Source organism: Tachyglossus aculeatus, chromosome 2 (genome assembly GCF_015852505.1).
Source record: "Tachyglossus aculeatus isolate mTacAcu1 chromosome 2, mTacAcu1.pri, whole genome shotgun sequence".
Classification (NCBI taxonomy): Eukaryota; Metazoa; Chordata; class Mammalia; order Monotremata; family Tachyglossidae; genus Tachyglossus; species Tachyglossus aculeatus.
Window position 1 is genome coordinate 2,859,978 of NC_052067.1, and position 140,258 is coordinate 3,000,235.

Sequence of the window (140,258 nt, forward strand, 5' to 3'; positions counted from 1 at the left end):
ACACCCAAAGGGAAAGGGAAAGAGAGAAAGAAAGGGGGAGAGGGAGGAGTCACAGTGAGACAGAGACACACACACACACACAGACAGGCAGAATGAAATCGAGGAATGGAGACAGAAAAATGGAGACAGAAAAAAAGATACATGGAGATAGAAACAGGGAGACAGAGACGCTTACAGAGGAATAGAGACAGAGACACACAGTGTCAGAAATGGGGAGAAAGAGACACCTACAGAGCAGCATTTAGTACAGTGTCTGACACATAGTAAGTACCTAACAAATACCACAATTATTAGAGACAGAGGAATAGAGACCAAGACACACAGAGACAGAAACAGGGAGAGACACCTACAGAGCAGCATTTGGTACAGTGCCTGACATAGTAAGCGCCTAACAAATACCATAATTATTAGAGACAGAGAAATAGCGACAAAGACACACAGAGACAGAAATAGGGGGAAAGAGACACCTACAGAGCAGCATTTAGTACAGTGCCTGACACAGTAAGCACCTAACAAATACCATAATTATTAGAGACAGAGAAATAGTGACAAAGACACACAGAGACAGAAACAGGGAGAGACACCTACAGAGCAGCATTTAGTACAGTGCCTGACATAGTAAGCGCCTAACAAATACCATAATTATTAGAGACAGAGAAATAGTGACAAAGACACACAGAGACAGAAACAGGGGGAGACACCTACAGAGCAGCATCTAGTACAGTGCCTGACACAGTAAGCGCCTGACAAATACCATAATAATTAGAGACAGAGAAATAGTGACAAAGACACACAGAGACAGAAATAGGGAGAGACACCTACAGAGCAGCACTTAGTTTCAGTGCCTGACATAGTAAGTGCCTAACAAATACCATAATTATTAGAGACAGAGAAATAATGACAAAGACACACAGAGACAGAAACAGGGAGAGACACCTACAGAGCAGCATTTAGTACAGTGCCTGACATAGTAAGCACCTAACAAATACCATAATTATTAGAGACAGAGAAATAGTGACAAAGACACACAGAGACAGAAATAGGGAGAAAGAGACACCTACAGAGCAGCACTTAGTACAGTGCCTGACATAGTAAGCGCCTAACAAATACCATAATTATTAGAGACAGAAATAGTGACAAAGACACACAGAGACAGAAACAGGGAGAGACACCTACAGAGCAGCATTTAGTACAGTGCCTGACATAGTAAGCGCCTAACAAATACCATAATTATTAGAGACAGAGAAATAGTGACAAAGACACACAGAGACAGAAATAGGGAGAAAGAGACACCTACAGAGCAGCATTTAGTACAGTGCCTGACATAGTAAGTGCCTAACAAATACCACAATTATTAGAGACAGAGGAATAGAGACCAAGACACACAGAGACAGAAACAGGGAGAGACACCTACAGAGCAGCATTTAGTACAGTGCCTGACATAGTAAGCGCCTAACAAATACCACAATTATTAGAGACAGAGGAATAGAGACCAAGACACACAGAGACAGAAACAGGGAGAGACACCTACAGAGCAGCATTTGGTACAGTGCCTGACATAGTAAGCACCTAACAAATACCATAATTATTAGAGACAGAGAAATAGTGACAAAGACACACAGAGACAGAAATAGGGAGAAAGAGACACCTACAGAGCAGCACTTAGTACAGTGCCTGACATAGTAAGCGCCTAACAAATACCATAATTATTAGAGACAGAGGAATAGTGACAAAGACACACAGAGACAGAAAAAGGGAGAAAGAGACACCTACAGAGCAGCACTTAGTACAGTGCCTGACATAGTAAGCGCCTAACAAATACCATAATTATTAGAGACAGAGAAATAGTGACAAAGACACACAGAGACAGAAACAGGGAGAGACACCTACAGAGCAGCATTTAGTACAGTGCCTGACATAGTAAGCGCCTAACAAATACCATAATTATTAGAGACAGAGGAATAGTGACAAAGACACACAGAGACAGAAACAGGGAGAAAGAGACACCTACAGAGCAGTGCTTAGTATAGTGTCTGACACATAGTAAGCGCTTAACAAATGCCATAATTATTAGAGACAAATCGAGCCAAAGACGCACAGAGACAGAAGCAGGGAGGCAGAGACACCTAAAGAGAAATAGAGACAGAGAAAAAGACACACAGAAAAAGAAACAGGGAGACAGAGACACAAAGCAAGAGTGTGCCAGGGAGAGTCAGAGAGAAAGCTAGCTTTCAATCTATCAATCGTATTTGTTGAGCGCTTAGTACAGTGCTCTGCACACAGTAAGTGCTCAATAAATATGATTGATTGATTGAGCACTAACTCTATGCAGAGCACTGTATTAAGCACTTGGGAGAGTACAATATATCAGAGTTGGTATATCAGGACTGTGAGCCCCATGTGGGACAACCTGATCACCTTGTAACCTCCCCAGCGCTTAGAACAGGGCTTTGCACATATTAAGTGCTTAATAAATGCCATTATTATTATTATTATTATTATTATTATAGTAAGCGCTTAACAAACACCTGAAAAAAAGAACTTTTAAAGCCTGGAGGATTTGAAGTGGAGAGTCACCTGTCAGCTGTGTGCCTGCAGGCACATCATTTAGCCGCTCTGGGCTACGGTTTCTTCTTCTGTGAAATGGGGATAATAAACCTTGCTTCTCTCTAAGGGAGAATAAAGGGCGATAAGTAATGTGAAAACCCGGTGGAGGGATGGAAGATCTTCGGCTGTCTTTATTCCTTTCCCTGCAAAATGGAAACTGTGCTCTCTCTCAGTTGTGTCAACAGTTCATCATCATCATCAATCGTATTTATTGAGCGCTTACTATGTGCAGAGCACTGTACTAAGCGCTTGGGAAGTACAAATTGGCAACATATAGAGACAGTCCCTACCCAACAGTGGGCTCCTCTCCTCTTCTCCCGCTCCCTTCTGCACCACTCTTACTTGCTCCTTCCTTCATCCTCCCTCCCATCCCCACGGCACAGATATATAGGTCTGTATAGATTTGACATTTATTTATTTATTTTTATTAATATCTGTCTTCCCCTCTAGACTGTCAGCTCGTTGTGGGCAGGAATGTGTCAGGTTGTTGTTAATTTGTCCTCTCCCAAGCGCTTAGTACGGTGCTTTGCACACAGTAAGCACTCAATAAATACAATTGAATGAATGAATGAATTAAGGACACCAAGAGAAACAGCCCGGGTTGGGGAACTGGAGGACCTGGGTTTTAATAGTTATTAATAATAATTGTGGTATTTGTTAAGTGCTTACTATGTGCCAAGCACTGTTTTAAGCACTGGGGTAGATACAAGGTAATCAGGTTGTCCCACTTGGGGCTCACAGTCCTAACCCCCGTTTTACAGATGAGGTAACTGAGACACAGAGAACCGAAGCGACTTGCCCAAGGTCACACAGCAGACAGTGGTGGAGCCGGAATTAGAACTCAGCTCCTTCTGACTCCCAGGCTGGGGCTCTGCCCACTAAAGCCACATTGCTTCCTGGCCCCGCCACTGCTCCGTGGAGTGACCTTGGACAAGTCACTTCACTTCTCTGGGCCTCAGTGCCTCGGTTTTCTCAACTGAAAAATGGAGATTCAAAATCTGTTCTCCCTCCTGCTTAGACTGTGACCCCCAGGTGGGACAGGGACCATATCAGACCTGGTTATCTTGAATCTACCCCAGTGCTTAGCACATAAGCATTTAACAAATACCACAAATGAAATAAATAATATTTAATAATATAGAACAATCCTATAAAAATATAGAATACATATAACAATATTTAATAGTACTTGTATATATGTGTATATGTTTGTACATATTTATTACTCTGTTTATTTATTTATTTTACTTGTACATATCTATTCTATTTATTTTATTTTGTTAGTATGTTTGGTTTTGTTCTCTGTCTCCCCCTTTTAGACTGTGAGCCCACTGTTGGGCAGGGACTGTCTCGATATGTTGCCACCTTGTACTTCCCAAGCGCTTAGTACAGTGCTCTGCACACAGTAAGCGCTCAATAAACACGATTGATTGATTGATTGTTGGGTAGGGACCGTCTCTATATGTTGCCAACTTGTACTTCCCAAGCGCTTAGTACAGTGCTCTGCACACAGTAAGCGCTCAATAAATACGATTGATTGATTGATTGATTAAATAGCATTTAATAGCATTTTTAAAAGAATAAACTCATAAGAGCCTCGTTAAGGATTCCCACCTGAATGTTAAGAGGACGGTAATACAACTAGGACTGAAACCAAACTTGAGAATCTTGGTTCTGTTGTGTCCGTGGCTCAATTCTTGCCATATCGGGGCTTGGGCGAGCCTGAGCTCTTGGGTTAGCGCACTTGATGGACAGCTGGGCTAATTCCAAAAACATGAGTCGGGGCTCGGAAACTCGTACAAAATTGCTCTCATTTTTCTGCTCCATTCGCTGAGGCGAGTCTCCCTCCTGGTAAAACGGAAATAAGAAACCTGAAGAGCAAGATGTATTGCTTGAATTAATGAAGGCAGCAATAAGGGATGGTTTTTCTTTTCCCTCTGGGGATATTAGGTGTCTTTAATTTCTTTGTTTCAAAAACAACTGAATTCCGGGGCTGCTGAATGCGTAATATCAAAAATGTTTGCTTGTATTCGATTGACAAGACAATTTGTACTCATTTCCCAAATTCTGTAGAGGACCCCCCCACCCCCCAGACTAAAGTGCTAAAATATCCTCACCTTCACATGCTGTAGGCAGAGGTGAAGTTTCCGTGGCTTCCTTCCTACGGGCCACCATCTGTGATGGCGTAATAATAATAATAATAATGATAGCATTAAGCGCTTACTATGTGCAAAGCACTGTTCTAAGCGCTGGGGAGGTTACAAGGTGAACAGGTTGTCCCACGTGGGGCTCACAGCCTCAATCCCCATTTTACAGATGAGGTAACTGAGGCACAGAGAAGTGAAGTGACTTGCCCAAAGTCACACAGCTGACAGTTGGCGGAGCCGGGGTTTGAACCCATGACCTCTGACTCCAAAGCCTGTATTCATTCATTCAATCGTATTTAGTGAGCGCTTACTGTGTGCAGAGCTGTACTAAGCGCTTGGGAAGTCCAAGTTGGCAGCACATAGCGACGGCCCCTACCCAACAGCGGGCTCATGGTCTAGAAGTAGTAAGAGAAGTAATAGTCGTGGTGTTTATCTCCAGTGGCTACCATTCAATCTGCGCATCAGGCAGAAACTCCTCACCCTGGGCTTGAAGGCTGTCCATCCCCTGGCCCCCTCCTCCCTCACCTCCCTTCTCTCCTTCTCCAGCCCAGCCCGCACCCTCCGCTCCTCCACCGCTGATCTCCTCACCGTACCTCGCTCTCGCCTGTCCCGCCATCAACCCCCGGCCCACGTCCTCCCCCGGGCCTGGAATGCCCCCAATCCCTCTGCCCATCCGCCAATCTAGCTCTCTTCCTCCCTTCAAGGCCCTACTGAGAGCTCACCTCCTCCAGGAGGCCTTCCCAGACCGAGCCCCTTCCTTCCTCTCCCCCTCGTCCCCCTCTCCATCCCCCCCATCTTACCTCCTTCCCTTCCCCACAGCACCTGTATATATGTATATATGGTTGTACATATTTATTACTCTATTTATTCATTTATTTATTTTACTTGTACATTTCTATTCTATCTATTTTATTTTGTTAGTATGTTTGGTTTTGTTCTCTGTCTCCCCCTTTTAGACTGTGAGCCCACTGTTGGGTAGGGACTGTCTCTATAGGTTGCCAATTTGTACTTCCCAAGCGCTTAGTACAGTGCTCTGCACATAGTAAGCGCTCAATAAATACGATTGATGATGATGATGATGATGATGTTTATTAAGTTGTTACTGGGCGTAGATCTCCATGCTGCTCCCTGGCCTGGCGCCCTGCCCCGTCTCTCTGAATCTCCACTTGGCCTCTCATACCTGCCTCCTGTCCCTGTCCTCGTTGAGGTAGTGATAGTGGTAGTGTTTATTAAGTTCTTCCTGCGTACAGGCCGCCCACTGTAGTAGTCCCTGCCCTGGGCTCTCTGCCCCTGCCCTCCTAACGCTACCCTGGGTTCCCTGCCCTGCCCTGTCCCCCCCGTCCTCCATCCCCCAGCCCCAACTCCGGCCCCCCACCCCTCTCTCCGTAGCGGAGAGACTCCGGGCCTGGGAGTTGGAAGGTCGTGGGTTCTAATTCTGGCTCCGCCACTTGTCTGCCGCGTGACCTTGAGCAAGTCGCGTCACTTTTCTGTGCCTCAGTTCCCTCATCCAGCGCTTAGAACAGTGCTTTGCACAGAGTAAGCGCTTAGTAAATGCCATCATTATTATTATTATGTGTAAAATGGGGATTGAGACAGTGAGCCCCATGTGGAACGGGGACTGTGTCCAACCCGATTTACTTGTATCCACCCCAGCGCTTAGTACAGTGCCTGGCACAGAGTAAGCTCTTAACAAACACCATAATTTTCAGCATCATCATTATTATTATAGCTGTGTCCAGCCCAAAATCTTGTCTCTACCCCAGTGCTTAGTACAGTGGCTGGCACATAGTAAACACTTAATACCATGATCATTATTATAATTATTATTACTGTGTCCAACCCAAAATCTTGTCTCTACCCCAGTGCTTAAAACATTGTCTGGCACATTGTAAGTGCTTAAGAAATACCTTTTTTTTCTTTACTGGAATGCCAATAAAGTAAAACAGAAACTTCACCTTGTTCTGCGCACAGTAGACTGTAAGATGCTGAGAGCAGAGATAATAATAATAATAATGGCATTCATTAAGTGCTTACTATGTACAAAGCCCTGTTCTAAGCACTGGGGAGGTTACAAGGTGATCAGGTTGTCCCTCGGGGGGCTCACAGTCTTCATCCCCATTTTCCAGATGAGGGAACTGAGGCCCAGAGAAGTGAAGTGACTTGCCCAAAGTCACACAGCTGAAAATTGGCGGAGGCGGGATTTGAACCCATGACCTCTGACTCCAAAGCCCGGGCTCTTTCCACTGAGCCACGCTGCTGTTGATCTCCCCCAAGCTCTTATTCCAGTGCTGCGGATGCTCAGAAAAGGCTCTTAATTGCACTAGTAATAATAATAATAATGGTATTTATTAAGTGCTTACTATGTGCCAAGCACTCTTCTAAGCTCTGGGGGGATACAAGGTAATCAGCTTGCCCCACATGGGGCTCACGGTCTTAATCCCCATTTTACAGATGAGGTAACTGAGGCTCAGAGAAGTTAAATGACTTGCCCAAAGTCACACAGCTGACAAGTGGCAGAGCCGGGATTAAAACCCATGACCTCTGACTCCCAAGCCTGGGCTCTTTCCACTGAGCCACGCTGCTTCTCAAGAGGTCAAAAATAAATTAAGTCAGCACATATGCATGAGTGATAAGGAGAGGTGCAAATAAATTCCTAAATAATGATAATAATAGCAGTGGTATTTGTTAAATGCTTACTATGTGACAAGCTCTGTTCCAAGCACTGGGGTAGATAAAGATAATCAGGTTGGACACAGACCCTGTCCCACACGGGGTTAGAGTCAGAAAGTCATGGGTTCTAATCACAGCTCTGCCACTTGCTGGCAAATCACTTGACTTCTCTGGGCCTCAGTTCCCTCATCTGTAAAATGGGGATGGAGACTGTGAGCCCCATGTGGGACAAGGACTGCGTCCAACCCGATTTGCTTGTATCCACCCTAAGCTTAGTACAGTGCCTGGCATACAGTAAGTGCTTAACAAATACCATAATTATTATTATTATTATGAATCCCCATTTTGCAGATGAGGTAACTGAGGCCCGGAGAAGTGAAGTGACTTGTCCAAGGTCACACAGCAGACAGGTGGAGAAGCCAGCACTAGAACCCAGGTCCTTCTGACTCCCAGCCCCGGGTTCCATCCACGAGGCCACGCTCCTTCCCTGGAATGCTAGAGTTGTCAGAAGGGATGATACAGCTCATGATGCCGGGAAATTAATCCAGGAAATCATGTTGGAGGAGGAGGAGGTGGGATTCAGGAGAGAGCCGGGGTCTGCCTGGCATGGGGAGGGCGGGAGTTCTGCGCCAGGGGAACAGCGTGAGGCAGGGGATGGAGGCGGGAGAGCGAAGAGTGAGGTACAGTGGGAGGAACGAAGACAGAGCCATGAGGAACAGCGGGAGAAGAGAGGAAAGAGGGCAGATGGGGACAGGGGTGGAGAGCCGAACAAGTCGACTTGGAGGAGTTCGGGTGCCACGCGGAGACACGCGTGGCAAGGGGAGACTTTTGAGGTGGGAAGAGACGTGGGCTGAGAGAAGCGTCAGGCGGATGATCCGTGTGGCAGTCTGGTGTGGGGACTGCAGCGGGGTGAGGCTGGAGGCCAGGAGACCGGCAAGAAGGCCGATAGAACAGTCTAGCAGGAAAGAGACCAGAGCGGAGGTCTTGGGAGCAGTTTGTACCTTCATTTATTCACTTAATCAGATTTATTGAGCACTTGCTGTGTGCAGAGCACTGTGCTAGGTGCTTGGAGGAGTCTGATACAATCAATCAATCAATCAATCGTATTTATTGAGCACTTACTGTGTGCAGAGCACTGTTCTAAGCACTTGGGAAGTACAAGTCGGCAACACATAGAGACAGTCCCTACCCAACAGTGGGCTCACAGTCTAGAAGGGGGAGACAGAGAACAAAACCAAACATACTAACAAAATAAAATAAATAGGAGAGATATGTACAAGTAAGATAAATAAATAAAGAGTAATAAATGTGTACAAACATATATACATATATACAGGTGCTGTGGGGAAGGGAAGGAGGTAAGATGGGGGGGGGATGGAGAGGGGGACGAGGGGGAGAGGAAGGAAGGGGCTCAGTCTGGGAAGGCCTCCTGGAGACAAAAAAACAACAAAAAACAGACACATTCCCTGCCCACAAGGAGCTTACAGTCAAGATGGGAGAGACAGACATCAATAGAAATAAATAAATGACAGATGTGAACATGAGTGGTGTGGGGCTGGGAGGGGGGAAGAGAAAAAGGAGCAAGGCAGGGTGAGGCAGAAGGGGGTGGGAGATGAGAAAAGTGGGGCTTAGTCCGGGAAGGCCTCTGGGAGGAGGAGATGGGCCTTCAGTAAGACTTTGAAGGCTGGGAAAGTCATCGTCTGTGGGATTTGAGGAGGGAGGGTGTTCCAGGCCAGAGGCAGGACGTGGGCCTGGGGTCAGCGGTGAGACAGGTGAGATGGAGGCCAAGTGTGTAGAGGAAGGGGTGGATCTTGGAGAAATTATGCAGGAAAAACTGACAAGATTGGGCAGAGGCCTGGATGTGAGAGTTGAACGACAACAGGGCTCTTGGGACTGTTACTTTTAAGTGCTTAGTATGCGCCAGGGACTGTTCTCAGCACTGGGGAAGATATGAGCTAATCGGGTTGGACACAGTCCCTGTCGCACACGGGACTCACAGTCTTCACCCCAATTTTACAGATGAGATCACCGAGGCCCAGAGAAGCCAAGTGGCTTCCCCAAGGTCACACTGCAGACAAGTGGCAGAGCCGGGATTAGAACCCAGGTCCTTCTGACTCTAAGACCCAGTCTCCATCCTCAAAGCCACGCTGCCTCTCTATTCGAGTATTAGAAAAGAGAAGTTTCTAAACTTGAAACTTAGATGCTTTTCTTCCTTAATGGTTAGCAGGAGAAGTGTTTTGATAGCCAGGAGAAGTGATTAAAATGAATAAAATCCAGCTCCCTCTGTGTCTTGCTGCTGTTTTTTTCAATCTTATTCCCTTAAGGCCACCTCAAAAATTCCCCTCCCGGCATCGGTATATCAATCGGGGGTTTGGGCCTGGGAATTCCTCACCGCTTTATCGAGTGGATCGTAAATATTAATGAGACAGAGCGAGCCGACACCTTGCTCAGAATTATGCTTCCTTCTGAGAGGATATTAATTTCCCCCTCCTTGACACTTTTATGTTTCCTAAATGTGGGGCATTACGTGGGATCCCACAAAATAAACCTTTTTCATTCATTCATTTGATGGTATTTATTGAGCGCAAGAGAAAGTACAATACAACAATAAGCGGACACATTCCTTGCCTTCGGTGAGCTTTGGGATCACGTCTAGTGGAGAAACCTGGACATTTGTGGAGACCACAGTAGCCCAATCAATCATTTAATCATTGGTATTTATGGAACGCTTCTTACAATAATAATAATGGAATTTGTTAAGCGCTTACTATAATAATAATGATAATGGCATTTGTTAAGCATTTACTATGTGCAAAGCACTGTTCTATGTACCAAGCACTGCTCTAAGCGCTGATTTGTTAAGCGCTTACTATGTGCCGAGCACGTTTCTAAGCACTGGGGTAGGTTATGAGGCTGTCCCACGTGGGGCTCGCAGTCTTAATCCCCATTTTGCAGATGAGGTAACTGAGGCCCAGAGAAGTTAAGTGACTTGCCCAAAGTCACACAGCTGATAAGTGGCGGAGCCGGGATTTGAACCCATGGGGCTGGGAGTGGGGATAAATAAAGGGAGCAAGTCAGGGTGACGCGGGAGTGGGAGAAGAGGAAAGGGGGGTTTAGGGAACTAAAACACTCGTGGGTGTCCAATACAACTGAATATTCCTTGCCCACAACAAGCTTGCAGTCTAGAGGATGAGCTTACAGTGTGGAGTAGCAGAGCACTGTGCTAAGCACGTGGGAGAGTCTGAGATTCAGTCAGCCAGTCAATCAATCAATCCATAATATTTATTGAATTCTTACTAGGTGCAGAGCACCGTACCAAGCGCTTGGGAGAGTCCAATTCAGCAGAATGTAAAATTTACGACTGTTAAATGAGGAGTCTACCACTGTTGGGTAGGGACTGTCTCTATATGTTGCCAACTTGTACTCCCCAAGCGCTTAGTACAGTGCTCTGCACACAGTAAGCGCTCAATAAATACGATTGATTGATTGATTGATTGATTGATTGAGTCGATATCTGTTTCCCCCCCCCTACTTGGACTGCGATCACCCTGTGGGACAGAGACTATGTCTAAGCTGATGACGTAGTATCTTCCCCGGCGCTTAGAACAGTGCTTGATGCAGAATAAATGCCTGACATATACCATAATAATAAAATGATAATAATAGACATGTTGGAGGCGAGGGTGGGAATTAAGGCAACCTTGAGATACCACGGGAAGCCGTGTGGCCTAGTAGATAGAGTCCAGGAGTCAGAAGGACCTGGGTTCTAATCCCGGCTCCGCCACTTGTCCGCTGTGTGACCTCGGCCAAGTCACTTCACTTCTCTGGACTTCATCTGTAAAATGGGGCTTTAGACTGTGAGTCCACGTGGGACTCTCCCCCTCATCCCCCTCTCCATCCCCCGCATCTTACCTCCTTCCCTTCCCCACATCACCTGTATATATGTATATATGTTTGTACAGATTTATTACTCTATTTATTTATTTTACTTGTACCTATCTATTCTATTTATTTTATTTTGTTAGTATGTTTGGTTTTGTTCCCTGTCTCCCCCTTCTAGACTGTGAGCCCACTGTTGGGTAGGGACTGTCTTTATATGTTGCCAGCTTGTACTTTTCAAGCGCTTAGTACAGTGCTCTGCACACAGTAAGTGCTCAATAAATACAATTGATTGATTGATTGATTGATTGTCATGGATTGGATCCAACCTGATTCATTCTATCTGCCCCAGTGCTTAGTGCTCTGCATGTAGTAAGCACTCAGAAATTTGCATCTGCTCCAGTGCTTAATGCAGTGCCTGGAACATAGATATCACCCGGCGCTTAGTAGAGTGCCTGGCACGTAGTAAACACTTAGTAAATACCATCCCGTACTATTTACTGTTCTGTTTATTTTGTGAATATGTTTTGTTTTGTTGTCTGTCTCCCCCTTCTAGACTGTGAGCCCGCTGTTGGGTAGGGACCATCTCTATATGTTGCCAACTTGTACTTCCCAAGCACTTAGTACAGTACTCTGCACACAGTAAGCGCTCAATAAATACGATTGAATGAATGAATGAATCCTTCCTCCCAGCGCCACAACACTTATGTACCTATCTGTAATTTATTTCTATTCATGTGTGTCTCCCCCTATAATAATTGTTAAGTGCTTACTATGTGCCAGGCACTGTACTAAACGCTGGGGTGAATACAAGCAAATCCAGTTGTACACAGTCCCTGTCCCACACAGGGCTCACATGCTTCCTCCCCATTTTACAGATGATGAAACGGCAGCACAGAGAAGTGAAGTGGTTTGCCCAAGGGCACACAGCAGACAAGTGGTGGAAACAGGATTAGAACCCATGACTTCTGCCCCCGAAGCCCATGCTCTTTCCACCACGCTCCTCTAGACTGTAAGCTCCTTGTGGGCAGGGAATGTGTCTGTTTACTGTTGTACTGTATTCCCCCAAGCGCTTAATACAGTGCTTTGCACTTTACTTGTACATATTTATTCTATTTATTTTATTTTGTTACTATGTTTTGTTTTGTTGTCTGTCTCCCCCTTCTAGACTGCGAACCCGCTGTTGGGTAGGGACCGTCTCTATACGTTGCCAACTTGTACTTCCCAAGCGCTTAGTACAGTGCTCTGCACACAGTAAGCGCTCAATAAATACGACTGAATGAATGGTAAGCGCTCAACAAATTCAATTGGCAACCGACTGACGTTGAAGTCTTTTAAAAAAGAAAAAGGTGCACAGACTGCAACCAAATCGACACCGCTGCCCTGGAAATGTACAGGCTCCTCGTGACTCATTTTGGAAGAGCAAATGGTTTATAAGGAACTAAATTGGGAGCCCGAAACAGTTCTAATAACGATCACCGGTGCTTTTTATCTCCAGCGTGTTCATTTTAATAAGCCGTTTCCATCATCACTTGTCAACAAAAATTAAAAAATAATACCGTCTAAGGCAGCATATATTCGCGTGGATTCATGGAGATTATCAATCCACCAAAAGTGTTTATTGAGCACCTAATTAGTGCAGGATACTGTCCTGAGGACTTGGGAGAGTTTACTTGCCTGTTTGCTTGTTTTTGATGTCTGCCTCCCCCCTTCTAGACTGTGAGCCCACTGTGGGCAGGGATTGTCTCTTTTTGTTGCTGGATTGTACTTCTTAAGCACTTAGTACAGTGCTCTGCGCACAGTAAGCGCTCAATAAATACGATTGATTAATTGACTAAGATAAATACATATTCTCTTTCCCCCTAAGACAGGGGACAGGGACAGAATCCTACCTGATTCTGCGCACAGTTAGCGCTCAATAAATGCAATTGATTGATTGACTAAGATTAAATACATGTTCTCTTTCTCCCTAAGACAGGGGACAGGGACAGAATCCTACCTGATTATTTTGTATCTCCCCTGGTGCTTAGTACAGTGCTCGGGACATCAATCAGTAAATCAATCAGTGGTATTTTTTGAGTGCCTATTATCATAATAATAACAATAATGGGTAGGGACTGTCTCTATATGTTGCCAACTTGTACTTCCCAAGCGCTTAGTACAGTGCTCTGCACACAGTAAGCGCTCAATAAATATGATTGATGATGGTGATGATGATGATCATAATTTACTTGTACTTGTTAAATGCTTACTATGCGCTATGCACTGTTCTAAGTGCTGGGGTAATAATAATAATAATAATGATGGTATTTGTTAAGCACTTACTATGTGCAAAGCGCTGCAAGGTGATCAGGTTGTCCCACGTGGGGCTCCCAGTCTTCATCCCCATTTTCCAGATGAGGGAACTGAGGCCCAGAGAAGCGAAGTGACTTGCCCAAAGTCACACAGCTGCCAAGTGGCAGAGCCGGGATTTGAACCCGTGACCTCTGACTCCAAAGCCCGGGCTCTTTCCACTGAGCCACGCTGCTTCAGATTGGGCACAGTCCTTTTCACACAGGGGGCTTGTAGTCTTCATCCCTATTTTACAGATGAGGGAACTGAGGCACAGAGAAGCAGTGTGGCTCAGTGGAAAGAGCCCGGGCATTGGAGTCAGAGGTCACGGGTTCAAATCCTGGCTCTGCCAATTATCAGCTGTGTGACCTTGGGCAAGTCACTTAACTTCTCTGGGCCTCAGTTACCTCAACTGTAAAATGGGGATTAAGACTGTGAGCCCCCTGTGGGACAACTTGATCACCTTGTGTCCCCCCCCAGTGCTTAGAACAGTGCTCTGCACATAGTAAGCGCTTAATAAATGCCGTCATTAAATTAAATTAAAGTGATTTGCCCAAGGTCACACAGCAGACACGTGGCAGAGTTGGGATTAGAACCCAGGACCTCCGACTCCCAGGCCTGGGGTCTTTCCATTAATAATAATAATAATGATGGTATTTTTTAAGCATTTCCTTTGTGCCAAGCACTGTCCTAAGCACTGGGGTAAGTACAAGGTAATCAGGTTGTCCCACATGGGGCTCACAGTCTTGGACCATGCTCCTATGTGCAGAGCACTATACTAAGCGCTTGTCTCATCGTATGCCGTCGAGTTGTCTCCAATCCATAGCAACACCATGGAGACATCTCTCCCAGGAGATTCCGCTCTCCATTGCCATCATTCCAGTAGTGAATCCACAGAGTTTTCTCGGGAAAAATCCGGGAGTGGTTGACCATCGCCGCCCTCCAAGCAGCAAACTCCAGTTTCCGCCCTCAACTCACTCCCAGGCCGCCGCTGCTTGGCACATAGTAAGCGCTTAACAAATGCCTTGTAACCAACCGTGCTTGGCACATAGTAAGTGCTTAATAATAATAATAATAATAGTAATAATGGCATTTATTAAGCACTTACTATGTGCAAAGCACTGTTCTAAGTGCTGGGGGGATACAGGGTGATCAGGTTGTCCCATGGGGGGCTCACAGTCAATCCCCATTTTACAGATGAGGTAACTGAGGCACAGAGAAGTGAAGTGACTCACCCAAGGTCACACAGCTGACAATTGGCGGAGCCGGGATTTGAACCCATGACCACTGACTCCAAAGCCCGGGCTCTTTCCACTGAGCCACGCTGCTTCTCTTAACAAATGCCAACATTATTATTGTTATTAGATACAAGATCATCAGGGTGGACAGGACCTGGCCCACATGGGGCTCACCATCTAACTCTGAGGAAGAACCGGTATTTAATTCCCAGTTGTTACATGTTTGTATATATGTATATATGTTTGTACGTATTTATTACTCTATTTTATTTATTTATTATTATTTATTTATTTTATTTGTACATATTTACTCGATTTTATTTTGTTAATATGTTTTGTTTTGTTCTCTGTCTCCCCCCTTCTAGACCGTGAGCCCGCTGTTGGGTAGGGACCGTCTCTATATGTTACCAACTTGTACTTCCCAAGCGCTTAGTACAGTGATCTGCACACAGTAAGTGCTCAATAAATACGATTGATTGATTGATTGATTGATTGATTGATTGATTGATTGACAGGCCTCTGCTTGACTCTCCCTCCTGTAGCCAAGACTGGTAGAGGACTGGAAACTCAAATGCCCGGGAGAGTACAATATATTGGAATTAGCGGACACATGTCCCCTGCCCATAATGAGCTTACAGTCTAACGGCATGTAATAAACACTTACCAAATATCACTATCTGGTGCTTAGAACAGTGCCCAGCGCTTGGAACAGTGCTTTGCACATAGTAAGCACTAAACAAATGCCATTATTATTATTATGATGATGATGATGATTAGTAGAAATGATGATGAGGAGGAGGAGGAGGGTTTTTGTTAAGCGCTTACTATGTGCCAAGCACTGTTCTAAGCACTGGGGTAGATACAAGGTAATCAGGCTGTCCCACATGGGGCTCGCAGTCTTCATCCCCATTTTACAGATGAGGGAACTGAGGCACAGAGAAGTGAAGTGACCTGCCCAAAGCCACCCAGCTGACAAGTGGCAGAGGCGGGATAGAGAAGCAGCGTGGCTCAGTGGAAAGAGCCCGGGCTTTGGAGTCAGAGGTCATGGGTTCGAATGCCGGCTCTGCCACATGTCTGCTGTGTGACCTTGGGCAAGTCACTTAACTTCTCCCACTGTTGGGTAGGGACTGTCTCTATATGTTGCCAACTTGTACTTCCCAAGCGCTTAGTACAGTGCTCTGCACACAGTAAGCGCTCAATAAATACGATTGATTGATTGATTGATTGATTGATTGATTGATTCTCTGAGCCTCAGTTACCTCATCTGTAAAATGGGGATGAAGACTGTGAGCCCCACATGGGACAACTTGATCACCTTGTATCGCACCCAGCGCTTAGAACAGTGCTTTACACAGAGTAAGCGCTTAACAAATTCCATCATTATTATTATTATTATTATTATTAGAACCCATGACCTCTGACTCCTAAACCTGGGCTCTTTCCACTGAGCCACGCTGCTTCTCTAAATGGAGCTTGAAGTACTCATTCATTCCTTCCTCCACTTTGAATCCACTTTCCACCCTCTGCTCCCTTCTGCGTCACCCTGACTCACTCCCTTAGTACATATTTATCTATTTATTTTATTAATGATGTGTATATATTTATAATTCTATTTATATTGATGCTATTGATACCTGTCTGCTTGTTTTGTTTTGTTGTCTGTCTCCCCCCTACTAGACTGTGAGCCCGTTGTTGGGGAGGGATTGTCTCTATCTGTTGCCAAATGGTACTTTCCAAGTGCTTAGTCCAGTGCTCCGCGCACAGTAAGCCCTCAATCATCATCATCATCATCAATCGTATTTATTGAGCGCTTACTATGTGCATTGAACTGTACTAAGCGCTTGGGAAGTACAAATTGGCAACATATAGAGATGGTCCCTACCCACCAGTGGGCTCACAGTCTAAAAGGGGGAGACAGAGAACAAAACCAAACATACTAACAAAATAAAATAAATAGAATAGATATGTACAAATAAAATAAATAAATAAATAAATAAATAGAGTAATAAAATGAATGAATAATAATAATAATAATAATGATGATGGCATTTATTAAGCACTTACTATGTGCAAAGCACTGTTCTAAGCACTGGAGGGATACAAGGTCATGAGGTTGTCCCACGTGGGGCTCACAGTCTTCATCCCCATTTTACAGATGAGGGAACGGAGGCCCAGAGAAGTGAAGTGACTTGCCCAAAGTCGCACAGCTGACAAGTGGAGGAGCTGGGATTTGAACCCATGACCTCTGACTCCAAAGCCCGGGCTCTTTTCCACTGAGCCACGCTGCTTCACGCTGCTGTCTGGGACTGTCTCTATATGTTGCCAACTTGTACTTCCCAAGTGCTTAGTACAGTGCTTTGCACACAGTAAGCGCTCAATAAATACGATTGAATGAATGAACGAATCTATCATTTATTGATTTCTATTCATGTCTGTCTCCCCCGCACCTAAACTGTAATCTCGTCGTGGGTGGGGGATGTGTCCGTTTATTGTTCCTTCCTTCCTTCATTCATTCAATCGTATTTAATGAGCGCTTGCTGTGTGCAGAGCACTGTACTAAGCGTTTGGAGAGTACAATTCGGCAACAGATAGAGACAATCCCTACCCAAAAGTGTTTAAGCTTTAAAGCCCTCCTGAAATCCCATCTCCTCCAAGAGTTTTCCCCAATTAATCTCTCATCTTCCCTGTTGATATAATCCGCTGTCACTTGAGTTCTTATATGCCACTTAAGCTCTCACTGTTCACAATGTGTCTCTCCCTTCCCGCCCCCGTAGCACTTACAAACACATCTTTATACTCTATTATCCTCTATTATACTCTTTTGAGGAGCAGCTTGGCCTAGATGATAGATCCCGGGCCTGGGAATCAGAGGACCTGGGTTCTAATCCCGGCTTTCCCCACGTGCCTGCTGTGTAACCTCGGGCAAACCCCTTCACTTCCTCAGTTTCCAACCGGGATTCAATCCCTGTTCTCCCTGGAAAGATCCCGGGCTTGGGAGCCAGAGGTCGTTGGTTCTGATCCCGGCTCCGCCACCTGTCAACTGTGTAACTTTGGGCAAGGCATTTCACTTCTCTGGGCCTCAGTTACTTCATCTGTGAAATGGGGATTAAGACTGTGAGCCCCCAATGGGACAACCTGATCACCCCAGCGCTTAGAACAGTGCTTCACACATAGTAAGCGCTTAACAAATGCCGTTATTATTATTATTATTATTACTTAGATTGTGAGGCCTGTGTGGGACAGGGACTGTGTCTGACCTGATTATCTTGCCTCTTCCCCAGTGCTTAGAACAGTGCTTGACACATAATGAGCGCTTAACAAATGCCATCGTTATTATTATTATTATCATTCCAGTCTCGTGGCTGTGACTGATTGCAATGTATCTCTCCCCGCTAGATTGATAAATTGATGGGATCCCTGTCTTTTGGGAGTTTACAATCTAGCGAGGGGAGATACATTGCAATCAGTCACAGCCACGAGACTGGAATGATAATAATAATAATAACGATGGCATTTGTTAAGCGCTCATTATGTGTCAAGCACTCCCAAAAGGCAGGGATCCCATCAATTTATTCTACTGTACACTTGCTGGGTGCTCAGTAATAGCAATATTAATAGTAATTGTGGCATTTGTTAAGCGCTTACTATGTGCCAGGCACTGTACTAAGGGCTGGGGTTGGCACAAGCCAATCGGGTTGGATGCAGTCCCTGTCCCATGTCGGGTCTATCTCGATCCCCATTTTCCAGAGGAGGGAACTGAGGCCCAGGGAAGTGAAGGGACTTGCCCAAGGTCACCAAGCAGAAGTGGAGCCCAAGGGGAAAAACCTTGCTCCCACGCTCTCCTCCCCTTTCTGAGGGCAAAAGGCTCCAACGCAGTGAATGCAGACCTGCAGCGAAATGCTTTTTTTTATTCATTCAATCATCATCATCATCAATCGTATTTATTGAGCGCTTACTCTGTGCAGAGCACTGTACTAAGCGCTTGGGAAGTACAAATTGGCAACATACAGATACAGTCCCTACCCAACAGTGGGCTCACAGTCTAAAAGGGGGAGACAGAGAACAAAACCAAACATACTAACAAAATAAAATAGAATAGATATGTACAAGTAAAATAAATAAATAAATCATTTATGGAGCGCTTACTGTGTGCAGAACACTGTACTAAGCATTTGGGAGAGCACTATAGCAATAAGCAGACACATTCCCTGCCTACAACGGGCTTACAGTCTAGAGAGGGAGACAGACATGAATGGAAATAGAATAGAATGAGAAGCAGCGTGGCTCAGTGGAAAGATCACGGGCTTGGGAGTCAGAGATCATGGATTCGAATCCTGACTCCGCCACTTGTCAGCTGGGTGACTTTGGGAAAGTCACTTCACTTCTCTGGGCCTCAGTTCCCTCATCTGTCAAATGGGAATTAAGACTGTGAGCTGGGTGACTTTGGGAAAGTCACTTCACTTCTCTGGGCCTCAGTTCCCTCATCTGTCAAATGGGGATTAAGACCGTGAGCCCCATGTGGGACAACCTGTTAACCTTGTATCTACCTCAGTGCTTAGAACAGTGCTCGGCACATAGTAAGCGCTCAACAAATACCACCATCATCATCATTATTATTATTATTATTGAATAAAGAAATGACAGATGTGGACATACGCAGTGTGGGGCTGGGAGCGGGGATGAAGAAAGGGAGCGAGTCAGGGCGAGGACACAGAAGGGAGTGGAAGAAGTGGGGAAAGGGTTTTACAGTATCTGCTAAGCGCTTACTATGTGTCAGACACTGTTTTAAGCATTGAGATGCTTCTGGTGCTACTCAGCCCCTCCACCACGAGCTCAGCCAGGCCAGAAGTGGGGTTGCATGGGCCGCGGGATTTATTTGGGCCGAACCCAGGCCGTTGTCCAAGATGACCTACTTGTACTTCCCAAGCGCTTAGTACAGTGCTCTGCACACAGTAAGCGCTCAATAAATACGATTGATTGATTGATTGATGACCTCAAATCCTTCCAAAGGGCCATCTCCACTCCAGCCCCTCCGCCCGCTTTCTTACGATCTGATCATCGGCATCCTTTGCTGGTGTCCCGTTTCTCCTTCTGAACCTCGGAGCGCAGCGGGTACTCTGAGCATTCATTCATTCGTTCAATCGTATTTATTGAGCGCTAACTATGTGCAGAGCATCATCATCATCATCAATCGTATTTATTGAGCGCTTACTGTGTGCAGAGCACTGTAGTAAGCGCTTGGGAAGTACAATTCAATTCAATTGAGCACCCAGGCAGTGGCCGGCTGTCTTCAGGACGGGAGGGCATTGGGAATCAGCATGCCCTAGTGGATAGAGCCTAGGCCTAGGAGTCAGAAGGCCATGGGTTCGAATCCCAGCTCCGCCAATTAGCTGTGTGACTTTGGGCAAGTCACTTCACTTCTCTGGGCCTCAGTTCCCTCATTTGTAAAATGGGGATTGAGACTGTGAGCTCCCCGTGGGACAACCTGATCACCTTGTAACCTCCCCAGCGCTTAGAACAGTGCTTTGCACATAGCAAGCACTTAACAAATGCCATTATTATTATTATCATTATTATGGGTTCTAATCCCGGCTCTGTCGCTTGTCTGCTGGGTGACCTTGGGCAAGTCACTTCACTTCTCTGGGCCTCATTTCACTCATCTGTAAAATGGGGATTGAGACTGTGAGCTCCACACGGGACAGGGACTGTGTCCAACCTGATCTGCTTGTATTCATTTGATCGTACTTATTGAGCATTTACTGTGTGCAGAGCACTGTACTAAGCACTTGGAAAGTACAATTCAGCACCAGTGCTTAGTACAGTGCCTGGCTAATAGTTAATGCTTAACAAATACCATAATTATTAATATTAGTGCCCTGTACTGAGCACTGGGGAAAGGACAATAGAACAAAATAACAAACACATTCCCTGCCCACAATGAGCTTACAGTCTAGAAGGGGAGACAGATATTAATAGGAATCGATAAATTCCAGACACAACTGCTGTGAGGTGGAGGGGAGGATGAATAAAGGGAGCAAATCCCAAGAAACTCTCTTCACCCCACAGTCCTCCCCACCTCCACCCCAAATGAGCCCCCCTTTCCTCTTCTGGCCGCTCAATCTTCCCCTGCCCCCCGAAATGGCCAATCCACACATTCAGTCATTCATTCAATCATATTTATTGAGCGCTTACTATGTGCAGAGCACTGGACTAAGCTCTTGGGATGGTACTGATGCCTGTCTACTTGTTTGCTTTGTAGTCTGTCTCCCCTTTCTAGACTGTGAGCCCATTGTTGGGTAGAGACTGTCCCTATCTGTTGCCGAATTGTACTTTCCAAGTGCTTAATACAGTAAGTGCTCAATAAATATGATTGAATGAATGAATAATAAGCAGGAGCTTTCCCTGCCTGCAACGAGCTTACAGTCTAGAGGGGGAGACAGACACTTGTAGAAATAAATAAATAAATTACAGGCATCTACACCCACAGACCAGAAGCCTTCCCAGTGAAATCTCTCTTTCCCTGACCAGATCCGGGAAATGGCTCAAGAGTCATTAACATCCCAAACAAATTCCCCATATGTCCGGAAGCACTAGACCTCCCGAGGTCCTCCGGAAACGTACCCGGACCCGTCGACTAACGTGTTCGAGGATCTCCCGCATAAACATCACGGAGGAATCACTTCCAAGTGTCAAAATCAATCGGCGAGAGAGAGGGAGAGCCCGGCTTCCTAATCAATACCTTTCCCCGTTCTCCGTTAATGCCCGCAGTCGAGAAATAGAAGAGGCGGTCGATCTCGGCCCGTCTCGTTTTTAATCAGCGAACGCCCTTGCTGACGAGGCACTTCTCCACGGTCTTGCTAATGGAAAGGGCAGAGTTATTCCGACGCTCTCGCCGTGGAATAAACAACCCCCTGCCTTTAGCCTGCGAAACCCATTTAGAATAAACACCGCGCTTACTGTATAGAAACCCTAAAGGAGGCGGACACGTGGCTGGCAGGTGGCCCGAATGATGTTATCCGTCCGGTCTAGATTGGAGAACTGAATCACCAAGTGAAGGAATGGAAAAAGCCAGCCAAACGTTCGCCCTTCTCTCCGCCGTGCTGCGCGGTGGACGGGATAGGCCCGAGGTTGCTATTTCCCAAATCGCACCCCTACAAAAAGGAGTTACCCCGAAACACACACACACAGAGGGGGTTGGAGGAGTGTGGGTTTTAAACCAACAACGGGAGACGCTTCTTCCCCCCGAGCCGGGGGTGAATACAGCAAATCTGTCTGCCCAGGAAGCTGAACAGCCGCAGATCTCCGTAGGGTCCGTAGCGGTGGGAAAGCCGGTCAGCGTCCATACTGGAGGGGAGAGTCAGGGATGGAGAGGGGAGAGTTGGGCGGGCGGTTAGTTGGTCCATGCTGGGTCTCCGGAGGGAAAATCAGGGATGGGGAAGCAGATGTTCAAATTGATGACACATAGGGCAAACGTCAGAGGATTTGTACTTTCCAAGCACTTAGTACAGTGTTCTGCACACCCTAAGCGCTCAATAGATACAATTGAATGAACAAAGATATAAGGCTCTATATTGGGAGCCCCTCATAGGACAAGGTCTATTTCTAATTCCCACCTGCACACTCTTTTCCAGCCTTCTGTACAGTGCTTTGCTTTCAGTCTTATTACTATTAATAAAGAATACTAATTGTGGTATCTGTTAAGCGCTTAGTAGGTGTCAAGCGCTGCACTGACTACTGGGGGAGATACAAGAAAGTAGGTCGGACACGGTCATTGTCCGACGCAGGGCTCTCCCTCAAGCAGAAAGGAGAATAGGCTTTAACTCCTACTTTATAAATGAGGAAACTAAGGCACGAGAAGTGAAATGACTTACCCAAGGTCACACGGCTGACACGTGGCGGAGCTGGGATTAGAACCCAGGGCCTCTGGGTTGGGCTCTTTCCACTAGGTCACACTGCTTCTGTCCAGACTGACCAGTATATAGCACTTCTTACCATTCATGACATGATATGACAGACATGAATAGAAATAAATTATAATAATTACAATAGAAATAAGGTACATAAGTGCTGCGGCGCTGGGAGGAGGGATTCATTCATTCATTCATTCCATCGTATTTATTGAGCACTTACTGTGTGCAGAGCACTGTACTAAGCGCTTGGGAAGTACAAATCGGCAACATATAGAGACGGTCCCTACCCAACAATGGGCTCATAGTCTAGTCACAGTCTACCACTCACTCCTCACATAATAATAGCAATAATTGCCATATGAATTAAGCACTTACTATATGCCGAGCACTGTTCTAAACACTGGGGTAAATACAAGCTAATTAGATCGGACCCAATCCCTTTGTGACCCACGTGGGCCCTGCTTCCTCCTGATCAACTGTTTCAGTCTCCCCATCTAGATTGCCAACGGAGTTCATTCATTCATTCAGTGGTACTTATTGAGCGCTTACTCTATGCAGAGCACTGAATTAAGCGCTTGGGAAACTACAATGCAGCAATGAAGAATGACAAGCCCTGCCCACAGTGAGCTCACAGTCTAGAATTGGGAAGACAGACATCAATACAAATAAAGAAAATGACAACTCTTCTCGCTCTCCAAAATCCAATACCCAGCCAGTCAATCAAATTTATTGAGCGTTTACTGGGTGTAGAGCACTGGACTAAGCTGGTCAGTCAATCATATTTATTGAGCGCTTACTGGGTGCAGAGCACTGTTCTAAGCGCTTGGGAGAGGACAATAGAACAATAAACAGACACGTTTCCCATCCGCAACCAGCTGACAGTCTAGAGGGGGGGACAGACATGAAAAGAAATAAATGTGCAGGGAACGTATCCACTAACTCTGCTGAATTGTACTCTCCCAAGTGCTTAGTACAGTGTCCTGCACATAGTAAGCGCTCAGTAAATATCCTTGACTGTCCGCCACTCTAGACTGTGAGCTCATTGCAGGTAGGGAACGTGTCTGTTGGTTGCTATATTGTACTCTCCCCAGTGCTTAGTTCAGTGTCTTGCACACAGCAAGGACTCAATAAATACGATTGAATGAATTAATGATCGATTAAGCACATTATGGGCAGGGAACGTGTCCACTAACTCTGTTGCATCGTACTCTCCCAAGTGTTTAGTACAGTGCTCTGCACTCAGTAAGTGCTCAATAAATACAGTTGGCCGACTGGCTTAGCTTGGTTTAGTGGCAAGAGCCCAGGTTGGGTGTCAGAGGTTGTGGGTTCTAATCCCGCTCCGCCACTTGTCAGCTGAGTGACCTTGGGCAACTCACTTAATTTCTCTGTGCCTCAGTGACCTCATCTGTAAAATGGGGATTGAAACTGTGAGCCCCCCTTGGGACAACATGATCACCTTGTAACCTCCCCAGTGCTTAGATCAGTGCTTTGCACATAGTAAGCACTTAACAAATACCATCATTATTATTGATATTATTATTAAAATGGGGATTAATAATAATAACGATAATGGCATTTCTTAAGCGCCTACTATGTGCCTTCCTAGGAGGGACCGAACCCCACTCTCCACCTCCCCTCAGACCAGGGTATGTGTGTGAACTAAAGTGAGAAGCACGTGACTTAGTGGAAAGAGGCCGGGCTTGGGAGTCAGAGTCAGGGGTCATGGGTTCTAATCCCGGCTCTGCCACTTGTCTGCTGTGTGACCTTGGGCAAGTCACTTAACTTCTCTGTGCTTCAGTGACCTCATCTCTAAAATGGGGATTAAGGCTGAGCCCCATGTGGGACAACCTGATTACCTTGTATCCTCCCCAGCACTTAGAACAGTGCTTTGCACATAGCAAGCACTTAACAAATGCCATCATTATTATTATTATTATTATTATTATTATTATTATTATTGTTATTATTAAGGAGCACTGATTTTTAAATTACCTGTTCTGGTGACTTAAGGGTGGATATGATTTATACCCAGTATCATCATCATCAATCGTATTTATTGAGCGCTTACTATGTGCAGAGCACTGTACTAAGCGCTTGGGAAGTACAAATTGGCAACATATAGAGACAGTCCCAGTATATTATTATTACATCCGTTAATAAGCTTACAAGAACTGATAAGTACAAGCTGATCAGGTGGGACACCAGTATATTATTATTACAACCGTTAATAGCTTACAAAAACTGATAAGTACAAGCTGATCAGGTTGGACACAGCCCCTGTCCCATGTGGGGCTCACAATCTTAATCCCCATTTTACAGATGAGGGAACCGAGGCCCAGAGAAGTGAAGTGACTCGCCTCAAGTCGCGAAGTGGACAAGGGGTGGAGCAGGGATTAGAACCCAGGTCCTTCTGATTTCCAAGACCGGGCTCTTCCCACCAGGCCACGCCGCTTCTCGGTCCGCCTGGTCCCGGAAGGATTGTCTAGGGGATGGATCGTTGTTTACCAAGAGCTAATGAGACATTGGAGAGGTTGGGATTTCGTGGAAGAGCCGGAACTGAAGGAAAAGTGCTGGACCATTTGACTTAAGAGCCGTCGCTGTGGAAGACTGGAGGAGGCTCATTAGCCATCAGCCATTCATTCATTCAATCGTACGTATTGAGCGCTTACTGTGTGCAGAGCACTGGACTAAGCGCTTGGGAAGTCCAAGTCGGCAACATCTAGAGACGGTCCCTTCCCAACAATGGGCTCACAGTCTAGAAGGGGGAGACGGACAACAAAACAAAACATGGAGATAGGTGTCAAAATCGTCAGAACAAATGGAATTATAGCTCACTGCACATCATTAACAAAATAAATAGAATAGTAAATACGTACAAGTAAAATAAATAGAGTAATGAATCTGTACAAATATATACAAGTGCTGTGGGGAGGGGAAGGAGGTAGGGCGGGGGGGATGGGGAAGAGGAGAGGATAAGGGGGGGCTCAGTCTGGGAAGGCGTCCTGGAGGAGGTGAGTTCTCAGTAGGGCTTTGAAAGGAGGAAGAGAGCTAGCTTGATGGATGGAGGGCATTCCAGGCCAGGGGGAGGATGTGGGTTGGGGGTCGACGGCGGTACAGGCGAGAACGCATCCGGCCAGGGGGCCCAGACAGAGACCCCAGGACCCGACCATCCTGCAGCACAGTCGCGCACGGGATAATAATAGTAATAACTGTGGTATTTCATAAGTGCTTCCTTTGTGCCAGGCACTGTACTAAGCGCTGGGCAGGATACAAGCAAATCGGGTTGGGCCCACAGTCCCTGTCCCCCACGGGGTTCACGATCTTAATCTCCATTTTTCAGATGAGGGAACTGAGGCCCAGAGAAGTGAAGTGACTCTCCCGAGGTCACACAGTGGACGAGTGGTGGAGGTGGGATTAGAACCCAGGTCCTCCTACTCCCAGGCCCGGGCTCTAGCCACTAGGGTAGGATATGAGGGAGCCCTCTTTTCCCTGACTCCTGTTCCCTTCTGTGTCATCCATGCGCTTCGATTTGCCCCCTTTGAGCACTGTCTCCCCATCTAATGACTGCTTCCCCTCTGTCTAGGCCGTAAGCTTGTTGTGGGCAGGAAATCATCTTCAATCGTATTTATTGAGCGCTTACTGTGTGCAGAGCACTGTACTAAGCGCTTGGGAAGTACAAGTTGGCAACATATAGAGACAGTCCCTACCCAACAGGGGGCTCACAGTCTAAAAGGAAATGCCTCTGTTTATAATAATAATAATAATGGTATTTGTTAAGTGCTTACTGTGTGCCAAGCACTGTTCTAAGCGCTGGAGTAGATACAAGGTAATCAGGTTTTCCCACCTGGGACTCACAGTATTCATCTCCATTTGACAGATGAGGTAACTGAGGCACAGAGAAGTTAAGTGGCCTGCCCAAGGTCACACAGCAGACAAGTGGCGGAGCCGGAATTCGAACCCGTGTCCTCTGACTCCCAAGCCTGGGCTCTTTCCGCTAAGCCACGCTGCTTCTCTTGTTTTCTTGTTCTTGTTTATTGTTCTATTGTCCTCTCCCAAGTGCTTTGTCCAGTGCTCTGCACACAGTAAGCGCTCAATAAATACTACTGACTGACTCTCCCAATCAATGGTATTTAGTGAGCACTTATTAGAGAAGCAGCGTGGCTCAGTGGAAAGAGCACGGGCTTCGGAGTCAGAGGTCCTGGGTTCGAATCCCAGCTCCACCACAAGTCTGCTGTGTGACCTTTGGCAAGTCACTTCACTTCTCTGAGCCTCAGTTACCTCATCTGTAAAAATGGGGATTAAGACTGTGAGCTCCACGTGGGACAACTTGATCACACTGTATCCCCCCCAGCGCCTAGAACAGTGCTTTGCACATAGTAAGAGCTTAACAAATGCCATCATTATTATTATTATTATTACTATGTGCAGAGCACTGGATTAAGCATTTGGGAGAGAACAACAGAATTAGCAGACAACTTCTCTGCCCATAACGAGCTTACAGTTTAGAGGAGCACTTAGTACAGTGTTCTGTACGTAGTAAGTGTTCAGTAGATGCCATAGATTGACTGATTAACAAATAATAATAATATTTGTTAAGCGCTTACTATGTGCCAAGCACTGTTCTAAGCACTGGAGTACTGTTCTAAGTACTGGGCAGTGTTCTAAGCGCTGGGCACTTCTGCATCATTATTATTATTATTATTGTACTCTCCCAAGTGGCTCAGTACAGTGTTCTGCCCAAGGCAAGCATTTGGTCGATCTGATTGATTGGTTGATTGATTGATTGATTGATGACAGTGACAATGTTGGAGTGTCCAATCAGGCAGGACGGGAGGCTGCTCGTTGGGGCCGAGAGCCCGTAGAGTCAGCCAGGCCCCCGTTTGCTGCACTTGAATGATGATGGCATTCGTTAAGCGCTTACTCTATGCCAAGCACTGTTCTGAGCGCTGGAGGAGATACAAGGTCATCAGGTTGTCCACGTGTCCGTATGTCTGGTACATATTTACTATTCTATTTATTTTGTTAATGATGTGCATCTGGCTTTACTTCCATTTATTCTGATGACGACACCTGTCCACATGTTTCGTTGTGTTGTCTGTCTTCCCCTTCTAGACTGTGAGCCCGCTGTTGGGTAGGGACCGTTTCTATATGTTACCAACTTGTACTTCCCAAGCGCTTAGTCCAGTGCTCTGCACACAGTAAGTGCTCAATAAATACGATTGAATGAATGAATGAATGAATGAATGACCGGCCCCTGCCCTGGAAGCCTTTCTGATGCCTCACACCTCCTCACAGCTGGCACTGACCAGCTCCTGCCCCGCCCAGGGAGCCTTCTAATCCCTCACACCGAGCACTGACCCCTGCCCTGACCTCAGCCCCTGTCCCGGAGCCTTTCTGACCCTTCATGCCTGGCACTGACCCCTGTCTCCTTTGCCCTCAACCCCTCCAATGGGGACTTTTCTGACTCTCACACCCAAGACTGACCAGCTCTCTCCCTGACTTCTGCCCAGGCAGCTTTTCTAACTCTCACACCCAAGACTGACCAGATCTCTCCCTGACTTCTGCCCAGGGGACCTTTCTGACCCCTCACACTAGGCACTGACCAGCTCCTGCCCTGCCCAGGAGCCTTTCTGACCCCTCACACTGGGCACTGACCAACTCCTGCCCTGCCCAGGAGCCTTTCTGACCCCTCACACTGGGCACTGACCAGCTCCTGCCCTGCCCAGGAGCCTTTTTGACCCCTCACACTGGGCATTCACCAGCTCCTGCCCTTCCCAGGAGCATTTCTGACACCTCACACTGAGCACTGACCAGCTCCTGCCCTGCCCAGGAGCCTTTCTGACCCCTCACACTGGGCACTGACCAGCTCCTACCCTGCCCAGGACCCTTTCTGACCCCTCACAGAGGGCACTGACTGGCTTCTGCCCTGCTCTGGGCCCCTGCTCTGAGCACCTTTCTGATCCTTTGAACTGATGATGATGATGGCATTTATTAAGAGCTTACTATGTGCAAAGCACCGTTCTAAGCACTGGGGAGGTTACAAGGTGATCAGGTTGTCCCACGGGAGGCTCACAGTCTTCATCTCCATTTTACAGATGAGGGAACTGAGGGCCAGAGAAGTGAAGTGACTTGCCCAAAGTCACACAGCTGACAAGTGGCAGAGCTGGGATTTGAACCCATGACCTCTGACTCCCAAGCCCGGGCTCTTTTCCACTGAGCCACGCTGCCCCCAATCCTGGCCTCAACCCCTGCCCCCTCCTACCTCACCTCCCTTCTTTCCTTCTCCAGCCCAGCCTGCACCCTCCGCTCCTCTGCCACCGCTCACCTCCTCACCGGGCCTCGTTCTCACCCGTCCCACCGTGGACCCCCGGCCCACGTCTTTCCCCTGGCCTGAAATGCCTTCCCTCCGCACATCCGCAAGCTCCCTCTCTTCCTCCCTTCAAAGCCCTACTGAGAGCTCACCTCCTCCAGGAGGCCTTCCCACACTGAGCCCTCTTTTTCCTCTCCCCCTTCCCATCTCCCCCACCCTACCTCCTTTCCCTCCCCACAGCACCTGTATATATATTTATACAGATTTACTCTATTTATTTTACTTGTACATATTTACTATTCCATTTATTTTGTCAATGATGTGCATCTAGCTTTACTTCTATTTATCCTGATGACTTGACACCTGACCACATGTCTTGTTTTGTTGTCTGTCTCCCCCTTCCAGACTGTGAGCCCGCTGGTGGGTAGGGACCGTCTCTAGATGTTGCCAACTTGTACTTCCCAAGTGCTTAGTACAGTGCTATGCACACAGTAAGCGCTCAATAAATACGATTGAATGAATAAATGAATGTTTAGTTTACTTGTACATATTTATTCTATTTATTTTATTTTATTAATATGTTTTGTTTTGTTGTCTGTCTACCCCTTCTAGACTGTGAACCCACTGTTGGGTAGGGACCGTCTCTATATGTTGCCAACCTGGGCTTCCCACGCGCTTAGTACAGTGCTCTGCACACAGTAAGCACTCAATAAATACAATTGAATGAATGAATAAATGCCCTGCTCTGGGCCCCTGCTCTGAGAGCCTTTCTGACCCCTTGAACTGGGCACTGCCCCCCACCCTGACTTCAGCCCCTGCCCTGGGTGGCTTTCTGACCCCTCACACCTGACACTGACCGGTTCATTCATTCACTCACTCAATCCTATTTATTGAGCGCTTACTGTGTGCAGAGCACTGTACGAAGCGCTTGGGAAGTACAAGTTTTCAACAAATAGAGACGGTCCCTACCCAACAGCGGGCTCACAGTCTAGAAGGGGGAGACGGACAACAAAACCAAACATATAAACCAAATAAAATAAATAGAATAAACATGTACAAGTAAAATAAATACATAGAGTAAAACATATATACACCCTGACCTCGGCCCCCATCCCGAGAGTCTTTCTGACGCCTCCCACAACCTCACACTGGGCACTGCCCCTACTCTGCCCTCTGCCCCTTCTCCAGGAGCCTTTCCCGGCGGCCTCCCACTCCGGGCACTGACCCGCTCCCATCCTGACCCGAGAATTTTTGTGACCACCCCGCATAATGCCTCACATCCAGAAAATGACCAGCCCCTTCCCTGGAAGACTTTCTGACTCCTCACACCTCAGTTCCTGGCCTGGGAGTCTTTCTGATCCCTCACATCTCCTCGCACCCACTACGGATGGGCTCATAATAATAATAATATAAAAATAATGATTTGTTAAGCGCTTACTATGTGCAAAGCCCTGTTCTAAGTGCTGGGGAGGATACAAGGTGATCAGGTAACTCCACCGGGGACTGACAGTCTTCATCCCCATTTTTACAGATGAGGTAACTGAGGCCCAGAGAAGTGAAGTGACTTGCCCAAGATCACACAGCTGACAACTGGCAGAGCGGGGATTTGAACCCATGACCTCTGACTCCCAAGCTCTTTTCATTGAGCCACCCTGCCCCGGAACCCTTTCTGACCCCCTCACACAGGGCGCTGACCGGCTCTCATCCTGACCTCAGCCCCTGGGCTTTCTGACATCTCTGACCTTCCTTTCTGAAAGACAGATGACCAGTTTGGGTCTCGCCCTGATGCATTTTTTTGACCTTTCAGGCACAATCAATCAATCAATCAATCGTATTTACTGAGTGCTTACTGTGTGCAGAGCACTGTATTAAGCGCTTGGGAAGTACAAGTTGGCAACATATAGAGACAGTCCCTACCCAACAGTGGGCTCACAGTCTAAAAGGGGGAGACAGAGAACAAAAACAAACATACTAACAAAAAAAATAAATAGAATAATAGAATAATAATAATAATAATAATAGAATAATAGAATAGGCACAAGTGTTTGTCCAACCCTAGGACAGCCTGGGTGAGTTTTCATTTTGCGGGTCTGATTGCTTTAAGGCTGCTCCGGGTAACGGGATTAAGTTCCATGTTTCAGCTGTTCCTGATCCATGTAGGATACCTAATTGCCAGCAGGACTAGTGGGAGACTGTGGGTTAATTCAATCATTTGTTGTTGGTTCTTGTTTTTTTTTTTTTAATGAAAGGCTTGAGGGATGTTTTCCACAGCATTTGGAAAACCCACCAAGACCAGGAAATTAACTTTCCCCCACCGCTGGAACGGCAACATTTATTCCAGGGAAGGGGGAAATTTGGGGTGGGGGGTTTCGAGGAGGTGGGGATGAGGAAGTGTACTCAAAGAAATTAATAATAATATAACCGTAATCACATTTCAACTTGGCCTAATGGGTAGAACACAGGCCTGGGAATCAGAAGGGCCTGCCCCTGCTCTGCTGTATGGCCTTAGATAAATCACTTTGCTTCTCTGTGCCTCAGTTCCCTCTGCTGTATGGCCTTAGATAAATCACTTTGCTTCTCTGTGCCTCAGTTCCCTCAACTGTAAAATGAGGATTAAGACTCTGAGCCCCATATGGGACAGGGACTGTGCCAACCTGATTTGCTCATATCCACCCCAGTGCTTAGTAGGGTGCCTGGCGTATAGTCAGTGCTTTAAAAAAATCACAATTATTATTATTATCATTGCTAATAATTAATTCTAGTCACTAGGTCAGTCGGTCAATAATGTTTACTGAGAGCTTACTGGTAAGTGCTTAAAAATCATAATTATTGTTATCATTATTAATTATTAATTTTAGTCAGTAGGTCAGTCAGTCGATCATGTTTATTGAGAGGTTACTGATTGCAGAGCACTGTACTCAGTGCTTGGGAGAGGACAATATGACAATATTGAAACAGGAAGATCAATCAATCATATTTATTGAGCGCTTACTGTGTGCAGAGCACTGTACTAAGCGCTTGGGAAGTACAAGTTGGCAACATATAGAGACAGTCCCTACCCAAGAGTGGGCTCACAGGGCTCACAGTCTAAAAGGAAGATGAGAAGCAGTGCAGCCTAATGGATAGAGCCCTGGCCTTGGGTTCTAATCCCAGCTCCACCCCTAGCCTGCTGGGTGACCTCAGGTAAGTCACTTCACTTTTCTGGGCCTCAGTGACCTCATCTGGAAAATTGGGAGGGAATGTGTCTGTTATATTGTTGTATTGCACTTAGTACAGTGCCCTGCACCCAGTAAGCACCCAATAAACGCGATCTAGACTGGGAGCTCAGCGTGGGCAGGAATGTGTCTTTTCATTCATTCATATCGTATTTACTGAGTGTTTGCTGCGTGCAGAGCACTGTACTAAGCGCTCGGGAAAGTACAGTACAGCAATAAAGAGTGATAATCCCTGCTCACAACGAGCTCACAGTCTAGAGGTGGGGGGAGCCGGACATCGCTACAAATAAAGACAGAGTACAATAAATAAAATCATCATCATCATCATCAATCGTATTTATTGAGTGCTTACTGTGTGCAGAGCACTGTACTAAGCGCTTGGGAAGTACAAGTTGGCAACATATAGAGACAGTCCCTACCCAACAGAGGGCTAACAGTCTAGAAGGGGGAGACAGAGAACAAAACCAAACATACTAACAAAATAAAATAAATAGAATAGATATGTACAAGTAAAATCAAATAAATAGAGTAATAAATATGTACAGATATATATATATATATATATATAAAATGACAGATATATATGTAGGTTGCTGTGAGGCTGGGGGAGAGCAAAGGGAGCAAGTCAGGGCGTTTGTTGGTCTATTGTCCTCTCCCAAGCGCTTAGTACAGTGCTTTGCACGCAGTAAGCGTTCAATAAATACGATTGAATGAACGAATGAATTGACCGATTGATTGATTGATTGATTGAACAAAACGGTCACCTGGAAGTCCTCCCCCTGCCGGTTCATATCTGTAATTACGTTTTTTATCAATAATAATAATAATAATAATAATGGCATTTATTAAGCGCTTACTATGTGCAAAGAACTGTTCTAGCCTCCCAATTCTATTGGATAATAATAATAATGGCATTTGTTAAGCGCTTACTATGTGCCAAGCACTGTTAGACTGTGAGCCCACTGTTGGGTAGGGACTGTCTCTATATGTTGCCAACGTGTACTTCCCAAGCGCTTAGTACAGTGCTCTGCACACAGTAAGCGCTCAATAAATACGATTGATTGATTGATTGATTGATTGTTCTAAGCGCTGGGGGGGATACAAGGTGATCATGTTGTCCCACTGGGGGCTCCCAGTCTTCATCCCCATTTTCCAGATGAGGAAACTGAGGCCCAGAGAAGTGAGGTGACTTGCCCAAAGTCACAAAGCGGACAAGTGGAGGGGTCGGGATTAGAACCCATGACCTCTGATTCCCAAGCCCGGGCTCTTTCCACTGTGCCACACTGCTTCTCCATCGTATTTATTGAGCGCTTACTGTGTGCAGAGCACTGTACTAAGCGCTTGGGAAGTACAATTCAGCAATAGAGAGAGACTGTCCCTACCCTAAAACGGGCTCACAGTCTAGAAGAGGGGGAAGCGGACATCAAAACAAGTCAACAGGTGTTCTCTCCCAGGCGCTAAATCCGGTGCTCTGCACCCGGTAAGCGCTCAGTAAATACCATCGATTGATGGATCGATTGACTGTGGTGTCCTGGGCAAGGTTTGTGTCTCCCCAACTGCCGTTTTAGCTGTCCGTTTGGGGACGGAGAGGGATGAAATGGGATGGGATGGGACGGGGCAGGGAGGAACAGGATGGGATATAATAATAATAATAATAATAACACTTGTTAAGCGCTTACTTGGTACCAAACACTGTTCTAAGCCCTGGAGTAGATACGAGTTAATCGGGTTGGACACAGTCCCTGTCCCACCTTCTTATCCCCATTTTACAGATGAGAGAACTGAGGCACAGAGAAGTGAAGCGACTCGTCCAAGGTCACACACAACAGACAAGTGGCGGAGTCGGGATTAGAAGCCAGGTCCTCCTGACTCCGAGGCCTGGGCTCTAGCCACTAAGCCGGGACAGTGCCCTCTCACATAGTAAGCGCTTAACAAATACCAGAATTATTATTACTATTAAGCCAGGATGGGATGGGAAAAGCCGGGATAGGGAGGGGAGGGATGGGGTGGGACAGGGCGGTTGAGGGGGGTGGGGGGCACTGGGCTAAAACTCTCATGCCTGCGGTTTCTGTGGGGAAGAGAGAGAGAGACAGAGAAAAAGGGAGAGAGAGAGAGAGAGATAAAGCCTTACCGGGTTTGAGCCCCCTCAATCAATCAGTCAATCAATCAATCGTATTTATTGAGCGTTTACTGTATGCAGAGCACTGTACTAAGCGCTTGGGAAGTACAAGTTGGCAACACATACAGTCCCTACCCAACAGCGGCCTTCCTCTCCCCCCATCCCCCCGCCTTACCTCCTTCCCCTCCCCACAGCACCTGTATGTATGTATATATGTTTGTACATATTTATTACTCTATTTCACTTGTACTTATTCTACTATTGTACTTATTCACTTATTCTATTTATTTTATTTTGTTAATATGTTTTGTTTTGTTGTCTGTCTCCCCCTTTTAGACTGTGAGCCCGCTGTTGGGTAGGGACCATCTCTGTTGCCAAGTTGTACTTCCCAAGCGCTTAGTACAGTGCTCTGCACACAGTAAGCGCTCAATAAATACGACTGAATGAATGAATGAAGAGACAGAGAGAGACAGAAAGAGGCAAAGAGGGAAAGACTGGAGAAAGACAGAAGAGGCAGAGACAGAAAGAGACAAAGACAGAAAAAGAGACAGAGAAAGACAGAGAGACAAAGACAGAAAGAGAGAGACAAAAAGTGACAGAGAAAGACAGAAAGAAAGAGGCAGAGACGGAAGGAGACAGAGAGGGAGAAAGAGAGACAGAGAAAGACAGAAAGAGAGAGACAAAAGAGACAGACAGAAATAAAGAGAGAGAAAGAGAGAGGCAAAAAGACAGGGAGACAGAAAGAGGCAAAAAGAGCGACAGAAAGAGGGACAGAGAAAGACAAAGGGAGAGATAAAGAGACAGAGAGACAAAAAAGAGATGGAGAGACAGAAAGAGAGACAGAGAGATAAAGAGACAGAGAGAGACAGAAAGAGGCAAAGAGGGAAAGACTGGAGAAAGACAAAAGAGGCAGAGACAGAAAGAGAGACAGAGAGAGACATAGAAAGACAGAGAGAGACATAGAAAGACAGAGAGACAAAGACAGGAAGAGAGAGACAAAGACAGAAAGAGAGAGACAAAAAGAGACAGAGAGACAGAAAGAAAGAGACAGAGAGACAGAAAGAAAGAGACAGAGAGAGACAGAGAAAGACAGGAAGAGAGAGACAAAAGAGACAGAGACAGAAATAAAGAGAGAGATAGAAAGAGAGACAGAAAGACAGAAAGAAAGAGGCAAAAAGAGCGACAGAAAGAGGGACAGAGAAAGACAAAGGGAGAGATAAAAAGAGACAGAGAGACAAGAAAGAGATGGAGAGACAGAAAGAGGGACAGGGAGAAAAAGAGAGACAGATAAAAAGACAGAGAGAGATGGAAAGAGGCAAAGAGGGAAAGACAGGAGAGAGAAGGAGACAAAGACAGAAAGAGAGACAAAGACAGAAAGAGAGACAAAGACAGAGACAAAGACAGAAAGAGACAAAGAGACAGAGAAAGACAGAAAGAGACAGAGACAGAAAAAAGAGACAGAGACAGAGAGGCAGACAGAGACAAAGACAGAGAGAGACAAGAGACAGAGACAGAAATAAAGAGAGAGACAGAGAGAGAGGCATAAAGACAGGGAGACAGAGAGACTGAGAAAGACAGAAAGAAAGAGGCAAAAAGAGCGACAGAAAGAGGGACAAAGACAAAGGGAGAGATAAAAAGAGACAGAGAGACAATAAAGAGATGGAGAGACAGAAAGAGAGACAGAGACAAAAAGAGATAGAGAGAGAGAAAAAGAGACAGAGAGAGAGAGAAACGGAGAGAAAGACAGAGACAGGGAGACTCAGGCTCCCATGCTCAGAACTTGAGCAAGGGAAACCGAAGAGGACGAGGAAAAAGAGGAGAAGGAAGAAGAGGAGAAAGGAGAAGAGGAGAAGGAAGAAGAGGAGGGGGAGGAAGGAGAAGAGGAGAAAAAGAAGAGGAGGAGGAAGAGCGGAAGAGGAGGAGGAAGAGGGGAAGAGGAGGAGGAGGAGGAGGAAGCAACCGGGAAGGAGCGAAGTGCAAGCCGAGCCCTTTCCTTTCCTCCCCTTCGCCCCTCCCTCCCCCTGGTCCACTTCTCCCCCTCTCCCCCTCCGCATCTCCCCCACTTCTCCCCATCTTCCCCCTTCCCCCTCTCCCCCTCCCCCCCTTTCCCCCCATCTCCCCCACTGCTCCCCATCTGCCCCCATGTCCCCCCGGCATGTTCTGGCCCGGGGAGGAGGAGGGGAGGGGGAGGGGGAGGGGATGGGGAGGGGAGAAAGGCCCCAGGCCTCTCCCCGGCCCCCTCCCCCCGCCCCCGGCCTCGCTATATAAGGGGTCGGGAGCTCCCCACGGCGCCCAGAGCGTACCGCACCGCACAGCACAGCACAGCACCGCACAGCACAGCCCAGCACCGCACCGCCCCCCAACCGCTCTGTCTGCTGCGGTAAGCGCTGGCCCCCCGCCCCCCCGAACCCCCGGACCCCCGGCCGACCCTGCGAGAGCACCCCCTCTTCAAACTGCACCCCGCTCTCCCACAACGCTCCCTTCCCCCGGGACACCGCGCACACACACACACCCCCAAACACACACACACAAACCCCTACCCACCGCCCTCCCGGCACAGCAAGGGAGGGTCCGCGGCCATCCCATCCATCCCATCCCAACCCATCCCATCCCATCCATCCATCCCATCCATCCATCCATCCATCCATTCATCCATCCATCCCATCCCATCCCATCCTATCCCATCCCATCCCATCCATCCCAACCCACCCCACCCCATCCCATCATTCATTCACTCATTCAATCGAATTTATTGAGCGCTTACTGTGTGCAGAACACTGTACTAAGTGCTTGGAAAGTACAAGTTGGCAACATATAGAGACGGTCCCTACCCATCCCATTCATCCATCCACCTCACCCCATCCCGTCCATCCCATCCATCCCATCCCATCCATCCATCCCTCCCCATCCCATCCATCCATCTCACCCCATCCCATTCCGTCCATCCCATCCATCCCCCCATCCTTCCCCACCATCCACCCCTCCAAGCGCACAAACGCACGTGGGACCCGCCCCGCGGGAAGGCTGGACGCCCATCCGTCTACTCGTCCCCCCACCCCAAGGGTCAGGGGTCCCTGGGGCCGGAGGGACGGAGGAGGGAGGGACCCGATGGATGGACATTGGCGGTCCCCGGGATCCGTCCGGCCTCGCAGGGAGGGAGCGGGGGGCTCGGGACCCCAGGGGAGGGTCTCTCCAAGGGGAGAAGGGGTCTCTCTCACAGTCCCTCCTGACCTCAGGACTGGCCGGACACAAGTGGACTGACAGGGCTGATCCCCTCCACCCTAGGCAAACAGACAGACAGTCAAAGGAGCCATCGCCTCCAGCTGCAAGGTGTCCATCTATCCATCCGTCCATCCATCCATCGGTCCCTCAGTCCAGCAGCTGGCCATGAACCTCATCGCCGTGGTCGCCGTCCTGTTCCTCATGTCTGCGCGGGGCTCGGCGGCGGACGAACTGGGCGGCAGCGATGACCCGGGCTACTGGGGGGACTGGGCCGAACCAGACCAGGCCAAGGTGAGGAGGGACCACGGCTGGGGCCCCTGGGGTGGATGCCCACCGCTCAGGGGAAGTGTGAGGGCAGCGCCTGGGAGAGGGCGAGGGGGGCGAAGATGTGGGCGAGACCAAGTCCATCCCCTGTGATAGTGGGAGTGGGGTCTCTCCCAGGCCCTGAAGCACCCAGAGAAAGTGGGAGTCTCTGTCAGGCCCTGGGAGAGGGAGGGAGGGAAGGAGGTTGAGGGGAGGGGTCCCCACCAGGCCCTGGGGTGGGAGGAAGGGAGAGGGAGATAATAAAGCTAATGATAATAATAACAATAATGGTGGTATTTGTTAAGCGCTTACTCTGTGTCAAGCACTGTTCTAAACCCTGGAGGAGATACAAGGTGATCAGTTTGTCCCACATGGGGCTCATAGTCTTAATCCTCATTTTACAGATGAGGGAACTGAGGCACAGAGAAGTGAAGTGGCTTGCCCAAGTTCCCACGATAATAATAATTATGGCATTTGTTAATCAATCAATCATATTTATGGAGCGCTTACTTGTCTATGTGCAGAGCACTGTACTAAGCGCTTGGGAAGTGCAAGTTGGCAACATATAGAGACCGTCCCTACCCAACAGTGGGCTCACAGTCTAGAAGGGGGAGACAGAGAACAAAACCAAACATATTAACAAAATAAAATAAATAGAATAGATATGTACAAGTAAAATAAATAGAGTAATAAATATGTATAAACATATATACATATATACAGGTGCTGTGGGAAGGGGAAGGAGGTAAGACAGGGGGATGGAGAGGGGGGCGAGGGGGAGAGGAAGGAGGGGGCTCTGTCTGGGAAGGCCTCTTTTGTTAAGTGTCTACTATGTGCCAGGGACCGTCCTAAGCCCGGGAGTTGATACAAGCCAATGGGGTTGGACACAGTCCCTGTCCCACGTGGGACTCACAATCTCAATCTCCATTTTCCAGATGAGGTCACTGAGGCCCAGAGAAGTGAAGTGACTTGCTCAGGGTCACACAACAGACAGGCAGAAGCAGCATGGTCTAGTGGTAGAGCCCGGGCTTGGAAGTCAAAGGACGTGGGTCCTAACCCCGACACCACCGCCTGTCTGCTGTTTGACCCTGGGTAAGTCACTTCACTTCTCTGTGCCTCAGTTCCCTCAACTGGAAAATGGGGATGAAGACAGTGAGCCCGGTGTGGGGCAACCTGATCGCCTTATATCTATCCCAGCGCTGAGTACAGTGCTTGGCACATAGTAAGCGCTTAACCAATACTATAATTATTAAATTATTATTATTAAGTGGCAGAGCTGGGATTAGAACTCGTGACCTTCTGACTCCCAGTCCCGGGCTCTAGCCGCCAAGTCATGCTGCTTCTCATGGGGGAGGTCTGGGGTCATTCATTCATTCAATCGTATTTATTGAGCTCTTACTGTGTGCAGAGCACTGTACTAAGCATTTGGGAAGTAAAATCAATCAATCAATCATATTTATTGAGCGCTTACTGTGTGCAGAGCACTGTACTAAGCGCTTGGGAAGTACAAGTTTGCAACATATAGAGACGGTCCCTATCCAACAGCGGGCTCACAGTCTAGCTGTCTTTGCCAGTCCTTGTCAGGCATTCGGGGGAGGAGGGAGCGGGGGCTTCAGCACTTAGAACAGCGCTTGGCACGTAGTAAGCGCTTAACAAATACCATTATTATTATTATGTGAGGGTCCCAGCCCGACAGGGAGATGGGGAAAGGGCGATTTTAGGATGAGCCGAGCAGAGGGGGAGAGGACTGGGTGTAGGGAAAAGGGGGGACAGGCCGGAAGCTTCCTGGATCCCCACCTTTGGCTACACTTCCAGGGAAAAGTTGGCCTCGTTTAGGGGGTGAGGAAGGGGTTGGGGAGAGGGGCTGACCAGACTGGAGCAAATTCCACCGGAATCTGGGGGGGTCCTAGCAGGCTTCTGTCAACCCAATCATTCCTTCATTCGTTTGATCGTATTTATTGAGCGCTTACTGTGTGCAGACCGCTGTACTAAGCCCTTGGGAAAGTACAATACAATACGAGAGAAGCAGCGTGGCTTAATGGCAAGAGCCCGGGCTTGGGAGTGAGGGGACCTGGGTTCTAATCCCAGCTCCGCCATTTGTCTCCTGCGTGACCTTGAGCAAGCCACTTCGCTTCTCTGGACCTCAGTGACCTCATTGGGAAAATGAGGATGAAGACTGTGAGCCTCACGTGGGACAACCTGATGACCTTGTATCTACCTTGCACATAGTAAGCGCTTAATAAATGCCATCATTATTATTATTATTATTATTATTATTATTATTATTATTACCCCAGTGCTTAGAACAGTGCTCGGCACATGGTAAGCGCTTAAGAAATACCAGAATTATGATTATACAACAATAAAGAGTGACAATCCCTGCCCACAACGAGCTCACGGCCTAGAGGAGAGGCGCACCCACCCTCCCTCCTCCTCTTCCTCTTTCTCCCCTTTTCCACAATACGGAGCGGGGAGGAAGGGGGCTGCCCAGGACTTGGAAAGAGGGGAGTATGCAAGTGTGACCCTCCGTCTGTCTCTCTCTGCCCGTCCGACTGTCCACCTGCCATCCCTCGCTCCCCTGTGTGGGTGCTTTTCTGCCACCACTGTCTGTGTTGACCCATTAACCTGGGCCTATTGGCTATGTTTGTCTGCCTGTTGTCCACCTGTCTATCGGCCGTCCACCTCTCTGTCCGCAATCCGCCTGCCGTCCATCCTCCTGTCCGTCCCCGCTCCGCCCGTCCGGCTGCCGCGTCCAGGAGGAGCTCCCAGATGTGTTCGAGCATTTCCTGCAGAGGATGGCCCGCAGACCAAAACCCCAGCAGTTCTTCGGGCTCATGGGGAAACGCGATGCCGGTGAGCTGGGGGTCCCTTTCCCCCCCCATCCCACTCCCCTGAAGCTAAATCCAATGTCTAGCCCCCACCCCCGACCCCCCAGACCCAGTGAACCCCCAACTTCCTGACTCCTTGGGCGCTCACCCCAGGACTTTCTCTAAGGGCCCAGCGCTTAGAACAGTGCCCGCTACATTGTAAGCACCTAAATACTATAAAAAGCAGGAGCTGAGGGGGCAGGGCCAGGCCCCAGGAGACCCGCATCGGGGCCGCCACCGCCCACCCTTGAGCCCATTATCATTTCAGATCACTCCTAGCAAGAGAGGGAAATGTGGTTCAGCACCCCAAAACCCCGTAGGTCTTCGGACTCCTATCCGCTAAACCCTGCTTCACCCCCACAGCTGGGATCCGGAGACTCCCAACCCCTCTGCCCCCTCCACCTAGGATCAGACGAGGGCTTGGGAGTCAGAGGGTCATGGGTTCTAATCCTGCCTCTCCTATTCCTGCTTCCTAGAGAGAAGCAGCGTGGCTCAGTGGAAAGAGCACTGGTTTGAGAGTCAGAGGTCGTGGGTCCTAATCCCGATTCCGCCACTTCATCATCAATCATATTTATTGAGCGCTTACTATGTGCAGAGCACTGTACTAAGCGACTTGCCACTTGTCTGCTGTGCGACTTTGGGCAAGTCGCTTAACTTCTCTGTGCCTCAGTTCCCTCATCTGTAAAATGGGGATTTTCATTCATTCAATCGTATTTATTGAGCTCTTACTGTGTGCAGAGCACTGTACTAAGCGCTTGGGAAGTGCAAGCTGGCAACAGAGAGAGGTGGTCCCTACCCAACAACGAGCTCACAGTCTAGAAGGGGGAGACAGACAACAAAACAAAACATGTGGACAGGTGTCAAGTCATCAGAATAAACAGAAGTAAAGCTAGATGCACATCATTAACAAAATAAATAGAATAGTAAATATGTACAAGTAAAATAGAGTAATAAATATCTGTACAAACATATAGACAGGTGATAATGTGGATGTTAGCAAGGGAAACCCACCCTCCTCCACCTAGTAATCTAATAATATTTAATAGAGACATTGCTAGACCCCAAAGTGGCCTGGCCCACAGTTACTTAAGACTGTGAGCCCCATGGGGACAACCTGATTACCTTGTAACCCCCCCAGCACTTAGAACAGTGCTTGTCACATAGTAAGCGCTTAACAACTGCTACCAGTATTATTAGTATTATTATTTGTCTGCTGTGTGACCTTGGGCATATCACTTCTCTTCTCTGGGCCTCAGTTTCCTCATCTGTAAAATGGGGATTAAGACTGTGGGACAGGGACTGCATCCAACCCAACTATCTCGACTCAATCCCAGCACTTAGAACAGTGTCTGGCACATAGTAAGCCCTTAACAGATACCATCATTATTATTACTAATTATTATTATTACAACCTGCCCCTTCACCCACAAAGCTGGTACCCAGGGGTACCGGCTCCATTGCCCCCACAGTTTAGTACAGTACCTGGCATGTAGTAAGCGCTTAATGAATACCATAATGATATTGCCCAGGGACCCCATCACCCCCACAGAGCTGGCACCGATGCCCAGGAACCGCAAAATAGCAGTCTCCCTTTTCACCAATCCGATTTGAAAGGCAAACGGGGATGTTTTTCTGGATTTTTACTTCGGCAATTACAGAGCGTCAGGAAAGAGTTGCTAACCCTCCTTTCTTTGACTTCTAGGGCCAGGCCAAATCGCTCATAAACGTAAGTTCCAATCCTTTACCTTGGCATTTATCACATTGGCATGCGGATGAAAGGGATTCTCCCACCGCGCCGGTTTTCTGTTCCCCTGGGTGGGTCTGTCATGGGGAGAGGAGGGAAACATTTTTAATGCCCTGAGGGCACCTCGGATCAAGGGGACCCTGAACTTTGGGGGGACCCCCATCTCTCCCGGACTGGGGGGGAGGAGGCTGCTTGGTCAGGGAGAATCCACCAGGACAGACCAAGCAGTCCCCGACCTAACCCCCGATAGAAGCAATCCACCAGTGGCATTTATTGAGCTCTCACTGTGTGCAGAGCACTGTCTAAGCACTTGAGAGAGTTCCATGCAACAGAGTTGGCACTCAATCAATCAATCAATCAATCATATTTATTGAGCGCTTACTGTGTGCAGAGCACTGTGGTAAGCCCTTGGGAAGTACAAGTTGGCAACACATAGATATGGTCCCTACCCGACAGTGGGCTCACAGTCTAGAAGGGGGAAACGGAGAACAAAACATATTAACAAAATAAAATAAATAGAATAGATATGTACAGTAGAATGAATAAATAAATTAATAGAGTAATAAATACGAACAAGCATATATACATATATACAGGTGCTGTGGGGAAGGGGAGGAGGGGGAGAGGAAGGAGGGGGCTTATTGAGTGCTTACTGCATGCAGAGCACTTTACTGAGCATTTGAGAGGGTCTAATACCACTGAGCTGGTATTTAATCAATTAATTGTACTTACTGAGCGCTTAACCTGTGCAGAGCACTGTACTAAGCATTTGGGAGAGTTCAGTATAGCTCCTCCCTGCCCACAAGGGGTTTCCAGTTAAAGAAACTGTTTCACCCTACAGCTTTCAGACAGCCTGGCCTCAGAGCCTTCATTTTAAAAACCCTGAGGGGTGGGGAAGGGGGGGACGGCTTGAAGGAGTAAAGACACGTCCCCTGGCTCTCCAGGAACTTACATAATAATAATCAATAATAATGATGGTATTTGTTAAGCACTTACTCTGTTCCAGGCAATGTACTAAGCGCTGGGGTGGGTATGATCAAATATGGTCGGACACGGTCCCTGTCCCCTGTGGGGCTCGCAGTCTCCGTCCCCATTTTCCAGATGAGGTCACTGAGGCCCAGAGAAGTGAAGTGACTTGCCCAAGGTCACGCAACAGACAAGTGGAAGAGCCAGAATTAGAACCCAGGACCTTCTGACTCCCAGGCACATACGCCAGCCACTATGCCACCGTGTGATGAGAGCAATGCCACTCATTCACATCATTAATGCAACATGGGCTAGTGGAAAGAGCCCGGGCCTGGGATTCGAAGGATAATAATAATAATAATAATTTTGGTATTTGTTAAGTGCTTACTATGTGCCAAGCACTTTTCTAAGCGCTGGGGGAGATACAAGGTATTCAGATTGTCCCACATGGGGCTCACAGTCTTAATCCCCATTTTTCAGTTGAGGTAACTGAGGCACAGAGAAGTTAAATGACTTGCCCGCGGCTAAGTGGCGGAGTCAGGATTAGAACCCATGACCTCTGACTCCCAAGTCCGTGCTCGTTCCACTGAGCCACGCTGCTTCTCTAATCCCAGATCTGCCACTTGTCTGCTGTGTGACCCTGGGCGAGTCACTTCACTTCTCTGGGCCTCAGTTCCCTCATCTGGAAAACGGAGATGAAGAGCATGAGCCCCACGGCGGACAGGGACTGTGTCCAACCCGATTTGCTTGTATCCCCCCCAGCGCTTAGTACAGTGCCTGACATGTAGTAAGCGCTTAACAAATACCACAATTACTATTATTATGACCCTGGGCCTGGGAGTTAGAGGACCTGGGTTCTAGTCCCGGCTCTGCCATTATCCAGCGCTTAGAACAGCGCTTGGCACATAGTAAGCGCTTAACAAAAACCGTCATTATTATTATTATTTGTCTGGTAGGTGACCTTGGGCAAGTTACTTCACTTCTCTGTACCTCAGGTGCCTTAAGCGTAAAATGAGAATGAAACCTGTATATATGTATATATGTTTGTACATATTTATTACTCTATTTATTTTATTTGTACATATTTATTCTATTTATTTTATTTTGTTAATTTGTTTTGTTCTCTGTCTCCCCCTTCTAGACTGTGAGCCCACTGTTGGGTAGGGACCATCTCTGTGTGTTGCCAACTTGTACTTCCCAAGCGCTTGGTACAGTGCTCTGCACACAGTAAGCGCTCAATAAATACGAGTGAATGAATTAATGAATGAAACACCTGTTCTTCAACTCCCTTTTTTAAAAAAAATGGTATTTGTTAAACGCTTACTATGTGTCAAGCACTGCTCTAAGCGCTGGGGTAGATACAAATCAGGTCGGATACGGTCCCTAACCCACATGGGCCTCAAAGTCAAAGTCGAATTGTAAAACAGAGATCATCATCATCATCATCAATCGTATTTATTGAGCGCTTACTATGTGCAAAGCACTGTACTAAGCGCTTGGGAAGTACAAATTGGCAACATATAGAGACAGTCCCTACCCAACAGTGGGCTCACAGTCTAAAAGGGGGAGACAGAGAACAAACACCTGTACTCTCTCCTATTTAAAGTGTGGATGAGGGGTTGTGTCCCAGCGCTTAGAACAGTGCTTGACACATAGTAACCCCTTCACCGATACCAGAATAATAATATAATCTAGAGGGGGTAGGTGAATCCAACCCAGATCTAAACTCGAGGGGGTGTTTTTAGATCAGACCGAATGATTTCACTGGTGTGGATTCCGTTTGGTTTTCAAAACCAGTTTTAAACTGATATTTAACAGGGGGAAGTTCCCTGTAGACTAAAAACTCCTCATGGACAGGGGCGGCATGGCCTATTGGCAAGAACACAGGCCTGGGTGTCAGAGGATGTGGGTTCTAATCTCAGCTCCGCCACTTTCATTCATTCATTCCTTCGATCGTATTTACTGAGCGCTTATTGTGTGCAGAGCACTGTACTAAGCGCTTGGGAAGGACAAATCGGCAACATAGAGAGACGGTCCCTACCCAACAACGGGCTCACAGTCTAGAAGAGGGAGACAGACAACAAAACAAAACACTTGTCTGCTGTGTGAACTTGGACGAGTCATTTCACTTCTTTGGGCCTCAGTTCCCTCATCTGTAAAACGGGGATGAAGACGGTGAGCCCCGTGTGGGACAGGGACAGTGTCCATCCTGATTATCTTGTATCTACCCTAGTGCTTAGAACAGTGCTTGGCACATAGGAAGCGCTTAGCAAATACCATATGCATAATTGTTATTATTACCAACCCTATTGTACTCTCCTAGGTGTTTAGCACAGAGCTCGGCACACAACAACTGCTCAATAAACACCACTGACTGATTGACAAAGACCCTTGGAACAAGCCAAACAGTCGAAGCAATTTTCTAATCTTTGCCTTCTCCATTCATTCATTCAGTGCTATTTATTGAGCGCTTACTGGGTGCCAAGCGCTGTGTCAAACACTTATCCAGCCACGATCATCCAAAGTGAACAGCGTTAGGCAAAAGGATTTTTAAATGGCGCACTCCAACAGTCCCGGAAAGTGTTCCTCTTTCCCAATCTGCTTCTCCCGCTCCTGCTGAGCTAGAAACACACCCTCATTTCTATCGTAGAGTGTGAGATAGGGGCTATGATGACGATGATGATGGTATTTCTTAAGCGCTTACTATGTGCAAAGCACTGTTCTAAGCGCTGGGGGGATACAAGGTGATCAGGTTGTCCCACGGGGGGCTCACAGTTTTTAATCCCCATTTTACAGATGAGGGAACTGAGGCACAGAGAAGTTAAGTGACTTGCCCAAAGTCACAGCTGACAATTGGCGGAGCCGGGATTTGAATCCATGACCTCTGACTCCAAAGCCCGGGCTCTTTCCACTGAGCCACACTGCTTTTCCGCAATCAAGTATTAGCTTGCATCTACCCCAGCGCATTTTAGACTGTGAGCCCACTGTTGGGTAGGGACTGTCTCTCTATGTTGCCAACTTGTACTTCCCAAGCGCTTAGTACGGTGCTCTGCACACAGTAAGTGCTCAATAAATACGATTGATTGATTGGAACAGTGCTTGACACACAGTAAGCGCTTCACAGAAACCAGAATAATGATACAATCTAGAGGGAGGAGATGAATCCAATCCAACCCAGAGAAGCAGCGTGGCTCAGTGGAAAGAGCCCGGGTTTGGGAGTCAGAGGTCATGGGTTCTAATCCTGGCTCCACCACTTGTCAGCTGTGTGACTTTGGGTGAGTCACTTCACTTCTCTGTGCCTCAGTGGCCTCATCTATAAAATGGGGATAAAGACTAAACCCCACGTGGGACAATCTGATCACCTTGTATCCCCCTCAATCAATCAATCAATCATATTTATTAAGCGCTTACTGTGTGCAGAGCACTGTACTAAGCGCTTGGGAAGTACAAGCTGTCAACATATAGAGACGGTCCCTACCCAACAGTGGGCTCCCAGTCTAGAAGGGGGAGACAGAGAACAAAACAAAACATATTAACAAAATAAAATGAATAGAATAGATGTGTACAAGCAAAACAAATAAATATTTTACTCAGAGCTTAGAACAATGCTTGGCACATAGTAAGCACTTAACAAATGCCATTATTATCATCTAAACTCAGCGGGGTGTTTTAAGATTTGATTCTGATTCCGTTGGGATTTCAAAACCAGTTTTAAACTATTTAACAGGAAATTCCAGGCCGAGGCTCCCGATTTGCCAGGGGCCCGTGTGAACTAGTTTTAAACTGATATTTCCTTGTACATATCTATTCTATTTATTTTATTTTGTTAGTATGTTTGGCTTTGTTCTCTGTCTCCCCCTTTTAGACTGTGAGCCCGCTGTTGGGTAGGGACCGTCTCTATATGTTGCCAACTTGGACTTCCCAAGCGCTTAGTACAGTGCTCTGAACACAGTAAGCGCTCAATAAATACGATTGATGATGATGATTTTTAACTGGGAATTCCAGGCCGAGGCTCCCGAGATGAGGGCAGAGATTAGGGAACTGAGGCCCAGAGAAGCGAAGTGACTCACCCAAGGTCACGCAGCAGACGAGTGGCGAAGCAGGATTAGAACCCAGGTCCTTCCGACTCCTAGGCCCGAACTGCATCCGCTAGACCATATTACTCTTGGGTGGTACAGAGAGACACAGCTTCTTCAGAAATCATTATTTCCGAAAACTTGCGTGAAGGAACTGGGCTAGGCTCAGAGAGGGAGGAAGCGAGAGTCTCCATCATATTCTCAGAAAAATTCAAAATTGCTACCATCTGTATCCGTTGAAAATAGCCCCTATTCACCGTGAAATCACGGTGAATTGAAGAGTGTTTTTGGACACTCGAGAGACACTCGCAAAATAGCACTTGTCGATTCTGCTGTTTAATGTATGGCTTTAGGGCCGTTATTTTCCTTTTTTCGCCTTTGCTTAGAAAAGAGAAGATTTAATGTTCTGCCGATGCCTCCGGATGCTTTTTTTTTTTCCCCGCTGTTACCAGCTTGCGGTCTCAAAGTCACACCTGTTAAACCCCCGACAAATGTATTTTTCAGGGCATAAAGCGGAATCTTTCGTCGGACTGATGGGCAAGAGATCGTTAAACTTGGGTATGTATGACTCTCCCCAGGGAAGAAACTCCGTTGCAATCTGCTCTGCCCTGTCTGTCAGAATCATTCATTCAATCATATTTATTGAGCACGTACTGTGTGCAGAGCACTGTACTAGGCGCTTGGAAAGTACAATTTGGAATCATCCATTCATTCAATCGTATTTATTGAGCGCTTACTGTGTGCAGAGCACTGTACTAGGCGCTTGGAAAGTACAATTCGGAATCATCCATTCATTCATTCAATCGTATTTATTGAGCGCTTACTGTGTGCAGAGCACTGTACTAGACGCTTGGAAAGTACAATTCTGAATCATCCACTCATTCATTCAATCGTATTTATTGAGCACTTACTGTGTGCAGAGCACTGCACTAAGCGCTTGGAAAGTACAATTCGGAATCATTCATTCATTCAATCGTATTTATTGAGCACTTACTGTGTGAAGAACACTGTACTAAGCGCTTGGAAAGTACAATTCGGAATCATCCATTCATTCATTCAGTCGTATTTATTGAGCGCTTACTGTGTGCAGAGCACTGTACTAAGCGCTTGGAAAGTACAATTCGGAATCATCCATTCATTCATTCAATCGTATTTATTGAGCACTTACTGTGTGCAGAGCATTGTACTAGGCACTTGGAAAGTACAATTTGGAATCATCCATTCATTCATTCAATCGTATTTATTGAGCACTTACTGTGTGCAGAGCACTGTACTAGGCGCTTGGAAAGTACAATTTGGAATCATCCATTCATTCATTCAATCGTATTTATTGAGCACTTACTGTGTGCAGAGCACTGTACTAAGTGCTTGGAAAGTACAATTCGGAATCATCCATTCATTCAATCGTATTTATTGAGCACTTACTGTGTGCAGAGCACTGTACTAGGCGCTTGGAAAGTACAATTCAGAATCATCCATTCATTCATTCATTCAATCGTATTGAGCGCTTACTGTGTGCAGAGCACTGTACTAGGCACTTGGAAAGTACAATTCGGAATCATTCATTCATTCAATCGCATTTATTGAGCACTTACTGTGTGCAGAGCACTGTACTAGGCGCTTGGAAAGTACAATTCGGAATCATCCATTCATTCATTCAATCGTATTTATTGAGCACTTACTGTGTGCAGAGCACTGTACTAAGTGCTTGGAAAGTACAATTTGGAATCATCCATTCATTCAATTGTATTTATTGAGCACTTACTGCGTGCAGAGCACTGTACTAAGCGCTTGGAAAGTACAATTCGGAATCATTCATTCATTCAATCGTACTTATTGAGCACTTTCTGTGTGCAGAGCACTGTACTAAGCGCTTGGGAAGTACAAGTCAGCAACATCTAGAGACGGTCCCTTCCCAACAACGGGCTCACAGTCTAGAAGGGGGAGGCAGACAACAGAACAAAACGTGTGGGCAGGTGTCAAGTTGCTTAGTACAGTGCTCTGCACACAGTAAGCGCTCAATAAATACGACTGAATGAATGAATGAACAAAGAGAATTAAAGCTAAATGCACATCATTAACAAAACAAATAGAATAGTAAATATGTACAAGTAAAATCAATAGAGTAATAAATCTGTCCAAACATACATACAGGGGCTGTGGGGAGAGGAAGGAGGTAGGGCGGGGGGGATGGGGAGGGGGAGAGGAAAAAGGGGGCTGAGTGTGGGAAGGCCTCCTGGAGGAGGTGAGCTCGCAGTAGGGCCTTGAAGGGAGGAAGAGAGATAGTTTGGTGGATGGGCAGAGGGATTGGGGGCATTCCGGGCCAGGGGGAGGACGGGGGCCGGGGGTCGACGGCAGGACAGGCGAGGATGAGGTACGGTGAGGAGATTGGCAGCGGCAGAGAAATCATGCTGTACACAGACTGCGGTGCTTATAAAAGAGTAAATTGCCACCGTGGCATTGGATCCCAGTGACATGAGGTCGTTGAGGTGGATCTGCCCGCCAGTGACAGAAAAAGAGAGAAGCAGCGTGGCCTAATGGGTAGAGCCCGGGCCTCGGAGTCAGAAGGACCTGGGTTCTAATCCCGGCTCCGCCACCCATCTGCTAGGTGACCGTGGGCGCGTCGCTTCACTTCTCTGGGCCTCAGTTCCCTCATCGGTATTGATCTGTAAGATTGTGAGTCCCATAATAATAATAATGATGGCATTTGTTAAGTGCTTACTATGTGCAAAGCACTGTTCTAAGCACTGGGGGGGGTTACAAGGTGATCAGGTTGTCCAATTCCAATGCTGTAATGATGGCATTTGTTAAGCACTTACTATGTGCAAAGCACCGTTCTAAGTGCTGGGGGGGGGGGTTAGAAGGTGATCAGGTTGTCCCGGGGGGGGGCTCACAGCTTTAATCCCCATTTTCCAGATGAGGTAACTGAGGCCCAGAGAAGTTAAGTGACTTGCCCAAACAGCTGACAGTTGGCAGAGCTGGGATTTGAACCCAGGACCTCTGACTCCAAAGCCCATGCTCTTTCCACTGAGCCACACTGCTTCTCTATCATCATCAATCGTATTTATTGAGCGCTTACTGTGTGCAGAGCACTGTACTATGTGGGACTGTGTCCAACCTGATTACCTGGTACCTACCCCGGCGCTTCGTACAGTGCCTGGCACAGAGTAAGTGCTTAACAAATACCATTTTTTTTTTAAATTAGCTTTGTCAACCCTCAGCCTGGATCGATTGGCAGTTTTCTGTTCTTTATAGCTGGGGAGATAAGCCAAGCCCAGCTTTGCGGGGGCTTTTAGATAATGAAATGTTCAAAAAACCTAAGGATGAAAATGCAAGATGAGTCTCGACTCGTGACTAAACCATTCTGTATTATAATAATTATATCACTGTATTGTATTTATTCAGCCCTTACTATGTGTCAAACCCTGGGATAAACCGCAAGATAATCAGAGCGACCTGGCCCACTGAAGGTTTAAACCGTCTGAACGGAATTTTATTTATTCATTTATTTTATCCCTATTTTCCAGATGAAGAAACTGAGGCCCAGAGAAGTAAAATGACTCCTCCAGGGTTTGGGAGTTAGGACTTCGAGCCTCCAGGCCTCTCCCAAGCGCTCAGTCCAGTGCTCTGCACCTCATAGCTTGTCAGCTTCTATGGAGAAGCAGCATGGCTTAGTGGAAAGAGCCCGATCTTGGAAGTCAGAGGTCATGGGTTCTAATCCCGCCTCCACCACTTATCAGCTGTGTGACTTTGGGCAAGTCCCTTAACCTCTCTTTGCCTCAGTGACCTCATCTGTAAAATGGGGGTGAAGACGGTGAGCCCCATGGGGGACAACCTGATGACCCTGTATCTACCCCCATGCTTGGCACATAGTAAGCGCTAAAAAAGTGCTATAATTATTATTATTATTATTATTGAAGGGTAGGATTCATTCACTCATTCAATCTTATTTATTACGTGCTTACTGTGTTCAGAGCACTGTACTAAGCGCTTGGAAAGTACAATTCAGCAACAGAGACAATCCCTACCCAACGACCGAGGATTCATTAAATACCATCGATCGACTGACCGATTGACAAAACCCCTTCCATCTCCCTTCTCCCAGGGTCGTTCGACAGGACCGTGGCACAGAGCTACGAGAGGAGGCGTAAATAAGGCCGGCAGGGCGACTATGTGTCGACCCTGATTCGTCCTGCTGTCCGACGGAGTGTAATATAAGACGACCCCCGGAAGGAAGAATTATTTATTTCAGGATGACGAGTATCGCTTTGCGTTGTAAATTCAATAAAATGATTATTTTTCTTATTGTGACCAAGATCCCCGTCACGCAAGAGTGTTGCCGTCGTGGCAGGTGACACCTTCGGGCGCAGACCGTAATTCGTGTCCAGCGCCGAGGCCCGGCCGTTCCCAAGCGCTTAGTCCAGTGCTGTGCACACAGTAAGCGCTCTATAAATACGATTGATGATGATGATGAAGCTACTTCGCCACCCAAAGCCACCGTCTCCGTCCGCTTCGACCCCCGGCGAAGAGTGAAGGACGTCGGCCTGCCGTCTCCCTCGTGAATCCCCCGATTTCACGCGTACTGTCGTTCTGGTGATCCCAAATATATCTGTCTTTCTGCAGCATGCTTCATGTTTTGTGGCTGTTTTTCCCGGAGAGCGAGATGTCCGCGTGACGCTGCCCGGGGCTTCGTTTCCTAGGCTCACCTTTTACGGGAGCAATAGTTTTAAATAAAGAAGAATGAGGAGATTTTGCAACTTCCTGTCGTTGGGTTCCGCAATCAGTCGCTTCCCGCGGCAATTCCCAGTGTAGCCAAGCTGAAATCCATAGTCGGGGAAGGTGATGAGTTGTGGCTGGAACTGAGCTGGCTTTATTCCACAAGGAGGGGTTTATGACTTTACTGTGTGCAGAGCACTGTACTAAGCGCTTGGGAGTGACCTTTCGTCTGCCTCATCACCAGACCTCCTCCTTCTCTTCCTTCCCCCCCCTCACCCATTTCCAGTATGAACTGTCTTCTTTTTTATGGTATTTATTAAGCGCTTATTACGTTCCAGGCACTGTTCTAAGCGCTGGGGTAGATACAAGGTAATAATAATAATAATGGTATTTGCCAACTTGTACTTCCCAAGCGCTTAGTACAGTGCTCTGCACACAGTAAGCGCTTAATAAATATGATTGATTGATTGATAAGCGCTTACTATGCGTCAAACATTGTTCTAAGTGCTGGGGTGGTGCGGGGGCCGTCTCTATATGTTGCCGACTTGTATTTCCCAAGCGCTTAGTACAGTGCTCTGCACACAGTAAGCGCCCAATAAATACGATTGAATGAATGAATGAACCTAATCCGGTTGGACACAGTCCCTGTCCCACGTGGCGCTCACGCTCTTATCCCCATTTTACAGATGAGGTGACTGAGGCCCAGAGAAGTGACTTGCCCGCGGTCACACAGCCGACGAGCCGGGATTAGAACCCATGACCAGGTAATCAGGTTGGAAACAGTCCGTGCCTCACATGGGGCTCACGATCTTAATCCCCATTTTATGGATGAGATAACTGAGGCACAGAGTAATGAAGTGATTTGGCCCACGCCATTCGGCAGACAAATGGCAGAGCGGGGATAAGAACCGTGACTTTGCCGCTCCCAGGCCTGGGCTCCAGCCACTATGCCATGTACTTACTATGTGCCAAGCACTGTTCTAAGCACTGGGGTACGTACAAGGTCATCAGGTTGGACACAGTCCCTGCCCCAAAGGGGGAAATCACAGTCATAATCCACATTTTATAGACGAGGGAACTAAGGCCCAGAGAAGTGAAATGACTTACCCAAGGTCCTGCAGCAGACGAGTGATGGAGCCGGGACCAGAAAACAGATCCTTCTGACTCCCAGGGCTGGGCTCTATTCATTCATTCATTCAATCAATCGTATTTTTTGAGCGCTTACTGTGTGCAGAGCACTGTACTAAGCATATGGGAAGAATACTAAATATGTACAAGTAATAATAATAATAATGGCATTTATTAAGCGCTTACTATGTGCAAAGCACTGTTCTAAGCGCTGGGGAGGATACAAGGTGATCAGGTTGTCCCACATTCATTCATTCGATCGTATTTATTGAGCGCTTACTGTGTGCAGAGCACTGTACTAAGCGCTTGGGAAGAATAGTAAATATGTACAAGTAATAATAATAATGGCATTTATTAAGCACTTACTATGTGCAAAGCACTGTTCTAAGCGCAGGGGAGGATACAAGGTGATCAGGTTGTCCCACATTCATTCATTCATTCATTCAATTGTATTTATGGAGCGCTTACTGTGTGCAGAGCACTGTACTAAGCGCTTGGGAAGAATAGTAAATATGTACAAGTAATAATAATAATGGCATTTATTAAGCGCTTACTATGTGCAAAGCACTGTTCTAAGCGCTGGGGAGGACACAAGGTGATCAGGTTGTCCCACATTCATTCATTCATTCATTCAATTGTATTTATGGAGCGCTTACTGTGTGCAGAGCACTGTACTAAGCACTTGGGAAGAATAGTAAATATGTACAAGTAATAATAATAATAATGGCATTTATTAAGCGCTTACTATGTGCAAAGCACTGTTCTAAGCGCTGGGGAGGACACAAGGTGATCAGGTTGTCCCACATTCATTCATTCGATCGTATTTATTGAGCGCTTACTGTGTGCAGAGCACTGTACTAAGCGCTTGGGAAGAATAGTAAATATGTACAAGCAATAATAATAATGGCATTTATTAAGCACTTACTATGTGCAAAGCACTGTTCTAAGCGCAGGGGAGGATACAAGGTGATCAGGTTGTCCCACATTCATTCATTCATTCAATCATATTTATGGAGTGCTTACTGTGTTCAGAGCACTGTACTAAGCGCTTGGGAAGAATAGTAAATATGTACAAGTAATAATAATAATGGCATTTATTAAGCACTTACTATGTGCAAAGCACTGCTCTAAGCGCTGGGGAGGACACAAGGTGATCAGGTTGTCCCACATTCATTCATTCAATTGTATTTATTGAGCGCTTACTGTGTGCAGAGCATGGTACTAAGAGCTTGGGAAGTACAAGTTGGCAACATATAGAGACAGTCCCTACCCAACAGTGGGCTCACAGTCTTAATCCCCATTTTCCAGATGAGGTAACTGAGGCCCAGGGAAGTGAAGTGACTTGCCCAAAGTCACACAGCTGACAGGTGGCGGAGCTGGGATTCGAAGCCACGACCTCTGACTCCAAAGCCCGGGCTCTTTCCACTGAGCCACGCTGCTTCTCAAATAAAAGTAAAATCAATAGAGTAATAAATCTGTCCAGGCATATATACAGGTGCTGCGGGGAGGGGAAGGAGGTAGGACGGGGGGGATGGGGAGGAGGAGAGGAAAAAGGGGGCTCAGTCTGGGAAGGCCTCCTGGAGGAGGTGAGCTCGCAGTAGGGCTTTGAAGGGAGGAAGAGAGTTTGGTGGATGTGTGAAGGGAGGGCATTCCGGGCCAGGGGGAGGACGTGGGCCGGGGGTCGATGGCGGGACAGGCGAGAACGAGGTACGGTGAGGAGATTAGCGGCGGAGGAGCGGAGGGTGTGGGCTGGGCTGGAGAAGGACAGAAGGGAGGTGAGGTAGGAGGGGGAGAGGGGATGGACGGCTTTGAAGCCAACGGTGAGGAGTTTTTGCTTCATGCGCACGTTGACAGGCAGCCATCCACTAGGCCCGGATGCTCCTCCTTCTTCTTCTTATGGTATTTGTTAAGCACTTACTGTGTGTCAAGCACTGTGCTTGGTAGTGCCTGGCACATAACGCTTAACAAATACCATTATTATTATAACTAAGTACTGAGAAAGACAGAAATTAATCAGGTTGGATACAGTCCCTGTCCCCCATGGGGCTAAGTCTCGGTGTCTGTGAACCTGTTGTTGGGTAGGGACCGTCTCTATATGTTGCCAACTTGTACTTCCCAAGCGCTTAGTCCAGTGCTCTGCACACAGTAAGCGCTCGATAAATACGATTGAATGAATGAATGAATGTCTGCTGTGGGCAGAGAGCTGTAAGGGACACCTCGACTGTGTACTCTCCCAAGTGTTTAATACAGAGGCCAGCGCTCAGTAGGTGCTCAATAGATACCCCAAGTTGATTGGTTGGTTGTGGGGAATTGAATTCAGGGGAGACTGTATTTCTGTATTCCCTTTTAGACTGTGAGCCCACTGTTGGGTAGGGACTGTCTCTATATGTTGCCAGTTTGTACTTCCCAAGCGCTTAGTACAGTGCTCTGCACACAGTAAGCGCTCAATAAATACGATTGATGATGATGATGATGCAGACACATTTGGGAAGCAGCACGGCCTAGTGGAGAGAGGCCGGGCCTCGGAGTCAGAGGGCCTAATCCCAGCTCCGCCACCCGCCTGCTGTGTGACCTTGGGCAAGTCACTTCACTTCTGTGCGCCTCAGTTGCCCCAACTGTAAAATGGGGATTAAGACTGTGAGCCACATGGGGGACAGGAACGGCGTCCAACCCAATCATCTTGCATCTACCCCAGCACTTGGCACAGTGACTGCCGCATAGCAAGTGCTTGAGAAATACTAGTTATTTTTATTCTTCTTCTCTGGGCCTCGGTTCCCTCATCTATAAAATGGGGGCTAAGACTGTGAGTCCCATGTAGGACAGGGACTGTGTCCAACCTGACAAAAACGTATTACCATCGGCTTTAAAACTCTCAACCAGCTCACCCCTTCTTAACTCACCTCACTGAACTCCTGTTTTGTTTTTTATTAGAATGGAGGTCCTTCCGACTCCCAGGCCCCCCAGTAACTCAGCAAAGACGACCCTCCGCCCCTCACCTTTCCTTCTAGGAATCCAGAAAGGGCTTATCAACTGTCAACTTTTCTACACCAGTTCTGAGTCTCCTTGTATCTCCCATTTCCTCTTTCAATAAGCCACCCGGGATCTCTTGCTGATAGACTTATCAAAGCCCTTTTGAATTTGCCAATATTTCTTGTCTCAACAGTTTCCGTCAAAATACACACACTAAATCCCATGTTTGCCAGTTGCCGACTGAGAGCTCACCTCCTCCAGGAGGCCTTCCCAGGCTGAGCCCCTTCCTTCCTCTCCCCCTCGTCCCCCCTCCATCTCATCTTACCTCCTTCCCTTCCCCACAGCACCTGTATATATGTATATATGTTCGTACATATTTATTATTCTATTCATTTATTTTACTTGTACATATCTATTCTATTTATTTTATTTTGTTAGTATGTTTGGTTTTGTATCATCTCATCTTATCTCCTTCCCTTCCCCACAGCACCTGTATATATGTATATATGTCTATACATATTTATTACTCTATTTTACTTGTACATATCTATTCTATTTATTTTATTTTGTTAGTATGTTTGGTTTTGTCTCCCCCTTTTAGACTGTGAGCCCACTGTTGGGTAGGGACCGCCTCCTATATGTTGCCAACTTGTACTTCCCAAGCGCTTAGTACAGTGCTCTGCACACAGTAAGCGCTCAATAAATACGATTGATGATGATGATGCTCGGGGAACACAAGCAAACAACCCGAAACAAAAATGCTTGCTTGCTCGGTCCTAATATCTTGATTAAAAGGACAACTGTGAGCCCACTGTTGGGTAGGGACTGTCTCTACATGTTGCCAACTTGTACTGCCCAAGCGCTTAGTACAGTGCTCTGCACACAGTAAGCGCTCAATAAATACGATTGATTGATTGATTGATCATTGCTGCCCTCTAAAGGAAACTGAAAAGATCTTTCGCTCTACCATCGCAACTTCGAACTCAGTCCCCGGGGCCTCGGAGAACTTGCCCTCCAAATGAGAAGCAGTGGAAAGAGCCCAGGCTTGGGAGTTCTAATCCCGGCTCCGCCACATATCTGCTGTGTGAGCTTGGGCAAGTCACTTAACTTCTCTGAGCCTCAGTTACCTCATCTGTAAAATGGGGATTAAGACTGTGAACCCCACGTGGGACAACCTGATCCCCCCCCCAGCGCTTAGAACAGTGCTTCGCACATAGTAAGCGCTTAACAAATGCTATCATTATTATTATTAAGTGTCCTTGAACCCCTCAGCGGTTCGGGCCGAGCGACCAAGGAAGCCAGGTTCCGAACTGGATTCAAAATAGCTTTAATTTTGGTTTTTGCAGCTCGGGGCCGGGGGATCTGGGGGCTCGGACTCCAGGCCCCGCGGGGTCAACCTGCCCCAAAGGGCCGCGGAGGAGGGGCAGGAGAGGTCGGGGGGAGACAGACCCGCTTCAGGAGTGGCGGCAGGACAGGTGGGCCTGCCTCGGTGGTAGCAGGGGAGATGGACAGGCGGACCTGCCTCAGTGGTTGTGGGAGAGGGAGATGGACAGACGGACCTGCCCCGGTCCTGGAGGGTGGGCGGTCAGAAGGCTACTGGTCGGCGACAGACTTGTAATGGGTGAGCGTGCGGGCGGAGGGGTCGGTGGCATCCGTCCACTTGGGCATCCAGTAGTGGGTCAGCCAATCCGCCCGCCCAGGGTAGTGCTTCTCGAAGATCTGCCGGTAATAGTAGCCTTCTTTCGTCTTGGGAGTGTTGAACGGGAACTTCTTGGCTGCCCCTTCCAGCAGCGAGTCGGAGACCTTTAATAATAATAATAATAATTATGGTGTTAAGCGATTACTATGTGCAAAGCACTGTTCTAAGCGCTGGGCTCACTGTCTTAATCCCCATTTTACAGATGAGGTAACTGAGGCACGGAGAAGTTAAGTGGCTTGCCCAAGGTCACACAGCTGACAAATGGCAGAGCCGGGATTCGAACCCATGACCTCTGACTCCCAAGCCCGGGCTCTCTCCACTGAGCCACGCTGCTCCCCTGTACCAAAGCGGAGACCCCGGGGTTGGGGGGCTTAATAATAACAATGATAGTAGTAATGATTGTGGTATTTGTTATGCGCTTATTATGTGCCAGGCACTATAGCGGACAGAGCCCAGGCCTGGGAGAAGGAAGGTCATGGGTTCTAATGTTCCCAGACTGAGCCCCCTTTTTCCTCTCCTCCTCCCCATCCCCCCTGCCCTACCTCCTTCCCCTCCCCACAGCACCTGTATATGTTTGGACAAATTTATTACTCTATTGATTTTACTTGTACATATTTACTATTCTATTTATTGTGTTAATGATGTGCATCTAGATTTATTTCTATTTATTCTGGCAACTTGACACCTGTCCACATGTTTTATCTTGTTGTCTGTCTCCCCCTTCTAGACTGTGAGCCCATTGTTGGGTAGGGGTCGTCTCTATATGTCGCCGACTTGTACTTCCCAAGCGCTTAGTACAGTGCTCTGCACACAGTAAGTGCTCAATAAATACGATCGAATGAATGAATAATCCTGGGTCTGCCACCAGTCTGCTGTGTGACCTTTGGGCAAGACACTTTCCTTCTCTGGGCTTCAGTTTCCTCATCTGTAAAATGGGGATGGAGACCGTGAGCCCCTCGGGGAACAGGGACTGTGTCCGGCCCGATTTGCTTGTATCCGCCCAAGCTCTCAGTCTGGTGCCCGGCACAATGTATATGTGTATATATGTTTGTACATGTTTATTACTCTATTTATTTATTTTACTTGTACATATCTATTCTATTTATTTTGTTAGTATGTTTAGTTTTGTTCTCTGTCTCCCCCTTTTAGACTGTGAGCCCACTGTTGGGTAAGGACTGTCTCTATATGTTGCCAACTTGTACTTCCCAAGCGCTTAGTACAGTGCTCTGCACACAGTAAGCGCCAATAAATAATAATAATAATAATGGCATTTATTAAGCTCTTACTATGTGCAAAGCACTATACTAAGCGCTGTGGAGGTTACAAAGTGTCAGGTTGTCCCTTGTGGGGCTCACCATCTTAATCCCCATTTTACAGATGAGGTAACTGAGGCCCAGAGAAGTGAAGTGACTTGCCCAAAGTCACAGAGCTGACAATTGGCGGAGCCGGGATTTGAACCCATGACCTCTGACTCCAAAGCCCGGCCTCTTTCCACTGAGCCACGCTGCTTCTCATTGATTGATTGTAAGCACTTAACAATTACTATTATTATGATGCCGCCTTGTACTTCCCAAGCGCCTAGTAAAGTGCTCTGCACGCAGTAAGCGCTCAATAAATACGATTGAATGAATGAATGAATGAATTCAATCGTATTTACTGAGCGCTTACTGCGTGCAGAGCACTGTACTAAGCCCTTGGGAAGTCCAAGTTGGCAACATAGAGAGACGGTCCCTACCCAACAGTGGGCTCACAGTCTGGAATGAATGAAGGAATGAATTCAATCGTATTTATTGAGCGCTTACTGTGTGCAGAGCACTGTACTAAGAGCTCGGGAAGTCCAAGTTGGCAACATAGAGAGACGGTCCCTACCCAACAGTGGGCTCACAGTCTGGAATGAATGAATGAATGAATTCAATCGTATTTATTGAGTGCTTACTGCGCGCAGAGCACTGTACTAAGCGCTCGGGAAGTCCAAGTTGGCAACATAGAGAGACGGTCCCTACCCAACAGTGGGCTCACAATCTGGAATGAATGAATGAATGAATTCAATCGTATTTATTGAGTGCTTACTGCGTGCAGAGCACTGTACTAAGCGCTTGGGAAGTCCAAGTTGGCAACATAGAGAGACGTTCCCTACCCAACAGTGGGCTCACAGTCTGGAATGAATGAATGAATGATTATTCTTGCCAGGCGGGCCAGTTGCGGGTCAGCCGGGGCACGGGCGGTACCTGGTCGTCGATGTGCTCCTGCAGGATGCTGAACCAGGACTTCTTGACGGAGGTGAGGCCGTCGCTGAAGGCCTCCTTGGGCCTCCAGAGGATCTCCTTGGGCAGCAGGTTCGAGTCCTCGAAAGCCTCCCTCAGCAGATGCTTCTCGATTCCATTCTGCCGGCAGAGGAAGGCGGTGAGCGTGGGGGATCCCCGGGGCCCCTCGCCCCCGTCCTGCCTCTGGCCTGGAAGGCCTCCCCCCTCATAGCCAACAGAAAGTGACTCCCCCCTCCCGCACTTCAACGGGCTTTGGAGTCAGGGGTCATGGGTTCGAATCCCAGCTCTGCCAAGTGGAAGCTGTGTGACTTTGGGCAAGTCACTTCACTTCTCTGGGCCTCAGTTACCTCGTCTGGAAAATGGGGATTAAGGCTGTGAGCCCCCCGTGGGACAACCTGATCACCTTGTAACCTCCCCAGCGCTTTGCACATAGTAAGCGCTTAATAAATGCCATTATTATTATTATTATTATTGAAGGCCCACCTCCTCCAAGAGGCCTTCCCTGACTGCGCCCTCCTTTCCTCTCTTCTCCCAATCACTTAATAATAATAATAATAATAATAATAATAATAATAATAATAATAATAATAATAATGGCATTTGTTAAGTGCTTACTATATGCAAAGCACCATTCTAAGCACTGGGGAGGATACAAGGTGATCAGGTTATCCCACGTGGGGCTCACAGTCTTAATCCCCATTTTACAGGTGAGGCAACTGAAGCACAGAGCAGTTACGTGACTTGGCCAAAGTCACACAGTAGACAAGTGGAGGAGCTGGGATTTGAACCCATGACCTCTGACTCCCAAGCCCATTCTCTGTCCACTGAGCCACGCTGCTTCTCCCTTCTGCATCACCCTGACTCGCTCCCTTTGTTCATAATAAGAACGATAATTATGGTATTTGCTAAGCACTTACTATGTGCCAAGCACTGTTCTAAGCACTGGGGTAGACACAAGGTAATCAGGTTGTCCCACGTCGGGCTCACAGTTTTAGTCCCCATTTTACAGATGAGGGAACTGAGGAACAGAGAATTTACTACTACTACTACTACTACTAATAATAATAATAATAATAATGATGGCATTTATTAAGTGCTTACTATCTGTAAAGACTGTGAGCCCACTGTTGGGTAGGGACTGTCTATATGTTGCCAACCTGTACTTCCCAAGCACTTAGTACAGTGCTCTGCACACAGTAAGCACGCAATAAATACGATTGATTGATTGATTGCAAAGCACTGTTCTAAGCGCTGAGCACTGTTGCCCAAAGTCCCTCCCTCCCAGTCCCACACCACTTATGACCATATAATAATAATAATAATAACGTTGGTATTTGTTAAGTGCTTACTATGTGCCAAGCACTGTTCTAAGCGCTGGGGTAGATACAAGGTAATCAAATTGTCCCACATGGGGCTTACAGTCTTCATCCCCATTTTCCAGATGAGGCCTTCCCTGACTGCGCCCTCCTTTCCTCTCTTCTCCCACTCCCTTAATAATAATAATGACGGCATTTGTTAAGGGCTTACTATGTGCAAAGCACCGTTCTAAGCGCTGGGGAGGATACAAGGTGATCAGGTTGTCCCACGTGAGGCTCAGTCTTAATCCCCATTTTACAGATGAGACAACTGAAGCACAGAGAAGTGAAGTGACTTGCCCAAGGTCACACAGCAGACATGCGGTGGAGCCGGGATTCGAACCCATGACCTCTGACTCCAAAGCCCAGGCTCTTTCCACTGAGCCACGCTGCTTCCCCGTCTATCCATCATTTATTCCTACTAGTGATTATCTCCCTCTCTAGACCGTGAGCTCATCGTGGGCAGGGACTGTTTCCGTTTATTGTTCCACTGTCCTCTCCCAAGTGCTTAGTCCAGTGCTCTGCACACAGTAGGCGCTCAATAAATACGACTGAATGGCGCATCCCCATCCCGTACCTTCGGGCTCCTGAGCTCCGGTGGAAGGGAAAGGTAATAAGCAGTGAAGCGATGGTCAAGGAACGGCACTCTCAGCTCCAGCCTTGAGGAGTGATGGGGAGGAGGAGACAAATATGGGGGGAAAAGTTAGGCCCCAGGGCGTTCCCCCCACCCAAAGGAGGACCCCCGACCCACCGGGACCCCCCCTTTAGACTGTAAGCTCGTTGTGGTCAGGGAAGAATAATAAGAATAAGAATAGTATTTGTTAAGGCGCTTACTTTGTGCCAGGCACTGTACTAAGTGAAGGGGCAGATACAAGCAAATCCAGTTGAACACAGTCCCCGTCCCATGTGAGCCTCACTGCTTATTGTTCTATTGCAATAACAATAATTAATTAGAGAAGCAGCGTGGCTCAGTGGAAAGAGCACGGGCTTTGGAGTCCGGGGTCATGAGTTCGAATCCCGGCTTCGCCACCTGTCAGCTGTGTGACTTTGGGTAAGTCACTTCTCTGTGCCTCAGTTCCCTCATCTGGAAAATGGGGATTAATTTTAATCCCCTCTGGGAGGGAATGCCCTCCCTCTGCCCATCTGCCAAGCTAGCTCTTTCTCCCTTCAAGGCCCTACTGAGAGCTCACCTCCTCCAGGAGGCCTTCCCACACTGAGCCCCTTCCTTCCTCTCCCCCTCGTCCCCCTCTCCATCACCCCCTTCCCTTCCCCACAGCACCTGTATACATGTATATATGTTTGTACATATTTATTACTCTATTTATTTATTTATTTTACTTGTACATATCTATTCTATTTATTTTATTTTGTTAGTATGTTTGGTTTTGTTCTCTGTCTCCCCCTTTTAGACTGTGAGCCCACTGTTGGGTAGGGACTGTCTCTGTATGTTGCCAATTTGCATTTTCCAAGCGCTTAGTCCAGTGCTCTGCACACAGTAAGTGCTCAATAAATACGATTGATGATGATGATTAAGACTGTGAGCCCCCTGTGGGACCACCTGATCTCCTTGTAACCTCCCCAGAGCTTAGAACAGTGCTTTGCACACAGTAAGCGCTTAATAAATGCTGTTATTATTAATTAATGATGATTCTGGTATTTGTTAAGCACTTACTATGTGCCCGGCGCTCTACTAAGCACTGGGGTGGATGCAAGCAAATCGAGTTGGACACGGTCCCTGTCCCAAGTGGGGCTCACGGTCTCACTCCCCGTTTTCCAGAGAAGGTCACTGAGGGCCGGAGGAGTGAAGTGACTTTCATTCATTCATTCATTCAATCGTATTTATTGAGCGCTTACTGCGTGGCAGAGCACTGTACTAAGCGCTTGGGAAGTACAAGTTGCCCAAGGTCACACAGCACACGGGGGTGGAGCTGGGATCAGACCTCGTGTCCCAGGCCTATGCTCCATCCACTCTGTGCTCGAGCCATGCTGCTGATCTACTCTCCCAAGCGCTCAGTACAGTGCTCTGCACACAGTAAGCGCTCAATAAATGACCGAGTGAATGAATGAATGCGGTGGCAAGGGAGGCAGCCAAGCCTCTGCCCACCCCCGGCTGAGCATGCTGGACACCCACTCGCCCCTCAGGATGAAAACTGGAGCAGGGGGTCATGGGGTGGGAATAATAACAATAATTACTGTATTTATTAAGCGCTTACTCTGTGCCAGGCACTGTACGACGCGCTGGGGTGGACACAAGCAAATCAGGTCAGACGCAGTCCCCGTCCCACATGGGGCTCACAGTCTCAATCCCCATTTTCCAGATGAGGTCACTGAGGCACAGGGAATAATAATAATAACGATGGTATTTGTTAAGCGCTTACTATGTGCGAAGCACTGCTCTAAGCGCTGGGGGGGATACAAGGTAATCAGGTGGTCCCACATGGGGCTCAAGGTCTTAATCCCCATTTTACAGATGAGGTAACTGAGGCACAGGGAATTTAAGTGGCTTGCCCAAGGTCTCACACAGCTGACAAGTGGCGGAGCCGGGATTAGAACCCATGACCTCTGACTCCCAAGCCCGCGCTCTTTCCACTGAGCCACGCTGCTTCTCTAAAGTAGCGTAAGGTGACTTTGCGCTAGAGTAATAATAATTATAATGATGGCATTTATTAAGCACTTACTATGTGCAGAGCACTGTTCTAAGTGCTGGGGAGGTTACAAGGCGATCAGGTTGTCCCATAGGGGGCTCACAGTCTTAATCCCCATTTTAGAGATGAGGGAACTGAGGCACAGAGAATAATAATGACGGCATTTGTTAAGCGCTTACTATGTGCAAAGCACTGTTCTAAGCGCTGGGGGGGATACAATGTGATCAAGTTGTGGGGCTCACAGTCTTAATCCCCATTTTGACAGATGAGGTAACTGAGGCCCAGAGAAGTTAAGTGACTTGTCCAAGGTCACACAGAAGACTTGTGGTGGAGTCGGGATTCGAACCCATGACGTCTGACTCCAAAGCCCGTGCTCTTTTAAGTGACTTGCCCAAAGTGACACAGCTGACAATTGGCAGATCTGGGATTTGAACCCATGACCTCTGACTCCAAAGCCCGGGCTCTTTCCACTGAGCCGCGCTGCTTCTCTAAAGTAGCATAAAGTGACTTTACGCTAAAGTCTCTAAAGTAAAGTGACTTGTCCACAGCCACGCAGCAGACAAGTGGTGGGGCCAGGATTAGAACCCATAACCTTGACTCCAGGCCTGTGCTCTACCCACTAGGCCATGCTGCTTCCCATAATAATAATGGGATCATCATCATCATCAATCGTATTTATTGAGCGCTTACTGTGCGCACAGCACTGTACTAAGCGCTTGGGAAGTACAAATTGGGATCTGTTAAGTGTTTACTACGTGCCAAACACTCTTCTAAGCACTGGGGTCGATACCAGATAATCAGGTTGGACACAGAGCAGACGCCCAGGCTGAACCCAAAGACAGAGGAATAAGTCGCTGAACTTCTCTATGCCTCAGTTCCCTCATCTGTAAAATGGGGATTGAGACTGTGACCCTCATGTGGGACAGGGATTATGTCCAGCCTGATTAAACTTGTATCTACCCTAGATAATAATAATAATAATGGCATTTATTAAGCACTTACTATGTGCAAAGCACTGTTCTAAGCGCTGAGGAGGTTACAAGGGGATCAGGTTATCCCACGGGGAGCTCACAGTCTTCATCCCCATTTTACAGATGAGGGAACTGAGGCCCAGAGAAGTGAAGTGACTTGCCCAAAGTCACACAGCTAAGTGGCGGAGCATGATTTGAACCCACGACCTCTGGCTCCAAAGCCCGGGCTCTTTCCACTGAGCCATGCTGCTTCATGCTGCTAGATACAAGACTAGACCATAAGCCCGTTGTTGGGTAGGGACCACCTCTATATGTTGCCAACTTGTACTTCCCAAGCGCTTAGTACAGTGCTCTGCACACAGTAAGTGCTCAATAAATACGATTGAATGAACGAATGAATCTACCCCACTGCTTAATACAGTGCCTGGCACACAGTAAGCGCTTAACAAATACCACAATCGTTATTCTCTTTATTATTCTCTGTGCCTCAGTTACCTCCTCTGTAAAATGGGGATGAGGACTGTGAGCAGCGTGTGAGACATGGACTGTGTCCAACCTGATTTGCTTGTAATCTATTCCTTACATCTACCACGGGCACATAATAAGCGCTTAACAAATACCATAAACATTTTTTAAAAAAGGTAGGTGGAAGCGTAGGTGACCAAAGAGAGGCAGCATGGCTCAGTGGAAAGAGCATGGGCTTTGGAGTCAGGGGTCATGGGTTCAAATTCCGGCTCCACAAATTGTCAGCTTTGTGACTTTGGGCAAGTCACTTCACTTCTCTGTGCCTCAGTTCCCTCCTCTGAAAAATGGGGATTAAGACTGTGAGCCCCCCGTGGGACAACCTGATCACCTTGTAATTTCCCCAGCGCTTAGAACAGTGCTTTGCACATAGTAAGCACTTAATAAATGCCACTATTATTATTATTATTGTTATTATTATTAAAGGAAGGCAGTGACCTAAGAGACAGGGCAGACCCCTGAGGTCCGTCCCTTTCCAGGACTGAGTTAGCTAATAATCCATCATCATAATAATAATTGTGATATTCGTTAAGCTCTTACTATGTGTCAAACACTACAGACACAACAGGTAAGTGGCGGGGCCGGGATTAGAACCCAAGTCCTCCTGATTCCCAGGCCTATCCAGAAGGCCATGCCGCTTCCCCGCTTAACAAATACAATTATTATTGTGACCTTGGCTTCACCTGAAAACAGAATTTCAAATTTCCCAAGCTAAGAAACAGGACCTTACTGTGCCAGTCACATCGTGAACCCAATCTAGATTGAGATGCAGTGGGGTGTAGTGGCTAGAGTAGAGCCCGGGCATTGGAATCAGAAGGTCACGGGTTCTAATCCTGCTCCACCACCTCTCTGCTCTGTGACCTTGGGCAAATCACTTCACTTCTCTGGGCCTTGGTTATCTCGTCTGTAAAAAAAAAAAAATGGGGATGTGGGACTGACGCTGAGTCTAACCTGATTAACTTTTAACTAAACCAGCAGTTAGAACAGTGCTTGACACATAGTAAGAGCTTAACAAGTACCATTATTTATTATTATTATTTTTGATGGCATTTATTAAGCGCTTACTATGTGCAAAGCCCTGTTCTAAGCGCTGGGGAGGCTACAAGGTGATCAGGTTGTCCCACGTGGGGCTCACAAGTCTTAATCTTCATTTTACAAATGAGGGAACTGAGGCACAGAGAAGTTAAGTGACTTGCCCAAAGTCACACAGCTGGCAATTGGAGCAGCCGGGATTTGAACCCATGACCTCTGACTCCAAAGCCCGTGCTCTTTCCACTGAGCCACGCTGCTTCTCGATTATTCCCACCAGAGGACTGAAGACAGTTGAAGGAAGCATGTAAGCCCACTTTTCCCAGACTCCCTCTCCCTTCTGAGTCGTCTCTGCACTTGGATCCGTGTCCTTTGGGCACTTGATATTTGTCCCACCCTCAACCGCACAACAACTCCAGTACGGAGCTATAAATTGCATATCATAAATTATTCCTTTATATATTAACATCTGCCTTCCCCCCCACAGACTCTCGGCTCATTGTGGGCAGGGAGCATGTCTCCCTAGTACAGCACTCTGCACATAGTAAGTGCCCGATAAATACACTGATTGATTGATCGACTGGTTGTCCTCCTGGTCATCCGGCCCGCAGGTTAGGGATGGGCCAGCCAACTCTGGTGTCACCCCTTCCCGACCCTGGGGTGGATCCAAGCAAATCGGATTGGACAGAGTCCCTGTCCCACGGGTCGGGGGGCTCAATCCTGTGAGCCCACTGTTGGGTAGGGACTGTCTCTATATGTTGCCAATTTGTACTTCCCAAGCGCTTAGTACAGTGCTCTGCACATAGTAAGCGCTCAATAAATATGATTGATGATGATGATTTTCCAGCTGAGGGAGCTGAGGCCCAGAGAAGTGAAGTGACTTGCCCCAGGCCATTGAGCCCGACAGACAAGTGGTGGAGCTGGGATGAGAACCCAGGTCCGTCCGATTCCCAGGCCCGGGCTCTACCCATTCCGACATGCTTCTTACACCAATAACACTTTCCCTCCCTGCCCCTCTCTTTCTCTCTCCCTGCCCCTCTCCTTTCTCTCCTTCCATGACCGTCTCCTTTCTTTGACCCTCCTCCTTCTCTCCCTTCCTGATCCCCTTTCTCTCTCTTCCTGACCCTCTCCACTCTCTCTGACTCCCCTTTCTCACTGACCCTCTCTTTCTCTTCCCCCTCATTTCCCTCCCTCCCCCTCTCCTTTCTCTCTTGCTGACCCTCTCCTTTCTCTCCCTTCCTGACTCTCTCCTCTCTTTGACCCCCTTCCTTCTCCCTCCCTCACCCTCTCCTTTCTCTCCCTTCCTCTCTCCTCTCTTTGACCCCCTTCCTTCTCTCTCCCTCACCCTCTCCTTCTCTCCCTTCCTGACTCTCTCCTCTCTTTGACCCCTTTCCTTCTCTCTCCCTCACCCTCTCCTTTCTCCCCTTCCCTCTCTCCTCTTTGACCCTCCTTTCTTTCTCGCTGACCCTTTCTCTCCTTTCCTCTCTCCTTTCTCTCCATCCATGACCCTTTCTCTCCCTTCCCTCCTCTTTCTCTCTCCTTTTTCTCCTTCCCTGACTCTCCCCTTTCTCCCTTGCTGACCCTCTCCTTTCTCTCCCTCCCTCTCTCCTTTCTCTCCCCCTGACCCTCTCCTTTCTCTCCCCCCGACCCTCTCCTTTCTCTCCCCCCAACCCTCTCCTCTCCCCCGTGACCCAGCACTGACTCTGTCCCCGGCCCCATCCAGGCCCCGCGGCACATGGGAACGGTTTCCCCGCCGTGTTCGCCCGCCCCAGGGGAAGACGGATTTACGCCTCGGGTGTCCCTCGGCCGGGAGCCGTGCCAGTGGGGGATCAGATAGCTGTCCCACCAAAACGGTCACCAAACTCGGATCCCACCTGCCCTGACCCTACTCCTCTCTGGCCCGGAAAGCTGAGATCTTCTCAGCCCCCCTTGGTGGGAACAAGCTGCCCCCACCCAATCACCTTGGTTGGTCATTACAAGGAATTCCCGTCACCTTTGCTCAGCCATGACTGGGATCCTTTATTGCCATCTTCTTATTTTCCCTAATCCCCACCCCGCCCCAGTTCTTACCCGCTGCAAACTGCAGCGCCCTGGGTTTGGTCACAAGAAATCAGGGATAACAATAATGATAATAATTATAGTATCTGTTAAATGCTCACTATGTCCCAGGCACTGTACTAAGCGCTGGACTGGATATGATAAATTTGGGTTGGACCCTATCCCCGTCCCACATGAGGCGTGGTCTCAATCCCCTTGTTACAGATGAGGTAACGGAGGCCCAGAGAAGTGACTTGCCCAAGGGCACACAGCAGATAAGTAGTGGAGGCAGGATTAGAACCCATGACCTTCTGAATCCCAAGCCCATGCTCTAGTCACTCTCCCATATTATAGTCTCCCAAGTGCTGAGTACAGTGCTCTGCATACAATAAGCACTCAATAAATATCACTGAATGAATGGATGTTATAGTGTAGTCTCCCAAGTGCTTAGTACAGACTTCTGCACATAGTAGGTGCTCAATAAATACGACTGAATGAATGGATGTCATTCATTCCCCACCCTGCCTCCCCTTGACAGGAAAGGGCCTCAGGGGTCTGGGGTTTTTCAGTGGTGCCGAGGTTTCTTTCCCTCAGGGCCGAGGAGCTCAGAGAGACTTTTCCAAACAGGATTTGAGGAGGAAACAAACGCAGGCTGACCTGGGCAAGGGAGCTGGAATTCAGGATGCCAGGGTCCTGGGCCCGGCTCCTCCCCGGCCCGCTGTGGGGCTACAGGCAAGTCACTTCATAATAATAATGATGATGGTATTTGTTAAGCGCTTACTACGTGCCGAGCACTCTTCTAATCGGTGGGGTAGATACGAGGCTATCAGGTTGTCCCATGTGGGGCTCACAGTCGTAATCCCCATTTTACAGATGAGGGCACTGAGGCACAAAGAATTGACGTGGCACGCCCAGGGTCATACAGCAGACAAGTGGCAGGGCCGGGATTAGAACCCATGGTCTCTGATTCCCAAGTCCGGGCTCTTTCCACTGAGCCGCGCTGCTTCTTTGGATCTCGGTTTTCTGTTCTTGTCAAATGGGGAGAAGATCCTTGTCTCGTGGGGCGGGAGGGAAGAGGAGGAAGGGGAGAAGCAGTGTGGCCTAGTAGATAGAGCCCGGGCCTGGGAATCAGAAAGACCTGGGTTCTCATCCCGGCTCCACCGCTTGTCCGGTGTGTGACCTGGGGCAAATCACTTCACTTCTCTGAGCCTCGGTTTCCACATCTGGAAAATGGGGATGAGGAGCCTGAGCCCCATGGGGGACGGGAACTGTGTCCAACCTTGTATTACCTTGTATCTAACCCAGTGCTCAGAACAGTGTCTGGCACATAGTAAGTGCTTAACAAGTACCATTAAAAAAAAAAGAGGAAAAGGAAGAAGAGGAAAAGGAGGAGGTAGAAGAGGAGGAAAAGGGGGAGGAAGACTAGGAGGAAGAGGAGGAGAAGGAGGAGGAAAAGGAGGAGGTGGTGGAGGAGGAAGAAGAGGAAAAAGAGGAGGAAGAAGGAGCATAATAATAATAGCATTTGTTAAACACTTACTATGCGCCAGGCACTGGACTATGTACTGAGAGAGTGAAGAGGGATAGAGGAGGAAAAGGAGGAGAAGGAAGAGGAAAAGGAGGAGGTGGTGGAGGAGGAAGGAGAGGAAAAAGAGGAGGAAGAGGGAGCATAATAATAATAGCATTTGTTAAACACTTACTATGCGCCAGGCACTGGACTATGTACTGAGAGTGTGAAGAGGGATAGAGGAGGAAAAGGAGGAGAAGGAAGAGGAAAAGGAGGAGGTGGTGGAGGAGGAAGGAGAGGAAAAAGAGGAGGAAGAGGGAGCATAATAATAATAGCATTTGTTAAACACTTACTATGTGCCAGGCACTGGACTATGTACTGAGAGTGTGAAGAGGGATAGAGGAGGAAAAGGAGGAGAAGGAAGAGGAAAAGGAGGAGGTGGTGGAGGAGGAAGGAGAGGAAAAAGAGGAGGAAGAGGGAGCATAATAATAATAGCATTTGTTAAACACTTACTATGCGCCAGGCACTGGACTATGTACTGAGAGTGTGAAGAGGGATAGAGGAGGAAAAGGAGGAGAAGGAAGAGGAAAAGGAGGAGGTGGTGGAGGAGGAAGGAGAGGAAAAAGAGGAGGAAGAGGGAGCATAATAATAATAGCATTTGTTAAACACTTACTATGTGCCAGGCACTGGACTATGTACTGAGAGTGTGAAGACGGAGAAGAGGAGGAGGAAGGGAAGAGGCGGAAGAGAAGCAGGCCCATTTTCTGGGGCAAAGAGGGGGTGTCCGGCAGGCAGGTGCCAGCGGTGGGAGAGGGTGGGGCCTGGGGGGGTTGGTCTTGGGGAGCGCCGGGGGCCTGGGAGGGGGTGTCGGGCATTACCCGTGAGCGGCCGTGGTGCGGTCAGCCCGGAGCACGTCAAACAGGTAGAGCTCCTTCAGCAGGCGCTCGCTCTCCTCCGCCGCCGCCTCCGCCGAGGGGGCCTGAGGGAACCAGGATGGCCGCGCTGGGACCGCCCCCCCCCCCCCAAGGCCCGCCCCCGGACCCCAGCCGTTACCCTGGCCTCCCTGGGACCACCCTCCCACCAGAGATCGAACGGGGGAAGAGCTGTACCCCAGAGCCCTTCTAAACGGCTCACCAAGAAAAAAAAAAGATTGGAAGCTTCTAGAGGGCAGGGATTTATTTATTTTACTTGTACATATCTAGTCTATTTATTTTATTTTGCTAATATGTTTGGTTTTGTTCTCTGGCTCCCCCTTTTAGACTGTGAGCCCACTGTTGGGTAGGGACTGTCTCTATATGCTGCCAACTTGTACTTCCCAAGCGCTTAGTACAGTGCTCTGCACACAGTAAGCACTCAATAAATACGAATGATTGATTGATTGATTGTAAGCTCCTTGAGGGCAGGGATCAGGATTGCTATCGTGCTCTGCGTGGGACTCACGGTCTTCATCCCCATTTTCCAGATGAGGAAACTGAAGCACGGAGAGGTAAAGTGACTTGCCCAAGGTCCTACAGCAGAACCCACGACCTCTAACTCCCAGGGCCGGGCTCTGTCCACTCCTTCCCGGACTACTTAAGGAGCGGCGGTCTGGGCCCCCTCGGGACTTTGTCGGAAGGAGCTGGTGGCGTCCCGGGATGAGCTTACCTTGTGGAAGTAGATGTAGCCTTGTGTGAGTTCGTCGGAGCCCTCCCCGGAGAAGATCACCACGCTGTCCGTGTTCTTCCGGATATACTGCGACACCAGGTACATGCCTGAGGGCGGGAAAACCAGCTCGGGACCGACATTCATTCATTCGATCCTATTTATTGAGCGCTTACTGTGTACCAAGCACTTGGGAGACGGCAATACGACAATAAACGGACACATTCCCTGTCAGTTCCCAAGTCACTTCACTTCTCTGTGCCTCAGTTACCTCATCTGTCAAATGGGGATTAAGACTGTGAACCCCCCGTGGGACAACCTGATCAGCTTGTACAAGCTTGGAACAACCCAGCGCTTAGAACAGTGCTTTGCACGTAGTAAGCGCTTAACAAATGCCATCATTATTATTATTATTATTATTATTTGGAGGGCGAAGGGGCAACTGGAGGCACACAGAGGGCACGCAGATTGGCAGTAGAAAGAAGAAGCATCGGCACAACGGGCTCCTTGGACCGCAGACTGGTAATAATAATAATGATGGCATTTATTAAGCGCTTACTACGTGCAAAGCACTGTTCTAAGCGCTGGGGAGGTTACAAGGCGATCAGGTTGTCCCACGGGGGGCTCACAGTCTTCATCCCCATTTTACAGATGAGGTAACTGAGGCACAGAGAAGTGAAGTGACTTGCCCAAAATCACCCAGCTGACAATTGGCAGAGCCGGGATTTGAACCCATGACCTCTGACTCCAAAGCCCGGGCTCTTTCCACTGAGCCACGCTGGTAGTGGACCCTTGGCGGAGTGGAGTGAGTGTGTCTGTGTCTCTCCCTCGCACTTTGGTAAAACTAAGTAAAAAACTTTCAATCAATCAATCGTATTTATTGAGCGCTTACGGTGTGCAGAGCACTGTACTAAGCGCTTGGGAAGTACAAGTTGGCAACATATAGAGACAGTCCCTACCCCACAGTGGGCTCACAGTCTAGAAGCCTACACATTCCACATTAATCTGGATGATCAGAGGTGTGGTTTGACTTCTGAGGAGCAGCGTGGCGCAATGGAAAGAGCCCGGGCTTGGGAGTCAGAGGTCGTGGGTTCTAATCTTGACTCCGCCCCTTGTCAGCTGCCTGACTTGTTAATGATGTGCAACTAGCTTTATTTCTCTTTGTTCTGATGACTTGACACCTGTCCACATGTTTTGTTTCGTTGCCTGTCTCCCCCTTCTAGACTGTGAGCCGTTGGTGGGTAGGGACCATCTCTATATAATAATAATAATGATGGTATTTGTTAAGCGCTTACTATGTGCAAAGCGCTGTTCTAAGGGCTGGGGGGATACGAGGTGATCAGGTTGCCCCACGTGGGGCTCACAGTCTTAATCCCCATTTTTCAGATGAGGTAACTGAGGCCCAGTGAAGTGAAGTGACTTGCCCAAAGTCACCCAGCTGACAAGTGGCAGAGCCGGGATTCGAACCCATGACCTCTGACTCTAAAGCCCGGGCTCTTTCCACTGAGCCACGTTGCCGACTTGTACTTCCCAAGCGCTTAGTACAGTGCTCTGCACACAGTAAGTGCCCAATAATAATAATATAATAATGGCATTTATTAAGCGCTTACTATTTGCAAAGCACTGTTCTAAGCGCTGGGGAAGTTACAAGGTGATCAGGTTGTCCCACGGGGGGCTCACAGTCTTAATCCCCATTTTTCAGATGAGGTAACTGAGGCCCAGAGAAGTGAAGTGACTTGCCCAAAGTCACACAGCTGACAATTGGCGGAGCAGGGATTTGAACCCATGACCTCTGACTCCAAAGCCCAGGCTCTTTCCACTGAGCCACACTGCTTCCCAATAAATATGACTGAATGAATGACTTTGGGCGAGTCTTCTCTGAGCCTCAGTGACCTCATCTGTAAAATGGGGATGGAGACTGTGAGCCCCACGTGGGACAACCTGGTTTACCTTGTATACCCCCGGCACTTAGAACAGTGCTTGGCACATAGTAAGCGCTTAACAAATACCATCATTATTATTATTATTATTATTACTACTTCATGTCACTGAGGCTCCCCAGGTCCAGAATGGTCCTGGTTGGTTCGAACTGGGAACTCGCGATCACAATCTTAATCCCCATTTTCCTGATTCATTCAGTCGTATTTATTGAGCGCTTACTGTGTGCAGAGCACTGTACTAAGCTCTTGGGAAGCACAAGCTGGCAACATATAGAGACGGTCCCTACCCAACAGTGGGCTCACAGCTTCTGATGAGGCCCAGAGAAGGGAAGCGACCTGCCCAAAGTCACACAGCTGACAAGTGGACAAGTCAGGATTAGAACTCACGTCCTCTGAGTCCCAAGCCCGGGCTCTTGCCACTAGGCTGTGCCGCTTTGCTACCCACTGCAGCTTAGCTCTCTCTCCCACTCCCCCAATCTCTGTACGGATCCGCCGTTATCCGGTAAGCCCCCCGAGGGCAGGGAAGATCCCTTTCGCGTTTCCAATTCGGCCCGCGAGAGGCGGTCCGCGTCCTTATTCATTCATTCAATCGTATTTATTGAGCGCTTCCTGTGTGCAGAGCACTGGACTAAGCGCTTGGGAGGTACAAGTTGGCAACATCTAGAGACGGTCCCTACCCCAACAGCGGGCTCACGGTCTAGAAGGGGGAGACGGACAATAAAACAAAACATATTAACAAAATAAAATAAATGGAATAAATATGTACAAGTAAAATAGAGTAATAAATCTGTACATACATATATACAGGTGCTGTGGGGAGGGAAAGGAGGTAGGGCGGGGGAGGATCATCATCATCAATCGTATTTATTGAGCGCTTACTGTGTGCAGAGCACTGTACTAAGCGCTTGGGAAGTACAAGTTGGCAACACATAGAGACAGTCCCTACCCAGCAGTGGGCTCACAGTCTAAAAGGGGGAGACAGAGAACAAATCAATCAATCAATCGTATTTATTGAGCGCTTACTATGTGCAGAGCACTGTACTAAGCGCTTGGGAAGTACAAATTGGCAACACATAGAGACAGTCCCTACCCAACAGTGGGCTCACAGTCTAAAAGGGGGAGACAGAGAACAGAACCAAACATACCAACAAAATAAAATAAATAGGATAGAAATGTACAAGTAAAATAAATAAATAAATAAATAAATAGAGTAATAAATATGTACAACCATATATACATATATACAGGTGCTGTGGGGAAGGGAAGGAGGTAAGATGGGGGGATGGAGAGGGGGACGAGGGGGAGAGGAGGGAAGGGGCTCAGTCTGGGAAGGCCTCCTGGAGGAGGTGAGCTCTCAGCAGGGCCTTGAAGGGAGGAAGAGAGCCAGCTTGGCGGAGGGGCAGAGGGAGGGCATTCCAGGCCCGGGGGATGACGTGGGCCGGGGGTCGACGGCAGGACAGGCGAGAACCAGGTACAGTGAGGAGATTAGCGGTGGAGGAGCAGAGGGTGCGGGCTGGGCTGGAGAAGGACAGAAGGGAGGGGAGGTAGGAGGGGGCCAGGGGATGGACAGCCTTGAAGCCCAGGGTGAGGAGTTTCTGCCGGATGCGCAGATTGATTGGTAGCCACTGGAGGTTTTTGAGGAGGGGAGTAACATGCCCAGAGCGTTTCTGGACAAAGATAATCCGGGCAGCAGCATGAAGTATGGATTGAAGTGGAGAGAGACACGAGGATGGGAGATCAGAGAGAAGGCTGATACAGTAGTCCAGACGGGATAGGATGAGAGCTTGAACGAGCAGGGTAGCGGTTTGGATGGAGAGGAAAGGGCGGATCTTGGCAATGTTGCGGAGCTGAGACCGGCAGGTTTTGGTGACGGCTTGGATGTGAGGGGTGAACGAGAGAGCGGAGTCGAAGATGACACCAAGGTTGCGGGCTTGTGAGACGGGAAGGATGGTAGTGCCGTCAACAGAGATGGGAAAGTCAGGGAGAGGACAAGGTTTGGGAGGGAAGACAAGGAGCTCAGTCTTCGACATGTTGAGCTTTAGGTGGCAGGCAGACATCCAGATGGAGATGTCCTGAAGGCAGGAGGAGATGCGAGCCTGGAAGGAGGGGGAGAGAGCAGGGGCAGAGATGGAGATCTGGGTGTCGTCAGCGTAGAGATGATAGTTGAAGCCGTGGGAGCCAATGAGGTCACCAAGGGAGTGGGTGTAGATCGAGAACAGAAGGGGACCAAGCACTGAACCTTGGGGAACCCCCACAGTAAGGGGATGGGAGGGGGAGGAGGAGCCTGCAAAAGAGACTGAGAAAGAACGACCGGAGAGGTAAGAGGAGAACCAGGAGAGGACGGAGTCTGTGAAGCCAAGGTCAGATAGCGTGTTGAGGAGAAGGGGGTGGGCCACAGTGTCAAAGGCAGCTGAGAGGTCGAGGAGGATTAGGACAGAATATGAGCCGAATATGAGCAGAATATGAACAAAACCAAACATACTAACAAAATAAAATAAATAGAAAAGATATGTACAAGTAAAATAAATAAATAGAGTAATAAATATGTACAAACATATATACATATATATATATACATACAGGTGCTGTGGGGAAGGGAAGGAGGTAAGATGGGGGGATGGAGAGGGGGACGAGGGGGAGAGGAAGGAAGGGGCTCAGTCTGGGAAGGCCTCCTGGAGGAGGTGAGCTCTCAGCAGGGCTTGGAAGGGAGGAAGAGAGCAAGCTTACCCACGGACGCTCGCACTGTCGTGATGTCATACGTCTCTAAGGTAAAAATGACCTCATCCAGGGCTTGGATGCCTTCCTTGGCATCAAATATCACCTCGTGGTGCTCGCTCCCAATATGAGACGCCACCTGGGGCACGGGAACGAGAATCATAATCATTATGGTATTTGTTAATCAATGAATCAATCGTATTTATTCAGCGCTTACTGTGTGCAGAGCACTGTACTAAGCACTTGGGAAGTACAAGCTGGCAACATAGAGAGACAGTCCCTACCCAACAGTGGGCTCACAGTCTAGAAAAGAGCTTAGTACAATGCTTTGTACACAGTAAGCGCTTGATAAATACAGTTCATTCATTCATTCATTCAATCGTATTTATTGAGCGCTTACTGTGTGCAGAGCACTGGACTAAGCACTTGGGAAGTACAAGTTGGCAACATCTAGAGATGGTCCCTACCCAACAGTGGGCTCGCAGTCTAGAAGGGGGAGACAGACAACAAAACAAAACATATTAACAAAATAAAGTAGAATAAATATGTACAAGTAAAATAGAGTAATAAATCCGTACAAACATAGATACATATATACAGGTGCTGTGGGGAAGGGCGGGGGGATGGAGAGGGGGAGGAGGGGGAGAGGAAGGAAGGGGCTCAGTCTGGGAAGGCCTCCTGGAGGAGGTGAGCTCTCAGTAGGGCCTTGAGTTAATAAATACTATGTAACAGGCACTGTACTGAGTGCTGGCGGGGAGGAGGGCGGATACAAGCAAATTGGGCTGGACGCAGTCCCTGTCCCACCAGGGGCTCAAGGTCTTAATCCTCATTTTCCAGATGAGGGAACGGAGGCCCAGAGAAGTGAAGCGACTTGGCCAAAGTCACACAGCAGACAAGTGGCGGAGCCGGGATCAGAACCCACTCGATCCACTAGGCCAGAGCCCCACCCGAAGACAAGCAGCGTGGCTCAGTGGAAAGAGCCCGGGCTTTGGAGTCAGAGGTCACGGGTTCAAATTCCGGCTCCACCACTTATCAGTTGTGTGACTTTGGGCAAGTCACTTAACTTCTCTGGGCCTCAGTTATCTCATCTGTAAAACGGGGATGAAGACCGTGAGCCCTCCGTGGGGCAACCTGATCACCTTGTTAACCTCCCCAGCGCTTAGAACAGTGCTTTGCACATAGTAAGTGCTTAATAAATGCTATCATTATTATTATTATCCTGAACCCCGGGGTTAGCCCCCCCACCCCTCTCGCTGGAGGTCACGGGGGTCACCAGAGGCGGAACCACCGACTGTGGTTTTAGACTGTGAGCCCACTGTTGGGTAGGGACTGTCTCTATATGTTGCCAACTTGTACTTCCCAAGCGCTTAGTACAGTGCTCTGCACACAGTAAGCGCTCAATAAATACGATTGATTGATTGACTGACCTTCCGGGCGGCCAACAAGTCGGGACTGTCTTCCATGCCAATGGCAAACGTCTGCAAGGGATACGGTAATTTCCGCTCCTTGATCTGTTTCAGCAGAGTAGCGGCGACCAAGCTCGAATCCAAGCCTCCTGCCGGAGAGAGGCGGGTCCCCGTTAGTCCCGTTGGAAATACCAATGGAACCGCGGGGCCCGACCCGTTGCATCGTGGCGGGTGGGGCCAAGCCGTGCTCAAGTTGGCTCCGGGAACCAAGGAGCCAAGCTCTGCTGGGAAAGGGTGTGAGAGGAGAATGGACAATGGCGGGATACTCAAGCAGCGGCTGGATGGGGTGTGGGAGGAGGATGGACAGTGGTGGGATACCCAAGCAGCTGTTGGATGGGGTGTGGGAGGAGAATGGACAATGGTGGGATACCCAAGCAGCTGCTGGACGGGGTGTGGGAGGAGGATGGACAATACCAGGATACCCAAGTAGGAGTTGAGTTGCGGGGTGGGAGAAGGGACGATAGTAAGGATACCCAAGCAGCTGTTGGATGGAATGTGGGAGGAGAATGGACAATGGTGGGATACCCAACCAGTTTCTGGATGGGATGTGGGAGGAGAATGGACAATGGCGGGATACCCAAGCAGCTGCTGGACGGGGTGTGGGAGAAGAATGGACAATGGTGGGATACCCAAGCAGTTGCTGGATGGGGTGTGGGAGGAGAATGGATAATGGTGGGATACCCAAGCAGCTGCTGGACGGGGTGTGGGAGGAGAATGGATAATGGTGGGATACCCAAGCAGTTGCTGGATGGGGTGTGGGAGGAGAATGGACGATGGCGGGATACCCAAGCAGTTGCTGGATGGGGTGTGGGAGAAGAATGGACAATGGTGGGATACCCAAGCAGTTGCTGGATGGTGTGTGGGAGATTGGACAATGGTGGGATACCCAAGCAGCTGCTGGACGGGGTGTGGGAGGAGAATGGACAATGGCGGGATACCCAAGCAGTTGCTGGATGGGGTGTGGGAGGAGAATGGACAATGGTGGGATACCCAAGCAGTTGCTGGATGGTGTGTGGGAGGAGAATGGACAATAGCGGGATACCCAAGCAGCTGCTGGACGGGGTGTGGGAGGAGAATGGACAACGGTGGGATACCCAACCAGTTGCTTGGTGGGGTGTGGGAGGAAAATGGAAAAAAGCGGGATAACCAAGCAGCTGCCGGGAGGGACCTGAGAAGAGAACGGACAACAAACAAGAGGATATCCACTCAGCTGTTGGGAAGGACGCAACAGAGGAATGGATGCCAGCAGGATACCCAAGCAGCCGCTGGGAGGGATGTGAGAGGAGAACAGATGTCAGCAGAAGGTGAGGGGAGAGGACTACAGGTTCCAGACACCTTCCGGGGAGGGGGCGGGGATTTCGGGAAGGCGAAGCCTGGGATTGGGTTCTACTATGTGCTCAAGAGCCGCCACCTTGGATCTCCTCAGCCCCTGACAGAGGCTGGAATGCGCGAGGTCGGGAGTCTGGCTCACCCGGCTCTGTTGGGGGGTGGGAAGGGGGTGGGAATCGTCCCCATCCCCGCAGGGGAGCGGGTGCCCCGCAGGAATCCCGGGATTAAAGTCGGGCCCTCACCTGACAAGAGGCAGCCGATCCTCCGCTCGGTCATCAGGCGCTTCCGAACGGCATCCTCGAACAGGAGACGAATGTTGCTCTTCACCGCTTCCAGTTCGAAACCTGGGAACCGACCAATTGATAGGATCAAAGGGAAGGCCGCTGTGAACCCGGCACTGTACTGAGCGCCGGGGAGAGTACGATAGTAAGCAGACACGATCCCTACTCCCAGGGAGTTTCCAGCCTACTGTGTGCGGAGCAGTGTACTGAGCACCGGGGAGAGTGATAATAATAATAATGATGGCATTTGTTAAGAGCTTACTATGTGCAAAGCACTGTTCTAAGCACTGGGGAGGATACAAGGTGATCAGGTTGCCCCATGTGGGGCTCACAGTTTTAATCCCCATTTTACAGATGAGGGAACTGAGGCACAGAGAAGTGAAGTGGGAAGGGGAAGCAGCGTGGCTCAGTAGAAAGAGCCCGGACTTTGGAGTCGGAGGTTGTGAGTTCAAATCCTGACTCCGTCACTTGTCAGCTGTGTGACTCTGGGCAAGTCACTTAACTTCTCTGGGCCTCAGTTCCCTCATCTGGAAAATGGGGATTGAGACTGTGAACTCCCCATGGGACAACCTGATTACCTTGTATCTACCCCAGAGCTTAGAACAGTGCTTTGCACATAGTAAGCGCTTAACAAATACCAACATTATTATTATTATTATTAAGTGACTTGCCCAAGGTCACGCAGCTGACATTTGGCAGAGCCTGAATTTGAATCCATGACCTCTGACTCCAAAGCCCGGGCTCTTTCCATTGAGCCACGCTGCTTTTCCGAGAGTATAACGGTTAGCAGACACGATCCCGACCCTCAAGGATCTTCCATTCTACTGTGGGCAGAGCAGTGTACTGAGCGCTAGGGAGAGCAAAAGAGTTAGTAGACACTATCTCTGCCCTCAAGGAGCTTCTGGTCTATTATGGGAAGAACAGTGTAATAAACGCTACAATAGAATTAGCAGACACGATCCCTACCCTCAAGGGGTTTCCAGTCTACTGTGTGCAGAGCATTCATTCATTTATTCATTCATTCAATCGTATTTATTGAGCGCTTACTGTGCGCAGAGCACTGTACTAAGCGCTTGGGAAGTACAAGTTGGCAACATATAGAGACGGTCCCTACCCAACAGCGGGCTCACAGCTGTACTGAGCGCTTTGGGAGAGAACAGCTGAGTCAGCAGACCCAGCTGTGTCTATGTGTACATATTTATAATTCTATTTATTTATATAAATGATGTGTATATATCTATAATTCTGTTTATTTCTATTGATGCTGTTGACGCCTGTTTACTTGTTTTGATGCCTGTCTCCCCCCTTCTAGACCGGGAGCCGGTTGTTAGAGAAGCAGCGTGGCTCAGTGGAAAGAGCCCGGGCTTTGGAGTCAGAGGTCATGGGTTCGAATCCCGGCTCCACCACCAGTCTGCTGTGTGACCTTGGGCAAGTCACTTCACTTCTCTGAGCCTCAGTCACCTCATCTGTAAAAATGGGGATTAAGACTGTGAGCCCCACATGGGACAACTTGATCACACTGTATCCCCCCCAGCGCTTAGAACAGTGCTTTGCACATAGTAAGCGCTTAACAAATGCCATAATTATTATTATTATAATACTAATATATTATTATATGCCACTTGTATATAATAGTGCTTGCCACTATGTGCCAAGCACCGTTCTAAGCGTTGGGGTAGATATAAAGTCATCAGGCTGTCCCACGTGGGGCTCACGGTCTTCATCCCCATTTTGCAGATGTGGTCACTGAGGCCCAGAGAGGTGAGTAACAATAATAATAATAATAATAATGATGATGGTATTTGTTAAGCGCTTACTATGTGCCAAGCACTGTCCTAAGGGCTGGGGTAGACACAAGGTCATCAGGTTGTCCCCCATGGGGCTCACAGTCTTCATCCAGCGTGAAGCAGCGTGGCTCAGTGGAAACAGCACAGGGCTTGGGAGTCAGAGGTCACGGGTTCTAATCCCGGCTCCGCCGCTTGTCGGCCATGTGACTTTGGGCAAGCCACTTAAGTGGGCAGGGACAGTCTCTATTTCTTGCTGAATTGTACTTTCCAAGCACTTAGCGCAGTGCTCTGCACACGGAAAGCGCTCAATAAATACAGTTGAATGAATGAATCCCTGCCCTCAAGTGAAGCAAGACTGTCTAGAAAAGAGGCCATTTCTGACGTCGCATTCAACCAAAACGGCCAAATCATTTTACTCCACATTAAAAGCAGATGTCAACTGGGATGTATGATTTAAAAATAAGACTCCCCTCCCCAAAATATTTGGGAGGTCCACCCCAAACTGTCCCCTCAAACCCTCTCTCTCTCCAGCTCCACTTCGAGAGACAGGGGCACCCATTCCTACCAATCAATCAATCAATCAATCGTATTTATTGAGCGCTTACTGTGTGCAGAGCACTGTACTACGCGCTTGGGAAGTACAAGATGGCAACCCACAGCACCTGTATATATGTTTGTACATATTTATGACTCTATTTATTTATTCATTTTACTTGTACATATCTATTCTATTTATTTTATTTTGTTAGTATGTTTGGTTTTATTCTCTGTCTCCCCGTTTTAGACTGTGAGCCCACTGTTGGGTAGGGACTGTCTCTAGATGTTGCCAATTTGTACTTCCCAAGCGCCTAGTACAGTGCTCTGCACATAGTAAGCGCTCAATAAATATGATTGATTGATTGATGTAGAGACGGTCCCTACCCAACAGTGGGCTCACAGTCTAGAAGGGGGAGACAGAGAACAAAACCAAACATACTAACAAAATAAAATAAATAGAATAGATACGTACAAATAAAATAGAGTAATAAATATGTACAGACATATATACATATATATATATACACACCAAAAAGGGTACGCTTTCAGTGGAGGAAATCTTCCCTTTCGAGTAGACTGCTGGAGCTTTCATGGTTTTTGCTCATGTCAATGAGGAGAGGGAAGAGGAAAAAGAGGAGGAAGGGAGAAATGATGGTATTTGTTAAGTGCTTACTATGTGCCAGGCACTGTACTAAGCACTGGGGTGGATACAAGCAAATCAAGTTGGACACAGTCCCTGTCCCACGTGGGGCTCACAGTCTCAATCCCCACTTTCCAGATGAGGTCACTGAGGCCCAGAGAGGTGAATAACAATAATAATAATGATGCTGGCATTTGTTAAGCGCTTACTATGTGCCAAGCACCGTTCTAAGCACTGGGGTAGATGCAAGGTCATCAGGCTGTCCCACGTGGGGCTCACAGTCTTCATCCCCATTTTGCAGATGTGGTCACTGAGGCCCAGAGAGGTGAATAACAACAATAATAATAATAATGATGTTGATGGTATTTGTTAAGCACTTACTATGTGCCAAGCACTGTCCTCAGGGCTGGGGTAGATACAAGGTCATCAGGCTGTCCCACGTGGGGCTTACGGTCTTCATCCCCATTTTACAGATGTGGTCACTGAGGCCCAGAGAGGTGAGTAACAATAATAATAATAATAATAATGATGATGGTATTTGTTAAGCGCTTACTATGTGCCAAGCATTGTCCTAAGGGCTGGGGCAGACACAAGGTCATCAGGTTGTCCCCCATGGGGCTCACAGTCTTCATCCAGCGTGAAGCAGCGTGGCTCAGTGGAAACAGCACAGGGCTTGGGAGTCAGAGGTCACGGGTTCTAATCCCAGCTCCGCCGCTTTGTCGGCTGTGTGACTTTGGGCAAGCCACTTAAGTTCTCTGTGCCTCAGTTCCCTCATCTGTAAAATAGGGATGAAGACTGTGAGCTCCACATGGGACAACTTGATTACCCTGTATTCCCCCCGCCAGAGCTTAGAACAGCGCTCGGCACATAGTAAGCGCTTAACAAATACCATCATCATTATTATTATCATCCCCTAAGTTCTCTGTGCCTCAGTTCCCTCATCTGTAAAATGGGGATGAAGACTGTGAGCTCCACATGGGACAACTTGATTACCCTGTATTCCCCCCGCCAGAGCTTAGAACAGCGCTCGGCACATAGTAAGCGCTTAACAAATACCATCATTATTATTATTATCATCCCCGTTTTCCAGATGAGGTCTCTGAGGCCCAGAGAGATGATTCCCCCCACAGACAAGTGGCGGGGCTGGGACTGCAACCCATGACCTGTCGGGGGGTACCCTTAGTAAGCGCTTAACAAATACCATCATTATTATTATTATCATCCCCGTTTTCCAGATGAGGTCACTGAGGCCCAGAGAGATGATCCCCCCAGACAGGCGGAGAGGCCGGGACTGGAACCCATGACCTGTGGGGGGGTACCCATAGTAAGCGCTTAGTAAATACCTTCATTATTATTATTATCATCCCCGTTTTCCAGATGAGGTCACTGAGGCCCAGAGAGATGATCCCCCCCAGACAAGTGGAGAGGCCGGGACTGGAACCCATGACCTGTGGGGGGGTACCCATAATAAGCGCTTAGCAAATACCATCATTATTATTATTATCATCCCCGTTTTCCAGATGAGGTCACTGAGGCCCAGAGAGATGATCCCCCCCAGACAGGTGGAGAGGCCGGGACTGGAACCCATGACCTGTGGGGGGGTACCCATAGTAAGCGCTTAGCAAATACCATCATTATTATTATTATCATCCCCGTTTTCCAGATGAGGTCACTGAGGCCCAGAGAGATGATCCCCCCAGACAAGTGGAGAGGCCGGGACTGGAACCCGTGACCTGTGGGGGGGTACCCATAGCAAGCGCTTAGCAAATACCATCATTATTATTATTATCATCCCCGTTTTCCAGATGAGGTCACTGAGGCCCAGAGAGATGATCCCCCCCAGACAAGTGGCGGGGCTGGGACTGGAACCCATGACCTGGGGCTGGGACTGGAACCCATGACCTGGGGGGGGGGGGGGGGGGGGGGGCGGGTACCCATAGTAAGCGCTTAACAAATACCATCATTATTATTATTATCATCCCCGTTTTCCAGATGAGGTCACTGAGGCCCAGAGAGATGATGCCCCCCAGACAAGTGGCGGGGCCGGGACTGGAACCCATGACCTGTGGGGGGGTACCCATAGTAAGCGCTTAACAAATACCATCATTATTATTATCATCATCCCCGTTTTCCAGATGAGGTCACTGAGGCCCAGAGAGATGATCCCCCCGGACAAGTGGAGAGGCCGGGACTGGAACCCATGACCTGTGGGGGGGGTACCCATAGTAAGCGCTTAACAAATACCATCATTATTATTATCATCATCCCCGTTTTCCAGATGAGGTCACTGAGGCCCAGAGAGATGATCCCCCCCCCAGACAAGTGGCGGGGCTGGGACTGGAACCCATGACCTGTGGGGGGTGTACCCATAGTAAGCGCTTAACAAATACCATCATTATTATTATTATCATCCCATTTTCCAGATGAGGTCACTGAGGCCCAGAGAGATGATCCCCCCCAGAAAAGTGGAGGGGCCGGGACTGGAACCCATGACCTGTGGGGGGGGTACCCATAATAAGCGCTTAACAAATACCATCATTATTATTATTATCATCCCCGTTTTCCAGATGAGGTCACTGAGGCCCAGAGAGATGATCCCCCCCAGAAAAGTGGAGAGGCCGGGACTGGAACCCATGACCTGTAGGGTGGTACCCATAATAAGCGCTTAACAAATACCATCAGTATTATTATTATCATCCCCGTTTTCCAGATGAGGTCACTGAGGCCCAGAGAGATGATCCCCTCAGACAAGTGGCGGGGCTGGGACTGGAACCCATGACCTGTCAGGGGGTACCCATACTAAGCGCTTAGCAAATACCATCATTATTATTATTATCATCCCCGTTTTCCAGATGAGGTCACTGAGGCCCAGAGAGATGATCCCCCCAGACAAGTGGCGGGGCCGGGACTGGAACCCATGACCTGTGGGGGGGTACCCATAATAAGTGCTTAACAAATACCATCATTATTATTATTATCATCCCCGTTTTCCAGATGAGGTCACTGAGGCCCAGAGAGATGATGATCCCCCCCAGACAAGTGGCGGGGCCGGGACTGGAACCCATGACCTGTGGGGGGGTACCCATAGTAAGCGCTTAACAAATACCATCATTATTATTATTATTATCATCCCCGTTTTCCAGATGAGGTCGCTGAGGCCCAGAGAGATGATCCCCCCCAGACAAGTGGAGAGGCCGGGACTGGAACCCATGACCTGTATGGGGGTACCCATAATAAGCGCTTAACAAATACCATCATTATTATTATTATCATCCCCGTTTTCCAGATGAGGTCACTGAGGCCCAGAGAGATGATCCCCCCCAGACAAGTGGCGGGGCCGGAACTGGAACCCATGACCTGTCAGGGGGTACCCATACTAAGCGCTTAGCAAATACCATCATTATTATTATTATCATCCCCGTTTTCCAGATGAGGTCACTGAGGCCCAGAGAGATGATCTCCCCCAGACAATTGGCGGGGCCAGGACTGGAACCCATGACCTGTGGGGGGGTACCCATAGTAAGCGCTTAACAAATACCACCATTATTATTATTATCATCCCCGTTTTCCAGATGAGGTCACTGAGGCCCAGAGAGATGATCCCCCCAGACAAGTGGCGGGGCCGGGACTGGAACCCATGACCTGTGGGGGGGTACCCATAATAAGTGCTTAACAAATACCATCATAATTATTATTATCATCCCCGTTTTCCAGATGAGGTCACTGAGGCCCAGAGAGATGATCCCCCTCAGACAAGTGGCGGGGCCGGGACTGGAACCCATGACCTGTAGGGGGGTACCCATAGTAAGCGCTTAGCAAATACCATCATTATTATTATTATTATTATCACCCTGTTTTCCAGATGAGGTCACTGAGGCCCAGAGAGATGATCCCCCCAGACAAGTGGAGAGGCCGGGATTGGAACCCATGACCTGGGGGGGGGGGGTTACCTGAGGACAGAGGGGCCACGGCGCCATAGCGGGTGTGGAGGGGCTGGTCGCGGGCGCTGTGGTATCTGACGGTTTCCACGGTGGCCACCTTCCCGTTGGGCTTCAGGTCGAGCACCTCGTAGTGTCCAGGGGGAAAGGGCTCCACCTTCGGAGGCTCCGCCATGGAATGCTTCAGATCCATCAGGCCTGCGGGGGAGACGCCAAGGCCGTCTATCACAACGCCGGACACCCCATCCCTCCCCCCTCTCCCCTTTCCCCTCACTCCCATTCATTCAGTGGCACTTATCGAGCCCTGACCGTGTGCGGAGCGCTTGGGGAAGTAATAACAATAATAATGATGGCATTTATTAAGCGCTTACTATGTACAAAGCACTGTTCTAAGCGCTGCGGGGGTTACAAGGTGATCAGGTTGTCCCTCGGGGGGCTCACGGTCTTCATCCCCATTTTACAGATGAGGGTACTGAGGCCCAGAGAAGTGAAGGGACTTGCCCAAAGTCACCCAGCTGACAATTGGCAGAGCCGGGATTTGAACCCATGACCTCTGACTCCAAAGCCCGGGCTCTTTCCACTGAGCCACGCTGCTTCTCAACGTGTACAACGTGTACATATCTGTGTGTGCAGAGCACTGTACTAAGCGCTTGGGATGTATAAGTTGGCAACATATATAGACAGTCCCTACCCAACAGTGGGTTCACAGTCATTTATCCACTGTTGGGTAGGGACTGTCTCTATATGTTGCCAACTTGTACTTCCCAAGCGCTTAGTACAGTGCTCTGCACAAAGTAAGCGCTCAATAAATACGACTGATTGATTGATTTATCCAATCCTATTTATTGAGCGCTTACTGTGTGAAGAACACTGTACTAAGCACTTGGAAGAGTACAATATAAGAATAAACTGACACATTCCCTGCCTACAATGAGCTTACAGTCTACCGTAGAGAAGCAGCGGGGCTCAGTGGAAAGAGCCCGGGCTTGGGAGTCAGAGATCATGGGTTCGAATCCCAGCTCCGCCACTTGTCAGCTGGGTGACTTTGGGCAAGTCACTTCACTTCTCTGGGCCTCAGTTCCCTCATCTGGAAAACGGGGATTAAGATTGTGAGCCCCACGTGGGACAATCTGATCACCTTGTACTCACCCAGCGCTTAGAACAGTGCTTTGCACATAGTAAGCGCTTAACAAATACCATTATTATTATATCTATAATTCTATTTATCTATTTTGATGGTATGGATGCCTGTTTTGTTGTTTTGTTTTGTTGTTTTGTTTCAACAACTTGTTTTGTTGTCTGTTTCCCCCATTAGACCGTGAGCCCGTTGTCGGGTAGGGACCGTCTCTATCTGTTGCCGAACTGTACTTCCCAAGCGCTTAGTACAGTGCTCTGCACGCAGTAAGTGCTCAATAAATACAACTGAATGAATGAATAATAAGGAGTGACAATCCCTGCCCACAACAAGCTCACAGTCCATAGGGCTGGTGGGAACGTCCGAGCTGTACCGGGGAACGGACTCCTGGGCACAGTCAGTCAATTGTATTTATTGAGCACTTATTGCGTGCAGAGCACTGTACTAAGCGCTTGGGTGAGTATGGTAGAACAATGAACTGACACATTCCCTGTCCGCAACGAGCTGACAGTCAGGCAGTTGTATTTGAGCACTTACTTTGTGCAGAGCACTGTACTAAGCGCTTAGGTGAGTAGAATAGAATAAAAACACATTCCCTGCCCACAAGGAGCTGACAGTCTAGACCACCCCCTCACCCCCCAGCCTCCAGTGACCCAGCAGGGAAGGGTAGAGGATGCCTCCTGGACAAGTCAAATGATTACTGATTTGGACCAGAGAAGAAAGCTCAAAGCTGACTCATGGTAGGTAGATGATGATAGAAATAATAATAATAATAATAATAACAATAGTAATGGCATTTTTTAGCGCTTACTTTGTGCCAAGCACTGTACTACGCACTGGGGTAGATACAAGAGAAGCAGCATGGTGGAATGGATAGAGCCCAGGCCTGGAAATCAGAAGGCCATGAGTTCTAAACCCGGCTCTCCCACTTGTCTGCTGTGTGGCCTTGGGCACATCACTTTGCTTCTCTGGGCCTCAGTTACCTCAACTGTAACATGCGGATTAACAGTGTGAGTCCCCTGTGGGACAGGGACTGTGTCTGACCTGATTAGCTTGTATCTACCCCAGTGCTTAGTACAGTGCCTGGCACGGAGTAAGTGCTTAATGGAGTGGGGGAGAGAGAGAGAGAGAGAGAGAGAGAGAATAAGAGAGGAGGAAGAGAGGAAGAGGAGAGAGTGAAGACAGAGGAAAGAGAGAGAAAAGATAGATTGAGAGAGACGTGAGAAGGAGTGGGGGAGAGAGAGAGAGAGAATAAGAAAGGAGGAAGAGAGGAAGAGGAGAGAGAGAAGACAGAGGAAAGAGAGAAGAGAGAGAAAAGATAGAGAGAGAGGTGAGAAAGGAGAGAAAGAGAGGAGAGAGGGGAGAGAGATAAGAGTGATTGAGAGAAGGCGAGAGAGAGGTAAGAAAGAAGAGGAGAGAGAGGAAGAGGGGAGAGAGAGAAGAGAGGAAAGGAGTGAGAAGAGAGAAGAGAGGAGAAAGAGGAGACAGAGATGGAGAGAGAGAGAAGAGAGAGAGAGAGAGAGAAGGAGAGAGAGAGGTGAGAAAAGAGGAAGAGGGGAGAGAGAGAAGAGAGGAAAGAGAGAGAAGAGGAGAGAGAAAAGAAACAGAGATAGAGAGAAGGAGAGAGGTGAGAAAGATAGAAGAGGAGAGAGAGAAAGAGGAGCAAGAGATGAGAGGAAAGAGGAGCAAGAGAGGAGAAGAAAGAGGAGCAAGAGAGGAGAAGAAAGAGAGAAGAGACAGAGATAGCGAGGAGAGGGGGGTGAGGAAGAAGAAAGAGAGAAAGAGGAGAGAAAGAGGTGCAAGGAGAGAGAAGAGAGAAAGAGGGAGAGAGGAGAGAAAATCATGTCCGAAATTGGACTCACAGTACAAATAGCATTCAGTCAGTCAGTCAGTCAACCGTACTTATTGAGCGCTTATTGTGAGCAAAGCACTGTACTAAGGTCTTAGAACAATAAATACATATTGAATCTCCATTTCATTGACGAGAGACCTGATGAAGTTGACAGATGAGGCCCAGGGGGCCCAGACTGAACCCCCTCCTCCCAGACTGAGCCCCCTCCTTCCTCTCCCCTCCCCATCCTCCCCGCCCTACCTCCTTCCCCTCCCCACAGCACCTGTACATGTTTGTACAGATTTATTACTCTATTGATTTTACTTGTACGCATTTACTATTCTATTTATTTTGTTAATATATTTTGTTTTGTCATCTGTCTCCCCCTTCTAGACTGTGAACCCGTTGTTGGGTAGGGACCATCTCTATACGTTGCCAACTTGGACTTCCCAAGCACTTAGTACAGTGCTCTGCACACAGTTAGCGTTCAAAAAATACGATTGAATGAATGAATGAAATAAGTTAGTGGACAAGGGGCGAAGCTGGGCTGAGAACTCAGGCCCTCTGGCTGTGCTCTATCCACTAGGCCGCACGGCTTCTCACCCCACCCCAGGGCCACAGGCCACCTCGCCACCACCACCAACAATCAATCAATCAGTCGTATTTATTGAGCGCTTACTGTGTGCAAAGCACTGTACTAAGCGCTTGGGAAGTACAAGTTGGCAACATATAGAGACAGTCCCTACCCAACAGTGGGCTCACAGTCTAAAAGGAATACAACTGGTCAACTGAGAGCAAGACAGGTCCTCCCTACAATAATAACAATAATAACTGTGGTATTTGTTCAGTGTTTACTATGTACCAAGCACTGTACTGAGCACTGGACTAGATACAGGGCTGAGGAGCGGCATGCTGTGGTGGATCGAGACTGGGCCTGGGAATCGGAAGGTCATGGGTTCTAATCCCAGCTCCACCCCTTGGCTGCTTGGGTAAGTTACTTCACTTATGATTATTATTATCATCATTACTATATAATCTGTATAATATTGTATATAATCTATATATTATATATTATGTAATCTACATAATCTATAATATTATATATAATAATAATAAGGGTATTTGTTAATAATAATAATAATAGCATTTATTAAGCGCTATGTGCAAAGCACTGTTCTAAGCGCTGGGGAGTTTACAGAGCGATCAGGTTGTCCCACATGGGGCTCACAGTCTTAATCCCCATTTGACAGATGAGGTCACTGAGGCCCAGAGAAGATAAGTGACCTGCCCAAAGTCACACAGCTGACGGGTGGCGGAGCCGGGATTTGAACCCATGACCTCCGACTCCAAAGCCCATGCTCCTTCCACTGAGCCACGCTGCTTCCCCAAGCACTGTTCTAAGCACTGCGGTAGATACAAAGGTAATCAGGTTGGACACAGTCCCTGTCCCACACGGGGCTCACAATCTTACTCCCCATTTACAGATGAGGGAACTGAGGCCAGAGAAGTGAAGCGACTCACCCGAGGTCACACAGCGGACAAGCGGCGGAGCCGAGAGTAGAACCCTTGGCCTGCTGACTGCCAGGCTCTACCCATTATGCCATGCTGCTTCTCACCTCTGGGCCTCAGTTTCCTCCTCTGTCAAATGGGGATGAAGACTGTGAGCCCCACGCGGGACCGGGACTGCATCCCAACCCATTTGCTCCTAAGCACCGCGGCGCTCAGTGCAGCGCCCCGCACTTAGTAAGCGCTTCAGGCATATCATATGTTTGTACATATTTATTACTCTATTTATTTTACTTGTACATATCTATTCTATTTATTTGATTTTGTTAGTATGTTTGGTTTGGTTCTCTGTCTCCCCCTTTTAGACCGTGAGCCCACGGGTAGGGTAGGGACTGTCTCTATATGTTGCCAATTTGTACTTCCCAAGTGCTTAGTACAGTGCTCTGCAGATAGTAAGCGCTCAGTAAATACGATTGACGATGATGATGATAGTAAGCGCTCAATAAATATGATTGATTGATTGATTATACAAGTAAGTTTAGGTCTCCCAAACGCACCTCAGCCCACCCCAGGCCCACGGGCGACCTCCGTCCCCCCGCCACGCCAGGCAGGCCGCACCTTTGGCCTCGGAGCACACGGCCAGGAAGCCGTCGTCGGTGAGCAGGCGGAACATGGGGCGGACGCCGTAGGTGTCCCGGCCGAGGAGGAGCTTGCGGTTGGCCGTGTCCAGCAGCACGAAGGCGAAGACCCCGTCCAGGAGAGCGGCCGTCTGCTCCGCCCCGCCTCGGCCGTACAGGTGCAGGATGACCTCGCCGTCCACTAGCGTCTGACACTCGAAGCCAAAGTGGTCCTGCAGCTGGCCCACCGGACACCCCCCCCGACAACCACACGGTAAAAACTGGGCAGGAGAAATTCAGGAAGCTCGCTGCGGGCAGGGATTGTCACTGTTTACCACCACGCTGTTCTTTCCCGGGCGCTCAGTTCGGTGCTCTGCACATGGTAAGCACTTAATACGACTGAATGAATGAATTCGTTCGCTCATTTATTGAGTTTGTTGGGTTTAGAGAAGCAGCGAGGCTCAGTGGAATAATCATCCACATAGTAAGCACTCAATAAATACGATTGATGATCATAATAATGATGATGGCATTTGTTAAGCGCTTACTATGTGCCAAGCGCTGTTCTAAGCGCTGGGGAGGTTACAAGGTGATCGGGCATAGGCACGGGCTTTGGAGTCAGAGGGCGCGGGTTCAAATCCCGGCGCCGCCAACTGTCAGCTGGGTGACTTTGGGCAAGTCACTTCACTTCTCTGGGCCTTGGTGACCTCATCTGTAAAATGGGGATGAAGACTGGGAGCCCCCCGTGGGACAACCTGATCACCTTGCAACCTCCCCGGCGCTTAGAACAGTGCTTTGCACATGGTAAGAACTCAATAAATGCCATTATTATTATTATTGAGTTTATTGTTATTTTATAGTCTCCCAAGGGCTCTGCAACTAGTAAGCGCTCAATAAATGCGATTGAATGAGCGAATGAATTAATTCATTCAATCGTATTAAGCGCTTACCATGTGCAGAGCACTGGACTAAGCCCTTGGGAGAGTATAATATAACAATAAACAAACATTCTCTGCTCACAACGAGCTTACAGTCTAGAGGGGAGACAGACATCGATAATAAAAGTAATAATTATTGTATTTGTTAAGGAGTTACTATAATGATAATGAGGGTATTTGTTAAGCACTTACTATGTGCCAGGCACTGTTCTAAGCGCTGAGGTAAATAATAATAATAATAATAATAATAATAATAATAATAGTATTTGTTAAGTACTTACTATGTGCCAAGCACTGTTCTAAGCACTGGGGGGATACAAGGGTGTCCCATGTGGGGCTCAGTCTTAATCCCCATTTTATAGATGAGGTAACTGAGGCTCAGAGAAGTGAAGTGACTTGCCCAAAGTCACACAGCTGACAAATGGCAGAGCTGGGATTAGAACCCATGACCTCTGACTCCCAAGCCCGTGATCTTTCCACTGAGCCACGCTGCTTCTCACAGTCTTAATCCCCATTTTCCAGATGAGGGAACTGAGGCCCAGAGAAGTGAAGTGACTTGCCCATGGTCACACAGCGGATAAGTGGCAGGGCCAGGATTAGAACAAACAAACTTCAGACTCCCAGGCCCGGGATCTAATCAATAAATGACAGATCTGGGAATAGGTGGTGTGGGGCTGGGAGGTGGCAATGAGTAAAGGGAGAACAGGGTGGCCCCCTGGCCCCCTCTCCATCCCCGCATCTTACCTCCTTCCCTTCCCCCCAGCACCTGTATATATGTGTATACGTTTGTACATATTTATTACTCTATTTATTTATTTATTTTACTTGTACATATCTATTCTATTTATTTTATTTTGTTAGTATGTTTGGTTTTGTTCTCTGTCTCCCCCTTCTAGACTGTGAGCCCACTGGTGGGTAGGGACTGTCTCTATATGTTGCCAACTTGTACTTCCCAAGCGCTTAGTACAGTGCTCTGCACACAGTAAGCGCTCAATAAATACTATTGATTGATTGATTGATTGAATGAATGCCCTCCCTCTGCACATCCGCCAAGCTCGCTCTCTTCCTCCCTTCACAGCCCTACTGAGAGCTCACCTCCTCCAGGAGGCCTTCCCACACTGGGCCCCCTTTTTTCTTTCCTTCTCCCCATCCCCCCCCGCCCTACCTCCTTCCCCTCCCCACAGCACCTGTATATATGTTTGGACAGATTTATTACTCTATTTTACTTATACATATTTACTATTCTATTTATTTTATTTTGTTAATATGTTTTGTTTTGTTTGGCTCGCCCTTCTAGACTGTGAGCCCGCTGTTGGTTAGGGACCGTCTCTGTATGTTGCCGACTTGTACTTCCCAAGCGCTTAGTACAGTGCTTTGCACACAGTAAGCGCTCAATAAATACAATTAAATGAATGAATGAATGAGGCCTTCCCAGACTTAGCCCCCTTTTTCCTCTCCCCCTCCCCGTCCCCCCAGCCCTACCTCCTTCCCCTCCCCACGGCACCTGTATATATGTTTCTACAGATTTATTACTCTATTGATTTTACTTGTACATATTTACTATTCTATTATTTATTTTGTTAAGGATGTGCATACAACTTTAATTCTATCTGTTCTGACGACCTGACGCCTGTCCACATGTTTTGTTTTGTTGTCTGTCTCCCCCTTCTAGACTGTGAGCCTGTTGCTGGGTAGGGACCATCTCTATATGTTGCCAACGTGGACTTCCCAAGCGCTTAGTACAGTGCTCTGCACACGGTAAGCGCTCAATAAATATGATTAAATGAATGAAAGAATGAATGAATGAGGCCTTCCCAGACTGAGCTCCCTTTTTCCTCTCCCCCTCCCCATCCCCCCAGCCCTACCTCCTTCCCCTCCCCACGGCACCTGTTTATATGTTTCTACAGATTTATTACTCTATTGATTTTACTTGTACATATTTACTATTCTATTATTTATTTTGTTAAGGATATGCATACAACTTTAATTCTGTCTGTTCTGACGACCTGACGCCTGTCCACGTTTTGTTTTGTTGTCTGTGTCCCCCTTCTAGACTGTGAGCCCGTTGTTGGGTAGGGACCGTCTCTATATGTTGCCGACTTGTACTTCCCAAGCGCTTAGTATAGTGCTCTGCACACGGTAAGCACTCAATAAATACGATTGAATGAATGAATGACAGTGAGTAATCAATTGAGATTTAACTCATTGCCATTTAACTCACTGCCAACTCACTGTGAGCCCACTGTTGGGTAGGGACTGTCTCTATATGTTGCCAGCATGAACTTCCCAAGTGCTTAGTACAGTGCTCTGCACACAGTAAGCGCTCAATAAATACGATTGATTGCCACCTACACTGTCTTGTCTTATGCCAGCGAGTCGTTTCTGACCCACAGTGATGCCACAGAGACATCCGTGGAGACATCATAAGAGGAGCAGCGTGGCTCAGTGGAAAGAGCCCGGGCTTTGGAGTCAGAGGTCATAGGTTCGAATCCCGACTCTAGCACATCTGCTGTGTGACCTTGGGCAAGTCACTTAACTTCTCCGCGCCTCAGTTACCTCATCTGTAAAATGGGGATTAAGACTGTGAGCCCCACGTGGGACAACTTGATCACCTTGTAACCCCCCCAGCGCTTAGACTAGTGCTTTGCACATAGTAAGCGCTTAATAAATGCCATCATTATTATTATTATTCTCTGTGCCTCAGTTACCTGATCTGTAAAATGGGGATTAAGACTGTGAGCCCCACGTGGGACAACTTGATCACCTTGTAACCCCCCCAGCGCTTAGACTAGTGCTTTGCACATAGTAAGCGCTTAATAAATGCCATCATTATTATTATTCTCTGTGCCTCAGTTACCTCATCTGTAAAATGGAAATTAAGACTGTGACAACTTGATCACCTTGTAATCCCCCCAGCGCTTAGAACAGTGCTCTGCACATAGTAACCGCTTAACAAATGCCATTATTATCCAGCGCTTAGAACAGTGCCTTGCACATAGTAAGCGCTTAACAAATGCCATCATTATTATTATTATTATTATTATTATCTCTCCCAGAACGCCCCGCTCTCCATCTGCCATTGTTCTGGTGGTGGATCCACAGAGTTTTCTTGGTCAAAATCCGGAAATGGTTGACCATCGCCGCCTTTTCCACGCAGCAAACTCCAGTTTCTACCCTCGACTCTCTCCGGGCCGCCGCTGCCCAGCGCGGGGGAGTTTTGACTTGTAGCAGATTGTCTACAGTCACTTCACTTCTCTGGGCCTCAGTTCCCTCATCTGTCAAATATCATTCAATCGTATTTACTGAGCACTTACGGCATGCAGAGCACTGGACTAAGCGCCTGGAGAGTACAATGGGGATTAAGACTGTGAGCCCCATGTGGGACAGGGGCTGTGTCCAACCCAATTATCCCATATCCTGTATATATGTATATATGTTTGTATGCATTTATTACTCTATTTATTTATTTATTTTATTTATACATATTTATTCTATTTATTTTATTTTGTTAATATGTTTTGTTTTGTTGTCTGTCTCCCCCTTCTAGACTGTGAGCCCACTGTTGGGTAGGGACCGTCTCTCTATGTTGTCAACTTGTACTTCCCAAGCGCTTAGTACAGTGCTCTGCACACAGTAAGCACTCAATAAATACGATTGAATGAATGAATATCCACTTCAGTGCTTAGAGCAGTGCCTGGCACATAACAAATACCACTATTATTATCTTCAGTCAGTCACTGGTATTTATTGAGCCCTTACTGTGTGCACAGCACTGCACTAAGCGCTTGGGAGAGGATACTTGTTTTGTTTTAGACTGTGAGCCCACTGTTGGGTAGGGACTGTCTCTATATGTTGCCAACTTGTACTTCCCAAGCGCTTAGTACAGTGCTCTGCACACAGTAAGCGCTCAATAAATACGATTGATTGATTGATTGACTGTTTTGTCGTCTGTCTCCCCCTTCTAGGCTGTGAGCCCGCTGTTGGGTAGGGACTGTCTCTATGTGTTGCCGATTTGTACTTCCCAAGTGCTTAGTCCAGTGCTCTGCACACAGGAAGTGCTCAATAAATACGACTGAATGAATGAACAACAGACCCATTCCCTGCCCACAGCGAGCGTAGAGTCTACAGCGTTGTGCCCACGGTAGCGCCCAATCGATCGCCTGGCGAGATCCGCTCTTGAGAGGGAAACGGGCTTCCGCTTCTGGTCCCCGGCCCCCGTCCATCCTTACCTGTCTGTGGTTGTAGATTTCGCCGTTGTAGCAGAGCCACAGGTAAGGGAACTTCTTGACGCGAATGGGCTGCATCCCGTACAGCTGGTCAACGATGGCCAGCCGGTGGAAGCCAAAGCAGCAGTTGGTGAAGCCATTGACGTTCTCGAAGCGGAAGGCGTCCGGGCCGCGGTGAGCGATCTTCATGGCGCTCAGACACTGCACCGACAGGCATTCGTCGCTCCCGAACAGCGCCCAGATGCCGCACATGGTCAACCTGAAACCACAATCAATCAATCAATCAATCAATCGTATTTATTGAGTGCTTACTGTGTGCACAGCACTGTATTAAGCGCTTGGGAAGTCCAAGTTGGCAACTATAGAGACAGTCCCTATCCAACAGAACCACAGACCCGCTCAGTGATTTGGCCACTCATTCAGTCGTATTTATTGAGCGCTTACTGCGTGCAGAGCGCTGGACTAAGCGCTTGGGAAGTCCAAGTCGGCGACATATACAGACGGTCCCTACCCAACAGTGGGCTCACAGTCTAGAAGGGGGAGACAGACAACGAAACAAAACATGCGGACAGGGGTCAAATCGTCAGAATAAATAGAAATAAAGCTAGATAATGATAATAATAATGGCATTTGTTAAGTGCTTACTATGTGCAAAGCACTGTTCTAAGCACTGGGGGGATACAATGTGATCACGTTGTCCCATGCGGGGCTCACAGTCTTAATCCCCATTTTTACAGATGAGGGAACTGAGGCCCAGAGAAGTTAAGTGACTTGCCCAAGGTCACACAGCAGACTTGTGGTGGAGTTGGAATGCACATCAACAACGAAATAAATAGAATAGCAAATATGTACAAGTAAAATAAATAGAGCAATAAATCTGTACAAACATATATACAGGTGCTGTGGGGAGGGGAAGGAGTTAGGGCAGGGAAGGATGAGGAGGAGAGGAAAAAGGGGGCTCAGTGTGGGAAGGCCTCTTGGAGGAGGTGAGCTCTCAGTAGGGCTTTGAAGGGAGGAAGCTTGGCGGATGTGAGGAGGGAGGACATTTCGGGACAGGGAACGGGGGCCGGGAGTCGACGGCGGGACGGGCGAGAACGAGGCCCAGTGAGGAGGTTAGCGGCGGCAGAGGAGAGATAATAATAATAATAATAATAATAATAATGGCATTTATTAAGCACTTACTATGTGCAAAGCACTGTTCTAAGCACTGGAGAGGTTACAAGGTGATCAGCTTGTCCCATGCGGGGCTCACAGTCTTAATCCCCATTTTTACAGATGAGGTAATTGAGGCCCAGAGAAGTGAAGTGACTTGCCCAAGTCACACAGCTGACAATTGGCGGAGCCGGGATTTGAACCCATGACCTCTGACTCCAAAGCCCGTGCTCTTTCCACTGAGCCACGCTGCTTCTAATTCATCCGTCCATCCATCCGGGGTATTTAGCGAGCACTAGCAGTGTGCGGAGCACTGGACTAAGCGCTTCGGAGAGGGCGGGAAAATGGAGTTGGTCGACTCGAGCCCTCAGTAGGCATCACGAACAGGATTCTTCCAGGAGGAGTTATAACAATAATAATGATGGCATTTATTAAGCGCTTACTATGTGCAAAGCACTGTTCTAAGCGCTGGGGAGGTTACAAGGTGATCAGGTTGTCCCACGGGGGGCTCACAGTTTTAACCCCCATTTTACAGATGAGGTAACTGAGGCCCAGAGAAGTTACGTGACTTGCCCAAAGTCACAGCTGACAGCTGAGAGTTGGCATAAAGCCCGGCCTGGAGGGTGGGGCCCGGGAGGCAGGAGGACCTGGGTTCTAATCCCGCCTCTACTGCTTGTCTGTTGTGTGACTGTGGGCGAGTCACTTTGCTTGTAATAATAACGAGGGCATTTGTTAAGTGTCTACTACGTCCCAGGCACTGTACTAAGCATAGTCACCCCAGCACTTGGTACAGTGACTGGCACATAGTAAGCACATGACAAATAGTATGATTAATCATTATTACTATTATTACTTCACTTCTATGGGTCTCAGTGACCTCATCTGTAAAATGGGGATTAAGACTGTGAGCCCCACGGGGGACAGGGACTGACTGGGTCCAACCTAATTAGCCTGTATCGACATAGTAAGTGCTTAACAAATACCATAATTAATTATTATTAATTCCACACATCTCCAGGCCTCAGTGACCTCATCTGTAATATGGGGATGAAGACTATGAGCCCCAAGTGGGACGGGGACTGTGTCCAACTTAATTAGTTTGTAGCGACGTAGTAAGTACTTAACAAATACCGTAATTAATTTTTATTATTATTACTGCACTTCGGGCCTCGGTGACCTCATCTGTAATACGGGGATGAAGACTATGAGCCCCAAGTGGGACGGGGACTGTGTCCAACTTAATTAGTTTGTATCGACGTAGTAAGTACTTAAATACCGTAATTAATTTTTATTATTATTACTGCACTTCTCCGGGCCTCAGTGACCTCATCTGTAATATGGGGATTAAGTCCGTGGGCTCCGTGCGGAACAGGGACTGTGTCCAACCTGAGTAGCTTGTAGCGACATTGTAAGCGCTTAACAAATACCATAATTAATTTTTATTATTATTAACTGCACTTATCCGGGCCTCAGTGAGCTGGGGGGGAGGTCTGTGAGCCCCACGTGGGACAGGGCCTGTGTCCAACCCAATTAGCCTGGATCTACCCCAGCGTTTAGTACAGTGCCTGACACATAGTAAGCGCTTTACAAATACCATCATCGTCAAGTTACAAGATCGTAGCATTTCAAAGGCGATCAAGGGCACATATACCAAATCCGAACGGGAAATTTTACAAGCCATTTTGGCTACAGATGCTGGTTGGAAATATGAGTCTGTCTAGCATTTGGTTGGTCCCTGTTGACTGTAAGCTCCTTGTGGACAGGAATCATATTCATTCATTCACTCATTCAATCAATCAATCAATCGTATTTATTGAGCGCTTACTGTGTGCAGAGCACTGTACTAAGCGCTTGGGAAGTACAAGTTGGCAACATATAGAGACAGTCCCTACCCAACAGTGGGCTCACAGTCTAAAAGGGGGAGACAGAGAACAAAACAAAACATAATAACCAAATAAAATAAATAGAATAGATATGTACAAGTAAAATAAATAAATAAATAAATAAATAGAGTAATAAATATGTACAAACATATATACATACATACAGGTGCTGTGGGGAAGGGAAGGAGGCAAGATGGGGGGGATGGAGGGGGGACGAGGGGGAGAGGAAGGAAGGGGCTGAGTGTGGGAAGGCCTCCTGGAGGAGGTGAGCTCTCAGCAGGGCCTTGAAGGGAGGAAGAGAGCCAGCTTGGCGGAGGGGCAGAGGGATTGGGGGCATTCCAGGCCCGGGGGATGACGTGGGCCAGGGGTCGATGGCGGGACAGGCCAGAACGAGGTACGGTGAGGAGATTAGTGTATTTATTTATTTATTTAAATACGATTCAATCGTATTTATTGAGCTCTTATTGTGCTCTTACTGCGTGCAGAGCACTGTACTAAGAGCACTGTGTGCAGAGCATTTGTACTTCCCAAGCGCTTAGTACAGTGCTTTGCACACAATAAGCACCCAATAAATACGATTGAATGAATGAATATGATTGATTGATTACAAGTTGGCAACATATAGAGACGGTCCCTACCCAACAGTGGGCTCACAGTCTAGAAGGGGGAGACAGACAACAAAACATATTAACCAAATAAAATAATTAGAATAAATATGTACAAATAAAATAAATAAATAGAGTAATAAATACGTACAAACATATATACATATATACAGGTGCTGTGCGAAGGGGAAGGAGGTAAGGCCGGGGGGATGGGGAGGGAGAGGAAGGAGGGGGCAACCATATCTACCAACTTGTCATCTTGGGCTTTCCTAGGAGCTTAGTACAGTGCCCCCACACATAGTAAGTACTCAGTAAATACCTGTGAATCTTCCGAGGAAGCGGATATGTGCATATGCAGGCGCATGGGATTTCCAAGTGAGGTCACCTTACCTAATCAAAGCCCTACTGTGAGCTCACCTCCTCCAAGGGGCCTTCCCAGACTGAGCCCCCTCCTTCCTCTCCCCCTCGTCCCCTCTCCATCCCCCCCGTCTTGCCTCCTTCCCTTCCCCACAGCACCTGCATATATGTATATATGTTTGGACATATTTATTACTCTATTTATTTTACTTGTACATATCTATTCTATTTATTTTATTTTGTTAATATGTTTGGTTTTGTTCTCTGTCTCCCCCTTCTAGACTGTGAGCCCACTGTTGGGTAGGGACTGTCTCTATATGTTGCCAACTTGGACTTCCCAAGCGCTTAGTACAGTGCTCTGCACACAGTAAGCGCTCAATAAATACGATTGATTGATTGATTGATTCCCGGACTGAGCCCCCCTTTTCCTCTGCTCCTCCTCCCCTCCCCGTCGCCCCGACTTCCTCCCTCCGCTCTACCCTCTTCCCCGCCCCACGGCACTGGTGCCTATTTGTACATATTTATTGTACTCTATTTTATTAATGATGTGTATATGGCTATAATTCTATTTATTCTGATGGTATTGACGCCTGTCTACTTGTTTTGTTCGGCTGTCCGTCTCCCCCTTCTAGACTGTGAGCCCGTTGTTGGGTAGGGATTGTCTCTGTCTGTGGCCAAACTGTACTTTCCAAGCGCTCGGTCCAGTGCTCTGCACACAGTAAGCGCTCAATAAGCAGCGTGGCTCAGTGGGAAAGAGCCCAGGCTTTGGAGTCAGAGGTCATGGGTTCAAATCCCGGCTCCGCCACTTGTCAGCTGGGTGACTTTGGGCAAGTCACTTCACTTCTCTGGGCCTCTGTTCCCTCATCTGTAAGATGGGGATGAAGACTGTGAGCCCCACGTGGGACAACCTCATCACCTTGTATCCCCCCAGCGCTTAGAACAGTGCTTTGCACATAGTAAGCGCTTAATAAATGCCATTATTATTATTATTATTATCAATAAATACGACTGAATGAATAAAAGAGAGCACGGTCGTTTTTGGCTTACCAGCCACGATTCTGGCCCAGGCCCAGCCGCCGCGATCGTCTTGAGACGGGTTGCTTGTCCGGACGTGGAACGATCAAGGGATCACCGCCGCTTTGCGAGTTGCTGATTCACTGACGCTCACTCTATTCCCGCCCCTGCCTCCTTCGGGAAGAACAGAGAGAATCAGGAAAGACAAGCCATGAAAAGTCCTGCCTTGTGTGTTTTCCTCTTCCGGGAGACGGTCCCGGCTTCAGAATCGGGATACCTTCTCTGCTTCTGTTTAATGATGATGATGGGATTTGTCAAGCGCCTATTATGTGTGCAGCGCTGTTCTAAGCGCTGGGGAGGGGGGATACGAGGCGATCAGGTTGTCCCACGGGGGGCTCACAGTCTTCATCTCCATTTTACCGATGAGGGAACTGAGGCCCAGAGAAGTGAAGTGACTCGCCCAAAGTCACACAGCTGACAAGTGGCGGAGGCGGGATTAGAACCCATGACCTTTGACTCCCAAGCCCGGGCTCTTTCCCACTGAGCCACGCTGTTTACTACTACAAGTTATTCTATTTATTTTATTTTGTTAATATGTTTTGTTTTGTTGTCTGTCTCCCCCTTCTAGACTGTGAGCCCGCTGTTGGGTAGGGACCGTCTCTATACGTTGCCGACTTGTACTTCTCAAGCGCTTAGTACAGTGCTCTGCGCACAGTAAGCGCTCAATAAATACAATTGAATGAATGAATAATAATATTAATAATAATAATGATGGCATTTGTTAAGCGCTTACTATGTGCAAAGCACTGTTCTAAGCACTGGGGGGGATACAAGGTGATCAGGTTGTCCCACGTGGGGCTCACAGTCTTCATCCCCATTTTCCAGATGAGGTCACTGAGGCTCAGAGAAGTGAAGTGACTTGCCCAAGGTCACACAGCTGACAATTGGCGGAGCCGGGATTTGAACCCATGACCTCTGACTCCAAAGCCCGGGCTCTTTCCACTGAGCCAAGTTGCTTTTCTAATACTACTACTACTACTACTAATAACAATTGTGGTATTTGTTAAGCACTTGCTATGTGCCAGGCACTGTACTAAGCACTGGGGTGGGTACAGCGTGAAGAAGCAGTGTGGCTCAGTGGAAAGAGCCCGGGCCTTGGAGTCAGAAGTCATGGGTTCAAATCCTGGCTCTGCCAATTGTCAGCTGCGTGACTTTGGGAAAGTCACTTAACTTCTCTGGGCCTCAGTTCCCTCATCTGTAAAATGGGGATGAAGACTGTGAGCCCCACGTGGGACAACCTGATCACCCTGTAACCCCCCAGCGCTTAGAACAGTGTTTTGCGCATAGTAAGCGCTTAACAAATGTCATCATTATTATTATTACAAGCAAATCGGGTTGGACACAGTCCCTGTCCCAAGTGGGGCTCACAGCCTCCACCCCCATTTTCCGGCAGAGGGAACTGAGGCCCAGAGAAGTGTAGTGACTTGCCCAAGGTCACACGGCAGACAGGGAGCAGAGCCGGGATTGGAACCCAGGTCCTCCTGGCTGGGCCCGGACCGGGCAGTGGGAAAAAGCGCTGTCACTCCCAGGTTCCCGGCTGGGCCACCTGGGCAGTTTCTCAGGGCCTGGAGGATGGGGGCAATCAATCAATCAATCGTATTTATTGAGCGCTTACTGTGTGCAGAGCACTGTACTAAGCGCTTGGGAAGTACAAGTTGGCAACATATAGAGACGGTCCCTACCCAGGGGACGGGAATCCTGAGGGCAAATCCCTCCCTTCCCGGCTGCCCGGGCCTTCCCGACTGGCATTCCCCTTCCCGGCTCTCCGTACTTAGTTTAAGTAAATACGTACTTTTGCCCAGATCCGTCATTTATTGATCTCTATTCGTGTCTGCCTCCCCCTCTAGATTGTCAGCGCCTTGTGGGCAGAAAATGTGTGTTTATTGTTCTATTGCACGCTCCCAAGCGCTTAGTACAGTGGAGAAGCAGCGTGGCTCAGTGGTTTCTCTATCTCCCCCTCCTAGACTGTGAGCCCACTGTTGGGTAGGGACCGTCTCTATATGTTGCCAACTTGGACTTCCCAAGCGCTTAGTACAGTGCTCTGCACACAGTAAGTGCTCAATAAATACGATTGATTGATTGATTGTACTTCCCAAGGGCTTAGTACAGTGCTCTGCACACAGTAAGCGCTCAATAAATACGATTGAATGAAGGAATGAAAGAGCCCGGGCTTTGGAGTCAGAGGTCATGGGTTCAAATCCCGGCTCCGCCAATTGTCGGCTGTGTGACTTTGGGCGAGTCACTTCACTTCTCCGGATCTCAGTTCCCTGTAAAATGGGGATTTCATTCATTCATTCATTCATTCAATCGTATTTATTGAGCGGTTACTGGGTGCAACGCACTGTACTAAGCGCTTGGGAAGTACAAGTTGGCAACATAGAGAGATGGTCCCTACCTGAAAGCGGGCTCACAATCAATCAATCAATCGTATTTATTGAGCACTTACTGTGTGCAGAGCACTGTACTAAGCGCTTGGGAAGTCCAAGTTGGCAACATATAGAGATGGTCCCTACCCAACAGTGGGCTCACAGTCTAGAAGGGGGAGACAGAGAACAAAACATATTAACAAAATAAAATAAATAGAATAAACATGTACAAATAAAATGTGTCCATTTACTGTTCTACTGTCCTCCCCCAAACGCTTAGTACAGTGCTTTGTGCGCAGTAAGGGTTCAATAAATACGTTTGAATGAATGAAGCTAATCAGGTTGGACACAGTCCCTGCCCCACATGCGGCTCAGTCTTAATCCCCATTTTCCAGATGGGGGAACTGAGGACCAGAGAAGTGAAGTGACTTCCCCAAGGTCACACAGCAGACAAGTGGCTGAGCGGAACCAGAACCCAGATCCTTCCAATCAATCAATCAACCGTATTTATTGAGCGCTTACTGTGTGCAGAGCACTGTACTAAGCGCTTGGGAAGTACAAGTTGGCGACTCCTATGCCCAGGTTCTACCCGCTAAGCCGGGCTACTTCTCCGTCCCCATCTTCAAAGCCCTTCTGCATTCCCATCTCCTCTAATCAATCAGTGGCATTTATTGGGCGCTCACTGTGTGCAAAGGGCACTGTACTAAGCGCTTGGGAGAAGACACTACAGCAATAAACAGCGTGGCTCAGTGGAAAGAGCATGGGCTTTGGGACCAGACGTTATGGGTTCAAATCCCGGCTCCGCCAACTGTCAGCTGTGTGACTTTGGGCAACTCACTTAACTTCTCTGGGCCTCAGTTCCCTCATCTGTAGAATGGGGGTGAAGACTGCGAGCCCCACCTGGGACAACCTGATCGCTTTGTAACCTCCCCAGCGCTTAGAACAGTGCTTTGGACATAATAAGCGCTTAATAAATGCCATCATTATTATTATCATTATTATTAACAGACACATTCCCCACCCACAACGAGCTTAGAGTCCAGAGGGAAAGACTGATTATAATAATCATAAACAATTATATTTGTTAATCAATCAATCGTATTTATTGAGCGCTTACTGTGTGCAGAGCACTGTACTAAGCGCTTGGGAAGTACAAGTTGGCAACATATAGAGACAGTCCCTACCCAACAGTGGGCTCACAGTCTGAAAGACAGTGCTTACTATATGCCACGCACTGTTCTAAGCGCTGGGGTAATATTAATAATAATAATTATTATAATGGTGGCTTTTGTTAAGCGCTTACTATGTGCCCAAGCACTGTTCTAAGCGCTGGGGTGGATACAAAGTGATCAGATTGTCCCACATGGGGCTCACAGTCTTCATTCCCCTTTTACAGATGAGAGAACTGAGGCCCAGAGAAGTGAAGTGACTTGCCCAAGGTCACCCAGCTGACAAGTGGCGGAGCCGGGATTAGAACCCATGACCTCTGGCTCCCAAGCCCGGCCTCTTTCCACTGAGCCACGCTGCGCTGAACACAACCCAACAGGCCTGGCACATGGTTAAGTGCTTAACAAATATCATAATAATAATTATTTTTTCCGTCTGCCTCCCTCCTTCTAGCCTGTGAGCCCGTTGTTGGGTAGGGACCGTCTCTAACTGTTGCCGACTTGTACTTTCCAAGCGCTCAGTACAGTGCTCTGCACACAGGAAGCGCTCAATAAATGTGACTGAATGTATATTATTTTCTGCGCCCCACTTCCTTCATCTGTAAAAAAATGGGGATTTAGAGAGGGAGCACCCACGCGGGGCAGGGACTGTGTCCAACCCGATTAGCACTTAGTACAGTGTCGGGGATGTAGTAAGCGCCGAACAAATATCACCATTATGATTATTTTTCTCTGGGCCGCGGTTCCCTCATCTGTAAAAAATGGGGATGAAGAGCGTGAGCTCCATGGGGGACAGGGACTGTGTCCAATCCCATTAGTTTATACTAATAATAATCATGAGGGCATTTATTAAGCGCTTACTAGGTACCAAGCGCTGTTCTAAGCGCTGGGGGGGGGGATAAAAGGTGATCAGGTTGTTCCATGTGCCTTCATCCTCATTTTACTGATGAGGGAACTGAGGCCCAGAGAATAATAATGATAATAATAATAATGGCATTTGTTAAGCGCTTACTATGTTCAAATCACTGTTCTAAACACTGGGGAGGATACAAGGTGATCAGGTTGTCCCACGTGGGGTTTGCAGTCTTTATCCCCATTTTACAGATGAGGGAACTGAGGCCCAGAGAATAATAATGATGATATTATTATTATTAATAATAATAATAATAACAATAATGGCATCTGTTAAACACTTACTATGTGCAAATCACTGTTCTAAGCACTGGGGAGGATACAAGGTGATCAGGTTGTCCCACGTGGGGTTTGCAGTCTTTATCCCCATTTTACAGATGAGGGAACTGAGGCCCAGAGAATAATAATGATGATATTATTATTATTAATAATAATAATAATAACAATAATGGCATCTGTTAAACACTTACTATGTGCAAATCACTGTTCTAAGCACTGGGGAGGATACAAGGTGATCAGGTTGTCCCACGTGGGGTTTGCAGCGTGGCTCAGTGGAAAGAGCATGGGCTTTGGAGTCAGAGGTCATGGGTTCGAGTCCCGACTCCACCACATGTCTGCTGTGTGACCTTGGGCAAGTCACTTAACTTCTCGGAGCCTCAGTGGCCTCATCTGTAAAATGGAGATGAAGACTGTGAGCCCCACGTGGGACAACTTGATCACCTTGTATCCCCCCCAGCGCTTACAACAGTGCTCTGCACATAGTAAGCACTTAACAAATGCCATTATTATTATTATTTATCCCCATTTTACAGATGAGGGAACTGAGGCCCAGATAATAATAGAAATATTATTAATAATAATAATGGTATTTGTTAAGCGCTTACTATGTGCCAAGCAGTGTTCTAAGCGCTGGGGAGGATACCAGGTGATCAGGTTGTCCCACGGGGGGCTCACAGTCTTCATCCCCATTTTACAGATGAGAGAACTCAGGCCCAGAGAACAATAATAATAATGATAATATTCATAATAATGATGACATTTCTTAAGCGCTTATTATGTGCCAAGCACTGTTCTAAACGCTGGGGGAGATACAAGGTGATCAGGTTGTCCCACGTGGGGCTCACAGTCTTCATCCCCATTTTACAGATGAGAGCACTCAGGCCTAGAGAACAATAATAATAATGACAATATTCATAATAATAATGGTATTTGTTAAGCGCTTACTATGTGCCAAGCACTGTTCTAAGCGCTGGGGAGGATACAAAGTGGTGAGGTTGTCCCACGTGGGGCTCACAGTCTCCATCCCCATTTTCCAGATGAGGTCACTGAGGCCCAGAGAAGTGGTCAATCAATCAATCAATCAATCAATCGTATTTATTGAGCGCTTACTATGTGCAGAGCACTGTACTAAGCGCTTGGGAAGTACAAATTGGCAACACATAGAGACAGTCCCTACCCAACAGTGGGCTTACAGTCTAGAAGGGGGAGACAGAGAACAGAACCAAACATACCAACAAAATAAAATAAGTAGGATAGAAATGTACAAGTAAAATAAATAAATAAATAGAGAGAGATCAATCGTATTTATTGAGCGCTTACTGTGTGCAGAGCACTGTACTAAGCGCTTGGGAAGTCCAAGTTGGCAACATATAGAGACGGTCCCTACCCACCAGTGGGCTCACAGTCTAAAAGGGGGAGACAGGGAACACAACCAAACATACTCACAAAATAAAATAAAGAGACTAGATAGGTACAAAGTGACTTGCCCAAGGTCACCCAGCAGACACGTGGCGGAGCCGGGATTCGAACTCACGACCTCCGAGTCCCAAGCCCGGGCTCTCTCCACTAGGGCCACGCTGCTTTTCCTGCTCGCACACCTCCCCCCCCCCCCCCCGCCGCAGCGCTTAGTACAGTGCCGGGTGCTTACCCGGGGCCACAATTACGGCTAGTGTTTCCCGTGCCTCAGTTTCCCCACCAGTGGGAAGGGGGCGGGGAGCGTGGGAGCCGCCCCGCCCGTCCCGCCGCGGCCCAGCGCTTAGCACGGCGCCGCCGGGCGCGCCGCGAACGGCTCTCCGGGCCTCAGTTTCCCCGCCTGTCCTGGGGGGGAGGGGAGGGGCGCTCAGCCCAGCGGCGGGCACGTAGTGAGCGCCCCTCCCCCGGGCCGGACGGCGATGACAATGAGGATGATGATGATAATGGGGGGAGGGGGGGGGGCGGCCACGTGGAGCCGGAAGGGGAGCCCCCAAAGCCCCCCCCCCCCGGGCCCTACCTGCTCCTCCTCCTCCTCGTCCTTCCTCCTCTTCTTCCTCCTCCTCCTCCTCCTGCTCCCCGCCCCCTCCCCACCACGTGCCCACCGGGGGAGGGGCTGCCGACAGAAAAAGGGGGGGCTCCCTCCCGCCCCTCCCCCCCAATCTAGGGGGGGCTGGGGGTGGCAGAGGGGTGCCCCCCCCACCACGTGGGTAGGAGGGGAGGGGGCGGTGGGGGGGCTGGGCCTGCCTCTCCCCCATGGTGGGGGGCTGGGGATGGAAGAGGGGTGCCCCCCACCACGTGGCTAAATGGGGAGGGGTCTTTGGGGGGGCTGGAGATAGAAGGGGGGTGGGCCTTCCTCTCCCCCCATCTTGGGGGGGCTGGGGATGGCAGAGGGGTGTCCCCACCACGTGGGTAGGAGGGGAGGGGTCGTTGTGGGGGCTGGACCTGCCACTCCCCACACCTTGGGGGGGCTGGGGATGGCAGAGGGGTGACCCCCCCCCCCGGGGGGAAGGGGGGGAGGGGTCGGTGGGGGGGCTGGGCCTGCCCCTGCCCCCCATCTTGGGGGGGCTGGGGGTGGAAGAGGGGTGCCCCCCACCACGTGGGTAGGAGGGGAGGGGTCGGTGGGGGGGCTGGGCCTGCCTCTCCCCCCATTTTGGGGGGGGCTGGGGATGGCAGAGGGGTGTCCCCCCACCACGTGGGTAGGAGGGGAGGGGGCGGTGGGGGGGCTGGGCCTGCCTCTCCCCCCATCTTGGGGGGGCTGGGGGTGGAAGAGGGGTGACCCCCACCACGTGGTTAAGTGGGGAGGGGTCTTTGGGGGGGCTACAGATAGAAGGGGGGTGGGCTTTCCTCTCCCCCATCTTGGGGGCGCTGGGGGTGGAAGAGGGGTGTCCCCCACCACGTGGGTAGGAGGGGAGGGGTCATTGTGGGGGCTGGGCCTGCCTCTCCCCACATCTTGGGGGGGCTGGGGATGGCAGAGGGGTGTCCCCCCACCACGTAGGTAGGAGGGGAGGGGGCGGTGGGGGGGCTGGGCCTGCCTCTCCCCCCATCTTGTGGGGGCTGGGGGTGGAAGAGGGGTGTCCCCACCACGTGGCTAAGAGGGGATGGGTCGTTGGGGGGGCTGGAGATAGAAGGGGGGGTGGGCCTGCCTCGCCCCCCATCTTGGGGGGGCTGGGGATGGAAGAGGGGTGGGCTCCCCCCTTCCTCCACCACGTGGTTAGGAGGGGAGGGGGCGGTGGGGGGGCTGGAGATTGAAGGGGGGGGTGGGCCTTTCCCTCCCCCCCATCTTGGGGGGGCTGGGGGTGGAAGAGGGGTGGGCTTCCCCCTCCCCCCCACCACGTGGTTAAGGGCTGGGGGTGGAAGAGGGGTGCCCCCCACCACGTGGCTAAGAGGGGATGGGTCGTTGGGGGGGCTGGAGATAGAAGAGGGGGTGGGCCTGCCTCTCCCCCCATGGTGGGGGGCTGGAGATCAATCAATCAATCAATCAATCAATCAATCAATCGTATTTAGTGAGCGCTGACTGTGTGCAAGGCACTGTACTAAGCGCTTGGGAAGTCCAAGCTGGCAACATATAGAGACGCGCCCTGCCCAACAGTGGGTGGGCTTCCCTCTCCACCCACCTCGTGGTTAGGAGGGGAGGGGTCGGTGGGGGTGGGCCTCCCTTCCCCCCCCCCCCCCATGGTGGGGGGCTGGGGATGGAAGAGGGTTAGGAAGGGAAGGGTCGTTGGGGGGGGCCTTCCCCCCCACGTGTTAAGCACGTAGTAAGCGCTTAACAAATGCCATTATTGGCATTATTATTAGGAGGGGAGGGGTCGGTGGGGGGGGCTGAAGGTAGAAGGGTTGGGTGGTCCCTCCCCTCCCCCCACCACGTGGTTAGGTGGGGGGGTCGGTGGGGGGCTGGAGATAACAGTGATAATAATAATAATGGCATTTATTAAGCGCTTACTATGTGCAAAGCACTTCTAAGATGGAAGGGGGTGCGTCCACCACGTATTAGGAGGGGAGGGGTCGGTGGGGGGGTTGGAAATGCAAGGGGGGGGTGGTCTCTCCCTTCCCCCCATCTGGGCTGGCCCTTCCCCTCCCCCCTCCACGTGGTTGAGGGGAGGGGTCGGTTGGGGGGGGGCTGGAGATGGAATAATAATAATGCATTTATTAAGCGCTTACTATGTGCTAAACACCGTTCTAAATGCGGGGGAGGTTACAAGGTGATCAGGTTGTCCCGCGGGGGGGCTCACAGTCTTCATCCCCATTTTCCAGATGAGGTCACTGAGGCCCAGAGAAGTTAAGTGACAGCTGACAAGTGGCGGAGTTAGGATTTGAACCCGTGACCTCTGACTCCAAAGCCCGGGCTCTTTCCACTGAACCACACTGCTTAATAATAATGGCGTTTATTAAGCGCTTGCTATGGGCAAAGCACCGTTCTAAGCGCTGGGGAGATTACAAGGTTGTTCCACAGGGGCCTCACAATCTTAATCCCCATTATAATAATAATAATAATAATAATAATAATACTATAATAATAATAATAATGGCATTTATTAAGCACTTACTATGTGCAAAGCACTGTTCTAAGCGCTGGGGAGAATACAAGGTGATCAGGTTGTCCCACGGGGGGCTCACAGTCTTCATCCCCATTTTACAGATGAACTGAGGCCCAGAGAAGTCAAGTGACTTGCCCAAGCCCTTAGTAGGTACAAGGCACTGTACTAAGCGCTGGGACGGATCCAAGCAAATCGGTTTGGACCCAAGTGGAGCTCGCAGGCTCAATCCCCATTTTCCAGATGAGGGAACTGGGGCCCAGAGAAGTGAAGTGACTTTCCCAAGGTCACACAGCAGACATGTGGCGGAGCCAGGATTACAACCCATCAACGTCAGTGAATAGTACAGTGGTTTTCATATAGCAAGCCCTCAAGTGCTTAGAACAGTGCTTCGCACATCGTAAGCACTTAACAAATGCCATTTAAAAATGCCATTATTAATAATTATTTTTATTGTTATTATTAGCAAATACCACGATTATTATTAGCCTGCTGGGTAGCTCTGGGCCAGTGTCTCTAAAATGAAACAGAAAGTCCTTACCATCCATTTCTTTTTTTTTTTTTCTTAATGGTATTCGTTAAGCACTTACTATGTGCCAGGCACTATACTAAACTCTGGGTTAGATGAATCATGATCATCATCATCAATCGTATTTATTGAGCGCTTACTGTGTGCAGAGCACTGTACTAAGCGCTTGGGAAGTCCAAGTTGGCAACACATAGAGATGGTCCCTACCCACCAGTGGGCTCACAGTCTAAAAGGGGGAGACGGAGAACAAAACCAAACATATTAACAAAATAAAATAAATAAATAGAATAGATATGTACAAGATCATCTTGGTTGAACACAGTCCCTGTCCCACACGGGGCTCACAGTCTTAATCCCCATTTTGTAGATGAGGAAACTGAGGCCCAGAGAAGAAGAAGAACTATAGGAAGCAGCGTGGCCCAGTGGAAAGAGCCTGGGCTTGGGAGTCAGAGGTCTTGGGTTCAAATCCCTGCTCCGCCAATTGTCAGCTGGGTGACTTTGGGCAAGTCACTTCACTTCTCTGGGCCTCAGTTATCTCATCTGTAAAATAGGGATTAAGACCGTGAGCCCCAAGTGGGACAACCTGATCACCTTGTATCCTCCCCAGTGCTTAGAACAGTGCTTTGCACATAGTGAGTGCTTAACAAATGCCACCGTTATTATTATTATGGGTTCTAATCCCTGCTCCGCCGCTTGTCAGCCGTGTGACTTTGGGCAAGTCACTTCGCTTCTCTGGGCCTCAGTGACCTCATCTGGAAAATGGGGAATAATGATGATGATGATGATGGTATTTGTTAAGCGCTTACTATGTGCAAAGCACTGTTCTCAGCACTGGGGGGATAAAAGGTGATCAGGTTGTCCCACGGGGGGATCACAGTCTTAATCTCCCTTTTACAGGTTTTACTGTTGGGTAGGGACCGTCTCTAGATGTTGCCAACTTGTACTTCCCAAGCGCTTAGTACAGTGCTCTGCACACAGAAAGCACTCAATAAATACGATTGATTGATTGGGCGGAGGGGAGACAGAAATTGAAACAAATAAATAAAATGACAGATATCTACATAAAGGGAGTATGTCAGGGTGAGGCAGAAGGGAGTGGGAGATGAGGAAATGTGGGGCTTAGTCAGGGAAGGCCTCTTGGAGGAGGTGGGCCTTTAGGAAATCAGTCAATCAATATGTGGGTTGACTATAATAATACTAATAATGATGGCATTTGTTAAGCGCTTACTATGTGCAAAGCACCGTTCTAAGCACTGGGGAGGATACAAGGTGATCAGGTTGCCCCACGTGGGGCTCACAGTCTTCATCCCCATTTTCCAGATGAGGTAACTGAGGCCCAGAGAAGTGAAGTGACTCGCCCAAAGTCACCCAGCTGACAATTGGCGGAGCCGGGATTAGAACCCATGACCTCTGACTCCAAAGCCCGGGCTCTTTCCGCTGAGCCACGCGGCTTCTCTTGCTGGAATGAGGGGGGCATTCAAGGAGAACGCCAAGGTTACGGGCTTGGGAGATGGGAAGGATGGTGGTGCCGTCTACAGTGATGGGAAAGTCAGGGAGAAGATCCCCTGGCCCCCTCCTCCCTCCCCTCCCTTCTGTCCTTCTCCATCGCAGCCCGCACCCTCCGCTCCTCTGCTTCCGCTCACCTCCTCAGTGGGCCTCGTTCTCATCTGTCCGGTGGTCGACCCCCGGCCCACGTCCTCCCCCTGGCCCGGAATCATCATCAATCGTATTTATTGAGCGCTTACTGTGTGCAGAGCACTGTACTAAGCGCTTGGGAAGTACAAGTTGGCAACATATAGAGACAGTCCCTCCCCAACAGTGGGCTCACAGTCTAAAAGGGAGTAATGATGGCATTTATTAAGCGCTTACTATGTGCAAAGCACTGTTCTAAGCGCTGGGGAGGTTACAAGGTGATCAGGTTGTCCCTCGGGGGGGCTCACAGTCTTAATCCCCATTTTACAGATGAGGGAACTGAGGCACAGAGAAGTGAAGTGACTTGCCCAAAGTCACACAGCTGGCACTTGGCGGAGCCGGGATGCCCTCCCTCCGCACATCCGCCAAGCTCGCTCTCTTCTTCCCTTCCAAGCCCTACTGAGAGCTCACCTCCTCCAGGAGGCCTTCCCACACTGATCCCCCTTTTTCCTCTCCTCCTCCCCATCCCCCCCGTCCTACCTCCTTCCCCTCCCCACAGCACCTGTATATATGTTTGTACAGATTTATTACTCTATTGATTTTACTTGTGCATATTTACTATTCTATTTATTTTGTTAATGATGTGCATACAACTTTAATTTTATTTTGACACCTGTCCACGCGTTTTGTTTTGTTGCCTGTCTCCCCCTTCTAGACTGTGAGCCTGTTGTTGGGTAGGGACCGTCTCTAGATGTTGCCGACTAGTACTTCCCAAGCGCTTAGTACAGTGCTCTGGACACAGTAAGTGCTCAATAAATATGATTGAATGAATGAATGAATAAAATAATAATGATGGTATTTGTTAAGCGCTTACTATGTGCAAAGCACTGTTCTAAGCGCTGGGGAGGTTACAAGGTGATCAGGTTGTCCCACGGGGGGCTTACAGTTTTAATCCCCATTTTACAGATGAGGGAACTGAGGCCCAGAGAAGTGAAGTGACTTGCCCAAAGTCACACAGCTGACAGTTGGCGGAACCGGGATTTGAACCCATGACCCCTGACTCCAAAGCCCGGGCTCTTTCCTACTGAGCCACGCAGGGGTTGGGTGGGAAGACAAGGAGTTCTGTTTTGGACGTGTTAAGTTTGAGGTGACGGGAGGACAACGTATTTATTCTATTTATTTTATTTTGTTAATATGTTTGGTTTTGTTGTCTGTCTCCCCCTTCTAGACTGTGAGCCTGCTGATGGGTAGGGACCGTCTCTATATGTTGCCGACTTGTACTTCCCAAGCGCTGAGTACAGTGCTCTGCACACAGTAAGCGCTCAATAAATACGATTGAATGAATGAATAAATGAACCTGATTTGCTTGTATCCACCCCAGCGCTTAGTACATAGTAAGTGCTTAAGAAATACCATTATTATTATTAACAATAATAATAATAATGATGGCATTTGGTAAGTACTTACTATGTGCCAAGCACCGTTCTAAGCGCTGGGGGGGATACAAGGTGATCAGGTTGTCCCACGGGGGGCTCACAGCCTTCATCCCCATTTTACAGATGAGAGAACTGAGGCCCAGAGAAGTGAAGTGGCTTGCCCAAAGTCACACAGCTGACAATCAATCAATCGTATTTATTGAGCGCTTACTGTGTGCAGAGCACTGTACTAAGCGGCGAAGCCGGGATTGGAACCCACGACCTTTCTATCCTATTTCTATCCTATTTATTTTATTTTGTTGGTATGTTTGGTTTTGTTGTCTGTCTCCCCCTTTTAGACTGTGAGCCCACTGTTGGGTAGGGACTGTCTCTATGTGTTGCCAATTTGTACTTCCCAAGCGCTTAGTACAGTGCTCTGCACATAGTAAGCACTCAATAAATATGATTGATTGATTGATTGATTGACCTCTGACTCCCAAGCCCGGGCTATTTCCACTGAGCCACGCTGCTTCTCCATATTATGATGTAAGTTTGGTTCAAATCTGTCAACTTTTTATTTTTTAATGGCATTTGTTAGGCGCTTACTATGTGCAGAGCACTGTTCTAACTTCCATGGGGCGTCAATGGTTGGCTGGTGCCACTATTCGAAGCCACCGGCAAAGTTAGGCCGGGACAGGGAAGAATAACTGAGAATAACTAAGAATAATTGAGAAATGATTTAATTGACAAATCAGTTAGTCAATCAATGGTTTTTATTGAGCGTTTCCCGGGTGCAGGGCACTGTAGTAAACACTCGGCAGAGTACAATTCAACAGAGTCGGTAGATACGTTCCTTGCCCACAGAGAGAAGCAGTGCGGCCTAGTGGAAATAATAATAATAATTATTATGGTATTTGTTAATAATAATATAATAATAATAGTGGTATTTGTTAGGCGCTTACTATGTGCCAAGCACTATTCTAAGCGCTGGTGGGCATACAGGGTGATCAGGTTGTCCCACGTGGGGCTCACAGTCTTCATCCCCATTTTCCAGATGGGGGACCCGAGGCACAGAGAAGGTAAGTGACTTGCCCAAAGTCACCCAGCTGACAAGTGGCAGAGCCGGGATTTGAACCCGTGACCTCCCAAGCCCAGGCTCTTTCTGCGCTAGGCACTATACTAAACACCGGGATGGATATAAGGAAATCAGGTTGGACGCGGTTTCTGTCCCACGTGGGGCTCACGGTCTCAATCCCCATTTCACAGATGAGGTCACTGAGGCCCAGAGAAGTGAAGCGACTTGCCCAACATCACCCAGCAGGCAAGTGGCGGGGCTGGGATTAGAACCCATGACCTTCGGGCTCTAGCCACTGGGCCACGCTGCTTCTCAGAGCACGGCCTCGGAGTCGCAGGACCCGGATTTTCATCCCCGCTCGGCCAACCGCTTGCTGTGTGACGTTGGGCGAATCGCTTCCCTTCTCTGGGCCTCAGTTTCCTCAGCTGTAAAATCAATCAATCAATCAATCAATCGTATTTATTGAGCGCTTACTATGTGCAGAGCACTGTACTAAGCGCTTGGGAAGTACAAATTGGCAGCACATAGAGACAGTCCCTACCCAACAGTGGGCTCACACTCTAAAAGGGGGAGACAGAGAACAGAACCAAACATACCAACAAAATAAAATAAATAGGATAGAAATGTACAAGTAAAATAAATAAATAAATAAATAAATAGAGTAATAAATATGTAAAAATGAGGATTAAATACCTCTTCTCCCTCCTACTTGGATTTTGGGCCCCAGGCAGGACAGGGACTGTGTCTGACCTAGTGAACTTATACCTACTCGAGCGCTTAGAACAGTGTTTGACGCATAGTAAGCACCTAAAAACCATAATAAAACAAACAAGCTTACAATCCAGAGGGAGAGACAGACATTAACATAAATAATATTAGAGAAGCAGCGTGGCTCAGTGGAAAAAGCCCGGGCTTTGGAGTCAGAGGTCATGGGTTCAAAAGCCGGCTCCGCCAACTGTCAGTTGGGTGACTTTGGGCAAGTCACTTAACTTCTCTGTGCCTCAGTTACCTCATCTGTAAAATGGGGATGAAGACTGTGAGCCGCCCCGTGGGACAACCTGATCACCTTGTAACCTCCCCAGCGCTTAGAACAGTGCTTTGCACCTAGTAAGCGCTTAATAAATGTCATCATAAATAATTTATAATAAACTATAAGCTAGTTGTATGCAGGGAACATGCCTACCCACCCTATTCATTCATTTATTCAATCGTATTTATTGAGCGCTTACTGTGTGCAGAGCACTGTACTAAGCGCTTGGGAAGTACAAGTTGGCAACGTATAGAGACGGTCCCAACAGTGGGCTCACAGTCTAGTGGGCTCAACAAATACGATTGAATGAATGAATGAATGATTAGTCTCTGTACCTCAGTTCCCTCATCTGTAAAATGGGGATGAAGACTGTGAGCCCCCCGTGGGACAACCTGATCACCTTGTAACCTCCCCAGCGCTTAGAACAGTGCTTTGCACATAGTAAGCGCTTAATAAATGTCATCATAAATAATTTATAATAAACTATAAGCTAGTTGTATGCAGGGAACATGCCTACCCACCCTATTCACTCATTCAATCGTATTTGTTGAGCGCTTACTGTGTGCAGAGCACTGTACTAAGCGCTTGGGAAGTCCAAGTTGGCAACATATAGAGACGGTCCCAACAGTGGGCTCACAGTCTAGTGGGCTCAACAAATACGATTGAATGAATGAATGAATGATTAGTCTCTGTACCTCAGTTCCCTCATCTGTAAAATGGGGATGAAGACTGTGAGCCCACCGTGGGACAACCTGATCACCTTGTAACCTCCCCAGCGCTTAGAACAGTGCTTTGCACCTAGTAAGCGCTTAATAAATGTCATCAAAAATAATTTATAATAAACTATAAGCTAGTTGTATGCAGGGAACATGCCTACCCACCCTATTCATTCATTCAATCGTATTTGTTGAGCGCTTACTGTGTGCAGAGCACTGTACTAAGCGCTTGGGAAGTACAAGTTGGCAACGTATAGAGACGGTCCCAACAGTGGGCTCACAGTCTAGTGGGCTCAACAAATACGATTGAATGAATGAATGAATGATTAGTCTCTGGGCCTCAGTTCCCTCATCTGTAAAACGGGGATGAAGACTGTGAGCCCCCCGTGGGACAACCTGATCACCTTGTAACCTCCCCAGCGCTTAGAACAGTGCTTTGCACCTAGTAAGCGCTTAATAAATGTCATCATAAATAATTTATAATAAACTATAAGCTAGTTGTATGCAGGGAACATGCCTACCCACCCTATTCACTCATTCAATCGTATTTGTTGAGCGCTTACTGTGTGCAGAGCACTGTACTAAGCGCTTGGGAAGTACAAGTTGGCAACGTATAGAGACGGTCCCAACAGTGGGCTCACAGTCTAGTGGGCTCAACAAATACGATTGAATGAATGAATGAATGATTAGTCTCTGGGCCTCAGTTACCTCATCTGTAAAATGGGGATGAAGACTGTGAGGCCCCCGTGAGACAACCTGATCACCTTGTAACCTCCCCAGCGCTTAGAACAGTGCTTTGCACCTAGTAAGCACTTAATAAATGTCATCATAAATAATTTATAATAAACTATAAGCTAGTTGTATGCAGGGAACATGCCTACCCACCCTATTCATTCATTTATTCAATTGTATTTATTGAGCGCTTACTGTGTGCAGAGCACTGTACTAAGCGCTTGGGAAGTCCAAGTTGGCAACGTATAGAGACGGTCCCAACAGTGGGCTCACAGTCTAGTGGGCTCAACAAATACGATTGAATGAATGAATGAATGATTAGTCTCTGTACCTCAGTTCCCTCATCTGTAAAATGGGGATGAAGACTGTGAGACCCCCGTGGGACAACCTGATCACCTTGTAACCTCCCCAGCGCTTAGAACAGTGCTTTGCACCTAGTAAGTGCTTAATAAATGTCATCATAAATAATTTATAATAAACTATAAGCTAGTTGTATGCAGGGAACATGCCTACCCACCCTATTCATTCAATCGTATTTATTGAGCGCTTACTGTGTGCAGAGCACTGTACTAAGCGCTTGGGAAGTACAAGTTGGCAACATATAGAGACGGTTCCAACAGTGGGCTCACAGTCTAGTGGGCTCAACAAATACGATTGAATGAATGAATGAATGATTAGTCTCTGTACCTCAGTTACCTCATCTGTAAAATGGGGATTAAGGCCGTGAGCCCCATTTAAAGCAGGGATTCTGCCCAACCCAAGTAGCTTGGATCTACTCCAGAGATTAATACAGTGCCTGGCACGTAACGAACACTTAAAAAATATCACTAAAAATAAAGGGAATAAGGGCACAGACAATAGCCTCATTCTTCATCTCCCCGGAAGTGTGACGGAAAGGTCAGAGGCGCACGTGTCCTCATTTGAAAATCAGTTCCCAAAAAGTTCTTTCAGAGTCTCAACTGTTTCTCAGGAAATGCTCAGAAAGTGGAAACTGGGGGGAACCACCTGGACAGCCCTGGAGGTAATAATAGTAATAATAATAATAATAATCAATCAATCAATCGTATTTATTGAGCGCTTACTGTGTGCAGAGCGCTGTACAAAGCGCTTGGGAAGTACAAGTTGGCAACATATAGTGGCAGTCCCTACCCACCAGTGGGCTCACAGTCGAAAAGGGGGAGACAGAGAACAAAACCAAACATACTAACAAAATAAAATAAAGAGAATAGATATGTACAAGTAAAATCAATAAATAAATAGAGTAATAAATATGTACAAACATATATACAGGTGCTGTGGGGAAGGGAAGGAGGTAAGATGGGGGGGATGGAGAGGGGGATGAGGGGGAGAGGAAGGAAGGGGCTCAGTCTGGGAAGGCCCACTTCTGTCTCCTCCAAGAGGTCTTCCCTGACTAATCCCCACTTTTCCTCATCTCCCACTCCCTTCCTCGTCACCCTGACTGGCTCCCTTTCTTCATCCCCTCCTCTCCCTGCTCCACCCCACTTCAGTCCGCTTAGAGAAGCAGCGTGGCTCAGTGGGAAAGAGCCCGGGCTTTGGAGTCAGAGGTCATGGGTTCAAATCCCGGCTCCGCCAATTGTCAGCTGGGTGACTTTGGGCAAGTCACTTCACTTCTCTGGGCCTCAGTTCCCTCATCTGTAAGATGGGGATGAAGACTGTGAGCCCCCCGTGGGACAACCTGATCACCTTGTAACCTCCCCAGCGCTTAGAACAGTGCTTTGCACATAGTAAGTGCTTAATAAATGCTATCGTTATTATTATTATTATTCAGTCCACATCCCTCATTTATTGATTTCTATTCATGTCCATCTCTCCTGCCTCTAGACTGTCAGCTCCTTGTGGGCAGGGATTGTGTCTGTTTATTGCTCTCTTGTCCTCTCTCAAGCACTTAGTACAGTGCTCTACACTCAGTACTAATAATAATAATTATGGCATTTGTTAAGCGCCTACCATGTGCCAGGCACTGTACTAATAATAATAATGATGATGGTATTTGTTAAGCACTTACTATGTGCCAAGCACTGTTCTAACCACTGGGACAAGGTGATAAGGTTGTCCCACGGGGGGCTCACAGTCTTAACCCCCATTTTTACAGATGAGGGAACTGAGGCCCACAGAATAATAATAATAATAATAATGATAATAATAATAATAATGGCATTTATTAAGCACTTACTATGTGCAAAGCACTGTTCTAAGCGCTGGGCAGGTTACAAGATGATCAGGTTGTCCCACGTGGGGCTCACAGTCTTAATCCCCATTTTACAGATGAGGTAACTGAGGCCCAGAGAAGTTAAAAGTGACTTGCCCAAAGTCTCACAGCTGATAATTGGTGGAGCCGGGATCTGAACCCATGACCTCTAACTTCAAAGCCCGTGCTCTTTTCCACTGAGTCACGCTGCATCCCAAATGATGGTATTCGTTAAGCGCTTACTATGTGCAAAGCACCGTTCTAAGCGCTGGGGAGGTTACAGGGTGATCAGGTTGTCCCACGGGGGGCTCACAGTTTTTAATCCCCATTTTTCAGATGAGGGAACTGAGGCACAGAGAAGTGAAGTGACTTGCCCAAGGTCACACAGCTGACAGTTGGCGGAGCCAGGATTTGAACCCATGACCTCTGACTCCAAAGCTTGGGTTCTACCCAAAGCCACACAGCTGACAAGTGGCGGAACCAGGATTAGAACCCACATCCTCTGACGCCCAAGCCCGCGCTCTTTCCACTAAGCCACACTGCTTCTCATACTAAGCCACACTGCTACTACTACTACTACTAATAACAATTATATTAAGAGCTTTCTATGTGCCTAGCACTGTCCTAAGCACTGGGGTAGGTACAAGCAAATCAGGTTGGACACAGTCCCTGTCCCCCGTGGGGCTCACGGTCTCCATCCCCAGATGAGGAAACTGAGGCCCGGAGAAGTGAAGTGACTTACCCAAGGTCACACAGCAGATGAGAAGCAGCATGGCCCAGTGGAAAGAGCTCGGGCTTTGGAGTCAGAGGTCATATATACCTGTATATATGTATATATGTTTGTACATATTTATTACTCTATTTATTTATTTTACTTGTACATATCTATTCTATTTATTTTATTTTGTTAGTATGTTTGGTTTTGTTCTCTGTCTCCCCCTTTTAGACTGTGAGCCCACTGTTGGGTAGGGACTGTCTCTATATGTTGCCAACTTGTACTTCCCAAGCGCTTAGTACAGTGCTCTGCACATAGTAAGCGCTCAATAAATACGATTGATGAGCCCACTGTTGGGTAGGGACTGTCTCTATGTGTTGCCAATTTGTACTTCCCAAGCGCTTAGTACAGTGCTCTGCACATAGTAAGCGCTCAATAAATACGATTGATGATGATGATGATGATGATGATGATGGGTTCAAATCCCGACTCCGCCAACTGTCAGCTGTGTGACTTTGGGCAAGTCACTTCTCTGGGCCTCAGTTCCCTCATCTGGAAAATGGGGATGAAGACTGTGAGCCGCCCCGTGGGACAACCTGATCACGTTGTAACCTCCCCAGCTTTTAGAACGGCGCTTTGCACATAGTAAGCGCTTAATAAATGCCATCGTTATTATTATTATTAAGTGGAAGGGCCGGGCTGAGAACCCGGGGGTTCAGCATGGTTCCTGGTACAGAATAAGTGCTTAATCTCCCCCTCTAATCCGTCAGCTCGTTGTGGGAAGGGAATGTATCTGTTTATTATTGTATTGTACTCTCCTAAGCGCTTAGTACAGTGCTCTGTACCCAGTTGGAGCTCAATAAATACAATTGACAGACTGACCGACTCCCAGGCCCGTGCTCTATCCACTAGGCGGCGCTGCTGCTCGGCAAATCATCATCATCAATCGTATTTATTGAGCGCTTACTATGTGCAGAGCACTGTACTAAGCGCTTAGGAAGTGCAAATTGGCAACATATAGAGACAGTCCCTACCCAACAGTGGGCTCACAGTCTAAAAGGGGGAGACAGAGAACAAAACCAAACATACTAACAAAATCAAATAAATAGAATAGATATGTACAAGTAAAATAAATAAATAAATAGAGTAGTAAATATGTACAAACATATATACAGGTTCATTCATTCATTTTCAGTCGTAATAATAATCAATCAATCAATCGTATTTATTGAGCGCTTACTGTGTGCAGAGCACTGTACTAAACGCTTGGGAAGTACAAGTCGGCAACATATAGAGACGGTCCCTACCCACCAGCGGGCTCACAGTCTAAAAGGGGGAGACAGAGAACAAAACCAAACATACTAACAAAATCAAATAAATAGAATAGATATGTACAAGTAAAATAAATAAATAGAGTAATAAATATGTACAAACATATATACATATATACAGGTTCATTCATTCATTTTCAGTCGTAATAATAATCAATCAATCAATCGTATTTATTGAGCGCTTACTGTGTGCAGAGCACTGTACTAAGGTGTACTAAGCACTGAACTAGTGATGGAGAGCCTTGAAGCCGAGGGTGAGGAGTTTCTGCCTGATGTGCAGATTGATTGGTAATAATAATAATGATAGCATTTATTAAGCGCTTACTATGTGCAAAGCACTGTTCTAAGCGCTGGGGAGATTACAAGGAGATCAGGTTGTCCCACAGGGGGCTCACAGTTTTAATCCCCATTTTCCAGATGAGGTAACTGAGGCCCAGAGAAGTCAAGTGACTTGCCCAAAGTCACACAGCTGACAACTGGCGGAGCCGGGATTCGAACCCATGACCTCTGACTCCAAAGCCCGGGCTCTTTCCACTGAGCCACGCTGCTTCCAAATGGGGAGAGGACTGTGAGCCCCACGTGGGACAGGGACTGGGTCCAACCTGATTACCCGTGTATCTACCCCAGCGCTTAGAACAGTGCTTGGCATATAGTAGATGTTTAATGGGTACCATAATTATTATTAAGTCCCAGAGGGTGGAGCCAGAAGAGAAGTAAACCTGCGAGAGGGAAGTGAAACCCACCGAGACAAGGAAGCGCTTGGTCTCGCTACCCGGGGGGCGAAGGATGGAGTTTAATAATAATAAAAATAATAATTTTGGTATTTGTTAAGCACTTACTATGTGCAAAACACTGTTCTAAGCGCTGGGGGATAAAAGGTGATCAGGTGGTCCCACGTGAGGCTCACAGTCTTCATCCCCATTTTCCAGATGAGGGAACTGAGGCCCAGAGACTCGTCCCAAGTCACACAGCTGACAAGCGGCGGAGCCGGGATTGGAACCCACGACCTCTGACTCCCAAGCCCGGGCTCTTCCCACTGAGCCACGCCGCTTCTAGGGCCGAGCCAGAGGGAGGGGTCTTGGGTTCCAATTCCATCCGGGCCTTTGGCACCCTGCCCTTGGATGACTCGCTTAACCTCTCCGCGCCTCAGTTTCCCAACCTTGTAAAGTGGGGATCGGGAATTACGGGCCCTTCCCAGCCTGGGGAGAACCACTGAGGAGGAAGTGGTCTGCCGCTAATCTCCTCACTGTTAGGCCTCGTTCTCGCCTGTCCCGCCGTCGACCCCCGGCCCACGTCCTCCCCCGGGCCTGGGATGCCCCCAATCCCTCTGCCCATCCGCCAAGCTCGCTCTCTTCCTCCCTTCAAGGCCCTACTGAGATCTCACCTCCTCCAGGAGGCCTTCCCAGACTGAGCCCCTTCCTTCCTCTCCCCCTCGTCCCCCCTCCATCCCCCCATCTTACCTCCTTCCCTTCCCCACAGCACCTGTATATATGTATATATGTTTGTACATATTTATTGCTCTATTTATTTATTTATTTTACTTGTACATATCTATTCTATTTATTTTATTCTGTTAGTATGTTTGGTTTTGTTCTCTGTCTCCCCCTTTCAGACTGTGAGCCCACTGTTGGGTAGGGACCGTCTCTCTATGTTGCCAACTTGGACTTCCCAAGTGCTTAGTCCAGTGCTCTGCACACAGTAAGCACTCAATAAATATGATTGATTGATCAAAATAAATAGAATTATAGAATTATAGAGGATATATATGTGACACCCCTACTTTCACAGTGTCCCTCTGTGGTGATGGGGGGGCAAACCAACTACTGAGACTTTTTCCTTTTACATCTTTCCATCTCTCTGTCCCACTTTTTTCACCTTTTGGTCTCTTTCATTTGATTCTCTCTCTGTCTCTCCCTCTTTCCCCGTTCTCTATCTCTCTTGCTCTGTTGCTCTCCTTCTCTCTCTCCCTCTGCGTCTCTGTCTGTCTCTCTGTCTCTGCCTCTCCATTTCTCTTTTAAACTCCCCTCTAGACTGTAAGCTCCTTGTGGGCAGCGAACGTGTCTACCAACTCTGCTATTCTCTTCCCTCTCAAGCACTTTGTACAGTGCTCTGCAGACAGTAAGTGCTCAATTCATTCATTCAAGTATATTTATTGAGCGCTTTACTCATCATCATCATCAATCATATTTATTGATTTACTGTGTGCAAACCACTGTACTAAGCACTTGGAAGAGAAGCAGTGTGGCTTAGTGGAAACCTGTCTCCATGTTTTGTTTTGTCGTCTGTCTCCCCCTTATAAACTGTGAGCCCACTGTTGGGTAGGGACCGTCTCTATATGTTGACGACTTGTACTTCCCAAGCGCTTAGTACAGTGCTCTGCACACAGTAAGCGCTCAATAAATACGAATGAATGAATGAATGAATGAAATAGCCCAGGCTTGGGAGTCAGAGGTCATAGGTTCTAATCCTGGCTCCGCCAATTGTCAGTGGTGTGACTTTGGGCAAGTCACTTCACTTCTCCGGGCCTCAGTTCCCTCATCTGTCAAATGGGGATGAAGACTGTGAGCCCCACGTGGGACAACCTGATAACCTTGTATCTATCCCAGCGCTTAGAACAGTGCTTGGCACATAGTAAGCACTTAACAAATAGAAACAAAAAAACAAAAAAAATAGCAACAGACACACTCCTGCCCACAATGAGCTCACAAGAAATATGACTGATTTCTCTCTGCATATAATCTTGTTGGGCAAGTCACTTAACTTCTCTGGGCCTCAGTACCCTCATCTGGAAAATGGGGATTAAGACTGTGAGCCCCCCATGGGACAATTTTTTTTTTTGTACATATCTATTCTATTTATTTTATTTTGTTAGTATGTTTGGTTTTGTTCTCTGTCTTCCCCTTTTAGACTGTGAGCCCACTGTTGGGTAGGGACTGTCTCTATATGTTGCCAATTTGTACTTCCCAAGCGCTTAGTACAGTGCTCTGCACACAGTAAGCGCTCAATAAATACGATTGATGATGATGATGATGACAACCTCATCACCTTGTAACCTCCCCAGTGCTTAGAACAGTGCTTTGCACATAGTAAGCGCTTAATAAATGATATCATTATTATTATTATTGTTGTTGTCTCAGTTTCCATAAATGTGAGTCTACAGATGTGTATCTGTCTCTGTTTCCTGTCTATTTATGTCTTTCTGTTTTCCTGCTTCTCTGTTTCTGTCTCTCTGCCTATCTCTGTCCCTTTCTGTCTCTCTGTTTCTTTCTATATATGCAAGTCTATAGATGTGTAGAAGCAGCATGGCGTAGTGAATCAATCAATCAATCGTATTTATTGAGCGCTTACTGTGTGCAGAGCACTGGACTAAGAAGGAGTGTGGCTTAGTGGAAAGAGCCCGAGCTTGGGAGTCAGAGGATGTGGGTTCTAATCCCGGCTCTGCCCCTTATCTGCTATATGACCTTGGGGAAGTCACTTCACTTCTCTGTGCCTCCGTTACCTCATCTGCAAAATGGGGATGAAGACTGGGAGCACCGTATGGCACAACCTGATTACCCTGCATCAAGAACAGTGCTTGGCACATAATAAGCACTTAACAAATACCATTAAAAAAAAAAAATAGAGCCCGGGCCTGGAAATCAGAAGTTCATGGGTTCTAATCCCGGCTCCGCCGCTTGCCTTCTGTGAGACCTTGGGCAAGTCACTTCACTTCTCTGGGCCTCAGGTACCTCATTTGTAAAATGGGAATTAAGACTGTGAGCCCCAGGTGGGGCAACCTGATGACCTTGTATCCACCCCAGTGCTTAGAACAGTGCCTGCCATGTAGTAAGCGCTTAACAAATGCCATCATTATTATTATTCATCTCTGTGATTCCTGTCTCTATCCATGTCTCTCTTTCTCTGTCCCTCTGTCTGTCTCCATCCCTCTCTCTGTCTCTGCCTTTGTCGATCTGTCTCTCTGCTTCTTTCTGTCTCTGTTTCTCTGTCTGTCTTCTGCCTATAATAATAATAATAATGGCATTTATTAAGTGCTTACTATGTGCAAAGCACTGTTCTAAGCGCTGGGGAGGTTACAAGGTGATCAGGTTGTCCCACGGGAGGCCTGTCCCTGTCTCTCTCTATGTCTCCAAATGTCTCTTTCTCTCTTTGTCGGTCACTGTGGAAATTCTCCTCCTGGACCGAGTCGGAGGGATCCGGCCTGCCTCCCTTCCCTACCAGGAACTTGGAAACGGTGACGGGAATCTCCTCCCCGATGGATACAGAGGAACACAATCAGAACAATCAGCTTTCTAAGGGCCAGACCTCTGGATCAGGAGGTCATTTTTTCTTTCCCTAAGGAACCCCACTAAAGTGACAAACACCTCTTCGGCTCACCACCTTCCATCTCCAAAGGAGGGGGCGTAAAGCGGGTGAACGAATGGGAAAAAAAAATCCGTTCTTTTTTTTTTTTTAATGGCAGCGTGGCTCAGTGGAAAAGAGCACGGGCTTTGGAGTTAGAGGTCATGGGTTCAAATCCTGGCTCCGCCAAGTGTCAGCTGTGTGACTTTGGGCAAGTCGCTTCACTTCTCTGGGCCTCAGTTACCTCATCTGTAAAATGGGGATTAAGACTGTGAGCCCCCCATGGGACAACCTGATCACCTTTTAACCTTCCCAGCGCTTAGAACAGTGCTTTGCACATAGTAAGCGCTTAATAAATGCCATTATTATTATTATTATTACCTATTAAGCGCTTACTCTGTGCCAGGCACTGTTCCTAGAGAAGCAGCGTGGCTCAGTGGAAAGAGCCCGGACTTTGGAGTCAGAGGTCATGGGTTCAAATCCCGGCTCTGCCAATTGTCAGCTGTGAGACTTTGGGCAAGTCACTTAACTGCTCTGTGCCTCTGTGACCTCATCGATAAAATGGGGATTAAGATTGTGAGCCCCCCGTGGGACAACCTGATTACTTTGAACCATCCCCAGTGCTTAGAACAGTGCTTTGCACATAGTAAGTGCTTAATAAATACCATTATTATTATTATTAATCCCGGCTTTGCCACTTAGCTGTGTAACTTTGGCCAAGCCATTTCACTTCTCTGTACCTCAGTTCCCTCATCTGTAAAATGGGGATGAAGACTGTGAGCCCCACATGGGACAACCTGATGGCCTTGTATCTCCCCCAGCGCTTAGAACAGTGCTTGGCACATAGCGCTTAACAAATACCATTATTATTATTCTAAGCACTGGGGTAGATACAAGATGATCGGGTTGAACACAGTCCCTGACCCACATGGGGCTCAGAGTCTTCATCTGAGCTTAGAATTAACTATTAATTATCACTTCCCAAGCACTTAGTACAGTGCTCTGCACATAGTAAGCGCTCAATAAATACGATTGATGATGATGATTATTATTATTATTATAATCATTGCCTATTAATGTTGGTCTCCCCCTCTAGACTGTGAGCTCGATGTGGGCAGAGAATGTGTCTGTTTGTTAGTATACTGTATTTTTCCAAGCGCTTAATACACAGTAAAAACGATTGAATGAATCCCCATTTTACAGATGCGGTCACTGCGGCCCAGAGAGAAGTGAAGTGTCTTGCTCAAGGCTACCCAGTAGACCAGGGTCAGAGTTGGGATTAGAACCCGGGTCCTTTTTACTTCCAGGCCCAGGATCCATCAGCTAGGCCACGCTGCTTCTCTAAAAACTCCTCACCCTGGGCTTCCAGGCTGTCCATGCCCTTGCCCCCTCCTACCTCACCTCCCTTCTCTCCTTCTCCATCGCAGCCCGCACCCTCCGCTCCTCTGCCACCGCTCGCCTCCTCACCGGGCCTCGTTCTCCCCTGTCCCGCCGTCGATCGCCATCCCACGTCCTCCCCCTGTCCCGGAATGCCCTCCCTCCCAACATCCACCAAACTTCCTCCCTTCCAAGCCCTACTGAGAGCTCACCTCCTCCAGGAGGCCTTCCCACACTGAGCCCCCTTTTTCCTCTCCTCCTCCCCGCCCTACCTCCTTCCCCTCCCTCACAGCACCTGTATATATGTTTGTACAGATTTATCACTCTACTGATTTTACTTGTACATATTTACTATGCTATTTATTTTGTTAATGGTGTGCATCTAGCTTTAATTCTATTTATTCAGACGGTTTTGACACGTGTCTACGTGTTTGGTTTTGTTGTCTGTCTCCCCCTTCTAGACCGTGAGCCCGTTGTTGGGTAGGGGCCATCTCTATGTGTTGTCGACTTGGACTTCCCAAGTGCTTAGTCCAGTGCTCTGCACACAGTATGCTCTCTTCCTCCCTTCAAGGCCCTGCTGAGAGCTCACCTCCTCCAGGAGGCCTTCCCAGACTGAGCCCCTTCCTTCCTCTCCCCCTTGTCCCCCTCGTCCCCCTCTCCATCCCCCATCCTACCTCCTTCCCTTCCCCACAGCACCTGTATATATGTATATATGTTTGTACATATTTATTACTCTATTTATTTTACTTGTACATATCTATTCTATTTATTTTATTTTGTTAGTATGTTTGGTTTTGTTCTCTGTCTCCCCCTTTTAGACTGTGAGCCCACTGTTGGGTAGGGACCGTCTCTATATGTTGCCAATTTGTACTTCCCAAGCGCTTAGTACAGTGCTCTGCACATAGTAAGTGCTCAATAAATATGATTGATGATGATGATGATGAATAAATGCGATTGAATGAATGAATGAACAAATACCAAGATTATTATTATTAATAAACATGATTAACTAAGCCCTCCTTTCCTCTTCTCCCACTCCCTTCTGCATCCGCTTAAGGGGAAGCGGCGTGGCTCAGTGGAAAGAGCCCAGGCTTTGGAGTCAGAGGTCATGGGTTCGAATCCCAGCTCCACCACATGTCTGCTGTGTGACCTCGGGCAAGTCACTTAACTTCTTGGAGCCTCAGTTCCCTCATCTGTAAAATGGGGATGAAGACTGTGAGCCCCACGCGGGACAACCTGATCACCTTATATCCCCCCTAGCACTTAGAACAGTGCTTGGCACATAGTAAACGCTCAACAAATGCCATTATTATTATTATTATTATTATTATTATCCCCCTGACTTGCTCCCTTTATTCATCCTCTCCCCTCAGTGCTTAGGTCCCTATCTGCCATTTATTTATTTCTATTTATGTCCGTCTTCCCCTCTAGACTGTAAGCTCATTGTGGGCAGGGAATATGTCTGTTTATTGTCCTCTCCCCAGCACTTATTACAATACTCTGCACACTAATAACCGCTCAATAAATACGATTACTGACTGACTGATTGATGAGCTTGCAGTATAGAGGGGGATAGAGACATTAACATAAATAAATAAATTGTGGAGAGGGACATAAGTGTCGTGGGGCTGAGGGAGGCAGGAATAGAGGATGCGAATCCAACTACAAGCATCGCATGAATTTTTCCATGGATCCAACAAAGGGGATGACTAATATCATCATCATCAATCGTATTTATTGAGCGCTTACTATGTGCAGAGCACTGTACTAAGCGCTTGGAAAGTACAAATTGGCAACAAATAGAGACAGTCCCTACCCAACAGTGGGCTCACAGTCTAAAAGGGGGAGACAGAGAACAAAACCAGACTGACAAAATAAAATAATACTGCTCTGCATGCAGTAAGCACTTAATAAATATGATTGAATCAATCAATCTATCAATCAGTCGTATTTATTGAGCGCTTACTGTGTGCAGAGCACTGTACTAAGCGCTTGGGAAGTACAAGTTGGCAACATATAGAGACAGTCCCTACCCAACAGTGGGCTCACAGTCTAAAAGGGGGAGACAGAGAACAAAACCAAACATATTAACAAAATAAAATAATAGTGCTCTGCATGCAGTAAGCACTTAATAAATATGATTGAATCAATCAATCAATCAGTGGTATTTATTGAGTGCTTACTGTGTGCAGAGCACTGTACTAAGCGCTTGGGAAGTACAAGCTGGCAACATATAGAGACGGTCCCTACCCTGAATGAATGATAATTATGCGATTTGTTAAGTGCTTACTATGTGCGAGGCACTGTACCAAGCGATACAAGTTATTCAGGCTGGTCGCAATCCCTGTCCCACGTGCGGTCATAGTCTCCATCCCCATTTTACAGATGCAGTAACTGAGGCCCAGAGAAGCAAAGTGACTTTCCCGAGGTCACACAACTGGCAAGTGGCTACACCAAGCTACCCCCATGGGAAAAAATGTTCTTTTGAGCCTTTTTTTCTTCCCCTACTGATGAAGAAAGCTTTGCTCCGGAACATACTGTTACCTTTAGCCCCAAATGATGGGTTTAATTAATGTTTATTACTAAGTGACTATAACTGTCAGTATTGCGGAGGAAAGGGGCAGGGATTCCCCTGCCAAGTACAAATTAATTCGCCGAAAGAAAACACAGCCAGTTGCAATTATACATTCTATTAAGCGCTCATAAATTTCCCTGAGCCTAATAAACTAAAATTGGGACTGCACATCTCCAATAATAAAGAAGCAACGTGGCTTAGCGGAAAGAGCTCGGGCTTGGGAGTCAGAGGGAGTGGGTTCTAATCCCGGCTCCGCCGCGTGTCTGCTGTGTGACCTTGGGCAAGTCACTTCCCTTCTCTGGGCCTCAGTTCCCTCATCTGTAAAGTGGGGATGAAGACTGTGAGCCCCGTGTGGAACAACCTGCTGACCCAATCAATCAATCAATCAATCAATCGTATTTATTGAGCGCTTACTGTGTGCAGAGCGCTGTACTAAGCGCTTGGGAAGTACAAGTTGGCAACACATAGATACAGTCCCTACCCAACAGTGGGCTCACAGCGCTTAGAACAGTGCTTGGCACATAGTAAGTGCTTAACAAATACCATTATTATTATTATCCTTATAATGATAATCATAGTAATTGTGGTATTTGCTAAGCGCTTTCTCTGTACCAAGCACTGTGCTAAGCGCTGGGGTAGTTACAAGCGTGGCTTAGCGGATAGAGCCCGGTTCTGGGAGTCAATAGGACCTGGGTTCTAATCCCGGCTCCGCCACATGTCTGCTGGGCGACCTTGGGCAAGTCACTTCCCTTCTCTGGGCCTCAGTTCCCTCATCTGGAAAATGGGGGTGAAGACTGTGAGCCCCTCGTGGGACAACCCGATTACCTTGTATCTCCCCCAGCGCTTAGAACAGTGCTTGGCACATAGTAAGCGCTTAACAAATTCCAAAATTATTATTCTTATTATTCTCTGGGCCTCAGTTCCCTCATCTGGAAAATGGGGGTGAAGACTGTGAGCCCCTCGTGGGACAACCCGATTACCTTGTATCTACCCCAGCGCTTAGAACAGTGCTTGGCACATAGTAAGCGCTTAACAAATTCCAAAATTATTATTCTTATTATTCTCTGGGCCTCAGTTCCCTCATCTGGAAAATGGGGTTGAAGACTGTGAGCCCCTCGTGGGACAACCCGATTACCTTGTATCTACCCCAGCGCTTAGAACAGTGCTTGGCACATAGTAAGCGCTTAACAAATTCCAAAATTATTATTCTTATTATTCTCTGGGCCTCAGTTCCCTCATCTGGAAAATGGGGGTGAAGACTGTGAGCCCCTCGTGGGACAACCCGATTACCTTGTATCTACCCCAGCGCTTAGAACAGTGCCTTGCACATAGTAAGCGCTTAACAAATAACATCATTTTTTTTTTTTCCTCTGGGCCTCAGTTCCCTCCTCTGGAAAATGGGGATGAAGACTGTGAGCCCCTTGTGCGACAGGGACTGTGTCCAACCTGATTAACTTGTATCTACTCCAGCGCTTAGAGCAGCGCTTGGCACAAAGTAAGTGCTTAACAAGTATTATTATTGTTGTATTATTATTAAATAGTACAACTTCCCAAGCGCTTAGTACAGTGCTCTGCACACAGTAAGCGGTCAATAAATATGATTGATTGATGATAATAATAATATGAACAGGCCCCACATGGGGCTCGCAGTCTCTAGACTGTGAGCTTGTTGTGGGCAGTGAATGTGTCCGTTTATTGTTATACTCTACTCTCCGAAACGCTTAGTACCGTGCTCTGCCCACAGTAAGAGAAGCAGCGTGGCGCAGTGGAAAGAGCCCGGGCTTTGGAGTCGGAGGTCATGGGTTCAAATCCCGCCTCCACCAATTGTCAGCTGTGTGACTTTGGGCAAATCACTTCACTTCTCCGGGCCTCAGTTACCGCATCTGTAAAATGGGGATGAAGACTGTGAGCCCCACCGTGGGACAGCCTGATCACCTTGTAATCTCCCCAGCGCTTAGAATCAATCAATCAATCGTATTTATTGAGCGCTTACTGTGTGCAGAGCACTGGACTGAGAACCGTGCTTTGCCCCTAGTAAGCACTTAATAAATGCCTTTTAGACTGTGAGCCCACTGTTGGGTAGGGACTGTCTCTATATGTTGCCAACTTGTACTTCCCAAGCGCTTAGTACAGTGCTCTGCACACAGTAAGCGCTCAATAAATACGACTGATGATGATGATGATGAAATGCCATTATTATTATTATTATTCAATATCATCAATCGTATTTATTGAGCGCTTACTGTGTGCAGAGCACCATGCTAAGCGCTTGGGAAGTACAAGTTGGCAACATATCTGTATATATACATATATACAATATGACTTAATTGATTAACTATTTGAGTATCATACTGTATTTTCCCAAGTGCTTAGCACAGTGCTTTGCACACAGTAACCACTCAATAAATACGATGGAATGAATGAACGAATTCCAGTTTACATAGGAGGGAGAACCGGGATTGATTCCTTCTTTTAGCAGACGAAGGAACCCAGGCCCAGAGAAGGGAAGTGACTATCCCAAGGTCACACAGCAGGACCAGCGGAGGAGCCAGGATGAGAATTTCCGTGCCACCCCCCGTCTCCCACTCCCGCATCCTCTCCCCACCCCTTCTTTGGTCTTCCTGGATCCTGGAAAACTCCTTCAGCTGACGCAGCCGGAATCTGGCTCCGAGTACGGAGCGGAAAGCCCGGGATTTAAGGGGCGGTGAGGGGGTTCTCATCCTGTTCCCTTGAGGGTGTGGTGGTTTATCACAGCACACGTTGTGTTTGCTCAGAGTTAGGACGTATTTGACTTTCCACTTCTAATGTCACCCTCAGAGCCTAAACAATCGAGGAATTGAAGATGACAGTTGGGAAATGTGGCTATTGCCTCTGTTGGATCGGATTCCTCGGAGCGCTTAGTACAGTGCTCCGCATTCATTCATCCAGGCAATTGTATTTATTGTGCCCTTAAAGTGTGCAGAGCGTTGTACTAAGTGCTTGGGAGAGTACACTATAACAGACTCAGTAGACCTGATCCCACTGTTGGGTAGGGACTGTCTCTATATGTTGCCAACTTGTACTTCCCAAGCGCTTAGTACAGTGCTCTGCGCACAGTAAGTGCTCAATAAATACGACTGATGATGATGATCCCTGCCCACAACGAGCTTGCAGTCTAGAGACCCATTGACCGATCATTCATTCATTCAATCGTATTTATTGAACGCTTACTGTGTGCAGAGCACTGTACTAAGCGCTTGGGAAGTCCAAGTTGGCAACATATAGAGGCGGTCCCTACCCAACAGTGGGCTCACAGTCTAGAAGGGGGTATTTAGTGATGGTATTTATCGATGGTATTTAGTGAGCGCTTACTATAGACTCACTGTGGGCAGGGAATGTGTCTGCTTATTGTTGTATCGTACTCTCCCAAGTGCTTAGTACAGTGCTCTGCACGCAATAAGCGCTCAATAAATACAATTGAATGGATGAATCATAGTAAGTCTGGTATTTGTTAAGCGCTTTCTTGGTGCCAAGTGCTGTTCTAAACAATCGAGGAATTCAAGGCGACAGTTGGGAAATGTGGCAATCGCCTCTGTTGGATCGGATTCTTCGGAGCGCTTAGTACAGTGCCCGCATTCATTCATCCAGGCAATCATAATTATTGTGCGCTTAATCAATCAATCAATCGTATTTATTGAGCGCTTACTGTGTGCAGAGCGTTGTACTAAGCGCTTGGGAGAGTACAGTACAACAGACTCAGTAGACCTGATCCCTGCCCACAACGAGCTTGCAGTCTAGAGACCCACTGACCGATCATTCATTCATTCAATCGTATTTATTGAGCACTTACTGTGTGCAGAGCACTGTACTAAGCGCTTGGGAAGTACAAGTTGGCAACATATAGAGGCGGTCCCTACCCAACAGTGGGCTCACAGTCTAGAAGGGGGTATTTAGTGATGGTATTTATCGATGGTATTTAGTGAGCGCTTACTATAGACTCACTGTGGGCAGGGAATGTGTCTGCTTATTGTTGTATCGTACTCTCCCAAGTGCTTAGTACAGTGCTCTGCACACAATAAGCGCTCAATAAATACAATTGAGTGGATGAATAATAATAAGTCTGGTATTTGTTAAGCGCTTATTATGTGCCAAGCACTGGGGAAGTTACAAGATCATCAGGCTGTCCCACCGTGGAGCTCACAGTCTTCATCCCCCTTTTACAGATGAGATAACTGAGGCCCAGAGAAGTGAAGTGACCTGCCCAAGGTGACACAGCAGATAAGTGGCGGAGCCAGGATTAGAACCCAGGTCCTTTTGACGCCCGGGCCCGTGCTCTATCCATTGGTCCGTGCTACTTCTCCGGTTGATAATGATAATAATCATCATCATCAATCCTCATCAATCGTATTTATTGAGCGCTTACTATGTGCAGAGCACTGTACTAAGCGCTTGGGAAGTACAAATTGGCAACATATAGAGACAGTCCCTACCCAACAGTGGGCTCACAGTCTAAAAATAATAACAATAATAATAATAACAATAATAATAAAAAAGGTAATAGTACTTGTTGAGTGCTTACTATATGCCAAGCACTGTTCTAAGCACTAGGGTAGATACAAGTTGAGCAGGTCAGACACAGTCCGTGTCCCACGGGGGGCTCACACTCTTAATCTTCAGTTTACAGATGAGGGACCTGAGGCCCAGAGAAGTGAAGTGAGTTGCCCGAGGTCACACAGCAGACTCCAGCACTTAGTACAGTGCTCTGCACACAGTAAGCGCTCAATAAATATGACTGAATGAATGAACATGTGGCGGACTCGGGATTAGAACCCAGGTCCCTATGACTCCCAGTCCCGGGCTCTAGCAACTAGGACAGGCTGCTTCTCCGGTTGAGTAATAATAATAATAACAATAATAATGATGGCATTTGTTAAGCGCTTACTATGTACAAAGCACTGTTCTAAGCGCTGGGGAGGATACAAGGTGATCAGCTTGTCCCACAGGGGGCTCACAGTCTTTGTCCCCATTTTACAGATGTGGTAACTGAGGCCCAGAGAATCAATCAGTCGTATTTATTGAGCACTTATTGTGTGCAGAGCACTGTACTAAGCGCTTGGGAAGTCCAAGTTGGCAACATATAGAGACGGTCCCTACCCAACAGTGGGCTCACAGTCTAGAAGGGGGTGACTTGCCCAAAGTCACACAGCTGACAATTGGCGGAGCCGGGATTTGAACCCATGACCTCTGACTCCAAAGCCCGGGCTCTTGCCACTGAGCCACGCTGCTTCTCTCATAATAATAATGATGATGATGATGGTATTTGTTAAGCGCTTACTACGTGCCAGGCACCGTTCTAAATGCTGGGGAAGAGACAAGGTAATCCGATTGTCCCACGGGGGGCTCACACTTTTAATCCCCATTTTCCAGATGAGGGAACTGAGGCCCAGAGAAGTGGAAGTGACTTGCCCAAAGTCACCCAGCTGACAACTGGCGGAGCTGGGATTTGAACACATGACCTCTGACTCCAAAGCCCGGGCTCTTGCCACTGTGCCGTGCTGCTTCTCTCATAATAATAATGATGATGATGATGGTATGTGTTAAGCGCTTACTATGTGCCAGGCACCGTTCTAAGTGCTGGGGAAGAGACAAGGTAATCAGACTGTCCCACGGTGGGCTCACACTTTTTTAATCCTCATTTTCCAGATGAGGGAACTGAGGCCCAGAGAAGTGGAAGTGACTTGCTCAAAGTCACCCAGCTGACAACTGGCGGAGCTGGGATTTGAACCCATGACCTCTAACTCCAAAGCCCGGGCTCTTGCCACTGAGCCATGCTGCTTCTCTCATAATAATAATAATAATAATAATGATGATGGTATGTGTTAAGCGCTTACTATATGTGCCAGGCACCATTCTAAGTGCTGGGGAAGAGACAAGGTAATCCGATTGTCCCACGGGGGACTCACACTTTTAATCCCCATTTTCCAGATGAGGGAACTGAGGCCCAGAGAAGTGGAAGTGACTTGCCCAAAGCCACACAGCCGACAAGGGGCAGAGCTGGGATTCGAACCCATGACTTCTGACTACCAAGCCCGGGCTCTTGCCACTGAGCCACGCTGCTTCTCTCATAATAATAATGATGATGATGATGGTATGTGTTAAGCGCTTACTATGTGCCAGGCACCGTTCTAAATGCTGGGGAAGAGACAAGGTAATCCGATTGTCCCACGGGGGGCTCACACTTTTAATCCCCATTTCACAGATGAGGGAACTGAGGCCCAGAGAAGTGGAAGTGACTTGCCCAAAGTCACCCAGCTGACAACTGGCGGAGCCGGGATTTGAACCCATAACCTCTGACTCCAAAGCCCGGGCTCTTGACACTGAGCCACGCTGCTTCTCTCATAATAATAATGATGATGATGATGGTATTTGTTAAGCGCTTACTACGTGCCAGGCACCGTTCTAAGTGCTGGGGAAGAGACAAGGTAATCAGACTGTCCCACGGGGGGCTCACGCTTTTAATCCCCATTTTTCAGATGAGGAAACTGAGGCCCAGAGAAGTGGAAGTGACTTGCCCAAAGTCACACAGCTGACAATTGGCGGAGCAGGAATTTGAACCCATGACCTCTGACTCCAAAGCCCGGGCTCTTGCCACTGAGCCACGCTGCTTCTCTCATAATAATAATGATGATGATGATGGTATTTGTTAAGCGCTTACTACGTGCCAGGCACCGTTCTAAGTGCTGGGGAAGAGACAAGGTAATCCGATTGTCCCACGGGGGGCTCACACTTTTAATCCCCATTTTCCAGATGAAGGGAACTGAGGCCCAGAGAAGTGGAAGTGACTTGCCCAAAGTCACACAGCCGACAAGGGGCAGGGCCGGGATTCGAACCCATGACTTCGGATTCCCAAGCCCGGGCTCTTTCCACCGAGCCACGCTGTATCATCTCAGAGCGTCCCTCGTCCTGCCTGTTGGCCGGGCCCGGGCACCGTGAGCACCGTGGGACGGGCGAGGGTGAGCCGGGGTGAGGGAGGAGGAAGCGCTTTCCGGTGGTGATGACGGACGGGAATTACGGAATCAAAGAGTTGGCACCTTTCTTGGCTCTCCTCCCGGCTCAGATCCGGGCCTCCCTCAGGGCAGGAACTTCACCTGAGCTCCACAACCCCTGCTCCCTATTTAATCCTATTTATTATTCATTCATTCATTCATTCAATTGTATTTATTGAGCGCTTACTGTGTGCAGAGCACTGTACTAAGCGCTTGGGAAGTACAAGTCGGCAACATATAGAGACCGTCCCTACCCAACAGTGGGCTCACAGTCTAGAAGGGGGAGACAGACAACAAAATATGCTTTTGTAAAACACACACATTGGATGTGAATAGAGATGTTAGTTTTGTTTCTATGTGCACGTGTGGGCAATGCAGGCAAGAAGGGAAAAAATGGACTTTAAAATGGATTTCCACGGTGAATTTTATCAATATAGTTATATTCAGAAAGCATGGATGATTTCTTAACTGGCATCTGCTCTCCGGGCTTTGAGTCTACCAAATCAGTAACATGCCAGGACTTAATTGAGTTTCATCTGGGTAAATAAATTATTATAAAACTGTAAACAAGGAGGTATGGTAAACACTGCCAGGAAGTAATAAATATCGTTAATAATAACAATAATAATGATAGTGGAATGTGTGAAGCACTTACTAGGTGCCAAGCGCTGCTCTAAGCGCTGGGGTGGGTACAAGGTCATGAGGTATCTTGCAGACTGTGAGTCCACTGGTGGGTAGGGACTGTCTCTAAATGTTGCCGAACTGTACTTTCAATCAATCAATCAACCAATCAATTGTATTTATTGAGCGCTTACTGAGTGCAGAGCACTGTACTAAGCGCTTGGGAAGTACAAGTTGGCAACATATAGAGACAGTCCCTACCCAACAGTGGGCTCACAGTCTAAAAGGGGAAGACAGAGAGCAAAACCAAACATACTAACAAAATAAAATAAATAGGATAGATATGTACCAGTAAAATAAATAAATAAATAGAGTAATAAATATGCACAACCATATATACATATATACAGGTGCTGTGGGGAAGGGAAGGAGGTAAGATGGGGGGGATGGAGAGGGGGACGAGGGGGAGAGGAAGGAAGGCGCTCAGTCTGGGAAGGCCTCCTGGAGGAGGTGAGCTCTCAGCAGGGCCAATCAATCAATCAACCAATCAATCAATCAATCGTATTTATTGAGCGCTTACAGCATGCAGAGCACTGTACTAAGCACTTGGGAAGTCCAAGTTGGCAACATATAGAGACAGTCCCTACCCAACAGTGGGCTCACAGTCTAAAAGGGGGAGACACACAACAAAACCAAACATACCAAGAAAATAAAATAAATTGAATAGATATGTACAAGCAAAATAAATAGAGAAATAAATATGTACAAACATATATACATATATACAGGAGACAGACAGGATGGACAAGATGGAGAAGGTGCCAACAAGAAGGTTGGCATGAGAGGATTGGAGTGTGCCCACTGGGCTGGGGGAGAAGAGGGAAGTGAGGTAGAAGGGGGCGAGGGGATGGACGGCTTTAGAGCCCATGGTGAGGAGGTTTTGTTTGATAAGGAGGTGGATGGACAACCACTAGAGATTTGTCCTTTGTGTGACCTTGGGGAAGTCACTTCACTTCTCTGGGCCTCAGTTCCCTCAGCTGTAAATTGGGGGTGAAGACTGGGAGCCCCATAATAATAATAATAATAATGGCATTTATTAAGCGTTTACTATGTGCAAAGCACTGTTCTAAGCGCTGGGGAGGTTACAAGGTAATCAGGTTGTCCCACGTGGGGCTCACAGTCTTCATCCCCATTTTACAGATGAGGGACCTGAGGCCCGGAGAAGTGAAGTGACTTGCCCAAAGTCACCCGGCTGACAAGTGGATTGGAACCCACGACCTCTGACTCCAAAGCCCGGGCTCTTTTCCATCGAGCCACGCTGCTTCTTCTTTATTAAGCGCTTACTATGTGCCAAGCACTGTTCTAAGCGCTGGGGAGGTTACAAGGTGATCAGGTTGTCCCATGGGGGGCTCACAGTCTTCATCCCCATTTTACAGATGAGGTAATGTGGGACGGGGACTGGTAGCTCGGATCGACGCCAGCGCTCAGTACAGAGCCTGGCACCTGCTAAGCACTTGATAAACACCACAATTATTATTATTATTATTATTTGGCAAAAATCGGCCTCTCCCCCCCCTCCCCTCTGTGGGCTCCCGGTGGGCGTTTCGCCCTCCCACCGCTGGGGGCGCTGTGGCGCCCGCCTCTACGCGCCTCCCCCCTCCCGCCAGG

At 48.0% G+C, this 140,258-nt stretch overlaps 2 protein-coding genes across 3 annotated transcripts; one reads left to right on the top strand and one right to left on the bottom strand.

The window, feature by feature from the left end:
* Positions 1 to 36,748: 36,748 nt before the first annotated feature.
* On the top strand, positions 36,749 to 52,353 carry TAC1 (tachykinin precursor 1). Of its 2 annotated transcripts, none has more exons than XM_038740844.1 (6): positions 36,749 to 36,806; positions 37,712 to 37,939; positions 40,708 to 40,804; positions 42,521 to 42,544; positions 48,109 to 48,162; positions 51,710 to 52,353. In XM_038740844.1, exons 2-6 carry the CDS (start codon positions 37,814 to 37,816, stop codon positions 51,757 to 51,759), a joined length of 351 nt encoding a protein of 116 aa, XP_038596772.1. In that variant the 5' UTR covers positions 36,749 to 36,806; positions 37,712 to 37,813; the 3' UTR covers positions 51,760 to 52,353. The 2 variants fall into 2 exon arrangements, with proteins under 2 accessions (XP_038596772.1, XP_038596773.1); XM_038740845.1 differs by having other exon boundaries at positions 36,757 to 36,806; positions 37,663 to 37,939.
* Positions 52,354 to 57,729: 5,376 nt separating this feature from the next.
* ASNS (asparagine synthetase (glutamine-hydrolyzing)) lies at positions 57,730 to 102,152 on the bottom strand. Its single transcript, XM_038768714.1, has 12 exons — positions 102,016 to 102,152; positions 96,975 to 97,230; positions 91,809 to 92,046; positions 86,731 to 86,916; positions 79,778 to 79,879; positions 78,168 to 78,295; positions 76,753 to 76,879; positions 72,089 to 72,195; positions 71,323 to 71,423; positions 62,314 to 62,395; positions 60,346 to 60,501; positions 57,730 to 58,221 (listed from the first exon to the last, which is right to left on the bottom strand). Exons 2-12 carry the CDS (start codon positions 97,221 to 97,223, stop codon positions 58,012 to 58,014), a joined length of 1,686 nt encoding a protein of 561 aa, XP_038624642.1. The 5' UTR covers positions 97,224 to 97,230; positions 102,016 to 102,152; the 3' UTR covers positions 57,730 to 58,011.
* Positions 102,153 to 140,258: the final 38,106 nt, after the last annotated feature.

Bases quoted from the DNA above. Each gene is read 5' to 3' on its own strand.
- TAC1 (XM_038740844.1), top strand. From the start codon at position 37,814: ATGAACCTCATCGCCGTGGTCGCCGTCCTGTTCCTCATGTCTGCGCGG. The intron at 37,940-40,707 runs GTGAGGAGGGAC...TGCCGCGTCCAG, and splicing joins CCGAACCAGACCAGGCCAAG to GAGGAGCTCCCAGATGTGTT. The intron at 42,545-48,108 runs GTAAGTTCCAAT...TGTATTTTTCAG, and splicing joins AGGCCAAATCGCTCATAAAC to GGCATAAAGCGGAATCTTTC.
- ASNS (XM_038768714.1), bottom strand. From the start codon at position 97,223: ATGTGCGGCATCTGGGCGCTGTTCGGGAGCGACGAATGCCTGTCGGTG. The intron at 92,047-96,974 runs GTAAGGATGGAC...CCGGTGGGCCAG, and splicing joins AAATCTACAACCACAGACAG to CTGCAGGACCACTTTGGCTT. The intron at 72,196-76,752 runs GTAAGCTTGCTC...TCCCGCCCTCAG, and splicing joins GACAGTGCGAGCGTCCGTGG to GCATGTACCTGGTGTCGCAG.